This window comes from Chlamydotis macqueenii, chromosome 3, assembly GCF_036417535.1.
Source record: "Chlamydotis macqueenii isolate bChlMac1 chromosome 3, bChlMac1.mat, whole genome shotgun sequence".
In the NCBI taxonomy this organism is placed as follows: Eukaryota; Metazoa; Chordata; class Aves; order Otidiformes; family Otididae; genus Chlamydotis; species Chlamydotis macqueenii.
Window position 1 is genome coordinate 98676056 of NC_141558.1, and position 124050 is coordinate 98800105.

Genomic DNA, 124050 nt, shown 5'->3' on the forward strand with positions numbered 1-124050 from the left:
ATGTTTTTTTCCCCCCTTCTTGGGACTTTTCCCCCCTTCCTCAATTCCTTTTAGTGGTTTCTGGAGGAAATGCAGCCAAGATCTGCATGAAATTTAATACATCTGGTGTCCCTCAGTGAAAGCAAGTACCCGACACCCAGCTATATGTTATTTAAATGTCTTGCAACTTTACATTTTCTTGCTAAGATGACACTGCATGACTTCAGTGACAGCAAGACCATTCTGTTGGTGAGATGAGAGCCAGAGAGGACAAAACTGAGGACAAGCAAGAAGCAGTACACACCTCTGTTGGCAGGGCTATGGGCCAAGAAACTCTCATGTATCGGTACTTTTGCTGTGACTTTGGCCAGACTCAGTTTCTAGAGCCAGCTCAGTGTGTCTCAGACTGCAGGTGATGGGATGTGCTGAAGGGCTTAGTGGTGCAGCCCTGGGCAGCAGCTACCAGCAGCTCAATCGCTCCAGGAGCCATCAGTTTCTGCCTGCACTGCCAACAGTCTGGTGGGATCTCCTAGGTACTCTAGCAGCTCGGTTTCTCCAGGATGGAGGAGTGAAAAGAAGCTGTAATTAATGGCCACAAGCATTTGCAGTATTCTGTGCTCCGGGGGGACTGACCTGCAGCCAAACAGGGGTGGAAGCCAAAGGGTTTGCTACAACGCATGGGCCAGAGCAGGGTTTCTTAAACATAAGCTTATAGGCGCACATCAGACTTTTCCTTCTTGGCAGATGCAAGCTCTGAAAAATGTCGTAAGGAGAGCAGGATGTTCAGTCAACCCTTTAATAACAAACAGCTGTAATAAAGTCCGGGCTTCCTACAACTCAAAATAAATCTTGCCACCAAGCTAACTGGAGCCAGTGCTTCAGCTCACGTAGCTGGGAAATGTCAGGGTGGAGAGGACCCATGCAGTAGATTTTCTCCTCCCATTTGAACTTTGTTCCTTCTTCCATCACCTTTCTTTCTTCTCCCACCTCCATTGTGATGCTGCATGCCACTGCATCTCTCAGCTGGCATTTTACAGCAACAAAAACAATCCTTGTAACATACTTTGTGCCTAGCTGCAATTGGGAAATTTTCAAAGGCTGCCCTCGGTCTGGTTATTGGACTTCAGAGAACAAGCCCAGGAGACAAATGGCCAGCTGAACTTCGGGGTTGCTGGCACTCTTGCCACTTTTGGTAAGAAGGGAAGCTAAAGCTGAGGTCAGGCCTTTGTACAAACCTCTCGTTGGTCACTGAGATCATTGAACCATCCAAAAAACACAGAAGACTCTTTCCCTCCCCCACACATTTTTTTAAATTTAATTCCATCATTCATTTTGGAGACAAGCATTATAGGAAAACTGCAGTAAGCTATTTTCAGGGCAGCTACGTGTTTTTTGACTTGTTGACATCCCAGTGAAATCCTGACCTGCCAAGGGCATTTAGCCCTGTATCTTGGTCCTGTATGAGGTCCAAGTTTCGCAGCCATTAGGCAGCAGAGATGATAAATGCTGTGATTTAGAGGTTGCCCAATGGAATCTTTTGCCCCAGAAGACATTCAGAGTAAAACCCACAGTGATGCTCACAGAAAAATGGTAAGCTTTAAAAGTAACGTGTTGGGCTGAAGGTGAGTAGAGACACAGCTGCCAGGCTTCAGCCAAGCCTGGCTCAGGGGTAAATGGGTGGTTGTCCACCCCAGCAGCTGCCCTAAGGGAAGGTACCTTTACTGAGCTGAACACATGCACTTGTCCTGGCAAGAGAATCAGGCTGCTGGTGAGGAGCAGAATGAGCTGTGGCCTATCCCTTGCCATCTTCCTCTTGGGAGGAGAACAGGAAGGAGCAATGCCCCTGGGAAGAGGATCTTAGGTGACAGAGGGTCTGTTGAAGGAGTGGGATCAGCTCCATTGTTCTTTGCTCCATTAGGGTGGAATAAATTTTGTCCCATCCTTTGGGTGCAGTCAGTGCCACCGGGGAACCGCTGGATTAGGAATGCAAACAAATCTTGTGATTGTCTCCCACCTCACATCCATTGACTCTAGAGGGTGCTGTCAGGGCTCCCCTGAAGGTGGGAGGTCAGATGAAGATGTAGATCCTCATTGTGAACTACTTGGTTGTAGTACATGTTGAGGTGTAAAGTCCACTTGAGAAAAGGGGAAAACAACAGAGATTTCCAATGGAAATTTTGAAAGTGTCCAGTTGAGAAGAATCAGGCATGCCTGGATTATCTGCTCTGCAAAGGCTTTCACTGGCATTAACTCACAAATGTAGGACAGCCAAATTATGGGTTTGCCCTCACAGTAACAAGAACATAGGAATTCAAGTGGGTCATGTGCAAACTTGGATAGCAAAGCCCAGGGGCCTGTCTGTGAATAACGCCTACGAGGTCAGGTTTGTATCTCAGGGAGGTGACTTGTGAGCTCTTTGGGGGCTGCTGTCGCTGAGCAATGAACAGGACTCTGCCTGTCGGGTGCTGCTCCAGCACCCACAGCTGTGACCTCAAAGACAGCTCTGTGCTGCCTGAACCTCAGCAACTACGACTGAAGTCACCAATAAATACATTAATAAATGTATTTATCCTTCATCAGGCAGCTGCAGCGTGTTTTCTACTCTGCCTTTACAGGTCTTCACTCAGTCGTGAAACATGCTGATGCCACATGCCAAGACAGTGCCCAGATGCTGTGGATTTGCCTTTATTAGAGAGGACTTTTAAAAGTTTAGATGGAGCTTAAACAAGACTGAAAGAAACTATGTGTAGGCCAGATCCTAAATATAGTTGGAATACCAACCCTTAACTGGCTGTTGAGTCTCTCGAAACCACATTCTTCTTCAAATGCCTTTTTAGTTGTTGGTAGAAAATCAGCTCAGTATAAAACAAATCGAGTTGTTTTTCAAAATACATTTCTGGAAGAAGTGGATGTGGGCATGCAGAAGAAAAATGTCCTTGTAGCTGCACATTTGATTATCTGACACTTTGAGACCTTGCTGCGTAAGACAAAAGGCAGAAAGTGAGACTACTCAGTGGCCTCTGCTAGCATTTTCCTTTTTGTGACTTGCTTTTGAAACCTGTATGTAACCATCAACTGACAGGAAAACTGCCTCAGAGTTTGTCATTGCCAGTTCTGGTCATTTGCACCAAGTACAGTGAGTCTGGTGATGGGAAGTAGTAAAGGAATTCCTTGTTTTGCTTTGCTTGCATTCATGGCTTTTGCTTTACCTATTAAACTGTCTTTATCCCAACCCCTGAGTTTTTGCACTTTCACCCTTCTGAGTCTCTCCCTCATCCTGCTTAGGGCAAGTGAGTGAGCAGTTGCATGGTGTTTAATTGCCAGCTGGGGTTAAACCACAATACACAGGTTTCAAATTGCTCCTGAAATACTGATCCCAATACTACTTTGGATTACCTGGAGATCCTGGTGGTGAGGAGAGGTATGTGTATGTGCGTGTCAGGTTTAAGTCTATTACAGTGAAGCATAAATAGATTTTAGTCTTTATAAAAAGTCCGAAACCTTATCCTGTCTCCAGCTGTCAGATAAAATGGCTGTAACCAAACAGCCTCACTTAAAAGCTTAAAAAACAGCTGCAGTGTATTGATTTTTTTTTTTTTTTCTGATCTGAAAAATTCAGTTTCTAAATTCTAGACCAGATCATTCTTGGCTGCCTCTCAGGCAGATTCAAGATGCCCTAAACAACTCCAATGGCAGGGAGGAAAGCAGAGTACAAAGGACAACACACAAAGCATCATAAAAGCCTTGAATGTTCTATTTAAAGTGACTTTATTAAAACATTGTTAATATAAAATGTGACCAAGTACAATTTCTTTGTAAGAATGCTTAATAAAAACATATTAAAGAAAGAAGGAGCATCAACTCTTGTCAAAGCACAGGAAAAACCTATCAGGATAAGTAAAAAGTTCTGCAGCATGTTCTACCAGCTGGTCCCAATGTGTATTAGGGTCAAGTTAGCCGATGGAAGAGACAGGCAGCCCAGGTTCTTCCCTAAGAAGCTTTAAGGTATTTAGCAGATGTTTAAAATAACACTCCTCAACAGTAGGATACTTTCCTTTCAGATCTCCCCATATCAACATAAGATTAGAATGCACATCTTCATGTTGGATTTGTAACTTATCAGCAGCTGAATGCACAGATTAGATTAACTGGTATTTATAAACCCCAGGGTTAACATTTGTTGGCTTTGAAAAGAAGGTGCAAGTCAACACTAATTATACACCTAAAGAATTTGTGCTGAAGTTGTTCTAAGCTATATTAATGCTTGAGGCTTGTAACAAATGTTTAAAAAGGTCAGCTAAGAAAAAAAAACAGCAGTAAAGTCCAGGGTGGTAGAAAGAAGTATTTTCTGAACTCCTGGATACAGAGACAATATCCACAAATTACAGGACTTTGTACATCTCAGGAAGCATGTAAAGAAGCTTTCAGAAGTCTGTAAATAAAGCTACGCAATGACTTATACTCTGTGGCAATCTTCCTCTTTAGCTAAGAAACCTTTTAAGAAAACACTAGAAAAACTGGAGGTTTAGGGCTTGGTGGTTCATTTTCCTTGATCAACAGGTAAGTTTTAATGTTCTATCAGCATCTTCTGCTTGTTCAGAGCAAGCAGCACACTAATTACAGGCAACGATTCTTCAAGGACATCTCAAACTCTTCCTGTAACAGGCAGAAGAAAATCCTGCAGCATCCAACTGCACATTCAACTGCCCCTGGCACTGAACCAAATGCCAAGTGCTAATCCATGAGAAGCCTAGCACAAGTGCGGTCCAGGAGATGGTGACCTTCTTATAGCCTTGGCTGGGACCCATTAGACCCCTTTGCCTTCTACCCCAAACAAATGCTATGGGACTATTGCTGAGGTAAAGGGAAAGGTCAAACCTTTGGCATTGCAGCAGACCAGTCACTGGCTGTGCGTAGGGGGAATTAAGGCTTCAAGGTGAGGTAAACACAGTGAGAGTCAGTGTGTAAATCATGCTGCATTTCAGAGACGACAGATTCAAACAACAGCTAGTCTTGTTCTCTACATTTTAAACACCAAACAAAGATCATTTGAAAGCAGAACTGGAGGCAAGTCTGCTGAGGGCCACCTTGAGATGCCTCTCTGGACCTCAGGAACAAATATAACCCAGATGTTGAACACTGAAGAGAATGTACCCACAAGGAGGAAAAAAGCACCAAAGTTGATGAGTCCTTGAGACGATAAGCTGCTTAAAAAACAAAGGAGCCCTATACTACTATGACCTCCCATAAACATAGTGGTTTCCTGACACAAAGGTAAGCTACACTCCAGCAATTCCCAGTGCTGTACTTCCAGCACTACTTTTATGAAGAGTTATGCTCTAGTAAGGAGGCCATGAAATCATTAGGCTTGTGTTCCCTGAAGACAGTTTCTCCCATTCATCAGGTGTCCCATTCCACTCCACCCACCCCCAAGTCTTTAATCCAAAGACCAGAAACACCTGTAATTTCCCCAGATCATTTTTCTAACACTCTTACATTATTTTAGCAGATTTGTAGGGTACAAACACAGTGCTTCTTTGGATCCATCATTTTGGCAATTCCTTTGCCCTCTTCAAAAAGAAAAGTGTTTTCAAATAAGTGGTACAAAAGTTACTTTCAAACTAAATGAAATACAGAAACGAATGCAATTCTTCCATACACTTATTCTTCATACTGTTTTTGCTAGTTATCCAAAGCATGGAATTATTTACTCATTTGGAACCATTGCATGTGCAACACTACTTCTTACAAGCCATGCTAGCAAGGTTTTGACTGAAAACAGAAATCTGGTCCTGCAGGTTCCGTTTCTAGGATATGGAGACTCTCACTTGTTTTCCTTTAACATGTGTATGGTAACTTCTCCCATCCTCTCAAGACAGTAGCTATTAAAAATTTTAACAGATATTAAAAAAATATCCAAACAAAACCACACTTCTATCACTGTTTATAAAACAAAAACGCATATGGTATTACAAAAGTTTATACAAAGGCAACATTTAAGAGTCTGAAAGTTACTTCTAGAAAAAGACACAAATACTAGTAAATTAACATAGAAGGAGAAAGCCATTCCACTCCTTCCCCAAAATTGGTTTGATCTATTTTGAAGTATCTTTTACCAGTTGTCTAGAAAATCAAAGCCAGTCTTCAAGATAACATTGCTTGTACTAGTCTGCAAGGAAAAAAAAAGAAATAAGACGTGGTTGTTAGTTATGGTATTACAAACTCAGTACTTGACTAGTTATCTACAAAAGAAAGTTTAAAATGTCTGCCAATATTTCAAGATCTTTACCTTGCTCTAGGATACCTAAGAACCTACACCAGAAAATGCTAGACATGGAAAAATACTCACCATGACCAAAAAGGCAATTCCAGATAAAAACACAATTCTTGTAGTGGTCTGTAGGCAAAATGTTATTTTTTTTTTTACTCATGAACTTTTAGTTCAAGTTTTGGACTAGACTGGGAATTGCAGAGAATGAAACAAACACAGAAGGTAAGCATCACTAATTCAATGGATTGCCTGTTGCAATCTCAGCCACTTGTTTCCAGAAAACTATAGAGTTTAAACTTTGTTGACGAGGCTATCAAGAACATGCTCACTCCTGCAGTGCTGCACTTTTAGCCAAGACATTTAAGGTGATTTTAGCGTTCAGGAAGACTGTTCAAGGACACAGCTGAGTCTCCAGATTCTCTTCCTAGAGCATGGCCGTCTTCCCTAGAACAGGGAAGATAATCCAGAAAAGAGGAAATGAAGAAAATTCTATCATCCTATCTTCTCTGCTACTCTGTTCACGTTTTGATGTGGGATTTTCCTCCACAGAGAGAAAAATCAGGCTTTTCAAACTACTTCAGTTAGCTAGAAAACATTCACAAAGGAATTAAAACTGTAACAAACGATTAATCTGTAGCAAAACATGATAAAGCCTTTAATCAAAATTAAAGGACTACCGTGGTCACAATTTGTAACTAAAATTATGTCTTAGCTTCAGAAAAAAAACCCCTAAACATATCGCTCAAATACTGAAGTGACTTAAGTATTGTTCTCTCCTAAGTGCTGCCACTTTCTTCTCTTGCAAGGATTTACCTCACCTTGCATCTTTCTGACCTTGCATCATCTTGTTTGGAATTTAAGCAATCACTTGGGAAAATATGGTAGAGAAAAAGCTACGTGACAGGCTTAAGGTGGACAGGCTTATGTCAGAGTGATGCTACAGATTCCAAACAGAACTGCACAGCCCTGTTTGAAAAACCACTCCTCTTCTCTACTTGACAGTGTTCAGGCTTCAGATCTCTTCTTTTCCTCACCATGTCATACCCTGTTGTTCCCCTTCTTTCCTCACAGATAGGCATCTGTTTTTTAAATAGCTTCAACTGGCTATTGAGCTGCTTAAGGTTATTTTTTGTTGTTGGGTTGTTTGGATTTTTTTATTAAAAAAAAAAAAAACATTGAGAAGGCTAATTCTGGAAGCTCATTCCATTTCCATTTTGGACTATAAGAGAAAACACATTTGAAAGCAGCTCAGCTGCCTGGGACAAAGCACTGGGAAGTGGCTGTTGGGCTACCGCTTAAAAGAGCTGAGAAAGTACTTTGCCATTCACCACCATGCTGTGTGTACCAATAAAGTATCCTAGACTCTAGTTTATCTACTTTAAAGTTTAAAAACTTTTTTTTTTCCATTAAGCGTTTTGCTGTTTAAGAAAAAGAAACCAAACCAACCACATCTTTTATGTGATATCGTAAGCTCTTTACTCTAAACTGTTAGGTAGCTTGCTGTCAGTTAGCCACTGAAAGCCATGTCAGTGTTTCTAGGATTATGTTTAAATGATGCCTTTATCCTACGCACTTTACTATATTAAAACATCCTTGACTGAAACAATCTGTTTAACAACTTTGTTGGAGACATGGACGGTGGGATTGACTGCACACTCAGCAAGTTCGCCGATGACACCAAGCTGTGTGGTGCCGTCGACACGCTGGAAGGGAGGGATGCCATCCAGAGGGACCTTGACAGGCTGGAGAGGTGGGCCCGTGCCAACCTCATGAAGTTCAACCACGCCAAGTGCAAGGTCCTGCACCTGGGTCGTGGCAATCCCAGGTATAAATACATGCTGGGTGGAGAATGGATTGAGAGCAGCCCTGAGGAGAAGGACTTGGGAGTGATTGTGGACAAGAAGCTCAACATGAGCCGGCAATGCGCCCTTGCAGCCCAGAAGGCCAACCGCATCCTGGGCTGCATCAAGAAGAGTGTGGCCAGCAGGTCCAGGGAGGTGATTCTGCCCCTCTGCTCTGCTCTGGTGAGACCCCACCTGGAGTACTGTGTCCAGTCTGGAGCCCCCAACATAAGAAGGACATGGACCAGTTGGAGAGGGTCCAGAGGAGGGCCATGAAGATGATCAGAGGGCTGGAGCACTTCTCCTATAAAGACAGGTTGAGAGAGTTGGGGCTGTTCAGCTTGGAGAAGAGAAGGCTCCAGGGAGAGCTTATTGCAGCCTTCCAGTATCTAAGGGTGCCTACAAGAAAGCTAGAAGGGGCACTTTTGACAAGGACAGGTAGTGATAGGACAAAGGGTAATGGCTTTAAACTGGAAGAGGGTAGATTTAGATTAGATGTGAGGAAGAAATTATTTACTGTCAGGATGGTGAGGCACTGGAACAGGTTGCCCAGAGAAGTTGTGAATGCCCCATCCCTCGAAGTGTGCAAGGCCAGGCTGGAGGAGGCTTTGAGTGACCTGGTCTAGTGGAAGGTGTCCTTGCCCAGCGCAGGAGGGTTAGAACTAGATGATCTTTAAGGTCCCTTCCAATCCAAACCATTCTATGATTCTATGACCCCATTAAACAAACACTAGCAGTTAACGTGTTAGTTAAATAGACATCTTTAAATCTGCAGGATAAAAAGCCAGCAAGCTTAGCTATGACTTACTGCTTTATGGTGCCCCTAATCTTCCAGAGTAGCCTTGTCAGATTTTTATGTGCTATAGAGTTTTAAAATCTAAGGACAGTGGATATAGCAGTCCTTACCTGTCCAGGCATTTGTGGATCTGTAAGTATAGTACCATCACTGTCTTCCTTGTTTGTCCTAGAAGATGCCAGGTCCTGTGGTGGGTCAGGAAGAAAGAAGTCATCTAGAGAACTAGCAGGGAGTTGAGTGGGTCGAGGTTTCTCCCATTCGAGAGATACAGAAGGTAGGCTGGGGGCAACAGACTTCTCTGGTTTAGCTAAGCTGGGCTTCTCAACTTTTGCCATCTCCTTTGAAGTAGACTCTTGTCTGTAAAAAGAGGGAAGGGGTTTCTCTCCTTTCTCCATGGACTTGATCTGGCTGGGAGTCAGGGACTGGAACTCAGACTTGTCTCCTTCAAACTTTGAGCGCTCTGCATTTATCTTCCAGAAAGAGGACTCCTCTTCCTTTCTGGATGCTATCAACCCATCAGAGCCAGGGGTCTTATTGGCCTGAGAAGATTTAGGGACTTGGACACCAGGTGCTGCTTTAACGGGCTGCCTCTGTTCATTTTGCAACTGGGCACCACCTTGTTCTTGTATGGACAGAGATGCAATGCTGAACTCCATCTGACTCTGTTCGGGGTTAAAGAAAAACAGTATTTCAAAGCCCCTCACAAAGACAGTTTTGAACTTTTTATTTTAATGCCTACAGATAACACCTCCGCTCACAGCTAGGCAACTCCCAGACAGTAGATACCACAGCAAAGCTAACTTATTTTCTCCATAAATGTCTATCTCTGTAGCTATATAAAACCAATAATTTTTAAAAGTCTGAACTGCAAGCAAATGTAAGAGTCCTAGACTTGCTGCAGAGGAGTCAGAGAAAGCAATCATATTTGAGTTACTCAGTGCCATCCAAAATAGCAGTGCATAGCATGGACCGTGCTAAAACATTAGAGTAGTGGCACTAAAACATTAGAACAGTTGTAGATGCATTTTGAAAGCCATAAATATTTTACTTGAAAATATAAAGCAAAAAAAGCTTTATAGCATAGTTTAAAAGGCAATCTCCCATTATAGTCTTTGAAACATTTGGCAACATGTTACAACTCCACCTACTTCCAAGCTAAAGGATTAGATGCAATGGGTATGTGTAGATGAGCCGTTTTTACAATGCTAATACCCCTCTGAAGGAAGAGAAACGACTCCAGTAGGACCAGTTCTTCACTTACTCCAGAGCCTTGTTTTGTTTTTACTTGCAGTGCAGATCGCTGTATTCATTTCTGAGAGGTAACACTAGGTTAAGGAAGCAAGTGACCACAATTAAAGCATGATACAGCTCTTGCAAAAGCCACCCAAAAGCGAACAGTACTTCAAAATGTTCATTTTACTTACCACCGCTTCAGTAATCTTGACTGTCAACTAGTTGGACACTCCTTAAGCTAATAAAAGTTAGAACTTATTTCACTGTGAGGAACATGTAAGCGTTACTGTATTTAGGAGCACAGCACCATACTAAGTGCCACAGAAGAACAACCTGATGCCTAGACTTTTGTTTGTAAAATGAAACAAACAGTGAAAAAAAACCCGCCGTTACTGTTAGAGCTACACTGTTGTCATTATGGGCCTGATTAGTTCTGAAAAAATTCAGAGGACATTTCAAATACTAGCTTTTACCACAAGTGGTTAACAGATACCTTTGAAGTTCACTACACATTTGTGATGTTTTCCCCATTCTACTTCATTACCTAGCCTTTCCTGAATAAAACTGCATCTACGGGCCTGAGTCTCAAGCAAGTCCTAGCTGCATATCATTTTCCCTAGAAGTGTTTGATCTCGAGCCCCACACTATGGTTCATGTTAAGTTCAAAGGGACACTAGATCTAGAAAGTCTCACACATCTAGTATTTAATATTCAGAAACTTCTCATCAAAGTGCAAATGTTAACTCAGCGACTGATTATTTATAAAAGATTTTTTAAAAAACAATCAGCAACTGACTACATATAATATGATTCATGGACTAACAGGTGATCTTTCTAAAGAATTAGAAACACTAGATACTTTTCCAAGGTTATAGCTGAGGAAGCAGTAAGTTCCGTGTTTTCATTAAGAATATACTGTGCTATCAAAAGATGCAGAATATAAACAACCTGTAAGTAATTATAGCTTAATCAAGTGAGTGCAAGGATACACATAACTCCTACCAATCAGCTCAACACCCCACCCTGCCTGCAAAAAAAAACTAAGAGGAAAAACCTTAGTGCTCCAATTTTGCCTTTTTATGAACAAAAGTCACGACATATAGTTAAGAGCAGGAGATTTTTCCTTAGATAAATTCTGCATAAACAAACTATGGATGCAATGGTGTTGAGGATTATTCACAGTGACTGCCATTCCCTATATTAAAATATAGAGATTTATTTCCCTAAGCTCATTTGGCAATACTACCGAATAGAGATTTACCACTCTGAAGTTAAGATGCTTTAGGAATTCAGAACTGATAAAATCCCAGCTTCCCTGCAACATAATATAAAATAGACCTGTACTTCCCCAATATCCAAGGGAAAAAAAAATTAAAATTCCATCTTGGGAGACTTAAGTTCCATGTCATGTAGGAACTAAAACTGTGCTACTTTCTATCCTTCAACAGTTTTCCTTCTTCTGAGTAGCCTGTCCCAGGGCTCCCAGTAGAGATGACAGTAGCTGAAGGCCACCACGACAGCAGTCAGTTTCAGTAAAATGATTCCTTCACCCCCCAGCCCAAGAGAGAGGGAAGGTCAGTGCCCAAAGGGCAGAGGGGCCATCACAGCCCCAGATACACCAGAATAGCGTTGGAAACAAAATCCAGGAAAAACACTGATGGAAGGGAAGCAGGCGTCTGTTAGAACAAAAATTAGAAAAAGGAAAACCAACAGGACCCCTTTGCCTTTCAACGGCAGCAAGATAGACAAGCGAAGTCAGGCCTCCTGGGAAGTTCTTATGCTGTGGAGCAAACAGCCGTTGCCTGCGGTCATGTTTTATGTTCTTTTGGATGGTCCAAACATCAAATCAGAGGTCTGGTTTGGAAGCAGCAGACCACTTCTAAATGTAGAGAACAGTGTGGCACTGCAGTACAACTTTAGGCAGTTGTACCCTTTCCAACCCGCCCATTCTGGAGAGGATGTCCAATTTGTCCTTTTAGAATGGAGACAACGCAGTGTACCTTTCCGTTTCAGAAGACAGGACCACCCGACATTTAAGATTGCATATTTGTGTCACGGTATGCTTTGGAGAACAAACAGTTCATAACCTGATGTGGAATAATCTGAACGAAAATACTTCTTCAGGAGTTTGCTTTCTCCCTCAAGGAAGGCAAACAAGACAAGACTGCCCTGACAGGCTCTGAAAACACTGTGCATCAGCATGATGTAAATACAGCCCCGAGAGGTCAGATGTATAATTCTGCTTCTAGCAGTTAGCTCGAGAAGCCAAGAACTTCCATGGACCACCACAAGTTATTCTATTTTCCTTGAACTATATAATGCTTCTATTTGACTTTCAAGGTTATTTCAGAGATCTGAACCCCTAAGAAAAGTACCTGAGGAAATAAAATTATGAATATGCAATATCTTTCAAGTAACAAAATTGGCAACAAAATACTATAAGCACCCTTTCCTTCCCCAAACAACTCAACAGAGCAGCAGTATAAGTAAGAAGATAATTTCACATAGAGATGGAGAAGAGTCACGTGTGAAACACCCCGTGCTGAAATCTCAGTCATGAGTAGTACTGTACATTCTAATGAGTCACTACACACTTGAAATGTCAGTTTAATTAGTGTTCTGCTCTCAGTTTCTTACATCAGACTGCAAATTGGCAATTGATTGGGTGAGCAGAAGAGGGAAGGAAACTAAAAGACAGTTACCTTCCAAAAAACGTTTCCTTTTCCTTTAGCTTTGCTACCTATGAGAATATCTTGATGCACATCTCTCCTGGCCCAAATCAAACTCAGGGCAGCAGCTAGTCTGTAACGGGCCGTGGTACGTGTTCACTTTCTCAGGCTGAGGCAGAGCTGCTGTGAGCTGTGGTCGCGCACTTCAGCATTCAGCAGCAGAACTGCAGTTGGGGCATTCCACCAGCTGCTGCTTGGGGAAGCAAACACTGAACACTGCAATAAGATTTGATGGTCAAAAGCCAATTGTCATTTAGGTATAGTTTGGGATTCTAGGGATAGGATTTCAGTCCCCGCTCGCTTTCATACATTTTGTATGACTATAAATGAGCTGCAGTTTCTGTACTTTAATTCCCCATCTAAGGAATAAACCAAAAATACTTTATTTTTCCAACCATTTGTCCAAATTGTATTTCTGGGAACTGTTCATCCCAGAAAGTATCTCAAGAGTATGCAGACAGGCTAGTACATTCCCAAATGCAATTTCTAGAAGTTACTAAAATTCAAAGAAAAGCTATTAACAGCAGAAGTATTTTCAAGATATTGCAAGAGCAAGTCATTCTCAACAAATTTGAGAGAGAGAGGGGGATAGAGTGCATGTGCAAGCATGCACAAATATTTGAGGCACAACAAACCTAGAAGTCTGTGTTTTTTTCAGTCTTATCCCTCTGGTCCCAAACCACTGCAAGGGTTAAAATAAAGGATGCCTAGCTCTTGGATCATCTTTCTGTCTAATAAATAGAAGTCATATTAAAACCTGTAGTTTTTAGGAAGTTGCGTGTCCGTCTTTCCTTAAAAAGACCATATTAAGGTTATTTATGAATTTGATTTATTGCATTAAAAAATTTACACCTAACTTCAGTCTCAAGACAGGGATAATCCACCAAATCATAATACTAGCTGTATATACTCATGGGAAACAATGTATTCTAAAAGAGACACAACACACATAAAGAATGCAATGATTTAGTAATACCGTATAAAATTAGGTCTCAGTTCATAAGTCTACATTAAAAATAAGATTACCACAAAGAACTCAGAAGCTTTTTTTTTTTAAGCATCTTATTCACTCATCAGGAATGTGTAGTATTTTACTAAATAGTCAAGCAAACACAGCCAAAACAAATTGTTTTGCTTGGCAGCCTGAAAAATTCAAATTGTTGAAACAAAGACTGCAGAAACACTATCAAAAGCAACTTGTTTTAAGAACAGCCTGATATATGCAGAGGTAAGAAAGTTTAAAGTGATTTAGAAGAGGACTTTGCTTTGCTGAATGGACAAAAGCAAAATAAATGAGATCCAAAGTAGCTGCAGTTTTTGCTTTGTTTCCTGTGCCCACAGTGGGTGCTTTCATGTCTTTTTCAGAGTCAGAAAGGACTCCTTAGGTCAGCAGAGACCAATCACAAGGGCAAAAATAGCACTCAAAACCAATCCAAGTAATTTTAGTCCATACAGAAAGACAGCACCAAAGATACACAGCATGCAGCTTCAGAGGAAATGTCATGATTTACTCTGTGGTGATATGAACAGCGTTCCACCCCCAGACACAAGTTTGCCACTGTAACTGGTTAGATGAGCAAACTCACACTGCCAGTACCTGGTATGTGCACGGTTTTACACTCAAAAACAGCTGCCCAAAGATTGATGCAGGTAATTGAATGCTTAGCCAAGAACACCTGGTCATGCAGATTAAAATAAACCTTGAACACAGCTACTATTACCATAAGTTATTATTTTTTGCTCAAGAACTACTAGTCAACAGTCTTACAGCACTGTGTTTTAAACATCTGTAGTCTAAATCAAAAAAGGGAAGGGGAAGCCCAAAACCTCAAGCACCACTCTTCTTTCCTTCCAAGCAAGCATTGCCATTTATGCCACTTTGATAATAAATAATCGTTTCTAATTATAGTTTGCAATGAACAATTCTAGTATTAGGCTGCGAAGGAAGGAGAGTTAAAAAAAAAAAATCTTTTCTGCCACTTTCTTCCCATTAAAAAAAAACAAACCAAAATAAAACAACCAGGACTTGTACAAAAGAAGGATATCGAAGGCTGTCTTTTAGCTTAAGCCCTCAGATATAGGAAACAGGGTTTGCCAGCCATGTTTTTTGTAAGTACAACATAATTTTTTCTTTCTAAATCATTGCTGGGATTACATCACTTCTGTAGCAAAAGAAATAGGAGAATTCAAGACAGGAAGGCAGAAACCAGATTATTGAGGGGACTGAGGCTCGGCACTTCCTCTTTTTGCTTTTTGTTTTATTTTGTTCTTGTTTAAACACACCTTGAAGGTTTCTCTTTTCAACAAACATCTGAGGGCCTGTTGAAAGCAGAAGAGAGCTGAAGGAGGAAAAGGCCAGGAGTTAAAAAGAAAAAAAAAGTACCAAAAGGACTCTGCAAAGCTATCTTTGCAACTATTCTACCTGTATCCAGACTAACAAATTTTTAGAAGTGCATGTGTCAATTTTAAACATTTGGAATAAAACCTATTTTAGTTAATAACATGAAATAGAAATAGATTTAAACTTATTCCCATGCTACTCTGTGCATTCAATATGTTAGCTGAGGTGGCAGACTGAAATTTATATTTTTTGCGTGCTACTAAACTCATTTAAAAAAAAAAAAAAAACAACATACCAAAACCAGAAAGTTCTGAGTTCAGGAAGAGTTGCAGAGAAATTTTATTTCCAAACCCAGGCATGACTCTTGTTTTCCATTTATATCTTGGGGTACGTGCTGAGTTTCACTTAATTTTTACTTCAAACAAACCAAGAAACCTCAAAGGCTAAACTCAACCAAAGTGTCAGCTTTCATCTCACTTAAACCTGAAGCCATAAATAGAATGCCCTAAATTCATAAACCTGGCTTAAGCTCCAGTTAAAAATGTAACCCACATTTCAAGATGTGTTATGTTTATGAGGGCTCCACCCATGAACCAAATCACTCCTTCCAATTCCATCTCTAGTTTTAAAATGTCAGCTTATTTGCAGTGCCATGAGAACTCATTGCTTCCAGAATAGTTTTCCTTCTGAGAAGTGCTACAGTTTTCTACTAAAAGTATTAGTATTTTAAATGCTGTCTAACAGTGAAGCCAGCAATTTACATTGTATTTCTGCTTTGTTTGCCTTGTTTGAGGGTTTAAAAATAAAGAGGAAAACCAAGAACTTTAAATACACATCAAACAGTTAAAAATGGTGGAGACATTCATGTGAGTGTTTGCTGCGATACGAATGACTTAAGCCGTATCTCACGTTTGCGTTTAAAATGAGAGCACAGAAAGTTTACTTTTGACAGAAGTGAGGTTATCAAGCCCTTCAACGATGTTCTGTCCAAAATTATAGCAATTTAGTATGCTGTTCTCTGGGTAAGTTTGACAGCCATTAAATTAGGGAATCCACTGCACTAGCTATGGTGAGAAAAACTTGTCCATACCTCATCAACTGGAATCACCATTGGCATCACTGTAACAGCTGAGAGAGGCTCCAGCTTGCAGAAAACATACCCTCCCCTCTTCTCTACTCTTCTCCCTAACCTCTCAGTTTTCCTGAAGTAAGTTACAGACAAATATTGATATCGCTGCTTTATTTTCTTACAGTCTCAATATAAAAAAATTAAAAAAAAAAAATCAAGCCTATTGGCTTTACTGATTTGCATCTCTGCTTTCTCCTTCTCTGCAAACACAGAAAATGAACGCCACATTCCCTTCCTTGGGTAAGTCAGAGCATATTCATGCAAAGCTGCAAAAGAATGAAGGAATGTCATCATCATGGCAATAACATGCAAAAAACCAAACCACAACAAAAACTCCGCATGAAAGGGAGATCAGGGAGAAGAACACTCTAGAAAGAACAACCTGTCGCAGGGTAGAGCTCATGGAATGGAAAGAGCCTGACAGCCTGAAATAATAGCGGGAAAAGATCTGGCTTACAAGACACTGAAAGTGCATTACAACACGTCGACCTTATTAAACAGCTCATCCAGGTTTCTTCACTGTTTCCCCACGCTGGACCAATTGGGCAAGGATATCTCATGGAGAAATTGCCTTCCAATATCATCTTACTGAAGTACTGGTTAGGGAGGAGATCAAAGAGTAAGCACAAAGCAAGATCTCCACCTTTGGAAATGGAAGACTCAGCAGCTGAAGGATTTGGCTGAAAGACTGGCACAATGTGAGGCACTGGGGAAAAATCAAAAGGAGGAACCCACACAAACCAACAAACCCACACCCTCGACATAATGGATTCTCTAGAGTTTTGCTCTGGTCAGCAAGGAGGAAACAGGGAAGCACAGCTTGATTAGCTAAGAAATACTTCTTTTTAAAGCAACCTCCTCCCATCTCACTTTTCTTCAGCAGTCACGAGTGTTTCCATGTCATTCTGCAATCCTTCATTCATTACAGAAAGCATGAAACTACAACATCTATCCATCGTGGTCCCTCATTCTGAGACACCAAAAGGATAGTAAAAATAATCTTAATCAGCAAGAGATAAGCCATAAGTTGGGTTGAAAAACACTTCACTAGACATACAAGCATTTAGAAGAAAAGACAACTACCAGTTCAAGAGAAAATCCATTTGAGTGCAGAAGCATCTCATCAGATCACTAGTCAGTGTATTACAGGAAGCACCATCTCCAGGAAGTTTTGAGTATTCATAACTTACAAAATCCTATTAAGATAAAGCTTAGAAATACAATTACAGCTGACATGTTCCCAAAACACAGTTTTGGGGTTTGCACCAAAAAGTACGGGAGAGACAACGCTACTGCTTCCAACATAGGAATTATTTCGCCTTACTGCCAATGAGATCCATACTCTTCTCGCTACTATTCTTTTCTTGACAGCTTCACCCAAGCACACCCACACTAGAAGCCTCTTTAGTATTATACTAAAAGCCAGTAGCTTCTTCTTCTAAGAGTCCTGAAAGACAGGAGGGCTTGCCTGAGCTACCTGGCTTCCACTGCACGAAATCCTCCACTGGCTCCTGAACCACCACTGCTCATAAGGGACTTGTAAGGCAAGTGAAGACTGGCAGTGGTTTCTCTTAAACTGCAGGACTGTAGGCTGCAAGGACCCAGGAGCCACATCAAGTTACAGGTTAATCAGCATCTGCAAAGCACATATGGGCTGCCAGCTAGAGGCAATGCCCTTGAGCAGGGAAGGCTGACAACAAGTCTAGAGTCGGCTCAACTGGATTAATTTAGTATTCACTGGCATTTCCAAATAATTACTCTGCATTAGGTTAAGATTATATTCATAAGCTTATACAAGATTATCTACATAGTTCAAGGGCAAAAAACGGAAGAAGCTGAGGGGGGAGCAGCTTTCTCTGGCAGATAAAGCCAGAAAACACAAAGTCTGAAACGTGTGATTAAATTAACATGCACACCATGCCCAGCTGAGAAAGGCAATGAGCTGGGTTTTTAATTCCATATTTTCTTCAACAAGAACAATTAAACTTCATTTCCCACCAGAAACATGGTACAGCTTTGTTTCCTCACATTGCAGGTTCAGAAAGATGGGGAACTCTGGCTCTGTCTTAGTGTCATGAGAATCCCACTGTGAATAATAATTTAACAAAACACTAGTGGTAGAGTAAAATAAAACAAAAACCAACCAACCAAACAAAAACCCCCTAAAAACAACCCACCACAGAAAAACATATTGCTTTCAAAGGAGCTGCCTTCTGGAGAGGAGATAACGCAATGCTTCCAAAACAGCCCTGGGTTAACAAGTTCCATTACATTCTACTACATAACAAATAGGTGAAGCATAAAATAGGCTTTAAGAAAAAAATCCAACAAGTTTCTAGATCTCTCTACCTTTCTCAACCCATTCCCTAACTACTTTACTCCTGACTTCAAAACTAAAATGCAGTTATGCTCACACAGTACCTGAAAGTCTTGCTAAACATGGAAAGTTGTTCAGAAAGTTTACTAGGAAAAATCAGTTAATTTGGAATGAATCAGTTTTGGACCTGCACTTGAAGCCAGAATATTAGTTCATGAAGTACATTTTGTGTTTCTGTTGATGTAAATCGAAGCACACCAGCCCCTGTTCATTTGCAGAATGGTCACTTTACACAGCTCTCACAGAATAAAGGTGACATTAGTCTATCAAGTCTCAAAATTAAGATAATATAAATACACAAGGAAGACTATAAAATGACAAACCAACTTTAAAAATAAAACTGCTGCATATTTACCTTGGTTTCCCAGGAGAACGGAGCCGAGTGTTCATCTTGCCAAGTTATGTCCTGAAATAAAATTCAAGAGTGACTAAAAATCAGAAGAGCAGCTTCACCTACTCAAGAGCATCATACACAGATGACATTATGTTGTACTGCTGGAAGCATAACAACCACTACCACAGAACTAGCTAAAAAGTGAGAGCAGTACTTAGAGATGGCACTGATTACAGTTTAAGACAGACTGAAAGCAAGATCTCTGAGGAGAGGATTACCAATTAGTATACCAATTTAACCTACAAAATATATGAAGGCTTAACCTGGTTTAAATATCTTTAAACAGTTTATCTACGAACAGCTTTTAAACATGCCTGGTTTCCTACCAGGCATTTTCTTTGGTAGCCATGAGCAACCTATAGGGATAGAAATAACAAGAGGAGCAAGGGCCTTAGGGAAGCAAAGTCGCATTTCCTCCCTTCCACAGACCAAAGAGTGCGTGTACAACCAGGGAGTCACGTGATGGCGAAACAGCTGTGCATCCATCAGGCCAAGCCACAGCTGGATCCCGACCCAACAAGACACATCATTATGCCACTTCAATGACAACTGGTCTGAAATAAGCATTCAGTACTGTCGAAAGAATCACATGATGTCTAGAGTAAAATCCCAAGCTGAAACAGCTTATTTTAAGAAGCTATTTTTCTGAAAATAATCTCCACTTGAAAAAATTAAATAATCTCTTCATACACAGAATGCCCTCCAGAAAGACATGCGACCCATATTAACAAAAAAGGCGAGGGGTGATAAACAAACAAACAAACAAACAAATAAATACATACATAAATATTTGTAGTTCATGGTTGTTCAAGACTTGCAACAAAATGATCACATTTCTATTCCTGGTCATGGATGAGACTTATTTGTACACTGGATGCTCACACTGGTAGAGGTAATGAGTTGCACCATCCATACTGAGTATACCACTGCTTTGCCACCCCGGTACATCAGGGGAGGAATAAGAGTTGGAATGATGGATGGAAGGAGAAAGGCCTGGAGTAACCATGCACACGGAAGGAGAGGACAGGACAAGACCTGGAGTGCTTCCTTTGCACTCCTGTTGTTCAAAGAGTAACAGAACGAGACCATGTTTTAAGCTATTACACAGAAATCCCCACATCATACCGCGACTGTCCTTTTCTTCTTGTTTCTGACCTCTGCCTTTATAGAAATACATTTCTCAGCCATCTGACAGCATTCTGATCTGCCATCTCTTATTTCACCCTAGGCAGATTTTGCTGGCCAAGGGCTACAAAATCACAATTAGAAGTGCCTGAAACCATCTCCTAAACATGGAAATGTGTCATTCTCCAACTATTACTCATCTGTGAAACTCAGGGTTTCTAGCAGCAAAGCATTTGTGGTATATGTGAGGGTGATCCCATGCTCTTAAGAAGAACTGGGCTGATTACAAACCATCTAAAAGGAAAGGCTCTGGGCTCTGCTGGACCACACACTCTGGCCAAAAAGGAAACTTAGTACAGGAAATCTTTGCCAAGAACACAAGTGTAATACCAGGTTCTCTCATTCTATGAAATGGATACTCCTATTTATTAACATTTAAGGGAAACAAAGTGAGTAAAAGTCTGCTTTTTAGCATCTGTTCTAATTTCTATCAGTATTTGCACTGTGGAGTGCTGCTGACCACATGGGAACGCCACACCACTTAGGTGGGATGTCTCACAGCAGGTTAGTGTCAAATTATTTAAAAATAATTTTAGGACTGTATCCTTGGCCTCTGAAACTGGTGGAGCTGGCACTTCATTTCTGAAGTATGCATGACAGGAATCACGGTCCTGGAGGGAAATCTCACACACTGGAGGTAGGACAGCCTGATCAGTACTCGACTTCGACCACAGCAATAAAGGACAGAAATGAAGTCCAGCCAACAGCGTAATGCTCCTACGTGCTGTCACAGCACCTTAAAGTTCCAGATACGGAGGCATAGCTGTCAGTGGGTTTTACCTACGGAGTTTAAAGGAAACTCTGACTTCTTGCCATTTACAGGACATGCAAACCAGCTGTAGACGAGTTTTAGATTTGTGAGCGAGTCAAGACCATCCTTGTCTGGGATGTGAGGCAGCCAATTCTTTATTTTCCTGTATTTGAGGCAAGGGTAGACAGCACTGGGAAGGACACTTCCCAGGCTCAACGCTCCCTGCACATCCTCAACCCAGCAACACCACTACTGCTGCGAGCAAGCCCCGCTGACAAAAGGCTGCCTGCAGAGGTATAAAAAAGCTGCATGGGGAAGGCAGAGTGAAGGTATGAGGTTGCTGTGCACCAGGATATGTCATTCCTGACAGGACGGAGCAAGTCAGCTTCCCACTTCATAGAATCTAATGTCTTCTCGATTACCATTGCACTTGTTGGCACCTCGACTTGTAATCTCAACTTCCATCTTAGGCAGACAAAAAGCTCCTGAAATGAATTAATGGTATTTTGGTACTGGTTTTTAAAAAGTTCCTGTCAGAGGCAAAACGTAAGACTTTCACAGATTATTTCAAAAGATGGAAGTAGTCGACACTTGTTAGGCATGAGCACTTCCCTGAAAGAAAAGGGCCATAGATTTTTTTTCTCAAAAGGATGGCTCATTGTATCTCAGCCTGCACAGCCCAGCACACCTCAGAGCCAGGAAGTCTGAGGAGCTTTGTCCACATTCAAGACACCTTCCATGGGATCTAGCAAAGGATAAAATAGGGTAAGACATGGTTTGAGGATAGAAAGTTTCAAGGAGTTGATGTTTGTGGTTATTTGAGGTGTACTCAAAGCTAGGATGAAGGAGACAGTTATCAGGTTCTGTCCATTGTCAGGGAAGGGAAGGAAGTTTGTAGCCTCCACCTCTTGTGCCCTCACACACAGAGTACATGCAGAAGACAAAGTGAGAAGTAGGAGAACAATGCAGTTCAATGATTTTCGGTCCGATAAGTCTGATTCATGCCTATCACCAACAATATCTAAGAAATAACTTTGCGTTCTGTAGAATAAACAAGTTCTCAAACACTTGAAGAAAATGGGAGCAAAAGCATCAACTATTTCAATATTCACAAAAGTAAATTACAAGTGAAAATTCTGGAGAAAAAGGCTTCAAGGCTATTTATCATCAACACAGATTAGAAGAGATTCATATCTGATCAGCTTTTGTTTTCAGCATACAACAAAGCCTTCTTCCAGAAAGAAGGCAAATAAATAAACTTTTGTTCATCAGCATTAAAGAACCTACTTGTAAGAAACAGGGCCTCATGCAACATTTTTCATAGCTAAAAAAAAAGAAAAAATAAGAGAGAGAAAGACAAAGAGCAGCAAAAATCTGGTCATACACTTGACTTCAACAACCAGCTGCAGAATATATAAAAAAAGAATCACAAATTACGTTTGCTAAATGTAGGGAGCTTGTTGCAAAACAGCATCTGAATTTCAAAGTGGAAGACACTGGCGAAACGTGCCAGTGTATCTCACACGAGCATCGCTCAGAGCAGCTGGCAGTAACCAAGCAGTCACAAACCCACCAACAAACGCATCTTAGAAGTGTTATCAGGACAGGACTTGCTGGTTATTGGGGTTTAACTGCACTCAAAAGCCGCCCTGCAATTTTTCTTTTTTAAAAGCACAAATCTATAACAGGCCAAACATAAAAGTTATTGCTATACTGAATATTGTTGCTTTAAAGCATTTTTAAGTAGGAGACAGAAGGGTCGATCCTTTGGCTTGGTGCCAAAGCTCTTAAGACTAAGCAAAACAAATAGAGTATCTGCCTTCAGGTAGGTAAGTCAAGCTTCCCTATTAAAACATGATAAGCAAAGCTAACCAAACTCTCTTACCTGTCTTTCTTCCACATAAAATGTTTACCACTTCCTAAAGCACATAGCATTTTCTTCACTGAAAAGTTTATAGTTATTTCAAGTGCTATTCTTTGAGCTGCTGAGTACTGCTCAAATACTCAATATCCCTTTCAAAAAAAAAAAGAACTCAAAAAAAAAAACAAACCCGAAAAATCAGACATTAAGTCCACACTTGTGGATAAAGAGGGACAGTATTAAGAGAAAAGTGAGAACTTGTTGTAAAGTGAATATTTAAATTATCATTCACTGAACTGAACAGGGAGGATCCAGTGGCATCAACTAACCTTAAATCAGATGCTCAACACAAGCTGACCACTACAGCGGTCAAAGGGTAGTAGCCTCTCATACGCTGCTCGTTTACCACCTATTCCCCTCATGATGGCTCATAATTTGTGGTGAATTTCAAAAACAGCCCCTTTATATTACACTTATATTCCATCTTGGAGTCTATTTCCAGATTTTCCTCTGCCCAGTTAACCTTACTTTCTACCACTACAAAAGAGGAAGCTCTGCTTCAAGGTTGCAGCCTCCAAAAGCCCTCAGCCAGAAGGCTTAGGCTGCCTAGACACAGGCAATGATAGTCAAGCAACAAACAGTCTCCTGCTGCTGGGCCCACGTGTGATAGCAAGTAATCTTCAGCAAAGAGGACAAAACTTCTTTCATGGGGGTGTTAAATGACACTATTAGCCTGCAAGAGATGAAAAGATAAGCACGACCTAGACCACACAACTCTAGAAAGCAGAACAAGATAGAGAGGCAAGAGATGTTGGGTTTCATCAGGAGGAGGTGCTGGAAAATACCGAAGCCTGCAGCCTCATCGAGGTTACTGAGCTGGTGTTTTCTGGGGTTTGTTTCAACTAGGAAGTCCTAACTTGACACCGGGAGGCTGACGGTGGACACATAATGGCTGGTGTTGGCAGCTGCATGCATCCTTACCATGACAGCGTGGTGCACACAGGTAGATGCCAAGTGAACTGGGTGCCACCCAACCCAACTCTGTGCTTGAGGGAAAAACACTGTTTGGGGAATCAGGGAGCCTGACTGCTGTACTTCCACTTCTTTCATCAAGCTCTTTCAGACCTTTTAAAATATCTTCAGTTCTGTGACAGCAAGGTAGGAGATTTAAAAAAGCAGCTCTGGTGTCCTGGCACTGATCCTCTTTAGGAATGGCATTCACAGTGCACGTAGAGCTTCAGTTATTAACTCCATGACTGGCAACGCCCAATGACAATAAGATAATGGAAGAGAAGGAGCAGTGGCACTCAGCTGACTCTAGGCGTTTGCTAAGGAGTCACACACAGTGCTGCAGTGCTCCAGCACTATAAAATGACTGCATCATGGCTACAGGATGCCATGGTCCTCTTACTGCACATCTATTTTCTGTCACAGCTTTTCCACACAGCCAACATACTGAAAGGTTTTTTGAAAATGCTTATAGTTTGAGAACTTACAGTCCTGGGCTACAAGTTCAGGAGATTAGTTTAGTGTTAGAAAAGATACGTGAGAAACACTGAGGGTGAAAAAGAGGGAACCAATTGTCCAGAGATACAAGGCCACTACACAGATGCACTGAACCACCTTATCAAAGCAGTCACACGCATGACAGTGGGACTGAAACAGTGAGAGTCCTGGATGGGGAAATCAGAATCTTCAGCATTCATCCTTGTTTTGCTTTCTCCCAAGTCCTCCAAAGAACATGAGGTGAAAGAGATCAACTTTCCATGCTTAAGCAAGCACAGGTAGATCACTACAGATTTCAACATCAGTTAACAGGGAAGATGAGCTGTGGCTGGAAACATGAAGCGTTTGGAGCAGGTGTCGGCCAGAACCTCATCAGACCAAAACACTCAGACTGAAAGGGCTGCAACATCAACAAGGGATTCTGAGGTATGCAGACTACTCTCCGTTTCGTTGCCTCAGGATACCGTACACCATGAGACAGGGACAGCAGCCAGGACCAATCTAGTAGCCCTAAGCGAGGGCTGGGTGACCATGGCATGTGCAGCAGTTCAGAGATGGCAGTAGTACAGCTCGGCAAAGCTGTCAGACCAGAAGACAGCAAAATAATAAAGCTCTGTAGGCAAAGCACTTGCAAGCCTGGGAAGTTGAACTGAAATGGCAAGAGACCGTCTGCAGTGGCTCTGTAGCAGGAGGACAAGGAGGAGCAATTACTCAGCCAGGGCAAATGTCCAAGAATCAGGTCGACTGCCAGCAAGGGAGCGGAGGGGGAGAGGAAGCTATCGGATGAGGAGCCAGGAAAGGCTCCAAGGCTCAATAGTGCGGTTGGAAGAACTAAAATGGAAATAGAGGATGCCAAAATTAGTGGAATCTCTTTTCTTCAGAAATACGATTTATATTAACTTCAGCTTGGAAGTCAAGGAGGAAGTCAGTTGAGGTAGATGCTTCCAAAATTAAACACTTTGCATCAACCACTTTGGTGAAACACGCTTTCTTTGGTTAATGGCTACACAAAGACTAACAACAACATTATTTGTATCATACCTGTATTTTGGGGCAAGAGGGCTTTCCAAATTTCACATGGATTCTCTACCTATAGTTTTGTCAAGCAGGAAATTATTATTTCCATACAGTGCAGCACAACAACCTACAGCATGCTTGCTTTCCTTCCAGATCCACATAATTCAACGTAGAAAGCACAGCAGAGCTGTTTGAGACTGGGAAAGACGACCATATTAGCTTTCCACAGTCATTAACCTAAATCCTTTTGCAACTAACTTCAGATTTAGATTTCCTTTCAAAGACTACTTGCACAACCAAATTTGATGTCTTGTGTCATTCTGTACCTCTTTTCACCAGGAGTTACGGTCTACTACTAGCAAATATTTACTCAGAATTTATTGTATAATAGACTAAACAAAAGTGAGCTTGACCATATGTTCTCTAACTCTAGCTACAACGTGCGCACGGCACATCGTCACACCTTCCTGACAGGTGAAACACACACAGCAGTCTTCTAGCACACAGTTGGTCGGAAACCACGATGCCAAGTATCTATGTGCCTCAAATGCTTCTTACAAAGCTCATTGCAAGGGATACTGGTAAGGAGGCTAAAAGGAGCAGTGCTTTCTTTAAATTGGATTGATGATTGCAAATGCAGAAGCGGATGATTTTTTTCTTGTAGAAGCCTCCACGTAGCAAAAGATAGCAGGTTTGTACTTATACCAAGATGTAAAAGAAAACAAACCAAATGAAATCTCATGCACAGAAAAAGAGGGATACAGTATCTGAAGAGCACTGTCAGGTCTTTGCAAGCATTGCTAGACCTCCCTCTTCGAGGAATCGCACTCGGTAACGTGACCCACTGCTCTGGACCAGGCACCCCTACACCTATGGATTTCTAGAAGGGCTGCCACACTTTGCCATTAGATAGACGGCTCTCAGAAGCTTCAGATTCCATGCTTTTTTGCCATCTATCTTTCCACACCCTTGTTTTTCCTGGCATGTGACACGAAACAGGCCGCATTTTTTTTAAGGTGTCAAAAATACCAAGAACTGGAATGTTTTCAGTGTTGTATTTTTAACCGCGTCTAAAATTAGAAACAAAAAAAGGAAGAGATTTAATTCAGCATAAACATTCCCTACAGCCCGTTTTCAGCAGGGGGTTATTTCCAGAGCTTGCCACGGCCATGCCCCCGTTTTGCAAAGTCCACTCCAGAGTCCCTTCACGGACAGACTCCGATTTGGTGCCTTTCCTGCTTTTAGGGTCTGACGGAGTCCCCTCGCTTACAGCCTAACATCCCGCCCCCCCGCACGGTCACGGAGAGTCGGGGGAGGGGGGGCAGAATCAGATCTCATCACCAGGGCCGCCAACGCCCAGAAACGCCCGCTCCTCTCTCCCCCACGGCCGAGGCCCGCACGCCCCTCGCCCCCAGGGCCCCGTCATGGCGGATCCCCCTCAGCGCCAACGGCCCCCGCCAGGGCGCTGAGGCGGGAGGGGGCGGGCCCGGCCGGGGCCCCCCCTGCCCTGCCCTGCCCTGCCCTGCCCTGCCCTTCCCGCCCGTACCTCGTCGCCGAAGCGCACCACCTTCTGCCCGGTGTTGAGGCGGAGGCTGGGGTAGGAGGCGGGGGCCGCGGCGGGCCGGGCGGAGCCGCGGTGCGCGGCGTAGCGGGCCTGGACGTGGGGCTCCACCAGGCACTTGTCGATGATCTCGTCCTGCTGGCGGGGCGGCAGCCGCTCCCACTCGGGCCCGTAGCGCTCGCGGATCCGCTCCTTCTCCGCCATGATCTTGCGGGCCATGGGGCTCAGCGAGGAGAAGTAGCTGAACCGCTTGCGCTCCCGCTCGTCCAGCGGCCGGTTGCCGTTCATCACCGCCGTGCGGGAGGCGGCGATCGCCGCCGCCATGGAGGCCATGGCCACCCCGCCGCCGCCAGCCCCGCACGCACTCGCACGGCGGGAAGGGGAACGGGAATGGGAACGGGAACCGCCTCCTCCGCCTCCCTTCCCGGCTCCGCTCCTGCAAACGTCGCCTCCCCTCGCTCCCTATAAAGGCCGGCCACCGCCCCGCACACCCCGCCTCCCGCACGCCCAGCGCCCGCGGCAGCCCCCGCGGGGGGGGAGGCGGCCGTTCCACCCTCCTCTGCCTCGCAGCTGGCGAGGGAGGGAAGGAGGCCGCCTCCCGGAGCTTGCTTCGGGATCGGTCCCGTCGACAGCTCGGGGCTGACCGGTTCGGAGCCCAGTCCCGGGCTGCGGCTGTGCCCGCCCAGGCCCCGCAGCCCTTACTCCTTCTTCCCAGAGGGGGCAAACAGAAGTATTGCCACGCTGCCGGGGCCAGAAGCACCAGGGAACGACTGTCCTCAGCTGGCAGAGCAGCGCCAGAGCCAAGAACCTGCCTTTCCCAACTCCTTCATGAAGTTTTCCTCGTTTCTTGACATGACAGAAGGTCCAGCAGCTCCTGGCAGCTGAGCCATCACACCTGGAATGGGTGATTTCATCCAACTCAACAGGTTCAGCAGCAAGTCAGCCCAAAGCCTCTCTATTATTTCAGTAAAATAAAGAAGTTGCAGCCCAAGAAGTAGGCATTAGTTATGTCAGAGAAACTAGGATTTTTAGTCTTGGGTGTGCTGCAAGAGGACTTTCTTCCAAGTGTTCAATGAATTAGAAGAGGGGGGTAGAAAGTAGCTGGTGAAGAATAAAGAGGAAGTAGCACTCTGATAATTTCACTGCAATACAGCACTCCGATACTTTTGCTTCTGTTGTTGAGATTAAGGAAAACATAGGGACTTGTGGACAAGGATGCAGCTGAGTTTCTGCTTATCACAGGCCCGTTCCATAAAACTGGAAGGGATTTCAGACAAGCACAGCAGATTATTCTGCTCATAGAGTTTATACGCTACACTCAGCAAGATTGCAGCACAACAGCAGCATCTTAAAAGAATGTTTCATTGCCAAATGGTTTCAACTTTATGAAACTGAGTTGCCAGCGTTATGACCAGCTTGTTTCTCCCTTTCAGACAGCTCCTCATTCACTGGACAAGTGCTCTCTTTTCTTTTATAAAGTCCTAACTTTGTATGTGGTACCTCAGCAAATGTTTTGCCAAACTCCCAAGAGACCCTCAAAGTCTTGCCCTCTGGAGTATAGTTCCTTTCCACAAAAACAAAGCAAGCTTACCATCAGAAGATTTATCTGAGACTAAATCTATTTTGCCTCTTGTCCTAGGTAGTTGCATGGGAATTTTTATTATCTTCAAACTGTATTACAAAGTCACACAAATACTGAGGTTCAGAATAATAGGTTTTCTTTGCTTAGCCTTTTTTTTTTACTCATTCTTTAGTATTATTCTTAATAGATAAGTGGTTGGGGCTGCAATGAATTAATGGCCCCATTTAAGAGTTCAAATGATATCACTAGACCAGCTGTCTAAGATGACACAGAAGAGGATGGCAAATAATAGATTTCTCCACATACCTGGTTCTTCAGAGGTAAGTACAATTCTCCTAGTCATCACATACCAGCCCAGTTATATAAACCCGTTTTGTTTGTTAAACTTGTTTGAGAGCATTTGACTTGAGCTTGCTTTCTTTCTTAGTCATCTGTATCACGCCCAGAGAAACAAGCCTTTCAAACATGTATACACACAGTCTGACAGAGGTGTAACACATGTTACACTGACCCTCCCTTGATCTCCCATTAACACCATCTCTTTGTCTGTCAGCAGGGGAATGGGTATGAAGCCAGTTACAGGAGTAAGAGAAATGAGGAGAAGGAAACCTGGACAGCTGTGCACGTTTTGTTTGTCCAGGGAATTTTCTTCTTCCTCATCACCCCTTCACCCCTCCCTCTGGTCTAATCCCTAAAGCCAAAACCCTCTTATTTTATATTTTCAAGAACTGTCTGGGCAGTGCCAATGTAGATTTCCCTTTTCTCAAGGTCTAAGAAAACTTACAGGCTTAAAGGAAAGATCATACCATTAGAATACAATCAAGGCATAAAGTTGGGCATCTCTTCCTAGATGCAGCACTTGTTTTTTCCATTAGGTAGGTAGAAAATAACAATTCCTTTCCTCCATTATGAAATCTAATAGACCTTTAAATAGAAGGACACCATAAAAGCAAATACTGCTTATTTCTAGTGCGGGAGGGGAAGGTACTTAAGGAAAAGAATCGTGGGAAAATACCTTTGTCACAATTGGACAGTAACCCAATTATTTCAATGAAAACTCACAAGCCTCCTTTATCCTTATTTGGAAAGAAATACCTACTTTCGTCCTACATAAATTCTGATCAAGAAAATTTAAAATGCATGGTCATTAATACCAGCCAGACTGGTGGTCAAATTTGCCTGTATTATGCTTTGGTTAATGAACCTTAGGTTTGCATATGAAATTCTGCTTTTTTTTTTTTTTTTTTTACTGATAACTTTCACTTACTTACTCAAAATGATACCCATCACTCCAAATGCTTACGAAGCACTCACTAGTGGCTAACAACTTGGATTCCAAACAGGTGTTTCCCCAGTTTTCTAGATTTCCTTGCATTTTGGGCACTCATCTGTTATGCTTCCCTGAATTAGATATATGTACCTCAACTTACTTAGTATTTTCCCCTGCAAACAAGCAGCGGAAGGGAAAAATAGATTTCAGGAAAAGTAGGCTCATATATGGGCACACCATTTGTTTTCTGGCATTTGCAAAACAAATGTTGATTCTACAGTTCAAGATAGGCATATCTGATCATTCTTCACTTGGCTGGGAGTCGAGTCGCTATATTTTAATCAAATCTACCCATGTTATCACTGTAGCTCCAGCACAGTCCATGCAAATTTTGAAATAGATTCCGGACCTACTCTTAGACCTACCAGAATCAGGATCAAAACCATCAGATGCTTCCTATTCCTTCCCCTGCCTTCATGCGACATTACTTCTGCTGTGCTTACCAGTCTGGTAACAATACCCTAAATTAGCACTGCAAGAAGTTAATACTGTAACAAACCTTGTTCTTAGGGAGGAAAAGTTACTACACAGACAGCAACATTTGTTTCAGCAATAGATGGTAAAAGGTGTTAAGGGGAAGGAAAGCACATTCTTTCCCTACCCCAGTATTTTCAACACACAATTTCAGAATGTAAGAGTTCATGGAAAAAAAAAAGAAGTTCCCACGGGTATACATGCACCACTGGTTTAACTGGAATTGGGAGCACACTTTTGAAGTGGGTCTCCTCGTTTTCACCATTGACCACGTTTTGGTTCACAGTGCAGAGGTTTCAGAATACATGTTGGTTCATCCAAAAGCGGTCCAAACTGGAAGATTTATTGCTAATATGCACTCTGAATGCAATGAGCAGCCTGTTCACAAACTAGACAAGCAGACAAATTAAAACCTCTGAAATCCATATAATGTGGGAAGTGAGCTGCTCACAGGGGGTGGGATGCACTGCTGGCTAAAGTAGAAATAGTATGCATCCACTTTCCAGGATTCATTTTCTATGTCTATAAAATCCTTCATACATGTAAACACTCCAGACTCTAGCTACCCACAGCTGTCCTATTCTGCCAGTGATCAAGGTAACAAATAGTAAAATTTAACTTTAAATCAACAGCTTTTCTTATAATGAATGTCAGTATTCACAGCTGCTTCTAACTTGTGGCACTTCCCCCGCCCCTCGACCCCAAAATTACAAACACACAGAGTCCACTTTGAATCCGATAAACACTTGCACAGAATAATCAAAGACCCTCCATTCAATAAATCCACCCTGTTTTTTGTTCCATTATTAAAGTAGGTCACCTATATAAACATTTTTGATGCTTTGCTGTATTTCTTTCTTCATTAAAGAGGGGATTGAGATTGCCCTGCGCTGTAGCCAGAGAAAAGCAACCACACCACTACTTCTGGTACACTTGGAGCATGCAGGATGTCTTCACCTCTCCCTTGGTAAGTAAGTTACTCTTTAGCATATCTCCTATTACATGGTTAGATATTTGCAATTGCCCAAAGCTCTAACCTCTGGAAAACTGGAAGCAAGCAAAGCAAAGAATAGAGTATTTCTGTAAAAGATGACAGCAACAGAATCACAGTTTAGACCATCAATATTAAACAAGTCGAAAGTTCTATCTAAAACAGAACACTTTTGTACATTTTCTGACATGCTGAATATTCAGGCAGGGGAAAAAAAAAAAAAAAAAGAAAAAAAAAATTGATCAAAGCCACTGAGGAAACCAGGCCATTTGCCCCACCATTGCTTGCTTTTTCTGAAAGCACTTAACCTGATAATGAGCTCTAAAGTCAAAGAGCTCAAGCTAAAATGAGTATAATTCAGTCAGGACTCACCAGAAAGATCACCAGTATCACAATCAGAAACTGGTTCATGGCACAGTCCATGTTGTTTGAACTGAATCAGCCCTGTCTTTCAGGAGGCCTGCCTTTCCAGAATGTTGCCAGGCCCTTCCAACAAGAACAATTCAGGGATCGTAGCTAGCTCTCCCAATACACTGTCAATCCATCGATATCTTTTGCCAACCACCACCACCAATGGATACTTGGAAAGGGAGACTGATGTCCAGTTGCTGTGTTTCTGACATTTACTCATCAAAAGCCTAACTCCAAATGCGTAATTTGTTTGGTTTTTGTTTCCAAATCATGTTTTCCTGAAACCCATTCTTTTAAGCTGACATCTGTTCCTTCACTGGACTGCATTACATGAAATGCCTGTCTATTTACCAATTACTTACACGTGTACAGTTCATGAAGTTTTCCATGCAGAAGACAGAGGCTTTGAAAAAACAACAAATGGGAATAGAATAGTGGTATTTCCAATGCAGATTACTTTTTGCTTTTTTTTAAAAAAAAAAATTCACCTGGAGTACGTTCAGATCATAACTGATGGAAGTTTCTTATGCTCTTTGGTTTGGCCCCTGAACAACTGTATTTCCTGTTAAAGTGTGTCTCAGTGCAAGAAATCAGCTTGTTCTACTTCTTTGTTACTTTTTAACATTATTGGTCACTGAAAGATTCCTTTTATTCCAGTGATAACTAGTGAAGTAAGTTTACTCTATTAAAACAAAACCAAACAATTTTTGACCATAATGTTCCCTTCAAAATAATTTATGAAGCAGTAGCTTTTGGCTTTTTATTTGTATAAATTATACAACAACTATAGCTTTCTTTAGACAATGAGATGAGTCTGTATTTAGTACTTCAATCATCGTTCTCAGGGTTGGAAAAGTCTCTGATACTGACGGTAGGCTCTTGTAAGAAGGTGAAATACTGAAAGAGCAGAAAAAAAAAGAAAATTATTTCTCTTTTGTTGAGTTTTACGATTTACCTGGAAGTTAACACATTAACATCTTCATCCCCTCCTCCAACAAATTTGGGACCTGAAGTCAAGAATCTGTTGCCCACAACCAGCTCTTGCTTCTCATGACTCCTCACTCACTATACAGAATCAAAATAATGCCTACACAAAAGAGCCTTCAGAAGTGGCAGAAGTTAAAGCAAAATTTTATTGCTTTAAGTCTTTAAGCCTTATTTATTTTACCCACTATTACTCTTCTACCACAGACAAATTAGCCACTCAGGTTAATTACCTTCATATTATTACTTCAAGTCCTTTAGGCTGTGGTTCTACCGATATTTTTCTCAGCATCAAGTAAAGCCAACTTTAGCATTTTCTCCACTCTGGTTCATTCCTTGCCCATTGAATGTCTCTCATTTGAGCCAGCAATACTATTGGTGGGACTATGCTACAAAACGGTCTTGGTTAAAAAGAAATTCTAGGTTTGGCAAGGTTATTTTTAACACAAATCAGTTCCCTGATCTGGTTTGCCATGAATTCCCACAATTTCAACAGTACAACTGAGAGGGTCAGAAACACATAGGTAGGGTTGAAATAGCTTAAGGTGACTTTGCTTCCAAGAGAGAAGTTCCCCTTTGGTAAAGATATGTCTTTAAAAAAACAAAAAGAAAAAAAAAAGGGCATGAACAGAGGATTAAGAACATAAATATATAAATTGGGAGACTTACAGTAAAAAAATGTGGGAACCATAAATATTTTGTATTTCCAAGACAACCAAGTCACAATATTTGTGCAGACTACTTTTAATAACAACTGCAACTTGCTACACCATAGTTTAAAAATGTCATTCCTTAATAAACACTGAATTTGACTGCATTTACACGTAGATTTTTAGCCTAACAGAGATGTCCTTGAGTCTTCTTAACAGCCTTCTTCATTTACGAAGAGATTTTGTAGTCTAGTGAAATTCACCAGGCTGAGAACCACTGATAATGAAGTTAAACAACAGTAGTCAGTATGAGATAGTTGGCACTAAGAGCAGCTGCAGAGTTTCTCAGGCTTTCAGAACACCCCAAGCTGGACCAGACCTTGGATGTCTGTGATCTAACATCCTGCTCAAAGCAAGGCCAACTGTGAAGTCAGACCAGGGTGTCAGGGCTTTATCCTGTCAGGTCTTGGAAATCTCTAGGGATGGAGACTGCACAGCCTCTCTGGACAGCCTGCTCCACTGCTTGACTACCCTCAGGGTGAAAAGAATATGCTCAAGTCTGAACCTCATTTCAACTCATTCTTGTTGCCTTTTGTCCTCCCACCAAGCACTACCCAGCTCCATTTTCTCAATACTCGCAGGTACTGCAAAGCTGCTGTTAGGTCAAAGCCTCCCCTTCTCCAGGCTGAACAAGCCCAATTCACTCCTGTTAAGGCATGTGCTCCAGCCCCCTGACCATCCTGGCGGCTCTCTACTGAATTTGCTCCAGTTTATCATAGTCTTTACTGCGGTTGCCCCCAAACTGGATGCAGTATTCTAGGTGCGGTCTAGAGTGCTCAGTACCCCCTGAATCTGATTATCCAAACGGCTTTTTACACATCTACCTGTCCATTCATCCAGACCATAATGTGCTACGTTGGTATGAGAGTATTGTGGGACTCTTTGTTGAAGTAAAATAAATAACATCAGTTGCTCTCTTCTCATCCCCAAATCTAGTAATTTTATCACAGAAAGCAATCATATGGGGTCACAGAACATTTGGTAAACTCATGTTGACTGTCCTCAGTCACCTTTTCCCTTATATACCTTGAAATGCTTTCCTAGAGGACTCACTTCATCACTTTCCCAGGGACCAAAGGGAGACTGACCAGCCTATAGTTTCCCTGGGTCATCCTTCTGGCCTCCTTGAAGATGGATGCAAGATTTCCTTTCCTGCAGTTAGAATGTCGCCTGATGTGCCCGTTTCCAAGATCACAAATGGCTTTGTAAGGACATCAGCCAGTTCTCTTGTTAAGTCTCTTGACCCTGACTTGAAGGACTCTAAGACTGGTTTTGACTCTGGCCCGATTTTTAGATTTTGTATGGGGAATAACCACTAAGGGACAAATCAAATGCACCAGATTCATAATATTGTAGAAGAATTAATGTATTCAGTATTAATATATATATATATATAAATGAAAAAATTTCAAAAAACTTATACAAAAGTCATGCAGTTATACTAAGTAACAATTCTGTATATTCAAAATGTCCATCTACTTTGTAACACTTATTCTCCAAATTAAAATAGCACTAAAAGAATAAAATAAATGAGTTTTGCTATATAGTTTGAAGAGATCTGTAAGAACGGGTAAAAAAAAAAAAAGTTAAAGTTTTCCCCTGCTTTGTTCACTCAATTACCAGTTTACTAATGATTAAAAAAATAATAAAAAGGCAAATTTGACCACTGGACAAAATTAAGAAAATATTAACCCAAATAATTTCTCAGAGGATAACACTCACATAACTGAATGCCTAGACTACTAACTACTCTGTTAGACTACAAATAAACTACTGTGTGTGTAAATTCAAATCCTGTCTTATCAATTCCTAAACAGTTTTTAAAAACACACAGAATCATTTACTAAATTCATAATTTCTAAAGTAACATATTTTAGTATAGGTTTAAATTTTACATGTAGTCTTTCTTATTTTATTTCCCCACCCCTCATCTGAACAAAAAAAAAAGATTTACCTTTTTAGATTCATCCAGCTCCTTGCTATTTTACTAAAAGCTTCAGACCCTGGTGCAGTCATTGCTTCAAAATCAACCAGCTGAAAATGCAACAAAATAAAAGAGATCTTAAGAAATTAGGTAAGTTTTAAGTTCTCTAATTTCAGGAAGTTAATCCTCAAATATTCTTAACATATAAATTTAACTTCAAAAACATATCCTTCCTTTTGTGACAAAGTCTAGTTACTTATTTTATCTCTTAACAAGATGTTTATTACAATGAGTCAGTGCCAGAAAATATTGACTGTCTTCAGCCCTTTATTACAATGTCCAAATAAAATGGGGATATTTCTCATTTCTACATACTGCACTCTGCAAAATATTGTATCACGATTGGTAGATTTATATTGGACTTTCCAGGCATTCTGTATTACTTATTTCCACAGTGAGTTTTCAGGCAAGTTTGACTATGTATAGCCAAGAACTGTGTGCAACTTTGTGATCATCAGCTAAAAAAAAGGTTTTCAGCAAAACAACATGCAGTCAAAAACATTGGTTCATTAGTACTGAAACATTTAAGCTGAAAGGTCTGTGGTTCAGTGAACATTGTCTGAATTCAAGGAAGGGTTCTGAGAACATGCTGCTTATATTCTTGGTAAGACAGGAGTAAGCTTAGTAACTACTCTGTGCCCAGATTACTTTGTCCCTCATCGCCAGTTCGGATACCAGGCACTGGAGCTCTTTGGGCTTGCACACGACACCACAACCAATACTGGAAGCTATGCTGGCCACGGCTACTGACTGACCTGCCTGGCAATAACATGACTCTTGACTACTGGGCATCTGTCTTCAGAGCAGTCTGACAGTGTATGCTTTCATCAGCTTGGGACCAGAAATACCCTTCAAAGGAATGTGGCACAAAAAAAAACCCAAAAAACAAACCAAACCAAACAAAAAAACCAAACCAAAAACCAAAACACAGTTTCATTCAACTGGGTAAAACAATTTCTTCCAGCTGGTAAAAACTTTTCTGAATAATTGTTTTGTTCCAATTCAGGAATTCAGGCTCCATTACAGGAAAAATCCTCAAATGTAAAAGTGTCCCCAAACTTCCTGTAAGTCAAAAATCCCGCTTTTTAGTAATCTTGAAACTCTGCTTGCCTGCATAAAATCACTCCACAAAACGCACTACCCTATTAAGTCCTAAGATGATGCATAAGAAAATCCACGTAAGTCTTTTACCTTAGCTTGGCCTCTCATAGAACAGTGAAGATACCAGCTTAATAGCATACTGAAAAGGAAGCTTTCTTGCTACTAAGCAAGTGCAATTTACTCTTAAAAGCTACTGGTTCACTGTACCGAAAGGAAAAACTTCATTGTTTTCAGGGCTTTCTAGAACAAAAGGGAAAGTCGCTTTTTCTTCAGTTATCCATGCAGGATATTTTCTTCAACAACTTCGCTTCTCACCGGAATTTCACTGATTCTTTTAACACTACATTAAAGAGACAGAAGTGCTCTCACTCCTCTCATGCTGTAAAGGTAACACACCTAACAGACCGACAGTTGAATAAAGAAAGGCAAACCCTTTATTGAGCAAGGTGGTATAATATTCAAATGTAGTCATTTAAAACCTAGGACTATTTAAAATTAAGCAGAATACAGAGGGGAAGGAGAAGGCAAAAGAAGTTACAAACACATTTCTGCTTACCAAGCCCTAGGTGCTCTGGAATACATTGAGAACAAAGAAAATTTCTGCTCTGTGCCAGAAAAGTCACTAATTCTGCCGAAGTATTCTCAGAACTCTTCTCAAAGAAAGCTGGAAAGAGCAGCTCAGCACACCAGAAATGCTCTAGTTACAAACATGTAATTAGTGTGGGACACAAACTGCTATAATCTGACTCACCAGAATTACTGCACATACTGTCTCTAAATCTCACCTGCTGTCAGAACAGCATTGAAATTTTCAAAACTCTCTCAGGCTGCAAGACATCATAGTATGCAGCTAACTCATCTCCAGTAAATAAGTGAACAGCTTCTGTTCATTCTTACAGCTCCTCCCTTGCATTCACAAGTATTACTTCCTCCATCAAGGCTGAACCAGTGTATTTTGATACTTGCCTTTCCTTTTGGGATTTTTCCCGATACTTCTTTTCCACTTGCCATTAGTGCTCCCATGATCACTGAATAAGCTATCACACTAAGGGAAAAAAAAAAAAAAAAAAAAGAAAAATATTAAGTCTTTCCATAATGCTATTTTAGCCCACAAAACAAATAGAATGTAGTACTGTTTCATAAAAGGCTAGTAAAAAATACTGTGCTAGTTACTTTATTTTAGAAGCAAAAACAAGCATGAAACACTAACAGTGAAATCACTGTTACTTTCCAGCACCACTGGAATGAAGCTATGATCCTATGCAGTTTACGTACTGAAGAGCACTGTTTCTGCAGTAGCCAGAATAATAATTTCAGACTTCAGAGTTCTTAAGACTCCACAGAGGTGAAAACAAAGCAATCTCCTGTTCCCAAGAAGCTTAGCTGTAGCCCAGAAGAGTTTATGAACTCTCCCTGCAACAGAGCTAGAGACATTGTAAAGCTGTTCAGTTACTTAACTTCTTTTAAAATTTAACTTTCTTTACTTGTGAAACTCAGACAGAATTTCTGTTAATTTTTACATTCTGTAAGATAAAGGCAAAGTCTGATTATAAAAATGAAGTCTCGGAATTTTTTAAATTTTATTTTCTACTGAACTGTGTTTAATAATAAAGACTTTAAGTGCTTTGTGGAATAGAGATTCATAGTAGTCTTAGATGTAGCCAGGTTGTAATTAAACTAGAATTTCAGTTGAAGAGATCTGTGACATAAGGGACTTTTTATTCTAGGGTTTCATTACAATTGCAATAAACTACTAAAATAATATTTTAGCGTATTTTATTAAAATAAGTTATCTCAAAGTACATCACATATTAAATACGTTTCAGTAAAGCTTCTTGAGTGAAATTACAGTGGTGTAACATAATATAGATTAGGAACCCAAGCATTACCATTTAAAATTGACACTTTTCAATCTGTGAGCCGAAGTCTATAAAATGATGAGTAGTCTGTATTTAAGTATACGTGCAGCTATGAAGAGTTACCATCAGCAATTGCAAAATAAAACAGTACTAAGTCAGTACCCATCGTCACAGCAGCACAAAACAAGAGACTGCAGGATACAGCTCAACTCGGAGCTTTTTTATGTTTTTTTTTTTAAACTAAAAAAAAATGTATTAAGATACTGCAACACATGGACATTTTACAGCGTGGATCCAAGGTAACAGACATGATAAAGACAATCACTAACCTAGATCCTCTTGAAAGTGGCATTAAATTATAGAAGTAATAGACTAATGACAGGATCAAGTTGCAAACAGCATCTACTTCCTAAGCAAGAGAAAAAAAAAGAAATTAATTTAATAGTCAGGTAATACCATACAAAGGAAGACATATGGGAAAGTCTTACAGTACTGTGATTATTTTTATAATTAAAGAACAATTTCAAATGCAAAAAATGTTAAGCTGAAAAGTCTGATTAACAGATGTTTAAGCAAATTATTTTGTTATATCTGTAACATTTAGGTGAACACAGTTCATCTACACTGTGTTAAAGGATGAAAAATGGAAAGCACAAGCTCAAATGTAGTCAGATTCTCATTGCAATACGAATCAATACAAACAATTCTAGTGCTTCTCATGAATCTTGTATGTAGCGCAATCTCTGTCAAAAATTATTAGAACAGTGACTGTTAAACAGAAGGTATAAAAACACAATAGAATTTTATCATCAGGGAATTAATGATTTCCATTAAAACAGCCTTACCCCCAGCTCTGCAGAGAGAATTAGAATTTTTCCTTTAGCTGTTAGATCCTTATATAGCGCATCTATTTCTGCATGATACAGCTGTGTTCTCTCTTCTGTTGTCTGAGTTTCTACTGAAAATAATATATTCCCCACTCTATCAAGTAGATGAAACAAAAAAGGAGGTAAATTTTTTTTAACAGAACTCGATACATAATCTAATATCCAAAGTTACAAATGATTACAGTTAAGTAACTCATCATCACCTTTTTCCCATCATTTTTCCTTAAGCAGGTGATTATGTGCATTGCCCTCCTTTTAGTTAAAAAAAAAAAAAAAAAAAAAGGAAAATCAAATCACAAAATTAAATGTTTTGTCACATTGTAAGTTTGTCTGAAAGAACACATAAAGATTGCTGTCTAATCACAGATTAAGTATTTCCATTGAAGAACACCTAACAAGCATTAGTGATTCACTTAAAGTATAGGTAAATAATAAATATGAAATTTTAAAGTATCTTCATGGGCTTGAGATTTTTGTATAGAATGTAAAGTGTAGTTTTGTTAACTTTTAAACTACCAAAATGGAATTGTTTCAGTATAAAAGCACAGTTACAAACTATGGATCAAAACAGACTGACTGATACAGAACAAAGTTTGTGCAAAGGAAAGTTAGATCATTTTACTGACACCAAAATATTTTCCCCAAAACAGTGAGGCCACAAATTTAATGCCATTTTGCTGCATATAGGCATATGATTTAGAATGCAAAACTAAAAACCACGAGATACGCTAACATTCTAGAAGAGAAGTTTGGCTTCCATGCCACTCACTGGAAGCACACAAGTTTTGGGAAAAATTCCAGTGCACAGAATTTTAAATCCTATAAGCCAAAGTTTTTAGTCAGTGGCATGATAAAGCTTCTGAGCTTCAGATTAACGCTCATTCTTCAGGAAGACAAGGAGTCAGCATCAATAAAGTGAGAAATTTACTACCTCACCTAAAGAGTGGCTTAAAGCCTCCTGATTGGATACTCATATATTCAGGTACTATATACATTGGTATTTGCAGATAGAAGGTCTGCAAATATCTCAAAAATAAACATTTAAAAAGACCAACAATCCAAACAGAAGAGAGTCACTTCCATTCTTAGATCACAGAAGTTTCCATTCCATTCAGGACTTTTTGGCAACCATAACAGACAAGGTCTCACAACAAGAATCATAGAATGGTTTGGGTTGGAAGGGACCTTTAAAGTCTAGTCCAACCCCCCTGCAAGAGGCAGGGACATCTCCAACCAGATCAGGTTGCTCAGAGCCCCATCCAACCTGGCCTTGAATCTTTCCAGGGATGGGGCATCCACCACCTCTCTGGGCAACCTGTTCCAGTGTTCCACCACCCTCACTGTAAAAAATTTTTTCCTAATGTCTACTCTGAATCCACCTCCCTCTATTTTGAAATCATTACCCCCCATCCTATCACAACAGGCCCTGCTGAAGAGTTTTTCCCTTGTCTTTCCTATAGGCCCACTTTAGGTACTGGAAGGCTGCAGTAAGGTCTCCCTGGAGCCTTCTCTTCTCCAGGATGAACAGCTCCAGCTCTCTCAGCCGTGTAGAAGTGTATTTTGATATGGATAAGACAGATTTTTGAGATGTTTTTGCCCTTTAGGTATTTTATAGTTTAAGATAAATAATAAAGTCTCTCGTCACTTTTGTGCTATATGTTAGAGAGTCATCTCAACTGGGCCTACTCCACCACTGTTATAGATATTCCTTCTTTATTAGGGAACACAACAGGAGTCAGAAGTCCTCAAATGAACAAGTTTTTTAGTTATTTACAAAAATGTCACTAGTGAAAAACAAGAACCACTTTATGCAAGTAGAAATGGCATTTTAGAAGATTAATTGCTAATACTTCATCATTACTTAATGTACTCGAACCCCTGAAAAAAAGCAAACATACTTATCTCCTGTTATTGTAATCGTGAATCCATCATATTCTTTCCCTTGATCCTTGAGGCTGGGGACTTTTGTGTTCACAGTAAACCCATCTCTTGTTTTACTGTTAAACTGCTTTCAAAAGAAAAAAAAATGTAGTATTAGAGTGAACAGAGACAGACTGTCTAGCTAATGTTTTGAAACACCTAAAATATATGGACAGAAACGAAAATGGACAAACTGAGGGAACAGGACACAGAGTTACTGTCAGCTACCTTATTTCTTTTATCCTTTTTTTCCTACTGAACAGAAATCAGATATTGAATGAGGCATGTTGACATTCAACTTTATAACTATACAGCGAATACAAAGCAGCACTGTTTATAAGAAGCTACTGTACAAAGCAGTTTGAGTTGTACAGATTTCTCCCCAAGTTATGTTGATAGTAACCTTTTGATGTAACAATGTAAATGCAAAAGCAGGAATCTGAGCGCCTGTTTTATGTTTACACTAAGAAGTAGCTGCATTAGTTTAAGTGTGGATTCCAGAACAGAACTCACAGCAATTTCTTAACTGTGATCCAGTTTCAGTTAATGTTTATCCTCGTCAGCAGTAAAAATATCACAGTTTAAGAATTTTACAGAGCTACATTATTTAAGTGTAATACTGTAGCCAAAGAGTTGTATAAACCAGCTTTTGACATATAACATTCCCCAACTACATCAATATTAGCAGTCATTTTATACAGGCACTATTAATTACTATTATGCAATAGCATTGAATTAATTACTTAATTCAATACAATTATTTACTTCATGATAGAACTTGTGAAGCAGGATGTTTTGTTTAGGAGAATCTGTGTTTATTTTAAAGAAACAAATCTAAAAGCCTCTAAAGAGAAACAGCATTCCACTTCGATGCAATTCAAAATGGAATAGAGGAGATTCAAACCAGAGCAAAGTGTACAGGTTATGAAAACCAGGAAGAGTATTTCTGGCCAGTGAGACATTTATTTTGAAATAAGTCATGTATAGTCCACTATGTTTTAATATTTTCATCATTCTCTTGGAGTAGCCTATATTTTTAGCTCCACTAACAGCATCTTTTCTGGTCTACAATTGAGCAGTAGCCATATTAAGTGCTCTACAGGGCCCTATTTGCACACATTTGTGTGTCAGCAGGGAACGCTTAATTGTCTCTCCAGCCCGGCATCTACTACCCTCTTCATCACAAGTTTTTGTTTAGGTTCAGTTCATATCCACTTGGCTTCATCTTTCAAGGCCAAGAACAAGACAGAAATGTAAAAAGGCCCTCCAAAATTATGGTATGTTCTTTGAAGATATTTATATTAGTAATATATATTAAAAAAATCCCATAGAAAAATTCAGTTCTTGCACCATGTAGCTTCTGTAAAGATACATGTAGTGCACAAGTGAGTGAGCACTACTACCATGAACAAATCCAAACCCAGTTAGTCTATCAGTAGTAGCACCAATGTATCTTCAGAGAACTCTTTTCTATGGCAATCCATCAGCTTTGCTTAGAGATGAAATTGCAATGTGGACACACTTGATAAGAAAGCAATGAGTTTGTCTCTATTTAGAATGACTGTTTCTTCCCAAATGTTATTCTATTCTAAATAAAATCCTATCCAATCCTTTAAAAATAAATACTTTACAACAGTGTTTCCCCAAACCCAAATACTTACACACTGCTCATTCTAGATTAATTTTGGGAAACAGGTGTAGAGCAGGAAGACCTGTTACTTAAACCCAGCTCAAGCCTTATTACTTAAGTTGAGATAAGAGCATAAATCATTTTGCATGTCATATAACCAGAGCCCTTCTACAAAGACCACCACCAGCAAGAAGAAAACCTGCAGATTTCCCCACAGTCTTCCAAAGCACAAGAACATAAACCATGATTTCATTTCAGATTAGTCAGTAAGGGTGACTATTCCCCCGTTTGCCCCTGCCAGCCCCACCACGTACTGACCGTCTCCAATGAACCTAAGGTAAAAAGAGCTTCCACGTTCCTCATCTTTCAGACACACATCTTCAATTCTTTCCCTCATACTGTACAGGCATGCTGTGAGCCCATTACAGCGTACCTGACCACAAATCCTCTCAGCTGATAAGGCTGGCTTCAAAGACTTACATTTAACATTTTGTTTTCCCATCATTTCTTTAGCAATTCACAATTAGGCCAAGCCTTTCAAATATACATCACACATCTGCATATAGCAAGGGAAAGGTCATACCTTACATATACAGATTTGAAGTGATCTGAGTTAGTGCTTCCAGCTATTCATTTTAAGGTTATACCCAATTCCTCAGAATATAACCATTGTGTATCTCCCAGAACATATGTTATTATTTTTATCATATTTTGAAGTTTTTCTTTAATTTACCTTCATTATGGGAAGAAGATCTTCTACTTTATGTACCTTTTCCAAAGCTTCTCGAACCTCTAATAGTCCTTTTGGATTATTAGCACTGGAAAAAAATTAAATATGGAATTGCAATGGTTGAATAAACGTAGCATTTCTGTAAATCCATCTAGCTTTAACCTGATTAGCTATAGTGGAATAAATTATTGAAAGTTATTTAATTATTTCTTTTCTAAAAATTAGTTCCTTCATATTTGGCCACATGCTTTCTTATTCTTCAAAAAGTAATTTCCTGCTATATCAGCTCAGCTTATTTTTTTCAGCTTCAAACTTCAGGTTTATCTTATTCATTTGCTGTTTGCCACTGTAAAGCATTAAACAGTCTTTGCACAAGTGCGTGTGGGCAGGGGGTTGTTCATGAGGAAAGATGGAAGAAGAACAGAGTTAATGTTAAAAATATTCTTCTCAAAATACATGCATCTGTGTAGTCTCAGAGGTATGCAAATACTACAGATGCAAGCACAGCTGGACCGTGAAGGAACCTATTGAACTTGTGCTCTAATATTTATTAATTACAGTACACTCAGATTTTAAGAACAGAATTATTTTTAAAGTCACACACAAATTGCTCTGGTTTAAGGTCAAATTCTGCTGGCTCACTCTGAACAAGCTGTCTCCCAGTAGAGGACAGATTTTCCAGTTACTACAGAACTTACATATCTTCAGCAACTATCATAAGTTTTCTAAAACTTATATGCTTTCAGCTATTGTAGAGGTCTTCTGCACTGTATTTTTTTTTTTTTTTATATTTAAGTGGCATCATGAGATTGAAAAACAGAACTCAATATTTAAAAAAAGTTACTAGGCCAAAGAAAAATTAGAAGGTTTGAAGCTAAAGAGAGTTTCTTAGTTTTTGGAACACTGTTGCCACAAATAAGCCACAGAAGGGGAAGACATTTTACTCATTAAAAACTGATCAAAGTTTGAAATAGATGCCAGCATCGATTTTCAGATTACCTTTTGTCACATTCTTTCTTTCAAGATTCTACAACTGTTTTCTGTTTCAGAACAAAGTCTACCAACCCATCTATGTAACAGGTAGTAAAGATTCTCTACTCATTTAAAACTACTTGTCAAACACGAGTTTCATTTAAAATTATCTTTCATATCTTCTCTTTTTTCCTCATACCTACTATTTAATAAATCAAATCTCACTATTCAGAGAAATTGTACACTATTCCACCAGGAGAAAACCAAACATCTTTAATAAATTCTTTAGAAAGAATTGTGACCCACTCATGCCAAAACTGTGGGTACAAATTCAGTACCATTATTAGTTTCTAGGTATACCATAATTCATAATGTTTCTTTCTATCAGTTGAAGTTTTCTTTTCAATCCTGGATAGGATTTTGCATTTCCAATAGTAAATAAGACAATTATAGATGCTAAGAACACTAGAACTTACTAAAATTAAGAAAAATATCCCTCAGACATTCTGAAATGAACATTATGTAAATTTCAAATCAGTACAACCAAGGGAGTGAAGCAGGGAAAAAACAAAACAAAAACAAAACATCAGTAATTTACCCATGATAAACAAGGATCCTATCTTTGATGAAATGAAGAATTTTCTCAAAATATTCCAGGTACCGCATGTTAATGACCTGTCCCCTACAAAAAAAAAAAAAAAAAAAAATTTTTTTAAAGTCTTGTTTTTTAACCTAACATTCCAAGGCTAAGGCACAAACATTACTCATTAATATCTGACAGAATATTATCCACAGATACTTTGCAAATTAAAGGAATGAACTAGAGGTTTGTCTGAAGTGGTAAATTGCTCATCCCCCAGATTCCATAGTGAACTTGCAAAAGCTCATGTATCATTAGTGTTCTCTGTCAAACTACATTTCATGCATACTTCCCCATTTTCAGTGTGCCCATGTCCAGTAAGTCTTATCTACAGAATAACTATCAATTTGTACAAGGATATAATCTCAGTTACTTACACTCGTAGATATTGCGGAACTAGGAGAGAATTCTCAATCTGCACATTGATTTACTTTGAGAATCAACACTCTCCAGTTTACACATTTGCCAATATAAATGCTGATCTACTCTGACAGTCCACATACATTTTTCTTTATTCACCAACATCCCTCTATATTGAAGTAATTTTGCTTTGACTCCTAAGAGTTACAAGTAGTAACTGTTAAACAAACACATCAAGAAGGTGTTGTTTTCTCACTTGGACTAGTAACGCAAAAAAAAATACATTAAGAACTTGGTAGAAATCTGCTAGGATAACCACTCTGAGAGGAAAAATTACATACCATTATTGCATTTGTAGGAGTCCTTCCTCTTCTCCCAGTCTACAAAACAAGATTTTGTAAAGCAAATGTTATTGCTCTCTGAGGAAGCAAAACCACTGTCAATCACAGGAAGGTGTGTGCACCTAACTTTTTTCCCCACTCTAAGTGATTTTGGCAGCTTAAGTCCCTGTCTAATGTCTCACTCAACAGTTTCACACTTTAATAGGCCTAGTCTCAGAATAATGGCAGAATCGGTCTGTAAAAACTGAATAGAACACATGTACATATCTGCACATAGGAAAGGGAGGTAGGGAAAGCGGGAGGATGAAGACAAATGTATATCCATAATTTGCTCTTGTTGTACGTCCCATCATTTTCCATCTGTATTAAAAAAAATAAATCTGTACAACAGGCACAGGCGTGTCAGTATAAGGAACTGGATTTTCCTTTAGTGACATCTTGGAAAATACATCCAAATCAAACCTATCATTCTGTAAGGACATCTAGAAGCAGTAGTACCAAGAAAAGACTTTGTGTGGGTAGTCTTAAGTGATTTGAGTTTATTCCCACTCTCTTTGTGTAATAAACATTATTACCAAGAATTCAAAAGTAGCAGTGTTCCAGAGACTGTCTTCAATTTTTTGTAAGAATATTGAGTATATCATTGATGTTTAGTTGATCCCAAATCCTTGTTTTGCCTATGAAAATAACTTAAGCTTTCAAAAACAGTTTCTCTACTTTAAGTGAAACTTGGTAGCTTTGATCATTTAAGCCAGAAAGGAGATAAGCCGAAGTTGCACTTATCTATAGACCCATGAAGAAGTAGTGACAGTCAATATACTTGCATCTTGTGAATGTTAAGACCTGGAAGTCTATCAAACATTGTGAAGTGCAAGATGTTTCTTAAGCACCTTTAACAAAAGGTCCCCAAATTGACTCAAAAAAAACCAAAAGAGGTTTTTGTTTTCTGACACTCTCCAAACATTTTGCCACTCTGGAAAAGAATCTTTAATTCAGCAATCACTGAACACTAGTGCCTCCATGCCAAGACTCATTTGGCAGGAACCACCGAATGATAATGGACTTTAAATGCAAAGAATTCCGAGTAAAGAAAAGGATTATGTTGACAGATGCCTGATCCAAATATTTTTGCACATAGAAATTACTAGTGTACAATTTAGGCCAAACAAAACCTAGAGACAACTTGAGCTCAGCATGACTAGATCTGTTACGAATCTTAAAATAACATTCAACTGCTATTGTTAAACTTCTTATTGACTGAACAGCTTATACCTTTGTACCATGAAGGCTGCCATTTGTCAGTCCAAATAATATATTGTTAGACCTGGTTTTCAGGTAGCCAGGCTATAGAAAGGACTCAGCCTTAGTCATACAGTTATTAGAATAACTTTCAAATCATAAGCCAGGTATACAGCAATGTATGTCTTCCTGAAAAACAGTCAAAAGACCATAAAGTTATCTCAATTATCAACAAAAAGGTATTAGCTCTGTAGCCTACTAGTATCTTCAATCAGCAGCCATTTTACAGTTGAGTAATGCAAGAAGGAGATTATACAGATCTGTATAATCCATTAAGAGTAAACTGTAATTTAGAAATAATAAGGGAGCAAAACATGCTTCAAAAGTAACCAAAACCCAACCTATTACCACTTAATATAGTTTTCTCTATCCATCACGTTAAATCATTGGGAGGGAATCCAAAAGCAGAAACAAATCATTGCAGAAAGCTGACCAATGAAAGCAGCTATTACTTGGGATGCAGAATGATCAAACAAGTACAGAATTCCAGAATCAAAAAGGATGAAATCACCATCCAGTACCAAAGTATGATCAACTCCTAACGCAGCAGTATTTAGGCTGCTTCAAATCTATTGCTCCTTCCAAAAAAGTCCCAAATCAATAATTTTCAGAGAACTACTACCTAGCTATAAAAAAAAACAAGACCAAAACACTGATGAGATCCCCAAAAGTTAAGGCTAATCCAAACCCAAAAGGTTAGAATCAGATTCACTGTGGGCCTACCACTCTGAATGCTCACGAAGCTTATTTCAGATTTCTGTAAAATCACCAAAACAGCTGGAACAGTAAATAATGAGTTTTCCTAGCATTCTCTGATGAGAGGAAAACAAGTAGAGTACTTTGGCCAGTGAAAAACAGAGTTGCTGACACAGAGACCCTATACAGAGACGCATTTGCTCAGATAAAATGTTCAATGCCATTTTCAGCACAGTAATCAAGTGTTGTTACAGGAATACTCTTCTGCCAGCACAGATCACCTAGAATTTAAGCTTTTATGCTCCCATTTAAAATAAAAACAAGAAGAAACAAGCGTATCCTTGTCTCAAAGTACAGATGGTTGTGGTTTCTGCTGCATCGTACATGTGAGAAGAGAGAAATGCAGCAACAGCAAAGACGGACAGAGCTTGGAGCCCAAATGTAACACCTGGCTTGAGGAAAACAGAAGTCTGAGCATAAGATGGCTCAAGAAGGAGAAAGGCAATTACTGATCTGCATTGGAGTTTAATGCTAAATTGTAAACACTCCCTAATTAAAGTGGAGGCTGGCAGGGTCCATTCTGTAGAGTGGAAGGAAGAGCATGAACAAACTCTTACTAGCCTCTGTATGTGAACATTAGAAAACAACTGGTTTTGTCTGCCTGATATAATTCCTGAGAAGCCTTTGCTTCCCTTATCCTCCTTTTTCCACACAGCTTCTCAAAGAAAGAAAGAAACAGATGTAAAAGCAGAATGACAGATAAAAGATTCAATACTTCCCATGGGGAGGGGGAAATAAGATCAAATCTGGCTACATATTTACTTACACAAACACACTCTGCTCCTGTGATTGACAGTGATGCTGCCACATAGAGCCTCTCATGCTTTTACCACTTCATGGGAGGTAGCACTGTCATGACTGCAATACTGAGTCTTGCAGCATGGGAGAAGATGGAACGTACAACAGTGGTTGAATCTTAAGTTTTACCTTTGTTTGAAAGTGCAACTGTTACCTTTCCTAGATTACTCATTTAATCATTTTTTGCTTTACTTTGGCCTGCTCTGAAAACAACTCAAAGAGCTACATTTTTTTTCGCTATTGTAAATTGGTGTTAACAGAACAGCATTGTTTTGTTACTGTTGCTACTAGCTTTGAGAAGCAGCATTTGCAAAAAATGTAACTGTGATTAACTTAATTTAATTTTTACATTTACAGTAACTTGGGAATTAAAAACAGCATATAAAAATGTGCATCTTCTGGATTCTATAGTTAGATCTTGCTATATAAAACTCAGTCATATAATTGAAATTCAGGAAAAAGAGGAAGTGTCATGAGGGAAAATTTGAGGTGCACAAACCCCAAACGTTCCATTATAAAATATAAAGTAAATCTTAAAGTAAAACAATATACACATATATATTCAATACTGTAACATGCTGTTTCACGAACAGCCAGTAAGTTTTGGTACAATCTCTTGTTATGTGGGAATAGGCTGTTTAGCAAAACTCTCATACCTGATTAAATTAATGTGATTATTGAAACCTCTGCTAAGGCTTCGGGCAGGCATTTGGTCCAACCAAAGCACAGGCTGGTCAGGGTCAGCTATCCTACAAAGACAAAGGACATTAATACTGACACACATTTCGCTTCATGTAATATTTTTAATTGAGCTTTGTTCACACACAGAATAATTTAGGCAAAAGCTAGAATTCGGAGATCACTAAGAACTTTTTCTCGAAATGCACACATGAGTTTCATAAGAAAAAACAACTCATAAGCATTTTATGTCGCTGGAGTTTGTTAGCTTTTGTTAGCTTAAGCTACAATGTATCCTACAGTCTTTCATAGCTTTGCTTCAACCAGAAAATGCTATTCCCAGCTCCTTCTGTCTTCTAAAAAAGAAAAAAAATGGAGTATTTTCAGAAACACACTCCCTGTACCTAAACCTTTCCTTCTCTTTTATCAGAACACTTTCCAGTTACAGAGTGGTAGCAAGTTTTCATTTTCTCCTCTGTGACTTCAGCCCTTTGCTTAACTGAAGCACACGTCTTTATTACAACCAATGTAAGACTTGCTCTCTCTCTTCTTTTACCATTACCTTCGCCACTTCACAGCAATATCAAACATATCTCTCCACTGCATCAGTCTGGTTTTCCCATTCATCCGAACTTTTGAGTTTGCCCAAGTCCGCTGCACAGCTTGCATTACTTCTAGAGTGGCCAATCCCATTGCTGAGAGTGGGGGAGGAAAGGAGAGCGACAAACAACAGAAACAGAAAAACAATTAGAGCCAAACACTCGTTTTTGTACTGACAGGAAAACTGAAGCAGGAAATTGATGTATTTAGAGGAAACAAATAGCCAACATCAATAAAATCTGGGAGATCATGATTTCCAGTCTCCAATTAGGTCAATAAACAACTGACATAATGATTATTTTCATTTTAAACTTTTTATCTGACTTGAAAGGAACAGAGTATAAAACTAATTTGCAGATTGCAGAAGTATAGTATTAAATTAACACCATATCAATGTGGTTTTTTCCCCACTCAAATTTATAAGAGTGGAAAAAAATACATTTTTTTTGCATTTGCATTTACATTTTCAGTATACCTCTATGTATTCTTTTATTTGGAAGAAATCCTGCTGTCTCATACTGCATCATGGAACCCAGATGATCAGCTACACATACGAGTTCTTGCACATCAGGCTTATAGCTTTCAAAATTCTGAAATAACACATCTCTTACAGAGGAGAAAAACATGCATCAGACATAATTTGGCAACAAAATACCTGAAAGTTGTAAAACAGATTTATTTGTCTGATAATCAACACTGTCTGTTTGAGAAATACTTAAAAGCAGTATAAAGAACACTTTCCTCCTCCTACCCCATCGAAAACACACAGTACATGGCAGTTACACTCAGTATCCCAAATGAACTCCTAGCCTTATTGAATTCAATGGCAGATCTTGTTATGGCCACAACCAGTATTTCACCTTCACCTTGCTCATAATAATTGATACTAAATAAAGTTCACAGATAACACATTATTCTTCAATGTTACACTTGCCCTGAGGAACTTTCAACACTAGGTAAGAATATGTCCAGGAATCAGAAGTCTTAATCTGTAACTTCTCCAACAATTCTGTAAAAGCTTCTTGTGATAAAAAGATTAATTCTATTCTATATACACAAAAGCCATAAACGTTTAACTCAGAAATTTTTTTACATAGATAAGGTGAATACATGAAAATATCTCTAGAAACTAGTTTACAGCAGGAAAAATTGCTGTATTTCCTTTAGCTACATATTTTGGAAGCCTATTCTAATAAATCCCCTGCTTTGTTGACTGAAATCACCCTCCTCCTAAAATACTGGTTATCTAAATTACTCCAGAGAGCATTTTTTTCCCAGTGAAACCCAGTTGTCATTAAAAGCCTATTAAATATCTAGGAAGTTACACATATAACAAAATAAAAACTTAACACACAACAAGAAACTGTAATAAGGGTGCTACATAACACTACACTGAGCATCTCAAACTTATCAATTACTTAACATTAATTGCAAGAAAAAAAAGAAACAGAATAGTTAATCAGTAAGGCTATAGACTATGAAACAACATTATGTGAATATTATTGATTATGTGAAGATAAAAGCAAAAAAAATAATCTTAAGTTTCATTCTTCCTCTTTTATAAGCTAAATCAATTCCAATCCCTATCATTTTGAAAAGGATTTACATACTCAGTGGAATTCCACTTTCATATAGTATTAAACATTTATGCTGTTAACAATGCCTTGGAATAGCACTTTAAAAAGTAAAATTGAAAAAAAAAAAGTTTAGAGGAAGCTTAAAAAAAAAAAAAAATACTCACTTTATATGTGGCTGTAACCCTGGCTGTTCTTCATAATTTTCAACAAGAAAAGGAAGATTTTTGGCCCAGTGGTCCTTGAAATTTCCAGGAAGATCTACATCAATACTATACTCTGCAAGAGGGGTATCCAAATGTGCATGCAAGTATCTAGAATACTCTGGAGGAAAGAAAAAAAAATTAAATACCATTTGCATAAACAGCCTACTTATGTAATTACATAAAAGCAAAAAAAAAAAAAAGATTATATGTTTGCCCGTTATCCAACATGACTTTAATAAGTCATTAGCCTTAGATCATTTAATTTTGTTATTAGCTAATTTCCAAGATAGAAATAAGTCTATTTCAACTAAGTATCCCAACACTCTCTACCGTTATACAGAAATGTGTATTTCATTTATGGTCCTAGTTTTTAGCTGTATGAACAAATAAGAATCTGTGTATATTTTTTTTTTTAAACAGAGACACTCAACAGTGCTCATGAGAATGTATGATGGTTTCTTTAAAATGGCCATAACTATAAGCATGCTTGCACTTTTAGAAGGATTTAAGTCACTTTAAAAAAAGAAAAACAATGCCAACTTACCTCGGAGGTATTTGACTTTCAGATATTCTGGGCTGGCCTTCTGACCAGGTAGTGGATCATTTAACATAACTTTAGTCTGAGCTTTTATGCCTTCATAAAACTGCCCCATTGCAACATGGCTGAGACCTTTCATGTACTGGCACACTTCATTGTATGGTTCTAGCTGTAGACATCTCTAGGAGATTAAAGGAACAAAGCACCCACAAATCAAGAGAGAGAATGGGTACCTTCAAATAAACTAACCTGTTCGGTCAGAAGACTGCATTAAAAGACTTATTGACTACTAAGATCCACTTCCATCACAATTTTCTTTCAAATTATGCTGAGCACTTAAATTGCTAGCAAATGTAAGAAAAAATATTTTCAGCTTTATTAAAGCAGGAGGAAAAAAAAAAAGCAACTGCTAGTGCAAATATGCCTTTGATCACACTTTAATTATTATGAAAATAGCTTGTTTGCTCTAATGATACAGAAGGTTCAATGTTAGTTGAGTGAAATTAGACAAAACATACTCCTGACAATATTAGTAGCAAGTCGTTTTTGGCTATTTGAACATACATATTGTGCCATTTTGTCCATCCATATCTTCACTAGGTTCATGGATCAGTACACTTCATTATGTCAGTCAACTATTTACTACAGGTTAAGCACATAGAAAATTCATATTTATAATTCAAAAATTAATGCTCTGATTCCTCTAGCAATTACATGTCTTTAGAAGAATATGTCCATCTTAAAAAAGTCAAAATATCTTTTCAACTATACCAGTATCTACAAATTGTGTTATACAAGGTAAATACATAATAAATGCACAAAGTGTTCTCCTTGAAATAAGCACACACTCATTCAGAACTGGGATGTAATTATTTCCACATCTTATTTCATTCCTTGTTTTCAGGATATGGACATATGATTAACATATGCCTTTATTGTTCTGTCTATAAAATGAGGCAGTTATTTAATGCCAATGGAGGGAGGCAAGATAACTATGGAAACACACACATTTTTACAAACTCGAGGAATCACAACATATTTTGAGTTTTCCAAAAGAAAGAAAATACTTCAGAAAAATTAGATAAATATTGGAACTTTGTTTGTTTATTTTAAGCTTAAAATTACAAAGACTACTACATTTCTTCTTCCGCCAGGTAAGAAAAACCTTTAGGATATAACCCAAATGAAAATATTAGCAAGAACATAATTATCAGTCAAAAAAAAAAAAAAAAAAAAAAGAAAAAAAAGAGACAGATAAAGCATTTCAACCAGAGTTTGGTTTTAGAAGTTCATAAAATAATTAAAGGAAGTATCTTAGTTTTACAAACTTACAGTTTTTAATTCAAAATTGAATTTTTATACATCTTTTCAGACAGACTTCACAAAAAATAACTTTAGTTCAAATGGACATATACATTCAAAATTGAAAAAACCTTGACACTTGTCCATTTTATTGCACTTGTTGAATACTAGCCCTAGTTAAAACATTTTAATTCTGTATTTACTTAGGACCTGCTTACCTTAAAATTCTTTAGTGCTTCATCTAAGCTACCATGATGATACAGCATCATTCCTCTGAGCTGTAATGTCTGAACGTGATTTTGATTTAGCAGCAAAGCCTTCTGGAAGTTCTCTGTAGCAGCATCAAAGTTGCCAAGTTCTCTAGGTGATTCCATGAAGCGGAAAGCAAAGAATACAGAAGGCAGTGACAACAAAATTACTTGTTAAAAATTGTTTTAATGAGACCAAAGGGAATAATATCAAATAGGAACATAGTATTAATAGAAAATTTCTTTAACAAAAGCAGTAATTCTACAACCATTCCTCAGTGGTAATAACAGAACAGCTGCACAGTTTTTCACTCCCAGAAATGCATACTCCAAAATACAACCCCACAAGACCACAAATCTTCACAATCCTCAGTAGACGTAACCCATAAAAACCACATACCTATGATATTTCTTCAGGAACTAAAAGAAACAAAACTTCCCCAGAAAGCATTCTTGGAAAACACTATGACATGTAGTCTTAACTTCTAAATATAAACACATTTTTAAAAATATACTAACTACTTTAAAGCTGAATAAGATGAAAGCACATGGTGTTTGAAAGCTGAAACTAACTAAAAACATATTGACTGGAATTACTCAATGTGCAGGACACCTTTTAGTAAAAATAGCCACAGAGAAACTATAATGAAAAAAATTAAAATAGAAATAGTACATAAATTAATTTTTCTTCATTTTTTTAAATCCAGGATACTGATTTTTAAAGTTTCAGATCATTAAATTCTTTCCACATCAAATTATATTGGACGAAATTAATCCAAACAAGAGCAATGCCAGAAAAAAACAACAAGATTTACTAGTTTTAAGTACATTTGCCAAAAAGAGTTTTTAGACAGAACACTGATTAACCACAGCTCTTTAGTTTCAAATAAATGCACAAACACCAAAGTCACTAGATTTGAAGTAGGAACTAATATGCTAAATGCTGCAACTCATGTTGTAGAGAAGGACAAATCAGAATTGTCTACTTCCACTATAAAAATAATTCTTTAAAATATATTTTTAAGCATTGTATTTGAAACTTATTTGATTCAGAAGAAAGGGTGAATTTAAAAATATAAGATTCTAGAAAGAAAGAATTTGACAGTGGAAGTTAACAGTGCCCTGAAGAAATGTGATTATTATTTCTGCCTGTTTAAGACGCAAGTGTTCATGGGTGAGTCGTTCAGACTTTTTATAGTTGGTCCCTAGTTACAGTGTCCTCAGTTATTTAACAATATTCTACTCAGCTTTTGGGCTTCTCTAGCTGATGAGCATTTAGAAGAAGTCAACAGTAATTTTGTTTTAGACATTAAGTTCTTAAAAAAAAGAAAAAAAAGAAAAGAAGAGGTAGATTTCTTAACATCCCTTCCTCGAGGATCAGAGAACGTTTTTGGAGGTAGGGGATAGTGAGAAGGAATAAAAGCAACAAATTTAAACTGGTTAGGAATAACTTGTTTAAGTAATTTTTTGCTTTGTAAAACAATAATGCAGTGCAAAATGAGACATAATAAGGCTTGCTTTTTTCTCTCCTTCAAAATAAAACTTCTTCAGATTAAGGTTTCTTGGGCAGAGGCTAGAACAGCTGATCAACCAGAGGGGCAGTCCCACATCCAAGTTAAAAAAGTTAAAGCATTTATTGAAAATAGAAGGCGGCAGCTAACCATCTTCCAGGCTAAATTACTGACTATTATTTAGCACCTGGAAAGTACTTACACATCACGAGTACCACAGAAAAAACTCATGAGGAAATTAGTGATTCTGCACTGAGTTCAGAATTTAGACACTGTGGTAAATAAGGCACAAGCAAAAAACAACAACAAAAAAATTAATTGGCATAGTCTTCAGTAAATATTGCACGTTCTGCATGCTGAAAGAAGCATAAAGCCCGAGGAAAAAGAACACATGATCATGTAATGCTTGCACACCAATCCTATCTAACTTAACCCTTGCTACACAAAAGCCATTTATGTTGCAGCAGCATCTACGCTGTAGATCAGTGCTTTCCAAAAATACAAACATAAAACAGGAAATAAAAAGCTGACAAGACACAGTGGGTTGGGAAAAGAACTACAGTGGGCCGAGATATTCAGCCGGTGACTATGTTATGCTCTTGTCTTGTTATATACAACCTCTATGTACTTTTCTCCTTCCTAATTATCTGCAGATCACCTTTAAAGTAATACATTTTATTCAATTATAAATTATGTTATTTTATCTTTAATGCAAATTAAAAAAAAGAAAAAAGTGAACAGTTACCCTACTGAATAGAGAATGCTTTTTAAAAAACTATTTGATGAATAGGTAAGAAACTACATGTCTAGATTAAAAATACTCTAAACAGGAAATCAGTTAAATTCTCTGAACTGTAAATCTCTTTGGTGACAGACTAATTGATGTAGGATCCAGTAGTACTATAAAACAATATGCACTGAGTTCGCCATAAATTTAAGTAGCACAATCATCTCAGGGGGCAACTAATGAGCACATTAATCAACAGCTCATATTAAACATTTACATAATTTAAAAATCATTTAGTATACCTAAAACACACCTCACTGAAAACCACCACTTACCTAACCTTTTGAGTCTTGGGGACTCAAATAGCTACTGGAGACTGAACTAAAAATATAAAGCTGATCTACAAGTTATTTATATTGATCACATCCTGACATAGCCATACTGGCTGTAGGAGCTACCAAATAGACATATGATTCTGCACAGTTTTGTAACAAACGTGTAAAACTTCAAGGGTGCATTTTTAAGAACATAATCAGATAGAAAATAGATTTTAAAACTATTTCTGAATTAGATTACCTGTAGGCTTGTCCCAGACTTTTATATGCATCTATGAAGTCTGCTTTCTGCTTCAGAGCTTCTTTGAATGATTCAATGGCTTCCTACAGAAAGACACCAAGAGAAAAATTTGTCGCTTACTCCATTTGTTCAGTTTTACCATCCTCAATAGTTATTAGCGATGAATTTACAGTTATTCATCAAAACCTTTCGAAGGAACAAACAAGGCATGAATTTATTACAAAACCCATAAAGTGATAATCATCATATAACAAATGAAATATTGCAGCATTCTTTATGGTAATGACAGATTTAGCCAGAATTCCTTTGTATAACATGCTATGGGAATGAATGATTCTTTTAGCATTTTAACAGAATTCAGAGATTAAACCCCTTCACAGTTTGCTCTCAAAGCTCGGTCTGGTCCCTAAAGCAAAGTAGTCTCTTCTTACAGTCTTCCTTATTCATTCATAACACACCTCTTCATTTATGCAGTCCAAAAGATTCCTTCAAATCTCTACTCTGCCTTTCATTGTTTTACTGCATTCTGTGTTAGTTGCACAGTTAGCAAATGCTCTATTGAGGGAGTACAGAGTAAGTGATCATCTTCACACAATAGCATGTACTGCTGCTGTGAGGAATACAATGTAATAAAAATAAAATATCTAAAACTAATTATACGCATACATTCAAACAAATCATCTTCAAAGGATTTGATTAAAAACTCAGGTTTTTAAACTGGACTGGATACATAAATTGGCAAACGCAGTACTGAGACTTAGAATTAAGGACAGAATTATCAATTGCTTTATATTATGAAGGAATACCTGAAAAGTATCTTGAAGTCTATAGACCAAGAAATTAAATGCTGTAAGGAAAGAATCATTAGTATCTTCAGTCAACTTAGAGATTCTTATTCAGAAAAAAAAAAAAACCCAACAAATAAATACATTCTGAGCACTACAATGTGCACAAAAATATCTATTGCACAAAAATATAATATAGTCACCTACCATTACTAATAGGCTCCTGTCCTTTAGATGAGTTTTAAATCCAAGATTATTTCCAAAGACAATAATCTCTTCTCACTCAAAAATGAACACGCTCCCACTCTCATCCCAAATCTCAAGTTTCAGCAAGCCTAGTAAAACCTAACAGATGATGTGAATAGCCTTCCTTTAAGACACAGTCTAAATGTGACAGGAAGCTAAGGTATACCTGGGGATGAAAAGCCACTCAGTCACAATCTCTCAGAACCTGAATGTTAGAGAGATGTTTCCTTTAAGAAAATAAATTTGGGGGAAGGAGGTGGTGATTAAGAAATGTGTTGATCTGCATATCAAAGAGAAGAAAACATTGCTTCTATTTTGCAAATTGAGCCATTATTTATCCTTGTCAGTTATATTTCCACCATCATTTTCTGGGGACTCTGCTGCCTACACCAAAAATCAGAAATTAAATCAGACTATTATTTGCAAGCAACTTATTTGACTGCAGTAAGATACAGACAGGAAGTTCAATAACAGCCTGAATTTCTAACAGCACACATTGCGTGCGGAAAAAAAAACAAAACAGCTTGGGTACTAAGAAAACAGAGAAGTAGCCTGCTTGCTAAAAAAAAAGAATTTTAAAAGTGCAGTGATTGCCTAGGAAAGATACTGGGCTGAAACTCAGGAATCCTGGGTTGTCTCCAGGTTCTGTCAAGATTTCTTCACACAATCCTTAATGAATCCCAAGCTGTCAGAGGTTAAAAAAGAAGCTTCCACTCTGTTGGAATTTAGGAATCATATATTTGCATCCTCACTTTTCAAACTGAGGATTTCAGACAACTTGTCAAATTACTCTCCCCTCAGAACTGCAGGAGTATCTTAAATACTTTACAAGCAAGAAATAAGGGGATTATTACTACACCTAAAACAGAGAAGTTTTGAGTCAGAAAATGGTGAAACATTAAAAAAAAAAGCATCAGAAGAACTTACTTCCCTGCTGATTTCAGAATCTGAGGGAGCAATTATGGTCCCTCAATTTAGACACAAGAATCTTAGAATCAATGTATAACTGAAACACACATGAAGGGCACTATCAGCAGTTTATTTGACTACCTTCTATCTCATTTGAGAAAGAATTTTAAATCATTTTCCTCTGCACCCTTTTCCCCTTCACAAAACCTAGCGAGTCTCCATTTCATGGAAAAAAATGTTGAATATAACCATAGAGATATTAGCAGAGGTGCCAAGTACAAACATCTTTCAAAACACTCCATAAACACATCAGTTAACACTGGTTTACCAGGATCCAGCAAGACCAGCTGTATTTACACGTCATACCACAAAGTATTACAGTCAATGACATCTTTTTATTTTGCCTGCACTCTTTTGCCTTAAAAAGTCTTCCTTATGTGAAAGAAAATATGTATATCAACATCTATGATATTTCTACTATTTTACAGAAGCAGCTTCAAATAGAGGATACTGTTGCACACAAACTATTATTTAATATAACTTTACCTTCAAAAGTCCTCTGTGAAAAAAGGTTAAGCCTTTATAAAGCATAGCTATAGGCTGATTTTTGTTCAGTTCCAATGAGTGCTGAAAGTCTTCATGGGCTGTTGCGTAATCCTGCGATAAAGTAGATTTTAGACGACAGAGGAAACACCATGCAAATAAAGACGAATACATACTTTTATTTTCATAAAAATAAACCACAGAATTTTGTCTAATATATGAAGTCAGTCTCAGGGCTAAGCAGCAACAATCATCAACTGTCAGTCAAAATATCAAAGAATAAGGAACACACAATACACTTCTAACTGTTACAGCAAGTGATATATAAAACATAGCAAAGTAAGTGGAAAAATAGCTGGAAGCAAATAGAGTGAAATCAGAAGAATAAACTGGGAAATCAGCTATTTAGTATTCACACAATCTTTGAAGATAAAGTTACTTGATTCATATTAAAGCATAAGAACAAAGCACACATTACATAGCAAAATAGGATGTTAGCATTTTTGTAAGCGCTTTTTGTTTGTTGTGTGGTGTGGGTTTTTTTTAAGTATATAGGGCATTTATTGCCTTGGTCATAACTGTGTTCCTTTTTAGACTGGCATTTAACAATACTACTTAAATGCAGCTGTATGCTAAAAATAAAGTCAATTTTTTTATCCATATCCTACTCCTCAAACTCACAAAACAATCCTAGATGTGCATGCAAGGTACTTGTCCTCTGATTCTCTGCGTTAAATACATATGCAGATTAAATACTTGAAGAACACCTCTGAACTGTCAGAAAGTCAATATAGGAAAATCGGAGCTTCTGTTGCTAATTTGTTTTTTAATTTAAATAGGAAAAAAAGCTCTTGAACAAAAGTAACAACTGGCAAAAAGAAGAAAAAAAAAAAAATCAACACTCACACAATCAAAACCAAACAGAATCCCCCAAATCCACTAACCTCAGATATGAAGTAAAGGGTACCTCTGTGCCTGTAGAGACGTGCTGATGGTTGCAGCTGAATAGCTTTGGTGAGGTCAGATAATGCTTCACTGATTCGTCCTAGAGGGGACAATATCTAAGAGTAAAAAGCAAAAACACAGTTTAGAGCAAATAGGCTGAATAGATTTGTTTTAGAAGTATGAAGATTATTCTTTTTCAGATTGAGCTGTAACAGAGTGACTGTATTTGCTAGAACAGGCTGGAGAGTTCTACTATAAATTTCAGTACTTACTGCTTTTAAAACCCTATCAAAGGGAAAATCTGAAAGCATTTTTCTACAAAAAATATCATTGTACATGAAAATCACCAATAACATTTGTAGAAACCTAGTATTCCAAATAAAAACAAGTCAGACAAAGCAAAATACTCTATTTCAAGTTATTTCAACATATTCAACTGAAAATGTAATTAAAGTATTCTCATAAACACTTTCATTTTGACAAAATAGACCATTTTCTGTTGAGGGGAATATTTCCCAACTAGTTGAATGCCTTTCACATTTTCAGATCACGATTATTAACAAACCATTAAAAAATTAGAACTGTGAATTACAATTTATTATGGCAGTTATACAGTATGACTTTAATAAATATTTAGGCTTTTGATTTATCTGCAAAGCTACTTCTTGAAATAAATTTTCTGTAATTGTCAGGAGAAAAATAGGAATTTCAAAATGAAAAATATCTGTGTATCCGAATGACATTTAACTTACATGCACAAATATAAAACCAAAACACTTGATTAAAAACTCATTCTTTACAAGTTTAGCATTTTACCAACCAGTCCTAACAATAAATTTACTAAGGTGACACTAAGTGCAAACAGTAAGTTTCAAGTGATATTTTGATTCATTATATAATTAAAAAACCCAACACAGACATGATCATGCTATATAGTATGTCAAAAACTAAACACTTAAGACATAATACATATTATTCTGCTGGGTATAGTAACCCCATATGGTGTATATTTCATTAAAAAAAATACCACTAATTACACTGTTTGAGAGCAAATATGTATATTTTAAAAGGAGGAATGTTCACAGAAAAACACAGATAAAAGCTTTAGTCATTAAATCAGTTAAATACTTGAAAACACTGTATAATTGTAACTTCTTCAAAAATCTGGAGAGAGAGAAAAAAATGCTCACTTCTGCTCGCTGTTCAAATACTTCAGGATGATCTGGTTCTAGACTAATCACCCTACTGAGCTCAAACAGAGCAAGTTCAGCATTTTTCATATCCTGAAAAGGAGAAAAATAAACAATGTAAAGAACTGTGTATACTTAGAGTAATATAGTCTGAAGACTGAAGGACAACTACATTGACTAAGTTTCTGAAAGTGTATGAGTTTACACTAAAAGCCCTTCACACCTTTGCTAATAACACTAAGATACAGCATTCTACAAATAGCTGAAAAAAACCCACTTATCTGCTATAAAAAAAAAGAAAAAAAAACTTTGCTTGTACACATTATCTTTGTGCTATAACTCTAATAATTTGTTAATATAACTCTGTGAATAAGCTTCAGGTTTACGGCTCCACAGGTAGCAAAGCAGCCTCAAGCTCTCACGTGAAGTACAGCACACATGCATATTCTGGCTCACTAGTGTTTTCATCAGTCATATCTGTAACTTTATCCAAGTAGTATTGGTAAATGGGTTGATGCCATCAGCATCCTGCCTATCTAAATTTTTATACTGTCCTCAATAAATTGTAGAATGGAAGCAGTTACTTAATTGGGAAAAAAAAAATACAAGCTGGTTACATCGCAAGTTCTGTATTAGAGTTCATTGATCATCATCATCTTTTTCAAGGCAAAGAAATTTTGCATGTACTTATCATCTTTGTGTCTTGAAAGTGTCTCACGCAAACGTTTACAAAATGAACATCTAGTTAAACAGAGAAAAACTCATGCTGGTGTTAAAAACAGGCAAATACTAGGGACTTCAAGATCCCATCAGCACCACTAAAGAATTAAATATTCTGCACAAAGGAAATTTAAAAGGAGTTACTCAACTATTCTTTCTTCTAGAATTCCAGCAAACATTCACAGTTCAACAGGCCACAGACTCAAACTACAAGGATCATAGTCTAGTTTTAAGCTTATTTTTGCCCAGGAAATTGTTTGAGCAGTCAGCTGTAACTGTAAGTAATTTAACTTTTAATTTATTTTAACAAATTCAAGGTGGTATATGTATCAAGAGGCACTGCCAATCAAGAAGCAATATAAAGCAATACAAAGCCTACTGGATTGCAAGAGCTGACACCACTTCCAAGTTGCAGTAAGAGACTCCTTCATTTCCAAATACAGACTAGAGGTGGAGATAAATTCAGTGCAACTTCATAAATTTGTCTCTCAGAGGCAAGATATTGCCTGTTATCTTATTAGCTAACTCTTTCAAGTGGCTGTGACTCCCAGCCTTACTATCCACTATTCGCACCTGTGCCTGTATTCCCCTTTGGCACCCTTGCTTCATGCTGCTTTACTTCCACAGGCCCACAAAGCAAACGTACCCATGGCTTGAGCAGTAAGATCCACTAGATCACTCTGTTATGGAGTGCCTACCAAGGCATGGGTACATTTTTACAGTAGGACAGCACAAAGACTTTGGGATGTACCTATCAAGTTCTAAGCAGTCTAGCTCCTCCTGTTACAAGCCTTCTTACAGTTTGGATTCAAATAATTCAGTCAGACATTAATTTAAATAATCATCTACTCACATGTAGTCCTTTTTTTCCATATGCTATCCCTCGTCCATAAATTGCACTAACCAGCTCTGGTTCTTCCTGTTAAGATTAAAAATGAATACAATCATCAGTTGTGGTTTTCTTTGTTTTGTTTTGTTGGGGTTTTTTTGTTTGTTTGTTTGTTTTTTTAAGAAGGTATCTTTCTTCAATATGTATTTAATTCTTGCTGATCTTAAGTGGTAAGCAATGAACAACCACAGTCATCAGACAAAGAAACTGATTGTATTACAGTCCATGCTTTGATATGCTCACAATTTCCTATTCAATTTACTGGAATTGTTCTCAAGTATTTGTCTGGAAAATGAGCTACATAGAGTGCAGTTATAGTGTCAGTGACCACCTATCAGAAGCGGTGTACATATCAGTACAGTCTGTTGTCCAACCTTCATTACCTGTAACCTTACTGGTAATCATATGGCTTCTTTTCTCTAATGCCACTGAAGTGACAATAAACAAACACAATTCAGTCTATTTAAGATTTAAAATTAGGAAGCAGGAAACTGTGACCTCCTGATGAAATTTGTATTTAGGCAGCAACTAAAACTAGACGTATACTGTCAAAATAGTTCTGCAAAATTAAAAAAAAATCTTCCTTGGATTAGATTTAGGTCCCTGGCTATCCCACTTGTGCACTTAAGGGGATGTATCTTACATAGTGAATCTACTACTTACTCATAGTTATTTACTCCAGCCATTGTTTCCCATACAAATTTGGAGAACTACAACAGCAAAACTGTTTTTCTTGGCACAACAATGCCTATGCAGTTAGTTTCCCTGAAAACTAGTCAGGAATCATGCCTCTTTGCATCTGCAATCAACACAGCCATCTTACAAGTTTGTAGCATAGACATGGTCTCACTTATCTGGCAAAAATGCCAAGAAACAAATTAATTGCAAAACAACAGATACGTGGCACACCAGTACTGGCAACTTGTCAGACTTGAGCTGATTCCAAGTGTACACTTGCCAACGTCAACTTCAGGTAACTTCCCCACTTCTAATACAGCACCTAAGCAAGGCTGTTTTGTTCTGGTTAAGTTTTAATACTCATTTCATAAACATTTAAAATTGCCTTATGGAAGACAAAGTGAACAATCAAAACAACTTTACAGCCCTTCTGGCATACAATAAGCATGATACTCATTTTAACCAAGATGTGTGCATTGCAAAGGTACTCTATTATATACACAGTTCTCACAATATTCTTTCTAGAGTCACTATATCTTACTTATCTTCACTTATATTAAGTTTACTTCTTCCTAATGAGAAGGCAGGAAACATTATGTAAGTCCAGCGGTTTTTAAAGCAGGATCCTCACTATGGTTAAAAAAAAAAAAAAAAAAAAAAAAAAGACAAGCCACCAAACAAACAAATAAAAACACCAGAAAAAAACTAAATCTCATTCCTCACATTAAAAACAAATCAAAGAGAGATCACTAAACAGCCCCAAAAACTGACTAAACAAACAAAAAACCCAACAAAAGCCATTCTGGTCCTCTGATAAATTACCTGGAATAACTCCATTCAATTGACATACTTTCACTCATTTTAAGTAGGAGCTACAAGACATTTGAGTTTAAAAAAATACATGTTAGTATTTGCAGTATTACTTTCAGCATTTCAGCTTGCATTTGTGTACTACAACCAGTTTAGATCAAAAAGCTGTAGATCTCAGGTTCCTAGCCACAAAAACACAGGATTTTGAAATTGGCTTTAGTTGAAGCTTTTAACTGTTGAGGTTGGTTTTGTTTTAAAAGTGGCTACCTGCTACTTCATAGAAGAAGATTCTGAGTTCTCTATCTTGATAAGAAAAAAAAATCAAAACCAACCCACAAACCTTGAAGTATTGGTTACATTTTACTCATATATTAAACTCGTCAAATGCTTACCACTGAGGAAGGATAAACCCAGCATACAAAATCATTTAGCATTGCGAAAGCAATGCGGGACTTGTCACTAATAGTAAGTGATCTTTGTCAAGCTTTTTTTTCCTGATGTTACTGGCAACGTGCAAACAGCTGCCCCAAAAAAGCCCCACATGAAAATATCTCAGTCTACAATTAAGAGGACAATTAAAAGAACCTCAATTTTGCATAGGTCAGGTTTCTGAAGATGCCTTTTTTTTTGTCCAAGTGCCATAAAAAGTTTACTCCTACAGAGGAGAAAAATACTAATCAAATAACCAGGATACTGAATCAACTCATTTTAAGAGTTGGCTTATGTTTGGATGGAAAAAAAAAAAAAATGAACAAACAATAGAATAATTACCCTCATTTTAAATTTAAATGCAACCTTAATTGCATTTAATCTTTGTTTGCATGAATCTTTGTTTTAGCAGAAACCATATGCTGTAATGGATAATTACATAGAGCGATTTCTTAGGTGTAGAAACAGAAAACTTACCTGCAGCATTGTTGAAAAATGTCGTATGGCTTCATCATACAAGCCGTTGCCAATCAACACATAAGCAATCGCTAACAAAAAAATTACAAATGTAAATTAGAGAGAAAAAAATCAGATTTTTAAAAACTACATTTTACAATTTGGTTATATTTAATATAAGTTCCTACATTGTACTGAAGATTTAATTAATCAAATGATTTCTGAACTGCCACTGAAATGACTTCCCCCAAGCATTACCTGGCATTTGTTAGTTATGCAATTCATACTGTGCTTATCAAGACTGTTCTGGTATTTTGGGGTTTCTTTGGGTTTTTTTTCTCTCCTTTTTGCAAGTTGTTCAGGAAAGGGTCCATGTTTGCTTCTAAAGTACTTAGGACCAGGAAAGGTACCACGATCTCATGTAGAAGCCCTAGATGCCTTCTCAGCTAACACTGAGTTTTCCCTTAATTTGCATCATCTGGAAAAACTACAACTAAAGTGATTCCATTGTTTAGAAAAATCAGATTGAAAACCTACAGAATCTTTACCCATGTTAAAATTCGGAAAAGCTTTTAAGTTTTTGCACATTGCTCCCTCCCCCCACTTTGGAGTAGAAGCCAAGCATTTGAAAAAGAAACAGACCACTGTTTTAGAAACATGTTCCTGTAATCTCCACAAGATACAAAAATACAGTCAAGTCACAAGACTGGAAAGTTGTGGTTGTGCTCGCATGACTGAAGTTCAGTTCTGACAGCTGAATATCTCAAGATTGTTTTCATTTTGCGTGTTTTAATCTCCCACGGTTCTTAACTCTGGACTAAGCTCTGTCTACGCTGCCCACAAAAACCAAGTATCTTGCAGACCAGAGCTACGTAAGGTAAAGTACAACTTTTCCACAGGCAGCTTGCACGAACAGCTGACAGCGGAACTAAGAGTGAGGATTTACCTTTCCCTACACTTCTATTGAGTTTTAGCAGCCATTCAAACAGAATGGAAGAGGCACCTATCAGCTTAATTATTTACTCAAATATGAGAAGAGACAAATAAGCCAGTTAGAACAAAGGTATTTTTATTAGGACAATGACACTTTCATGCTGGTAGAGCCACATTTTTTTGGCAGCGTCACTAAGGACAAAAGTTAAGTGAAAGAGAAATAAGAAATGTATTTAGTCCAGAGCTTGCCTCATTCTCGGAGCACTTCTATTACGCAGAAGGAAGTATTTGTGTGCAATATAAGCTTTTTTCTGAATACATAAAAAGCTTCACTCGGTACAGATACACAGCCTTGTCAAAAAAGGAAAGAAGATTGGCAGAGTGAAAGACAGGTTGAAGAGCTCTTGAATTTTCCTCCTTTCATTCTCCTCCAAGACTACACAGCTCTTAGTATCATCTTTATGGTTCCAATCCCAGAAAACAGAGTAGTTGGCATGTAAAATATAATCAAACCAATCATGCCAGTATTAAGGAAAAAAGTGGAGGAAGCAAGATAATGAAGACTCATTGTCTTGCTGATAATGAGTTTATTTTGTTTATCCAAGACCCTCGGCAAAACACAGGAAGTTGTAGACTACGTCTGTAAAACTACGGCAACTGATTGGCAGCTCATACACTACCAGGTTCTTTTTAAATTTTATCTTTGATTAATCTTCATCTTTAATTAAATACAAGTAAGCACTTTATTATGAAAATTCTAAGGGTTAACAATATTCCATTAGCCCAAGTATTTGGGTATTAACATTGCTCTAGAACACACCATACGTTCCACGCTGCTTTTTCCTCAGAACACTTACAAGTTATATGCACAAACAAGAAGGATCCAGGCTCCTCACACCATAACATACTTGAAATAAAGTGGGTAGGGAGGTGTCAGCCTACAGGCCAAAGAGGAGGATAGGGACCTTCTGGCATCATTTTCCAAGTCAGAGCAGATACTAAAAGCATCAAACATTTCGTGCTGGATGGAAGTTCAGGATTCCCTGTAGGATTCTATGAACATAGTTGGGTATGCTAGAAATATGAAAAAAGATTAAACCCCTAAATTTTCATGGATAAATCCATGAAGGTAGAAATTATGTCAACAAAAACCTAATTATTTGTTTTTATTTCATTAGACAACTTGTGAGTATGCTCTTATATAAAACACAGTCTGCTGCCTTCCTTGACACACATCCTCAACAATCTCTTTGCTGCCTCATAATACCTCGGCTTCCTACAAAGGACATCAGTTTGGAGAAGCAAAGTAGCTAACTCCTTCCTCAAGTCCTCTGAGAAAAGTATTTCCTGTTGTTTTATTTGAAATGTCTCAAATTTTCTGTGCCGAGTGTGCTTTGAAAAAAACATCAAGTAGCAGCCTGTATAAGGACATAATTCAGAAAGCCTTCCTGCTGCCTGTAAGCGTTTATGGGAAGAGTGTGTGGAGAGGGGGAGGCAGGTCCAAGATCTATGCTTGATAGAAAGTATATTACAGTGGTAAAATTTTCTGCATTTTTTAAATGTTCTACTCATCAATAATGACAGAAAAAGGGAAGCAGGAAGTAGCTGAGACTGTTTAATACGATTTAATCAAGGTGTTTTCTGAACACCTGCTTAAGCAGACATGGTGAAGAATTCTAGTGAGCAAAGCAGAAAGGATTTTTAGGAAGAGAGGTATTTTCTTTGTATGACTAGAGAAAACTCACTATTTTCAGGCTTATTAGGATCACTTTAAATTAATGTATCACTAAGGAATCACCACTTTCGTTTCAAAACATTCAGTGCTAACAATCAACACAATTCACCTGCACAAACCTTATATATGGCATCTTACCCAATTCTTCATTTGTGTTGTCATTGTCAGTAGCAAAGGGAAATCGTTTTTGCTCTGCAAGCAACTTCGCTTGATTCTGTAAAACATCATGTTTTTTAAGCCTTCAGCAAACAACAGTAAATAATTTAATAGAAAACCTATGTCTTAAATCCTTAAAAGAATGCCTTAAATCAACAAGTTAATACTAACATGATTAGGAATTGTTTTCAGTTACCTTAAAGTAGTCTTCCATATAGAGAAAAATTGCTCTTCAGTCAAGTGCTGCTGCTGTCCTAACATAAGGCTAACCAAACCTTTCAGATGAAAGGGCATTCCCAGCGCTTTATCAGTGGCTGATGTTACTATATTACATCTACTTAACATGAAGTTTTGGAAGTCTCTAAGATTTCATAGGAAAGTTTATACTCTTTACTCCTTTAATTATTCCTTTGTCTTCTACAAAGAGAAGGGTACTACAGAAGAGTAAAACACTAAACATTGAAACACTGAAGAGAATATCTCTCCAGCAATAAAGACAAGTTTAACTTTAACAGTGCCATACTAAAGAAAAAAGGTTGTCCCTTTAACAGTAACTTTCTGTCAGTTATAGATTCTGTTCAGCCAATTGTAGCCTCATCTAAGACTTCCAATCCCCAAACAATGCGCCTACAGATACCAATACTGCCAAAGACAACCCCTCAGAAACATAGAAATATTCTGTTCATTTTCACAAGTATTTTCGATGGACAGCTGTAAACCTACCACAGTAGTTAATGTTTAAAAAAATACAAAATGCTCATTTAATTAATAGGTCTTCCAAACTGTTTTAGGAAGCAGAATGGGAAAAAAAAAAAAAAAATCCAAACTTCTCTCGCTACTCAGTTATCTTCTTTTGCTTCAGTTAAACAGCACATCTGTACATTTTTAACTTCAGAGAACACAGTTAAACACCTTAAATTTCAGAGAACATACTTAACTCACCATTTCCTCTACTGAGAGGACTGCACTTTGTCCTCCTCCCTTCCACTTTTTTTTTGTTTGTTCAATCAAAAGTAGCCTCATTAATTGTGTCCATGACACAGACACTTCAATGATCTACAAAGTGCAAAAGTAACTAGCCAAATTCCATTGTACAGTTTCTGCCCTGTTCATCTAATAAACTTAGGAATGACAAGAAAGTTTGGTTTGCTCTAAAAATGTGAGTATTTTGGAGGGTATGAATGATTAACAAATCAGATTTTACAAACCTTTTTTTAACTGAAATTAGAGATCATGTACGAATTCCACATTACACTATAACATTCTGAGAATTATTACTCCAGCTACTGCTACACTTACAGTAACAAATGGAAAAGCTCTTTTCTCACAGAAAAAAAAAGTCATTAAAAACCAGCACAAGAACAAGCAGGGTTCAACAGGTATACCAATTAGAAAACTAAACCTACATTGCAGAGCATATATATTTACAAATCACACACCTCCAAACACAACCTTTTTAGATATTCATAGCCTTCAGGTTATTTCCAGAAAATCTACTTCAAAAAATGATCTTCAATATTTAACTCTGCAAAATGATATTCTTCTATAATTGTCCTACAGTTAACCTTAGGGAAAAAAAAAAAAAAAAAAATATATATATATATATAAATAAATATTTTTACTGAAGCACAACTTCTTCCTTGATGGATTTACAAAAAAGGCCTACACCTCTTTGTCTGCAGACAAAAGATAAGATACAGTGAGATTCCACATTGGGTATTGGAAAATAAGCTACAACCAAAAGATTCTGACATTACATTAACACCATATGATTACAGAGCTACACATGACACTCAGTAAGAGAATTACCACACGATTTCCCCCGCTCTCATCTACATCTTCTGTTTTATTATCATAGAATAACAGAATAGTCTTTGGTTCTTGCGGTGGCGGAGGAAGGGGATTCATACTTCAATAAATTATGAACCCACTTGTAGGTTAGATACAATTTTTGCATATAGAGCTGCAGGGTGAGTCATTCTGCCTTCAAAAGAATTTTCTCCACAGCACCAGCTCCCAACAGGTTCAACTGTTGCTCTCTTCAAAACATTTTTTTTAAACAGGGAAATTTCTAGCAAGCTAACATACATTTCAGTGCCTCAGAAAGAACTGCTGGTACTGCTAGACTAAACTAGACTGAAGATGTGACCAATATTTGATGAAGTACTGTCTGAGGAGAATATTCAAGTTAAATAATTGGCTGGGTGGATTTGCAGTAGAGTAGTTTTATTTCCAAATGTCACCTTTGGATAAGTTGCTTCAAATTAGAACATTGTCTCCATGCTCCCTCATAGCCAATAATTTCTACGGATTTCCCAAGGCTTCTTTGTATATTCACATGGGAAATATTTGAAGATTTTTAGTATCTGTTACTTCTTCAGTCCAGTAGAGCCACATCAAACCTGTGTTCTGATGTAGACTGAAGATTATATTTATCCAACATCAGTAGGTTAACAACAGTGTTGCGAGAAAAGCCAAATTCCAAAATAATCCTCTTGAAGTCTCTCTACCAAGAGATACTCTGCTTTTGTTAGAATGTTCTCCACATACCATATCTGTGCTGTATTTAGTAAAACATGGTCTTAAGCCTCTAACTCTATCATCTGTGCACAATGTTATTTCCGTAGCGACTGCAAGTTATCATTCTTACTCTTACACACATTTTGCGTAAACCTCCTCAGGAAGTTAATCTGGGTAAAAATGATTGCACCTTTCCCTTTTTCAGCCATAGCCCCTGCAGCCCTATAAATAAAAAAAAATAATAATTGGCAGACTAATCCAAGTGAAGGTTAACCTTCAGTGGAAATACCAGCTTCAATTAGTTGAAACTGCTGACAGCCCTAGAGACTCACGCTGAAGTACTACAAAACCATTCTTTCATCAGCAACTTGAGCTCACTCAGACTTAAGCCTTTTGGAGACCTGTGCCTAGTGATTAATAGATTTTATGCCTGAACTTTATTCTAACTGGTTATACAAAATAATCTGTGACTTCAACAATGTACTGAAAATTGTTTTGTACACTAAGTTCTTGATAGCATACCAGAATTTTTTCTGTGTTGAGAGAAAGCACAGATTCACAAGATGAAGATCCTCCTATGTCACAATCCGACTCATGGAAGTGCAAAAATGATGAATCTGGGGAAAAGAGAGAAAATGCCATTCAAGACTGAAATAGTTACATGTATGTTCTATTACATCTCACATTTCCTCATACTCATCTGAGTAGCTTCCACATTGGGCGCTCCACAGCGTAGAACTTTCATGAAGTGCTTTCTGCACATGTACACAGCACTACATCCACACAGCCAAAGAAGCAATAGTTGATGTGATTGCTTTTATATAATTAGTATTATCACTACTTCCGTTTATGCTATTAGCTAAAAACACCTTTAAAAAAAAGGTGCTAAAAAAAAAAAAAAACAACGGAGGGAAATAAAAAGGCAGGAAGTTGGAAGCAAATAAGAAAAATTTGGGGTAGACACGTTCCCATTTGGCATTATGATCCTGTTCTCTGGCCCAAGAAATTAAAGACCCAATTACCATGGACAGTGGCATTGAGTGCACCCTCAGCAAGTTTGCTGATAACACCAAGCTGTGTGGTGCGGTCCACACACTATAGGAAGGAAGGGATGCCATCCAGAGGGACCCTGACAGGCTGGAGAGGTGGGCCTATGAGAACCTCATGAAGTTCAATCAGGCCAAGTGCAAGGTCCTGCACCTGGGTCAGGGCAATCCCAAGCACAAATACAGGCTGGGCAGAGAATGGATTGAGAATGGCTCTGAGGAGAAGGACTTGGGAGTGCTGGTGGATGAGAAACTGGACGTGAGCTGCCAACATGTACTTGCAGCCCAGAAGGGCTGCATCAAAAGAAGCGTGGCCAGCAGGTCGAGGGAGGCGATTCTGCCCCTCTACTCCGCTCTCGTGAGAACCCCACCTGCAGTACTGCATCCAGCTCTGGAGCCCCCAGCATAAGAAGGACAGGGACCTGTTGAAGCGAGTCCAGAGGAGGGCCACAAATATGATCAGAGGGCTGGAGCACCTCTCCTATGAGGACAGGCTGAGAGAGTTGGGTCTGTTCAGCCTGGAGAAGAGAAGGCTCCAGGGAGACCTTATTGCAGCCTTCCAGTACCTAAAGGGAGCTTATAAGAAAGAGGGGAGAAACATTTTGGCAGGGCCTGCTGTGATAGGACAAGGACTAGTGGTTTTAAGCTAGAAGTTAGATTTAGACTAGATACAAGGAAGACATTTTTTACAGTGAGGGTGGTGGAACACTGGAACAGGTTGCCCAGAGAGGTGGTAGATGCCCCATCCCTGGAAACATTCAAGGCCAGGTTGGATGAGGCTCTGACCAACCTGATCTGGTTGGAGATGTCCCTGCTCCTTGCAGAGGGATTGGACCAGATGACCTTTAAAGGTCCCTTCCAACCCTAACTATTTTATTATTCCAATTCCAGACAGAAAAATAAATGGAATGGACCCTGCATAGGTAGAGAAAGAGCTGCTGCTGGAAGTCCAGGAAACAGAAGTATAAAGACTGTAAAAAGCAGAAAGGATAGTAAATTATAATTGACTGAACATATACAGAGGTCCTCACAGATACATTACTGGGAAGGCCATTACAAAAAGTATAATTGATTCAAATCTATGAAAAGTCAAGCATAGCTTGTCGGCATAGCAAAATTTAACAAAGGAAACAAATAAAGAAGTAACAACAGTAACCAACAATCCCCCACTCCGAGTGATAGACTACAGAAGTCACTATTTCACCAAATGGTGCTTTAACTGCTATTCCAATAGAATTGTTAGCTTTTAAATCCTCAGATCTTAAAGCTTCTATCAACTTGAAATATTTCAAGAGCAAACAAGAACAAGCAAATAAACAGTATTATCTCTTTGATTCCATGCCATAAATACCAAATTTTATAATCTCCCATAACGTTTGTAAATTGAAAGGCTGGGGTGCAGCGTGTGCTTCTAATTCACTTTTATAGGCAGTGCTACTCTTATATTTTGATTACATAAGGGTTGCAGTTAACTCCCCATTTCTTACAAGTACAGCGCTAAAAGAGAAAAAGAAAGTCTTATAAAGAGAGATCAAAATAGCATATAAAATCATTCCTGTAAATAGAAACTTGGAACTAAGCTGAGCCATGAATGATAACTGGTGGGAGAAGTTCTACAACAGAAGTAAGAGTGGTGAAAAGCAAAAGGTCAAAGTTTAAAGCCAGAAAGTCCTGTAAAAACAGTGGCTCACCACTCATAGTTTTCAGAAAAAGCATTGCCAGTAAGAGGTTTCAACATTGCCCTTTTTTTCTTTGCATTAGCCAAACGCTCCTGTGCGATGGCAGCACTATTAACACAGTACCTGTTCGGTGTTGGTGCTCGTAAGTCAGCGACAGTTTAAGAGCCATCGTAATGGACTCACTGAGTAATTTTTGCTTCACAAACCAAGAGGTGCAGGCACAGCCTATCTCCAGAATAATTTTCTGCTTAACAGCAATAATTTAGTGAATGAATTTTTTTAATAAAGTGTCAGGGGATGAGAACAGCCTATCTGTTACAATCTATAGGGGGAAAAGGACCCTTCAAATCTTGTATTTCCTCAGGCAAACTGCTTTACTCATAGGGAAGAATGGATCTGCCCTTGTCTGCAAGTTAGATACAGTCAAACCTGTACCACATTGCCTCATTAACAACTTTATGGAAAAGTACAAAGACCAACCAAAGAAATTACCCTGGACCTTGTAGCAGGCTACAAGAGAAACTATTTGAGACAAAAAGACTCTCAGCTTCTGGGAAAGTTGTACTAAAACAAAGACTGAGAGCTTAAGGGAATTTTTCAACTGGCAGTTTAGCCATAGGATTTAAAAAGCAAGGAGAATTTCAGGGCAAGTATGCACTTTTGTAAGTAAGGGCTATCTTGTTATGAGGGTATGCAAAGTACCTGAGGTACCTAATGATTTACACACAACTTCTTATATCAATCCCAATTTCACTGGTCCCTTTAAAACAAGATCCACCATTAAATCAAAATCTAATCTTCAAAACACATCTCTGAAGGACTATTCTGAGTCAATCATTCATGTCTGTGTAACAGAAGAGATGTAATCAAATGCTTTGCTATTTATTAACTTGTATGGTATACAGATTTTATCTCAACACTAGGTGAAAGTCTTTTTTGCTTTATACTTAAGCTTGAATGATTTGGAGCAATGGTCACCTGAGACAACTTTCATGATCTGATTTAGTGTTTACATGCTATGGTGCTCAGACACTGTAGCCACCTCCCTCCCTCAAAAAAGGCGGACAACTTAACACAGATGATAAAACTAGCCAAAACACAGATAAAACTAGCCAAAGAATTTTAAGTTGTGATGACAAAAGCACACATACAGAGGAAGAAAAAGGAGATGTAGGAAACTTATAACACAGTATTTCAAGAAAGTCTGTAGATTTGAGTAAATTACATGAGCTGTATTGTACTTAGGGACCACAGCAATTGCTGGTATGAGCACAGACTTTATGAAATAAGGGGGGAAAAAAAAAAACCCTGCAGACAGCTAAGCAGTCACGGCACATCATATTCTCATATAAATAATTGTCTACATTGCACTGAATTGACAAAATCTTTTTCTTCATCTGTACTACATGTACACCGTGATTCAGACAGGCTGGAGAGGTGGGCCCGTGCCAACCTCATGAAGTTCAACCAGGCCAAGTGCAAGGTCCTGCACCTGGGTCGTGGCAATCCCAGGCACAAATACAGGCTGGGCGGAGAATGGATTGAGACCAGCCCTGAGGAGAAGGACTTGGGAGTGCTGGTGGATGAGAAGCTCAACATGAGCCAGCAATGTGCTCTTGTGGCCCAGAAGGCCAACCGTATCCTGGGCTGCATCAAAAGAAGTATGGCCAGCAGGTCAAGGGAGGCAATTCTGCCCCTCTACTCTGCCCTGGTGAGACCCCACCTGGAGTACTGTGTCCAGTTCTGGAGCCCCCAACACAAGAAGGACATGAACCAGTTGGAGAAAGTCCAGAGGAGGGCCAGAAAGATGATCAGAGGGCTGGAGCACCTTTCCTATGAGGACAGGCTGAGAGAGTTGGGGCTGTTCAGCCTGGAGAAGAGGAGGCTCCAGGGAGACCTGATAGCGGTCTTCCAGTACCTCAAGGGGGCCTACAGGAAAGATGGGGAGAGGCTGTTCAGTAGGGCCTGTTGTGATAGGACGAGGTATAATGGTTTTAAAATAGAGGGAGGTAGATTTAGATTGGATATCAGGAAAAAATTTTTTACAATGTGAGTTATAGAACACTGGAACAGGTTGCCCAGAGAGGTGGTGGAAGCCCCATCCCTGGAAATGTTCAAGGCCAGGCTGGATGAGGCTCTGAGCAACCCGATCTAGTCGGGAGGGGGACTGGTCTAGATGACCTTTGAAGGTCCCTTCCAACCCAAACCATTCTATGATTCTATAATTTCTGTACAGCACATTCACGCTATGCTCATGACCAAAGACCAACAGATTCCTTGTCACATGATCCTGATGCAACAGGTATTTAAGTACATAAAAATAGTTTTAACTGTGCCTGTATCACAATTCATCAACTAACTTGCAAAAGACCAGAAGATCTGCTACCTGAACTTGGCATTTCCAAAGAAAAGCATTCAGTTCACCAGCAAAATAGATACAGCTCTGAAAGTTAATCAATATGCAACTCAATAATACGAACACAAGGGGTTGTAATTTGTGTGGGGATTAAAAAGCACGCGGAGCCCAGCAGCCAGACTGGGCAGGTCGGTGAGCGGGACAGCAGGAACCCTCCCGGGTGACACCACAGGCCCTACGGCTTCCCCGTTGCCGTAGGGCTGAGAGCCTTTCCCCCGCCCAGCCGCGGTCTCTGCCCCGCACTACACAACGGCACGACGCTCCCCGGGGGTGCAGCTTCCGCAGAAGATGCCTCGGCGTGAGTCAGCCGAACAGCAGCAACGCCGACGGCCGGGCCGCCCGCTCTCCCCCGCTCCCGCCCCGCTCCGCCCCGGCGGCCCCCCCAGCCCCTCAGGGGGAGGCGAGGCCCGGCCGCGCGTTTCTCAGCCGCTGCCGCCGCAGGGGCTCGGCTGCCCACCCCGGCGCTCGCCACCACCGCCCCCCTGCCCTCAGGGGATCCACAGGGCCGCCTGGCTGCAGGCCCCCTCACCCCCGCCCCGGGGCAACCACCACGGCAAACGGCTCCAGACTCACCGCACTCGGCCGAGTACTGCTCTCCCCACTCCCCCGCCGAGGCGCAGCCCCCCGCCGGGCCCTGGTGCTGCCGGTGCAGCTCCTGCTGCAGCAGGGACAAGGCCGGGTACTGCTCGGTCAAGGCCAGCGCGGCCCGGGCCAGAGCCAGTACGGCCAGCGGCACCCATAGCCCCCGCACGGCCCCGCGGCCACCGGCAGGTGCCATCTTCCCAGGGCGCATGCGCACCGCTGCCGCCTCGGCCGGGGACAGCGGGCGCCCCCACCGTCCCGCCCACGGGACCGGCAGGGAGGGGGGCGCCGCTGCGCTGCTCTCTGGGACGTGGAGTTCGGCTGCGGCCCGGCCTTGGTAGATAGGGGCAGCAGAAAACCACAACTCCCGGAATGCACGGCGGCGCGGGCTCGGCCCGGCCGCGCCCCCGAACGCGGAAGCGAGGCGGTTTGAAGCGCTGACAGGCCGGGGCGTGCTCTCGCGTGCCATGGCGGAGCTCGGCGCCTACCGCTGCATCGAGTGCAACAGGGAGGCGGCGGAGCTGTACAGGGACTACCAGCGCGGGGTGCTCCGCATCTCCATCTGCGTGAGTCGGGGCGAGGACGCCGGGCAGTGGGCGAGGGAGGCTGGAGGCGGGGGGAGTGGTTGCGGGGGGAGGGCTGGAAGCGGGAGGCTTCGACGTCAGCAGGCGGCGGCCGCGCGCGCGGCACGTGGTGGCGTTCCCGCCTTGCCGCGCGCCCCGCGGGCGGGAAGCGCCCCCTGCTGCCGGGCTTGTTTCGTCGCGGCCCCGAGGCCGGCGGGTTGGCCGCTTGCCCCGGGTCTGGGTGCGGGTTCTTCCGTTGGCCGTGCTTCCCGCCACCGGTTCCTCCGGTTCCTCGGGGGCAGCTGCGTGGTGGCGGCGCCGCCTCACTTGGCCTGTGCGCTGCGGCGGGCCCGGCGGTGGGCTCCGTGCCTGTCGCTTGCCGAAAGGCCGATCTGAGCGCGGCTCCGTGGTCGGACAACTTCAGTGAAGGTGGGAAACTGCTGGAGCTAAGTGTCAGCTTTTCACCGATGGTTACTCAACGGGTGTGCGAGGACTTCAGTATTACTGACCGAACTACAGTGCTTGTACTTTCCAAAATGGTACCAGCATGTTCTAGGCTGTTTACTGCTCTCCCTTCGCACTCTGCCTCTCACAGAGTTCATTTTTTTCCCATAGTATATTCATAACGTTAAAATAACTTTCATCTTTTAGTGTCTCCTACATTTTCTTGGAGATTTCGCAGCCGCAGCAAAAACAGCATTTACCTTTACCTTTTAAGCAGTGTTTTCAGCAATTTCTAAATTACTGTTTTCAAGTTTTGATAGGGTTTATGGAAACTTGTCTTCAGTGGTTAGTTGTTTTTTTTTTTTTTTGTAGAGCATAGAAACTTTGATCACTTAGAACCTGATATGTCGGGGGGGGCGGGGAGGGATTGGAATGACGAGCTTTGCAAATACATCTTGACTAAGCCTTTGATTTTGTCTATGATTGTGTTTCACAACATCCTGTCTGCTCCTTACAAAATTGAGAAACTTTGTGCTTGAAGCAATTGTTGAATATTTTGTATTTTGTGAAGAATTAGTTGTGTATCATTCAGACTTCCATTGTAGTTGTTTCCCCCAGCTTTGTAGCCCTTGGCATTTTGAGAATGCCAATAGAAGATGGGTTAATTTACTAACCATGAAGCTATAAATGTAACATGACCAGAAAGCTTTGTATGAAACCTGTGATTAATTTCTTTACAGCTTTATAATGTTGAGTCTATCAAGCATTCCTTAGGTCAAAAATAGAGATAATAGGCAACCAGATCATAGAGGTCTGTGGCTAATTTATATTTGGGGAAATAGTGGTTAGCTCAGGTTGAAAGAAGTACATGTTGGATCTCAGCTTCTGTTATCAACAAGAGGCTGTGAAAACAAGATATGTACAAATCACTGATGATAGTAGAAAGAGCTGATTCACGTCCTTCTTTTCCCAGCCCAGCAGTCAGTTAAAGTGGTTTGTGCTGTAGAGCATAAACCAACTGAAAATGTACACAAAAATCTCTGCAGACATTTTTTTGGTAAAAGACAAGCAAAGTAATAGCGATTTATTTTCTTTAGGCATGCACTCTGCAAGGGAATAATGGGGTTTAGTTGCTTTTTTTGTGTTAGTATAATGTATCATGTTTAGTAGTGGATATGAACTACAGCAAATCACTGGTAGTCAAATCATGTAGTCAAAATTCGTCATTTGTACATAATAGGAATGTAAATTATTTTCTTTGGAGCTCTTTCATGCAGAGCTTCAAACTCATCTTTGAAACCAAGGACAAGATGGATCAAAAGGACAAGTATAAAGCTTATGCCTGCAGCCATATCACAGAAAATTTAGCACATCTTGTAAACTCAGGTCATCACTAATGTTTATTAATTTGGCTATGATAATCTCCAAGGGAAGCTGTGAGCCAGTAGATGGAACCCTTTCCTCTTAGCATGTAACCATTTAAGGACTGAAGATCCTAGTCTTCTGGAGCTGTGTCATCTTGTGTAGAATCGAAGATTTCTCAGTTGCTGTGTTCATCACAAATGCCAAACTTTTACAAAAAGAGTAAAGAACAGAGTAAAAGAAAGAGCAAAGAATCACATTTTCCTAGCAAATTGGAATTCTGTCCTTTCTTCATGCAGATCCAGATTGGTACCAGTTTTCACTTACTCCTGTCAGTTTGTTTCTTCTGTGTATGTTGTGGCTTATCATGGTTCAGTTTCAGCCTCAGTCCTAGTTGCTCTTATCTGGTGCCATGTCATATCATCTCCAACCCTTTCTCTCCATTTCTGGCCGCCCAGGAACAGGCAATATGAAACATGTTAGTAAGAAACACATTAGCTTATGGTTTATAAAGTGGAGATGAGAATGTTTTGATAGTTTTGCCACTGCGCTAACCCTCTGCAGGCATTCTACTCCATGCACTCAATGCTGTGCTCCATCCAGAGACCTGCAAAGCTGATCAGCATCACACTACTGACAACAAAAAACAGTCAAGTACAGAATGGCATTTGGTACCCTTCACAAATGTTCACGAGCAGTGTTATAATCAGTTTGTCAGCATTACAAATCATCTTAACCTGAAAATAATGACAAGTTAGTAATTGGCTTCACTTTTGAAAATATGAAGATCCCACTTACCAGTGTGAAACATCGTTTATATCCTGTATTTATAAAACGTAGAGTGTAGGCCTCTAAAAATTATGAAAAGCTGAAGGTATTTAAGAAAAACTGGAGGTCTGAGGTGAGATTAGAAGGTCACTCAGGCGGTCACTCAGCCTGAGAACAGTTTACATCTGTCTTTGTGGCATTAGAGCAGAGTACTACTACTCAATTGTAGCTTAAGGGGCAAAAAATAAAAAGTACATATAAAGATTGTATAGGGATATTCAAAGTGAGGCCAATGGATATCATCTAGATTTTTTGTTGTTAAAAAGCTTTGTAATACTTGTTTTTCATTCCCATTTTCAACATGGGAATGTACATGAAAATACTGACACATTAAGGGGCAAAAAAAAAGCAACCCAATGTTTGTTCCATATGATATGACATGAACAGTTTTTTTTCCTTATTTTGGCCCCAGAAAATGTGGAGCGAGCAGAACATTGCCAGGATCATCACTGTTTTATACTGAGCTACAGACTTGCCCCAATTCTAGTTTAAAGTTATCCTTGATAAATTCATAAATCTGCACCTAAAAGGTCTTGGCCATTCTCAGGATGTTCCTGTCATTCAGCACCTTTCAGAACATCATTGTGAGATTGCAGAAGCTAAGTTCTCCCAACAGCATCTTCTGTCTAGTCCTACATTTATTTTTAGGCCCTGATCTGGGCCTTATTTTCAGATTTAAATTTGAATGCCTAAGCAAAATACTATGATTTTTGTGTTCTGGTACGAATCTGTTGTAGAGAAGAATGGATTTTTCCCAGAGGCAAATACTAAAAGCTTCTGTTAGGGAACATTTGTTTTCAGCTCACAGTATTAGGGTACAGTTTTGGAAATTCAGCCTAATATTCATGGTGCCACTTCAGTTTAGGTCCTTCATCATTTGTGATTGCTCTTAAAGTAAGTAAAAGGTTTTCTGAGGTCCATATTTTAATTTTAATGCAGAGAAGCATTAAAGACTTCACAAATGTTGATATCCACTCTGGAAATAGATTTGCAACAAATACTGAAGAAGCCAAAGAAACTTTCTCCTATCAAACACAGAAGTCCGCTCAGTACCGTGAAACTTGGGATGGAAAGGTCATGTCTTTTGTAAAGAACTCTGCAAAGTGGCTGACTGCCACAAATTCTTCAAGTTCTGTAACTTTTTTTTAATATGTTTTGTTTAATCAAGGCCAGTTTCAGCAGAAGCCTACCCCAGACTTCTCACTCAAGATTCACATTTAGTGAATGAACCTTTTTCTCACCCTACATATATGTTGCTGTGGAAATGCCGTTACAAGAGACAGATGGACTATTGCTCCTTAAAAAGAACTTAAAGATAGTTAAAAACGGATAATAAAATTCTGAAGAAATTCACCTCCTCAGGCAGACCTGTTCAATAGGACGAGAGGTAATGGTTTTAAAATAGAGGGGGGTAGATTTAGATTAGAAATTAGGAAAAAATTTTTTACGATGCGAGTTATAGAACACTGGAACAGGTTGCCCAGAGAGGTGGTTGATGCCCCATCTCTGGAAGCGTTCCAGGCCAGGCTGGATGAGGCTCTGAGCAACCTGATCTAGTCAGGGATGTCCCTGCCCCTTGCAGGGGGGTTGGACTAGATGACCTTTGAAGGTCCCTTCCAACCCTAACCATTCTGTGATTCTATGATCTGTTTTTTCTTCAGTGTGATAACTGGGGGGACAGCGTGGTGTGGGGGGAATGTGCAGGATTGCCTGCAACGAAGGTGACTTCTGGTGTTTGCTTTGCAACTCATGGGTCTGATTCCAGTCCTGCGCTGTGAACGTGCTGATGTTTTCCCTATTCCAAACCAGAAGTGATGGTGAAAGTAAGGCTAAGTCGGTCTTTATAGAGATTTTTGTTAATTATTTTGAGATCCTTAAAACTTAAATGATCTGTGAGTAATACAATGAACCTTCGCTGAATATATTATGAACCAACATTAACAACAGTAGCAAAAAATACAGTTCAAATAACATTGCCACTACAGTATTAATGCTATAGGGGAATAAAAACCACATTTGGCTAACTTGGAATAAATTCTGCAGTCAAAGTGCAATGAATATGAAAGGAAACTAGCAAACTTGACTTATTCAAAAACAGAAGGAAAAACATGGAATTTTTTTTTTAAATTTGGTTTTAAATTACATATATAGTGTTGTGTTTAAAAATAAAGTTTAAAAAATGATAATGGTTCCAGACCCTAACAAAGGGAAAGAAATTATTCATTGCAATATGTAGAGCTCAGTCAGGATCCCCCTTGTGTTTTGTAATAAGAAAGGCAAATTGCCTGAGCAGTGCACACTTCATTTAGCTTTTCTGCAATTAAAAAATAATTGAAAAGCTCTTTTATTGCAGCGAGGCAGGCAGGCTGTAAATGCTTTGAATACAAAGCATTTATGTGGTAAGGTAAAGAATCCGTTAAGAGTACAAAGATCATCCTGGAAGATAAAGTATGTCATTTTTCTTATTTACGTAACTTAATCTACAGACCAACTCGCTACTGGAAGATGTATCATATAGGAAAAATTATATAACAATATTTTACATTTCAGGTGTCTGAAATGGAATGCCTCTGAAACTGAGCGGTTTTGTTTTTCAGCTTATTACGACACTTAGCTGCATCCGTAAAAAAGAGCCCATTCCTGAAAGCAGCACAGCTAATTAAATTTTATTGTTTACGGGTCAACTGGGATTAAGGGCACTCTCACAAGATGATGGGTCTGTGTTAGTTTGCCCTGTGAACCTAGGTAAATGGACCTACGTTCACGACGAATCTATGTAAATGTTGTTAAAATATGCTGTATATGGAGCCCAGCAAGAATTGTAGTTTAATTTTGCCAAACTCCAAACCCCAGGGAAAAGAATATTAAAATGAGGCTGTTTCACTGGTATTTCTAATATCCAGGGATTTGCAAACATATTCCTGGGGTGGTTTTCATGTTATTTTTAGTTCAGAATGAAGCCTGGTTATTGAATATATATTTTTATTTTCTGTAGCGTCTTGTGGCTTCCTCTTCAAGAACATTTTTCCCTTCCACCGTCCACATCCCAAAATACTTTTATTTAAAAATTCAGTAGTGTTTTATTGTTGGAGAGAGCACTCTAAAAAACTTATGTTCGCATGCTTTAGAAACTTTGCCCTTCAGTGACAGTAGGTATTTCCTGAAATATTTGTACACTGTATTGTATTTGACATTCATTTGTGAACTGTGTTCACAGTTGAGTTATCTTTGATGAACAAAGAAGAGATAGGTCTTTTAAGTAGTGTTTTATAAAAGGCTGACAAACATGCAGTCAGAGTTAACATTTCAGTACTTCTTTTCTTTTATTTAATGCAACTGAGATGTTAAAACATATGTTGCTTTCCTTAACTGTTTTGGATTGCTTTGATCAGGAAGAATCTGATATGCTACACTATGAGGGACATGGTTGTACTAGCTTTTGAACATTTCTTTTTTTGAAAAAGCTTCGTTTTGTTAAAGATGTACCTTTTGCAATGGGGCGTTGACTACAGCTGTGTAGGACTGCAATGGGGAATGAGACGTGAGCACCAGTATTTTAGTTCACTCTCAACTGCCTAACTAAAATCTTAAAAGTAAGCGTGCAAGCAGTTCTGCACACTCATAGTGATAATCTCTGAAAGTATTGGTGATTATTGATGTCTGTAAAGTCACATCACTTTAATTAGATAAAGCTATCTAGTTAAACCTATGTTGCTTTGATTTTTGTGGAAGTCAGGCTCCAGTCACACATTTGCTTCATAGGTGTTTGAGGTTAGAGGCAGATGTTTTAGTAGTACAGCTGGAAAAAAAATAACACAAAAGCCAAGTATGGAGAAAATTTCATCCTAGAGGGTCTACTAATGGACGTTCTCATGGTACAACGAATGTCATCTTCATTTTGTCCGCTTAGTCTATGACAGTGCTGACGTGCGGAAAACAGACTCCACAATCTGTAAGACTGTAAAGTAGGTATGTTTATTCGGCGCCGGGCAGCACGGGGGGGTAGCCCTGCCAAAACCCTGCGCACCTGATGCGGCAACTCACTTTGAATTTATACAACCAAGTGTTACATATACATGAAGTTTCAAAAAAGCACGCCTATATATATGCATGAGCTATCCCTGCTTCATATTAAAATTAGTTCCAAGGAGTCATTTGGTCGGTTTTAGCTGGTTCTTGAAGGAGGCCCCTCAGTTCTTATCAGGAACTGTCCGTGTGAGGAGGTGCAGGACTTCTCACTTCAGATAAAGAGTTCAAAGCACAAAGCAAGGCCCCTCGGTTCTTATCAGGAACTGTCCTTGTGAGGAATGCAAGACTTCCCCCGCCTCGGATAGTTTTTACAATAGCTAGTTAATAAAGCATAAAGCATAAAGCATCATATGTATTAGCATGCACAGCAATAATCAATAAATGCCATCTCTATTAAAGTTTCTTTAACCCCGTCTCTCAGTGCACTAGCGAATCTTTTGTAGGTCCCACAAGTCCTTGAATGAACTCGTGCTGCCTGGGTCGCTGGCTGGATAAACACAAAGGACTTTGCTTTCATATAGTTAAGACTCAAACAGAAATTTGTCTGCGACGTCTGGGGACTTTCGCCCATAAACAATGGTATCTGGGGCCTCTCATTCTCTGAGGGGGAATGGCGTGGGAGAGATGAGGTCTAATAATCCCGGAACGCATTTAGTACAGTTGGGGTATTGTCCTACAAATGTTGCATTGCTACATTGTATATTGAGGTGCCCCCAGCTACAACTACAGTTTGTTACCCATTTACCAAAATTGTCGGGCCTCAGTCCATTTGGATCACACCCCGTGCCTTCATTCCGCAAATTGTCACACCTTCGGTTACACTTTGTACTTTGGGTTTTGTTCCCCAGATTTAGGTCTATTTGCCAATCAAGATCCCCCAGTCTTACATTTGTTAGGTCACTAAAAGGGTGCTGTCATCGGGTTTGGAGTCTGGGAAGATTATAGCTGTCACAGGGTGTCCACTTCCCCCGTTCCTCGGTAAGTGAGAGCACAACCAGCAATCAGACAGATTCATGACCTTAGACACCTTTTCATGAAGTTGCAAAAATGTGTTATCCTCCCATGCCCCGACTCCCTTCATCAGAATAGTGATAGTGGTTAATGCCGCGATAATATGAGTTTTTGAGCCTGTACTTGTGTGACCCTCCATGTAGACTTAGGTGCTCTTTTTACCCTAGTGTGGTGTATCCAGGCGCTCTGCTCTCTGATCTTGATTGCTGTGAAGGAGGTGGGAGTACCTGGTATGGTCCTCCCATTGTGGTTCCAGGGTTTCTTCTGCAAGAGACTTTACATATATATAATCTCCAGGTGGTATATCATGCACAGGTTCATCTAGACCTCTTCCCCGGGTCCCAGTTACATGCTTTCTAATTTTATTGAGCTGTTTGCTCAATGCCACCATGTAGGAAGTCATAATCTCATCTGCAACTTGCATAGATATCCCCTTTTGTATTCCATAGGGTCGCCCATACAAAATTTCAAAGGGGCTCAGTCCTTCTCTCGCCCTTGGTCTCATTCGTATACGCAAAAGGGCTAAAGGGAGAGACTGAGGCCATGTGAGGTTTGCTTCTTGTCCCAATTTTACAATTTGCTGTTTGATTAAGTGGTTCATTTTCTCCACTTGGCCACGCGATTGAGGGCGATACAGGGTATGAAGTTGCCAATCTATTCCCAAATGGTGGCTAATTTGTTGTACTATTTTTGAGACAAAGTGTGGTCCTCTGTCAGAGGATATGGTTGCTGGAACCCCAAAACGTGGTATTATCTCTTGTACCAATACTTTAGTTACCTCCCGAGCCTTAGCTGTTCTGGTCGGAAATGCTTCTGGCCAACCTGAAAAGGTATCAGTTAATACCAGTAGATATCGATACTCCCCTTGTCTTGGAAGTTCTGTAAAATCAACCTGCCATTGTTGTCCAGGCCCATTGCCTTTCCCAATTTGGCCCATTTCTGGTTTGGGAGTATTTTTAGGATTAATCTGGAGGCAAAGGTCACACTGTTGAGTCACCTGTCTCACCGTGGTATATAAATTTCTAGCCACAATTTCTCTTATCAAATATTTATACAGAGCCTCTGTTCCCCAATGCCTTTTTCTATGTTCCTCTCGTATCAAGTGCCACAGTAAACGAGAGGGAATAATTAGTCTTCCCTGTGGGGTATAAGCCCACCCCTCTTCATTATATGACCCTTCTAAGTCTGTAATAAGTTTTTTATCTTCCTTGGTATATTCTGGCTTACCTTCTAGGGAGATTTGCCTATCAGGAATTAGAGCCCCTTCTATTTTTACCTCTGTTTTGGCCGCTTGTTTTGCCTCTCTGTCCGCCAGCTCATTCTCTTTTTCCAAGTCTGAGCTCACTCTCTGGTGTGCCTTAATATGCATAATTGCCGCTTTCTCAGGGAGTTGGACAGCTTCTAGTAGCTTCAGAATTTCTTCTGCATGTTTGATAATTTTCCCCTGGGAGTTCGATAGTCCTCTTTCTTTCCAAATTGCTCCATGTGCGTGCACAACTCCGAAGGCATATTTTGAGTCCGTGTAAATGTTCACAGTTTTGCCCTGGGCCAACTCCAGGGCTCAGGTTAGGGCAATTATTTCTGCCTTCTGTGCGGAGGTGTTCATGGGCAAAGGCCCCGATTCTATTACCTCTTGACTGGTGGTGATGGCGTATCCTGCATGTCAATTGCCATTTGAGACATAGCTGCTGCCATCTGTGAACCAGTTTTCCCCGTTTTCTATGGGGCTATCCTTCAGGTCTGGGCAGCTTGCGTATATTGCTTCGATGGTTTCCAAACAGTCATGATGCACCGGTTCTCCTGTGTTCCCACTGAAAAAAGAAGCTGGGTTGACAATGTTAGTGACCACAATTTCCACATCATCCTGTTCTACTAACACAGCTTGATATCGCAGGAATCTTTGTGGAGAGAGCCAGTGCCCACCCTTTGCTTCCAGAACTGCTGATACCGCATGGGACACCAAAACAGTCATTTTCTGGCCCAGGGTAAACTTTTGGGCTTCCTGTATGTTCAGTATCACAGCTGCAACCGCCCGTAGGCATCCAGGCCAGCCCTTTGCAGTGGCGTCTAACTGCTTAGAGAGATAGGCAACTGCCCGTCGATATGGACCCAGATCTTGTGCCAATATTCCTAGGGCAATGCCCTGCTTCTCATGAGAGAAAAGAAGAAACGGCTTACTCACATCTGGGAGTCCTAAGGCCGGGGCCGACATCAAAGCCTTTTTCTGTAGCTCAAAGGCTCGTTCAGTCTCCTTGTTCCACTCAAGATACTTCTGCTCGGTGGCTATTAGTGCATACAGTGGTTTAACAAGCAGTCCATAATTATAGATCCACAATCGGCACCACCCCATCATTCCCAGAAAAGTCCGCAACTCCTTTACTGTCTGAGGTTTCTGAGTTTGGCATATCGCCTCTTTGCGGGCCTGTCCCAAAGTTCTTTGTCCCGCACTAATTTCATAGCCCAAATAATTCACTTTGCGCTGCATTAACTGGGCCTTTTTCTTGGACACCCGGTATCCTTGGAGTCCTAAGAAATTCAACAGACTCACCGTTCATGTCATACAGTCTTCCTCTGTGTTGGTAGCGATCAGGATATCATCCACATACTGCAACAATTTTCCTTTCTCAGACGGGGCTTCCCAGGATTCCAGGTCTTTCGCAAGCTGATTGCCGAAAATGGTAGGACTGTTCTTAAATCCTTGCGGCAACACCGTCCAAGTGAGCTGGGTCTTCCGACCACTTTTAGGATTTTCCCATTCGAACGCAAACAATTTTTGACTGGCTTCATGGAGAGGGAGGCAAAAGAAAGCATCCTTCAAATCTAAAACAGTAAACCAAATTAGTTCAGGTGTCAACACAGTCAGCAGGGTATATGGGTTCGCCACTACTAGGTAGAGGTCTTCAGTTATTTTATTCACTGCCCGCAAGTCTTGGACCACCCTATATGACCCATCGGGTTTCCGAACAGGTAATATAGGGGTATTGAATTCAGACTCACACTCCTTTAATAGTCCTAACTGCAGAAATTTTTCTATCACCGGCTGGATCCCTTCCCTATCTTCCTTCTTTAGTGGATATTGTTTAATTCTTACCGGTCATTGGCCTTCCTTAATCTTAACTTTGACAGGTGGAGCACTTTTCGCTCTTCCAGGTACGTCGGTAGCCCATACTCCTGGATACACTTGGTTTAGGATTTCCTCATTAATTTTTCCTTCTGAGGGGAGACTAGTTAGGGTTAGACTTAATATCTGAACATATTGTTGATCTTTACCTCCAGAGTAATTTCTCCTTTTTCAAATGTGATTTTTGCTCCCAATTGTTCCAACAAATCTCTTCCCAAAAGTGCTTTTGGGGAGTTAGGCATATATAAGAATTTGTGGATGCCCCATTGTTTTCCCAGTTTGTATTCTAGAGGCTTACAAAAATATGCCTTTTCACTTTGGCCAGTCGCCCCTTTTACCATAACATAATCATTCCCCAGGGGCATCAAACCTTGATTCAAAACAGAGTTTGTTGCCCCTGTATCTACTAAGAATTCTACTTCTTCTTGTTTTTCCCCTAGCTTAATTACAACCAGTGGATCCGCTAGGGTAGATTCCCCAGGTTCCCGTCAGTCTTCCCCTGCGCGGGCTATTGTTCTTCCTCTTTGAGCCCTTTGGCCATCTTTCTTATTCTTTGGGCATTCCTTCTTCCAGTGACCAAACTTCTTACAGAAAGCACACTGATTTTTACCCACCCGGGGCAGGTGCTGTTTAGTCCCTCTTTCCCCTTCTTCCCGGATAATAGTTATCAGCTTCTTTTGCCCTCGCCTATATCCTTCCTCTCTGTTACTGAACACTCTCCATGCTTCATCCAGCAGCACTTCTAAATTCCTGCTTTTTGTGGGGCGTAATTTCTGAAGTCTGCGCCTTATATCTCCTGTGGATTGACCCAAGAATAGGGAGACTAGTTGTTGTATTCCTACCTCTGACCCAGGATCCAGCGGTGTGCTGCGGCGCATCACGTCCCTCAGTCGATCCAGGAATTCGGATGGGGACTCGGAAGGCATCTGTCTGATTGCATACAAAGCTGACCAATTTATAGTTTTGGGGATTGCCCTCTCCATTCCCTTTGAAATCCATTCCTGATACTTCTTCAATTTTTCCATATGTGCAGATCTATTAACATCCCACTTTGGATCTTGGAGAGGGAAATGTTCCTTAACGTCCCCTCCTGTAACTTTATAATGGTCTTCGGCCAGATTCCCTGCTGTTTTTAAAACTAGCTGTTTCTCTGTCTCAGTCAGATATTCCAATAATAATTGTATATCATTCCAATCAAGATTGTGTTGTCTTACAATAAATTGGAAATGCTTAGTTACACTTACCGGGTCACTTCTATAATCTTTTGCAACCTTTTTCCATTCCCCTAGGTCAGCAATAGAAAAGGGTACTTTGATTAACATCCTCCCACCATCCGGCCCCGCCGCCTCCCGGAGAGGTGATACGGGACTGTCCGGGGGGGTTCTGTCTGAGTCCGCATCCCGTTCCTGTGGTCGAGGGGGAGGCTTAAACAAATCAGTTAAATCCTGTTCTGATGCCTGGTGAATTTTATCTGTCTTAGTACATCGTTGTCCGATACTGCATGCGGAACAACACCGCCTCAGTTTACCTCTGAGCTCCTTGTTGTTTTCTCGCTCAAGTGCGAGTACGATAGGGTCGTGTGGGGGTACCATTCCACAGTCCCTTTGCCACTCCGGGTGGTTTCGGAGGGTGAAAAACATATCTGCGTACGAAACCTCGTCCCATTTCCCTTCTCTTCTTAAAAACAACATCAGTTGTAGAAGGGTGTTATAATCTGTTGACCCATTGAGCGGCCACTTAGCCTCGCCTTCTAGCTTATACAACGGCCACCACTGATTGCAATATTTGATAAGGGTCTTCTTACTTTCCGTACCTCCAGTCCCAACAACATCTTTCCAGTGAGCGAGTACGCAACCCAGAGGACTCTTCTTTAATATTCCTCCGCTCTGACCCCCTCCCATATTTATTGATTTATTATCTGATCCTCTCTTTGCTCCGTGTCCAGCAACTCAGTTGCTGTACCACCCCTTCCCCAGAGTCTGACAGGTGCTGCCACTCCCCCAGAGTCTGACTGGGCAACTACTTCCTCTTTCTCCTCAGTCTGAGAGGACTCTGGAGCTGGAACTTCCTCTTTTCCACCGTACACAAACACAGCCCTCTCTTTCCTATTACAATCTCTGTCTAAATTTTGCACCTAGGACACTCAAAATTCCAGCCAAACTCTACCCACAACTTTCCACTACAACTTACACTCTGGAACAAATATAGGTTTACAAGAGTTACCGTGGTGTAAGGGACACCATTCAGGACCGTTGGGGTCCCACCACAAGGGAACAAAGGAATCTATAATGACAAAACACAATAAACTACTACCGCGGTTACAAACACACACAGTTTGGATCCAATTCAGTCTTTGCACACAGACAATACAATTCACACAGAAAATTGTCTCTTACTTCTATATAATCTCTCTTCGTGCCGACATACAAAGGTACTCACAGTGTCCACACCCTCATGGACATCCACACACTTATAGTGGTCACACAATCATACAAGAAACTTTGGAAAGAGGAAAGTCCCCTTGCTTTCTAGCCTACCTCAGAAGAATCTGGGCGGCTAGGGGCGGCTGGACTGACCTCACGCCACAGAAAGTCACAGCTTTGCTCAGATTCCCGGGACTCACTCACGCTCTCACAACACAGGCTTTTACACTATAGAAGGTCCTGCACACAACATAGAATTTTTGCCATGCAGCATAGAAGATCACACACACAAAAATCCTTCATACAGACACTATGGTTCAACAAGTCCAAATCAGTAGCCAACACCAAATGCCTTATTACAATAACCAAAAATCAATACCGGCAAAACACGGACTCACTCGATCTACTCCCAAAATCGCTAGCGGCCGCTCTATCGGTCAGTGAGTCCCCAGTTGGAGCCCCAAACCAACCTGGGTACCCAACCAATGGGGACTATGCTGCACGCCAGACGTCTCTGCGCGATTTACCAGCTGCCCCGGCCACGCGTATGACTTACAGGCCCCTATCGTTAAACATACCGTTTGGTCCGCGGCTTCAGGAGGTTGTTGTCTGCTCCCGCGGTGAGCGGCTGGCAGCGGAGGCTCCTCCGAGGAAAGTGCTCGGGGCGCGCCTAGGAGAGTCCGCTCCGCAGTCGATCCCGCAGCCAAGCAGAGAGCCTCCTGCCTGGCTCGCCAAACTGACGTGCGGAAAACAGACTCCACAATCTGTAAGATTGTAAAGTAGGTATGTTTATTCGGCGCCAGGCAGCACGGGGGGGCGTAGCCCCGCCAAAACCCTGTGCACCTGACGCGGCAACTCACTTTGAATTTATACAACCAAGTGTTACATATACATGAAGTTTCAAAAAAACACGCCTATACATATGCATGAGCTGTCCCCGCTTCGTATTAAAATTAGTTCCAAGGAGTCATTTGGCCGGTTTTAGCTGGTTCTTGAAGGAGGCCCCCAGTTCTTATCAGGAACTGTCCGTGTGAGGAGGTGCAGGACTTCTCACTTCAGATAAAGAGTTCAAAGCACAAAGCAAGGCCCCTCGGTTCTTATCAGGAACTGTCCTTGTGAGGAATGCAAGACTTCCCCCCCTTGGATAGTTTTTACAATAGCTAGTTAGTAAAGCATAAAGCATAAAGCATCATATGTATTAGCATGCACAGCAATAATCAATAAATGCCATCTCTGTTAAATTTCTTTAACCCCTTCTCTCAGTGCACTAGCAAATCTTTTGCAGTAAGGTGGTCTGTAGGTCCCACAAGTCCTTGAATGAACTCGTGCTGCCTGGGTCGCTGGCTGGATAAACACAAAGGACTTTGCTTTCATATAGTTAAGACTCAAACAGAAATAAAGTATATTAAGAACAGGGCTCTCATCCAGCTCTAGAAGACAGGCAGACATGAATGTATGTGTGTGAAAAGTCCTTGAAGGTGGTTGGTTTTTTGTGATACAGCAGATTTTCTTTTCCTGTTGAAGTAACACAGGAGAAATAGGATTCTTAAATGTTTGGTGGTAGTATGCTGAAATACTGAATTAAACATCATTCTCGCAGCTGCAGAAGATTTGTTTGTGGCTGCCAGAAGCTGTGGAGCACAAGACCCATTCTTATGGGTAACACCACTATTTGTGCATTTATTTGTAGCAGTCTCCTTGTGTATCTGTATTAGGATTTCTGTATCGTTGTTTTTGCCTGGAGAGTTGGTGTGATATATTTTAATTGTCTAAAATTCATGTCAACTGGCAGGAAAAATTTTTCAGTACCTCTTAGCTGCAAGGTTTTTCATCGGTGTTGGGTTGGGACCCTCCACTTGAAAGGATCATTACTTATTCTTCTCAGAAAGATTTTTTTACCCTGGTAAAAAAAATATTCTGCTGTAGGAAAATTTGAGAGCATAATAAATCCTGCGGTATGTAGGATATCCTTCATCTGTGTTCAAGAATTATCTTCTTTTTGTTTCTGCTTGTCCAGTGCTTGTGTGAATAAGCCTACACAAAAAAAAATTGGAGTTTTCCTGTGCTACAACAACCCAGAGATTTGACATATGTACATTACTACCTGTAAGAATATCTGTTCATGATTTCCCTGTAGAAATAAATGAAGTAAAACACTGCCTTTAATTATCGTTGCAATTTCTTTTTCTCTCTGTTAAATGCTGTAGCTGTGGTCTTCTGTTAATTATGTCCTTTTTTCCATCTCTGTCACCTTAATTTTAGACCTATCAAACTGTTGGTTAATTGAGTCAATTTTTCAATTCATTAGCTCTTACTTGTGTACTGTCATACACAGTGTTTTCTAATCCATATGAGTTTGTTGTTGGTTTTTTTTTTTTTCCTTGAGCTGGACCAAGAAACACTGATTAGTGATAGGAACATTCCTTAGACACTCTATTCAACTTAGGCATTTGTTTGGATGTTTTTCTTGAGATGGATATTGGACTTTTGAGTCAATTTGCTAGTGAAATTTTGCATTCTCAAATTCTCCATTAGCAGTTCTGGTAAACAGCAAGGCAAAGTTAACTTTGGACACAAGGAATCCCTATAAAATTTAAAAAAACTTTTTGTTCTTTCCTGGGAGTTTGTCTAGGTGTGTGTTGTCTAATGCTGCATTCTTGACTGTTACAGCATTTCAGAAAGCTGCGTGCGTAGATTTATCTTCTGGCAGTGCACAGCCGTGCACTCATTAAAATGGCGATAGAGATCGTTTCTTTGACTGTTGTACTCTGAGCATGGCAGGTAATGTGAAGGCCCCAGGGAGTGGGATTAGCTGAGGAGGAAACAAGTAGCTGAACTGGAGGATCGGCAGCACGAGAAAGCTGACCTGCAGGCGAGCATCCTTCTGCGAGTGCACTTGTTCGAGCTGGAGTGGTTGCTGTGATCAACTGCTGCTGCTCCTCAGCTCTCTGCTAGAAGTTGTTTCCCACTCAGCTCTGCTAGATGAGCCTTTTGTAAGAAAGGTTTAACCGCCCTGTTCACAGTTAATATTATAGCCTTTTGTTAGCCCTTCTCATTTAATTCAAGTCAAGGAGTGACTGCCTATGCACGTAAGTCAGTAAGTCTGAAGGGAGTTGATGACCAGTTCCTAGTGATCTAGGTGAAATAACCTCTCTAGTAGGCACAGCAGGATCCAGAAGTAACAGTCCAGTGTCTTAACACTGCTCAGTGGCAACTTCCTACTCTTTGGCTATATCTGTGTGTGAAAACTACATTATCAGTATTCTAGTTATATTGGTGTTTGTTCAACAGTGCAAAACGAATTGAAACATCTGGACTATTTACCAGTACAGAACACTAATGCAACAGGGAAAAACATTTACTTTTGTTCTTGAAAGGAGGAAAAAGGTAGGATAGGAAGATAAAGCATCTCTTTTAAAAGAAGGAAATCAAAATAAATTAATTTTCTTGCCAAAAAAATCCCCAGATGCCCAATATACAGGCCATGATCAGATAACCTTTAACAAGATACTGATGCGTGTCTTCAGCGTTAGGAAGGCAGTCTAGGTTTTTTTGGATTTGTAGGACATAAAATGATAACTAAGTAGATCTTTGCATAATTTATTATCTGTGTTAATCTGAAGCCTGTAAAAATCGATAACATATCTTTATCTTTTGTAAGGGAAATCCTTATGTCAACTGTAGTGTCAAGGAGGGGAAGCAATTTTTCTGGAAGGATTAAAAACCTATTGAAAATGAAGATTACATTAAGGAAAGACTAATAAGTATTGAATAGCTACTTTGGATTTATGCAATTGTGCTAAGCGTAGAGGAGCATTTAATAAATGTTTTCTTTTTCTTTTTTTTCCTTTTAATTCTTGTTATTTTGTGACTTTCAGAAATCCTGCCAGAAACCTGTGGACAAATACATTGAGTATGATCCTGTTATCATCTTGATTAATGCTGTTTTATGTAAAGCACAAGCATACAGGCATATTCTTTTCAATACAAAGATAAATGTAAGTTGCTATGCCCCTACTCTGTGACTCTTTTTTTTTTTCTTTTGGCTAAAGATGTATTTAGCTTTGGTAAGTTTATTGTAATAGTTGTAAAATTTCAGGAACTGTTGTTCTGCCCTTCCACAAGTTCCATCCAGTGGAATCAGTTTTGTTCTCAAACAGGTTAAGGTTCTAATATCATTAATTTGAACACATGAAATCTCAAACTCGAGATGTTACTAAGAAAGTTAATGTCTCCCCAGTAGCAATACCACAATACCAGCAATTAGAGCAGTCATCCTACACGTTAAAGAGAGTCCTAATTGGGCTCACTGGAAGAGAAAGGTCTAACTTCAAGTTCATTTCCAACTTAAATGTCTTTTGGAAGCAGTTCTTTTTGAAATGAGCTATAGTAGTATAACATGCCATATTAACGATACTATGCCCAATTAAACCTACTGTACTAATTTTTCATGAGTTTCCTCCTGAGTAATTAACCACGTCCTCAAAACTATAACAAAAGATAGTGGCTTTCACAGGAAGCATTGTTGATGCAGAGTTACATAGTCAACTTAGTTGTACTGGCCTGGCTGGAGTGTATGTGTGTAGCTTTTCTGACAGAATTGCTTATTTTCACTTTAAGGATTGATTTCCTGGGAGAGGGAAGCTAATCTAGCGCAATCTATCCAAGCGTAAGCGTATGCCGTGTTCATGCTGATACCTCTTGGCCAGTCCAGTGTTAATCATTGTAGGTAGATATACTCACCTCGTCTTTCAAGCATAAACCTGACTAAAGATTTTTAGTGTCTGGAAACTGGTAATGATATTTTCCATGAGGCTTCTAAAAGAAGTATTCCATCTGTGGAAATTTCATCTATTCAAATATTTAAATATTTAAATATTCAAATATATTAAATATTTAATTTTAAACTGGCTTAGCCTGTGCATGTGTATGCAATTGGCATAACTAGTCTCTAATGGGAAAAGTAGAATCAATGCACAAAAATTGCATTGGTTTGTTTAAATTTGTATAAAACAGAATTCACCCCACATACACACTGGCTTACAGACTATTTAATGTGGAACATGCTAACATGGACCTTCATGACATCATTTTTGCAGTCACTTCAGAGGATACTTTTGTTTAGTTTTGTTTAGTTATATTGCTCCATTTATCTTTAGCTCTTATCTGAACTAAGAAATGTTTTTGGTATAACTATACTACCAGTTTCTTCTAATGGAGATTGTCCCAGGGGAGAACAAAATCAAGGTTATTTAAACCAGTTCACTGAAGGGAGTAGTTGCCCTAAAAATTAAGTTTTTGACAGTATGGTTCTGCTAGCTTTGGCACAGTTTTGTTTTTATATTCCTGACTGAAACACCCTTCCCAATTAAAAAAAACAAGTACAGAGCAGGCTTTACAAACTACAGTTATATGCTTTCTTCTATATGGAACTGTTCATGCAGTTTCCTACCTTCTCTAATTGGCTTATCATGTTAATTTATGTTAAAAGCACAATGTGCTAAACTAGTGGCTGAACAGAAGAAATTTGCGTATATTTCTAGACAAAAATAATAAACCTACAGAACTTGTTTGTGTGGAAATGTAGAAATGTATTTTAAATACCAATTTAATACTAATGCTTTAATTTATGCTGATTTAATACTAATACTTTTATTATTCTTTCATTTACCAGATTCATGGGAAGCTCTGCATATTTTGTTTGCTCTGTGAGGCTTATCTCAGGTGGTTGCAGCTACAGGATTCAAGCCAAAATATAGATCCCGATGACTTAATCAGATATGCCAAGGAATGGGATTTTTATAGAATGTTCGGTATAGCTTCTTTAGGTAAGATCGATGATTAGTTCATGTAACTATTTACTCTTCAAGCATGGAATAACTTCATGAATCTTTCATTAAGCCTGTATTGCAAAAATTAATACAGAATGCATGTCATGTCCGACCCAGTATGGTTAAATGATTATACACATACTCTCTCACTTGTTGCTGCTTAATGCAAGTGCGTATTTCGATCCTGATTACAATTTAGACTGACAGGATTTAGATACCAAAGCACTGAAAAGTGGCAGTATTAGAAATCTTCATCTGAATCCATTCACATAGTTTTGAAGACCAGTGTAGAGCTCAACCTCATTCCATATTTCATATTTCCTCCAACATTTATTATTCATTAAGGCGATGCAACTTTAAAGATGATCCTTACAGAAGTAAACAATAATCAGGAAAAGCTGTATCTATTTGGTGTTTTTTTTACATGAATATACAAAGATACAGAGTAGCGTACTGTGCTGCAAGACTAAATTTGAAGGCAGGGGAGGATTTTTGTTTTGGTTAATACTTTTTTATTGTATTTTTTCTAGTGATAGAGTTTAAATCTAGTCCACAGATGAAAACTAGTATTACCCTTAGACATTCAGAGTTTAACTTCAGACATTTATTGTCTAGTGTTGCTCTAAGTAGGCTTTCATAAAAGGCCAGTAAAAATGTTGGAATTCATTTTTCAGTAGTAATTAATCTATTACAGTTGTTGTGAGAGTTGCTTTGACATCTGCATTAATACCAGTGTAACCTAGGGACATGGTGTCAAAAAAAGTCATAATAGTTCAATGACATTTTAGCCTTAAATGTTCTGTCTCATGCTGGATGCAAAGCATTCATTACTGGTGACCTTTTCAAAAAGACAAATATTGGTTTTGTTTTACAGGCTAACAGACAGTTGTAAAAAAACATTCTCCTTTTGTTAAAAAGGAAAAGTAAAGGAAGTTCATATGCTAAACTTCCTGTGCTGTACGGTGTCAGAAATTACAAGTATGATAATCCTACAGAAAAATTCTGTGATAGAATTATTTTGAATGTCATCAGTGAACACAGGAGATGGAGGATGTGTCCATGTTTGCATGTCTTCTGAACAGCAGTGGCTCGGTTGCATTTGCAACATGTCATTTTGCTGAAATTCATTGAGAAAAGGACTTGATTTTGGCACTTTATTCTCATCTTTCCAACTCCTCTTATTTCCTCTTAGAACAAACTTCATTTTTGCTTGGCATTTTTATTACCTTATGGTGGATGAGGCCTGAGATGCTGAAAACAAAGTCTGACTTCATTTTACTCCTCAAAGCACTGCTGTTGTCCGGCTATGGAAAGCTTTTGCTAATTCCAGCTGTTATTTGGGAGCATGACTACACGCCTTTGTGCCTTGCATTTATAAAAGTGTTTGTCTTGATATCAAACTCTCAGGCAATTAGAGGTATGTTTTTGCTTTTTTATTCCTACATTATTTGTATACAATGTGTGTGAGAGAATGCAGCTGTTATAGAAGTCATTATTATTGCTGTTATGTTTTTTAATCAGTATCAGGTATGTGACTGAAATAACTCTAGTTTAAATCTGTGTTATTTAGATTTAATAGAAAGTGAATGAAACAAAACACTTTATTAAAAAAAGAAAAAGCACCTCTTGTGTCACCATCATCTCTTTGTATATGCTGTATTATATCCATCAGATCCATCAGTTAGAATTTGAGACAACTCATTGTGGATCATTGAAACATAAAGTAGAATTCTTTGTGTGTCTGGAAGATGAAAATTTCATGCTAATTTTATGCATGGCTTTGGAATACAGACTTTAACAGATTTCTGTGATTTCTTACACGTACAAATTAATATGAATTCTCCTGTGATTTCTATGATCTCTTAAAAGGTGATAAATTTGTTCTGTTTTCTTTTGCAGTTACATTGAACTTGAACCGAATGCTCCCTTGGTTAGCCATCATCTTTGGCTTAATTTTGGAAAATGGTATGGTCTGCTTGTTCCAGAAAATGGGATGGGATGTTTGAAACATCAGCCTAGCTCTGAAGAAATACCAACAACATGATGATTGTTTTCTAAGAATGATCTCTGCTAGCGGGCTCCAAAGACATTATTTTCATAGTGATAAAGAAGGTGATAGACAACAAAAACTTGCATTAGTGGTGAGTGTAGACAGCTTTAGGGTGAGTTAACATGAGAAACTTCAGAAGTTTGCCTATTTAATATGTTGAGCCATAAAACCTCTGCCTTACCTTGTTTATTTTCTGAGTAAAAATATGATTGTTTCACTGTCTTTGTAGCATTATAAGACTGGCTGTGTAGCTATGGCTATAAGAAAAAAGGTACACTGGAAAAAATCAGCTGCTACCAATCACTGCATTTTGGCAGAAAGAGGAGGATTAATTGTTCCCTTAGGAGGAAGGAGGAGAGTCAGTGGAAAAATGTAAAAGGCAAAATTGATATCCCCACAAAAACAGATTTTCAAAGAAAGAAGGGAACATGTGCAAACAGATTATTAGAGAAAAGGCAAGTATTGCAGAGTAAATGCTGCTGCTTTGTTCTGAAAGCTGAAAAGAGAGTGAAAGGACTCTGATCCCCAGCATACAAGGTTGTTTGGGATAGTGCTGCTTCTGCATTTAATATTAAGCCACATCCCCCTTACCCAGCCCTCATCTGGCAGCAGGTTTAGTGGAAGCAAAAGGTAAAATATGAGGCTGCTCAGCAATAGAATAGTATTTGTTAAAAAAAAAAAAACCAAACAAAACCAAAACACCAAACATGTTTAGGCCTAAATTAATGAAGAGACATTTGTAAAAGTTCTGCACCTTTTTCCCCAGCCGGCAAGGAGAGGGCTAGATCACTCGGCATATGAGTGGCATCCAGGGGATCAGGCCCAGCCAGCACGGGTTCACGAAAGGCAGGTCGTGCCTGACCAACCTCATTTCCTTTTACGACTGGGTGACCAGACTGGTGGATGAGGGAAAGGCTGTTGATGTGGTCTACCTGGACTTCAGCAAAGCCTTTGACACAGTCTCTCACAGTATTCTCCTAGGAAAACTGGCTGCCTGTGGACTGGGTAGGTATACCCTTCTTTGGATAAAGAACTGGCTAGGGAGCCGTGCCCAGCGGGTAGTAGTTAATGGAGTCAAGTCCAGCTGGCAGCCTGTTACAAGTGGTGTCCCCCAGGGGTCGGTACTTGGGCCCAGCTTGTTCAATATCTTTATTGATGACCTAGACGAGGGGATTGAGTGTACCCTCAGTAAGTTTGCAGATGACACCAAGTTGGGTGGCGGTGTTGATCTGCCTGAGGGTAGGGAGGCCCTTCAGAGGGATCTGGATAGGCTGGATCGCTGGGCTGAGCTGAATGGGATGAGGTTCAACAAGGCCAAGTGTCGGGTCCCACACTTTGGCCACAATAACCCCATGCAGCGCTATAGGCTCGGAGCTGAGTGGCTGGAGGACTGTGAAGAGGAAAGGGACCTGGGGGTGTTGGTTGATGCTCAGCTGAACATGAGCCGACAGTGTGCCCAGGTGGCCAAGAGGGCCAACAGCATCCTGGCCTGCATTAGAAATAGTGTGGCCAGCAGGAGCAGGGAGGTAATCATCCCCCTGTATTCGGTGTTGGTGAGGCCACACCTCGAGTATTGTGTTCAGTTTTGGGCCCCTCACTACAAGAAAGACATTGAAGCCCTGGAACGTGTCCAGAGAAGGGCAACAAAGCTGGTGAGGGGTCTGGAGCACAAGTCTTATGAGGAGCGGCTGAGAGAGTTGGGATTGTTTAGTCTGGAGAAGAGGAGGCTCAGGGGAGATCTCATTGCACTCTATAGCTTCCTGAAGGCAAGTTGTGATGAGCAGGGGTTTGGCCTCTTCTCCCAGGCAACAAGCAGGACCAGAGGAAATGGCCACAAGTTGTACCAGAGGGGGTTTAAATTGGACGTGAGGAAAAACTTTTTCTCCCAAAGAGTGGTCAGGCACTGGAATGGCCTGCCCAGGGAGGTGGTGGAGTCGCCGTCCCTGGCAATGTTCAAGAGGCGGCTTGATGAGGAGCTACAAGATATGGTTTAGTAGCTGTGGCAGCAATGGTAGTGGGAAGACGGTTGGACTAGATGATCTTATAGGTCCCATCCAACCATGTGATTCTATGATACTATGATTCTATGTCCCACAAGGAAACTGGCAGAATCCGTTTCCATACGGTAGTTAGGACATGTACCTACTTCTTTTGTGCAAACCAGTTTCCATTACATTCCATCCAATGTTTAATTCTCCTGCTTCAGTTCTGGAAGGCTGTACTACCTACAGGTACTACTTGCGTTCCTCATTTTCCTCAGGTGCAGACTCCTATCTGTGTTTTGCAAAATGCATCAAATAACGTTTTGCAGCATCTTCAATTCCAAACAGGTTTAGAGTAAGTCTATATTATGACCACAGAAGACATCAGACATGTTTGTCTGATGCAACTGCCCGTGCCATGGTAGGTTACTTGGTCAGAAAAACAAATGGTTCCTGATTCTGTTTTAATAGGTCAGAGGCTAACACCACTCATGCCATTTGTGTTAAATTTGACATCTTTCTGAGCATGTATGGTATGGCTAGATGTTGTGGTTTTGTTTAGTGAGGGGGGGGCCTAAGGTGGCAGCTTCTGTAGGAAACCGCTAGAAGTTGCTCCCCTTTGTTCAGACTTGGCTGGGCCTAGGACAGACCCACTGCTGGCCAAGGCCGAGCCGATTGGTAGCAGAATGTTCCATGATAACGCCTCTGTGATAACGTATTTAAGAAGGGGAAAACAGGAAAAAAAATAAAAAGATGTGAAGAAGCTGAGCAGGGGCAGAGGCACAGAGGGGGAGGCGCAGGCCTCATGGGCCTTGTAGGCCTCACCCTCTGGCTTCTTGCCAGGCTGCTGATTGGGCCCAACTCAGCCTGGCCTGGCTGCAAGAAATTGAGAGGAGATGAGATGGATCATGTGAAGAGATCCTGAGAGGCATCTGCCTGCCTGTTTTGAAGAACTTTTCTAGAGAGAGAAACAGCTGCAGACGCCAAGGTCAGTGAAGAAGGAGGGGGAGGAGTAATGTGGCTCCTGGCCAAGATTCCTCTGCAGCCTGTGGTGATGACCCTGGTGGAGCAGGTTGTCCGCCTGCAGCCCATGGAGGTCCACGGAGGGGCAGAGATCCACTTGGAGCCCGTGAAGGACCCCATGCCGGGGGAGGTGGATGCCTGAAGGTGGCTGTGGCCCATGGAGGGCCCTCTGGGGCAGCCGTTCTGGAGAGACTGCACCCCGTGGAAGAGATGACCCATGCTAGAGCAGTTCCACGAAGGACTGTGGCCCGTGGGAGGGACCCCACAACGAAGCAGGGGAGGAATGTGAGGAGTTCTTCCCCCGACGATGAAGCAGCGGCGTAAAACAACGCGTGATGAACTGACCGCAAGCCCCATTCCCTCTTCCCGCCCTGTGCCTCTCAGGGGGGGAAGGTAGTAGAGATAATGTTAAGTTCAGGAAGAGGGAGGGTTGGGGGGAGGCTCTCTGTCTCATTATCCTGCTGTTTTTAGTAATAAATGAATAGTTTTCCCCAAGTCGAGTCTGTTCTGCCCGTAATGGTAACTTTTTCTCCCTGTCCTTATCTCAAACCTCAAGCTGTTTTTCTTATATTATCTCCCCCTATTCTCTCAGAGGGTGGGGGAGTGAGAGAGAGACTGCATAGTCTGGTCCCGATAGGGGCTGAACTACGACACTAGAGAAGGCAAAAAAAAACCCAGATTGCAACCTCTTTTAAGTACATGAGACAGTTTAACACTGCAACTGCCTCAGCAAGTGCATCGTTGTGAAGGTGTATGAGGGATCCACCTTGCTACTGATGTCAATCAGTGGCCAGACAATTGAGTGTAGGTGTGCAGTTGCTTACTGACTAAGCAGCAGCTTTGGCAACATGGTACCTAGAACATGCTTTGCTTTACATAATTAGACTGGAGAGCTACTCCACCCCCCAAAAGCTTTTTTAAAACCAGTGTGTTGCAAAAGGTGCTTTGAGTAGTGCTCATCTTCCTCCCACACCAGCACACAGCATTGCAACAGAGGCTGCAAGTTGAGAAGGTGCAAAGGGAAAGAACAGCAGATCTTTTTGAAAAGCTTCAGGGATGCTGGTCTGGCCTGCTTTCATTTTCCTCCTTCACCTGCTGCCTTGAGTTTAAGAATGAAGTTGTGCTGCAGCGGAGAGGAAAATGGAAGAATATGTACTAGGAAAATGCTGGTGCTTGCTGAGCCAAATCCTTTTTGTTATTATAGCTGTCATCTGCCTTTACCCAGCTCTCTGTTCATCTTAGAACAACCTTAGCATTGCAGCTGATAAAGCTTGTCAGCACTTTGTATGTCCCTCCTCAGGAAATGTACGTTCTTTCTGCCACCAATTTTGTTTTTCTAATGATGCAACAACAGTGCTTTGGTTTGTTGCTCTTAAGTTAGAAATTTTTTTTATTAATCTTATGTGTCATGGTTATAAGTTACACACAAAAGATTTTTTTCAGAAATGTCTCCCTTGTCTGCTCTGCCACTGGTTTCAGTTTAAAGGCTGAGTGGAGCCATTTAAGTGTGACTAATGCAAGGGGAAGATTTTGCATTTCATATAATGTAAATATTACCTAGTCAGCAGCAGCAAAATTGTAAATACAATGTAAATAAATTTTGTTTTGGAAGAGTTTTCTTAAATTAAAGTTTATTTTGAATTTTTAAAAATTGATTTCAGGACATTTTCTGAGTTTTATTCAGAAGACCTGGAATGGACATGAACACATTCCAAAAGAAGAAATGCCTATCTATTGTGTCACACACGCCAATAACATACCAGTTATGCACTTTGTCGTGCTATCAGGAGCCACCACTGTCCTTATGAAACTTTGAGGATGGAGAAGAAAACTAATAGCTACAGAGCTGTGGAACAAAAGCAGGTGTTGTGCAGGTTTTCAGTCTTCTAAGGCATCCTTGTTGTCTAGTAATGTAAGGCATTCTGCCTTGTGTGGTTTTATGGCTGCTCATTTACTGGAACTAACATGACAAATATGCTAATATTTCATAAATCTAGGGGGAATTTGAGAGTGCCCTCTGTGTGTGTGGGCAGGTGTGTGTGCATTTTTGATGCCTTTGGAAAAGGATTCCATACAGTGCTTCAGCGAGAATATAGCCTATTTTAACGTCCTGCCTGTTTAAAACAGTAATCTCTCTCTGGCTTTTATTCCTTTTTGTCTTTTGAGCTCCTCTTCTTTTATAAACTCTTTGTAATAAAATAGTTATCTGTGCTGAAGGATGTAAGACAAATAGCCTGCCTTTTCTATATATCTTCAGTTGCTTTATTAACTTAATGGGAAAGGATTTACTTTGGTTAAAAATATAACAGCCTGTGAATGAACCCATGTAAACGCTTTGAGTTTTGCTTGGAATCAAAAGGGATCTCGTGGCCTATGGGAAATTTGTGGGCCTATGGCGGAAATTCCAGAATTCTGTCAGACGAAATGTACAGAAGAACTAGTGATGTTATTCAGAGTCGAGTTGAACAGTGGTTTAGTGATTGTGCAGTGGGAGCTGGGAACTTAAACTGGGTCCATACATCAGGTAACAAGTGTTTAGAAATTACTCTGTACAGAATTGGAGAATTAGAGTGTAAGTTAGGAAGGGTTAAAAGAATGTAGGTGTCAGGCAGACCTCTACAAAATTAAGAGTGGGGAAAACTATTAAAACTAAGGAGATAAAATCTCAAGAAAAAAATAATATGTAAGAAAACATGCAGTATAGACAAGAATGAGTGTATGATTAAACAAATACATGAATATTCTACTCCTAAATTTTCATAGGATGAACATGAAGGAAGAATGTTATTTATTGTAGACATTTTTGTAATAGCCTAAGTGATAACATGAAATGAGAAAGGATGTCTTCCAAACAGTAAAGTCTATGGGTTTCCCTAAAAAGTTACTGATAACCTCAGTAATTCCTTCAGTGATTTGCACTCCATTCTTTAAAATACACTTTTATAAGCAGAACTACCAATTGTACAGAGACAGAATTAATCACTGTGAACTGGAAGAGCTGTGCAACAGCAGAGCTTCTCCCTTCATTCTGCAAGGGTGTGTGTTTCATTAGGTTTTGCTGATGGCAGCAAGGGCTACTGCCCTTGTGACCTTGTGCACGTACAGACAAGCGACTCCTTTTTTCCACGACAAGTCATATCTCAGGCATATAAACTGCCATTTGTTAGCCCAGTCTTCACTGAACTGAAAGTAAAATAGGACATCTGCACTGGAAAACTATTAGCAGCTGATTTCTCATAAAACAAGAAAGCCATTGTTTTTGAGGAGCCTGCATGCTTTTGCAATCCATCAGCTGCCCCCCAGTCCGGTAGTGTTAAGCACCACAGTGCCATCTGGAGCTGAGAAGTGAAGCACTATTGTTTCCAAAACTGGGAGGAATGTAAAAGGACTCTTACGTACATATTCTTTGATTCATTTTTGGTTTGTAAAATCACAAATTCAAGCTTTTAAAATCAACATTCATTTTCAGTTTGGAAAAATTCAGAGTGAAGGAAGTGATGAAAACAGATCACAAAATACTTGTTTTGGTATCAAGGTACACTCAATATGTGCACCATGAAAGCTATAAAATGCAAATTATTTTAGCATGGCTTCTATTTGTTTAAGACATAAACAGTCCTGCAAGCTGGGATTATTCTCAGTAGCCTCACAGAGCTAAGAAAAAATGCAAATGGCAAAAGACATAATTAATGCATTCCTCCACTGCTAAAAAATCAATATGAATTTTGTTGCTGAATAAATTTGACACCCAGGTTGCTGCAGTTAGAATTTGCAGGAAGGTATATATAACAAGATTCCTGTTTTCTCTCATGCCTCTTATAATGCTGTTCTGACCATCTTAGTCTTTCCAATAATGCTTACTATATTACTGAGGCGGATAGAAAGAAGATCTGAACATGAATCTTTTTCCTAAACATGAGCTGCTGTCCTAAATTTATAAGGCTCTTTTGAGAGCTGTATAAATACATGGCAGGTCTGCAAAGCAGCTAGGAAATACTGCCAATGATGTTTTTATTGCCATTCATTAGGATAATAGATATTGTTTGGGTTTGTTAGGAGTTTTTTTTTCCCTGGGTAAAAATGTGGTTTAAATTCCTTTACATAGTAGCATAAGAGCATTAGCTCATACAGTTTGTATATGTGCTGGCTGCTGCAGAAATAAATCCAGATGACCCCCATAATTTCTTACAATCTCTAACTGTAATTCTGAATACATTTTTAGGCAAAAGTACTGTTGGCCATAAGCTGCACAGAGCTGCCTGCCATAGCTATGTGAGCCAGAAGAGCAGAGACCTGAATTAAGACCTGAATCTTAATCCTGGCTACAAGACAGACTACTGCTGCGACCTTGAGCAAGTCATATGCATGGCTCCATAAAATGATTGTACCTCCACCATCACAGGATTTGAGGGAGGATTAATTTGTTTGTGTCTGTTTAAAAGGATGAAAAGCATTAAGTCCTCTCAGCTGCAGGTTGTTGGGAGTCAGTCAACACCATGGATGTCAGATATTGAAACAGACATGCCAGGAGCCAGAGAATATGAATATTGAAGGTGATGTGTTTAAAGTCTTTGTCACGTTAAGAGAAGCTTTAATTCTGACTCTTGCTGGCATACAGTTGGTATATGTATGTTGCAGAAGACTTTTAGGGGTATATACAGGAAATTGTGAATCCCTTATTGTGAATTTTAAGTTACTGCAGCTGCTGTGTGCCAAAATAGATCTGAAATTAGTTAAAAAACTTGGAGGGGAGGGAGCTAGCACATTAACTGATCTTACTTTCAGCTATCTGAAAGGAAAATTAAGGTATTTTGTTAGCGGTAGAAAGCACAGATAGGTCCTGCATAATTTTTTTTTTAATATTACAAACCATTGGTATCTTTTCAGTAAATAAATCCAGTAACATTGCACAAATTTAAACAAGGAATCAAAATCTCAACAACACAGAAGTATTTCTAGTCACCTTGCACTCTCTTCTCAGAAGTGCTATTTCACTCTGTAAGCATCTGTGGGTGTTAACTTTATAGTGATTCCCTGCCACACATGCTGTAGCCCATCTGATGCTGTCATACACGCACCACTCCTAAACTTTGATCCCTTCTTTGGTCTCTCACTTCACTTCCAGTATAAAGCTTTGGTTCTAACCTTCAAAGCCACTGATGTATCATGTCTTGGCTACAGCAGAGATAGCATCTCTTTCTCTCAGTAGGACTACAACGTTCTTTTGATCACCATGAATCAAAAGCCAACAAAAGTGTAATAATATCTAGAAGAAAACATTCTCTATCAAGAGCATCCACTGCATAATTAAGTGTGAAATACCAGCACTTAGGAAAAATGTCTTGGACTTTCCAGGATAAGAAGCAAAAGCGAATGTATCACTTTGAGCATACTCCTTACCAATTTTTTCAACAACATATGTCCATATGAGGACATTTTCCCTGCTTAGTAGTCTGGAAATGGCAGGCGGGTTGCACAGCAAGGAAAACACAATCCATTTCTTAGTCATTCTGTCCTGGGAAAGAGCTGAATTAAAATTAAGACAGTGCTGATTAGTGAAGAATTTTTTCAGCAAAGTTGGACAGATTAGTCAAAACCTTGCCTTTGGAAAAGCAAATTAACTTTGCTGTGGATGAACACAATGCTAAGTATACATTTCTTTACATAACCACATGAGAAGACTTAGTTTGTATTAAAACTCGCATTTTTTCAAACTTTATTTTACACTTTCGAATTTTTCCCTAAAAACTTGCCTGCTCGATTGAATTGTGCAGTTTATCTAAATTGTGTGTCTGTGTGTGTAGATGGAGAGAGAAGGTCAATCCTGTTCTTACAGCCTGTGCATTTTCTGCCTTATCTGTGTATGATATTGTCCAGTTTTTGACCATATAAAGGTCCTACACTGAAAGAAAAGGCCACCTGGGAGAAAAGCATCTTACCCTCACAGTAGTTTGACTATTGTGCAACAGGACAGATTGTATCAGGTTGTTTTTTTTTTAAAAAAAAAGTCATGTCCCTGATAAAAGAGCATCAGAAACACATACAGATTGTGTCTCATCTGCTCATTGTTACTCATCTACTTTCATTTAAAAAAAAAAAAATGCCAGCATGGTGATGCTAATCTAATTCAGCTGCAGGAGTGCTTTGATAGAAAGTTCAGAGAGGTTTTTTTAATCCTCTACAATACATCCTGATAGAGGATAGCAAAACAGGAAGCCTTCATGTGCGGATCCTTCCTCCCGGTAATGGCAGGGTGGAAGATGCCGTCTGTAATTTCATGCCATTATACCGAAAAGTGCTGGCTCCTCTAAACTCCTCGCAACAGCTGTTCCTGAAGGCTCAGCTCTTTGTCCTGAGCTGGCAGCTGCCTCTGCCACTGCCGATGGGAACAGTTTTGTTTTCACAGAATCGGATGGGGCTAGAAATGAACTCAGAGGTCATCTGGTCCTTCCTCCAGCCGTGAGGCTGGACGGGTACTCTTGACAGATGTTCTCAATAGCAGCCAAAGATCCTGGCTCTGAAAGACCAAAGCTAAGATGTCTTTCCTAAATTTGGAGACCTCTCAGTTTTTACTCTGTGTAGCGTCAGTTTGATGCCCAGTTGTTTTTCAGCTTTTCAACTATGACCATTTATTCAAGCAATATGATTTTGTGAAAATACAAGATTTTACTTGAAGAATTCATTGTGAACATAGTGGCTTGATCTTTTAGTAAGTCAGTGTCCTCTACTTTTATCCTCCAGGTTGCTCGCTTCCAATTCTCTGCTACCCCTTGCAACAGCCTTGCTAAGCCAGCAGCATGAAAATCCATCAGTCAGATTCCTTGGCTGTATGACTGCAAAGTACTTAGGACTTTTAAACAAGTAAGGCAGGGTGTACCTCTTCAAATGTAGCGCAGGCTTCTTGTAAGGACTTACACATTGGGTTACATGCATTTAAGTTGGAACAAAAATATAATCACTGCCTAAAATATTTAATTCAGAATGGCATGAGAGAATGGGCATCGTGAATTGAGATCTCTGTTCTTGGAGAATAAACGCATCTGTACAAACTCCCTTTTAATCTGCAAAAGAAATTGTAGTGTAAATTTCCATAGTCCACATACTTTTAAGCAGACGCTCTTACAAATTAATGTATGCGGTAATAGTGAGATATGCTTGGCTTCTCTAATACTGATTGACGTATTCTGTCTGTACACACCTGCGTTTGAAGGCATAGAAAAGAGTTTTATTCTCTATGAGAAGAAGTGATATTGAAAGCCTAAAACAGTCCTACATTTGCAACAGAAACAGAAAGGACTTTTTGAATAACTGGCTAGTGATAAATGGCACAGAGGAAAAAAGTCCTATTGTGTAACCATATAAAGCACTGGAGACAAGACAAATCTATTTACATATGAAAACTCAGACCTCAAGCAAATCCCATGGAAAGGACATAAGACAGGACAAAAGAAACACATAAAACAGAATTCCTTCATCCCCACAGAGATTACCACAAATTTCTACCGCTCTCATTTATCACTAAATTTTAATCATTTATGCAAGCGCAATGACTGTGCCCAGAATGCACTACAGCTTTGTTCATAAATTTACTTCTTTTTCTAAAAATGCACACAAAGAGAGGTATAAATTATATAGTGAATAGGTGCTATATATTCCATTTCTCTCTACAGGTTATATTGTATGACACAATATATTTAAGGAAATGCTTCTCCAATTTGAGCAATATGACTAAGTATCAGTCAGAAAGAGCAATGGTAATTCAAAGATGCAAGCCAGATTCTGTATGATTTGTACAATATTGAACAGAAGAAAAAAGGAATATTGAGACGCTTGGAATATAGTCATGCTGTGTTCATACAAGATAAAAACCAAATGGTAACAGGACTTTGATATTCTAGTGCTATGAGAAATTAATTTTCACTCTGATTTGATGTATTGGGTTTTTTTTCAGCTGGTTCTGATACAATGTCTTTCCCCTATACCAAACAACTATCTTAATATTTCAGTAGTTTACCTTTTGTGTAATGTAGCATATAAAATTAATTTAATTCCATGATATGAACAGCCTGTGATGTTACTGAATAGTAATGGAATGAGTTAGAAATGTGGTCCTGTTTAAGCTTGTACTTTACCTGTTCAAAACTTTGCATCACTCCTTGTTAATTTGCCTCTGCCTGCCCTGCTTGAACTTTCCAGTGTCTTAAGCAATGCTGATAAAATTGTAGGCCATGAGGGATTTCAATACAAATAATTAGTGCTACGGGTTTTTGTTAAATTCCAGATTCAGTTACCCAAAGACATTGTAAAGGGTTGAGAGGAAAAATAATGAAATGCACTGTCTGTATGGCCCAGGTGCTTTTATAACTGAAGTAACAACCTTGTTACGTTGCCTTTTTGTAAAGGCATAAAAATTGCCATAATTTGTTCTGCTGTTTGACGAGTCAGAAGAGTTTAAGCAAGAGCTGGTAGGGCTCAGACAGGCAACTTTATTGTTTGTGACAGTTGCTGGTATCCTGAGCCAAAATGAGCTTTAAAACTCTTACTCATGTGTCTAGCCAGATTATCACAGGGATGTTTCTGACCCATGCGAGAAATGCTTTTGATTTCTGAAAGAGAGTAGTTAGGACTGCGAGGAGAATTGAACTGCTTCTGCTAACATGAAATTAGGGCAGTGGTTTGACACAGCATTGAACGCTCTATGCCCTGACAATTCTAAACAGTCTGCTTCAGTCACATTTTTTAAAATTCTAATAATCCATGATTTGCATGGGATTTCTCCTCTGATTTTAAATTGAGGAATTCTTAAATATTACCTTCTCTTAAAGACATTATCTTAACAATGTCTTAGCATGAATGCATTTAAAACCATGGCAAAAGTTCAGTGAAGAGTTCAAATAGTCACAAGCCTGTGTATTTCAATAGCAAATGTGTTTGTCTCTTCAAATTGCATACCAACCTTATCTGAAAAATGTAAATTCTACTCCTAAAAGCACATTCCTCTGAAATCAGATGTGGGCTTCATTACTCAGGGCTGGTTGTTTCCATTTTCATCTAATGAGTTTTCCTGAATAGAAAGGATGAAAGGGAGCAAAAAAAGTAAGGGAAACAGACTTCTGCAGTGAATATTCATCCTCTCCAAAGTCCCTCTGTCATTTAAAAACAAATGGCCAAACTCACTTCTGGTGACTGAAGGGACATCTCCTTGCTAATCCTACTGAGTCCTTAGAAGGCATAATTTTGCCCAGCAAGCTGCAGGCGCCAGTCCAGCACAAAGGAGCCTCACCTACATTTTAATCCATCACATCTGCCCTGGAGCACATCTGGGTTCTGTGGGGGCCGCCTCCGCTCTTCCAGACAACTTGAGCTGGGAAGAGTTTGTCAGCACACACAGACCACTGTGCACAGATACCCCAGGTTCTTTAAGCCAGGGCAGAAACTAGTCCTTGCAGCAGACCCTGGATGATGGCAAAGCTAATTGCACAGTTAGGGTCATCACGATCATAGAACAGCCAGTTAGGAAGCTTTAGCACTTAGGTTAAGGAGCTTTGAAATTCCCAGAAAATGTTAAAATCAGTATTAGATTACTTTGCAAATAAGACAGAGCTTATAACTAGTTTTCTAAGAAAACAAGTGAGTTATTTCCTTAGGTCATACAGCATTGTCTAGAGTTAAATTTAGTAGCTTCAAATAAACCAAAGACAACAATGAATGGAAAAATCTACATCTGAGGAGTTGTTTTCTGAGAAAATGCATGTAGTATAGGAAAAGGAATATGAACCTCAGACTGCTGTGGTAATATAACCTCTACAGGCAGTCATTTTGAAAACGGGAGTAAATTCTTTTGAAGGGGCTGAAGAATGCAAAGCTGCATATTGGAGAATAAAAGACCCGTTGATAGGGTTCCCTTTGGCACGTACCTGACTAATCCTTCCATTTCACATTCCTCCCCAGCGGTCAGCTGAACGACAGAGTGGAGGAATTAGCTCCCCTTGCGCTCAGCGCAACCTAATTCCTCAAGCAAAATGAATGGCTTTAGCGAGGCATCAAGGCAAATAAAACACGATTTTTCAAGTTAGGCAAAACTGTACCTACAACAAATAATGGTGACATTAAAGATACATGACAAGTAGTGTATACTCAGACTCTAAAACAGGTTAAGAAGGACACGAAAAATCCCCCAAGCTGTCAGCAGCAGAACTAATGAAACACGAGATCTTAAAGAACCTCACGACCTCAACCTTCCAAACTGCGCAAAGCTCCAGGCTCCAAAAACTCTGTGACATCCCTCGTCACGATACTCACCCCTTCCAGCATCCCATTTAGTCCTGAAGGCAACACCTGGGATCTTCCCTGGGCCCCTTGCTGTATCCTCAGTTTTCATCCTCGCTTGCTAAAAGACGTGCTGAAGACTCTTGCCTCCTTCCCACACGCCACCCACTGGCTCTCGCCACCGTGGATGATCCGCCACGTGCCCCAGCTGCTGCAGAGCCGCCAGCAGCCAGGTCACCACCCGGCTTTTGACTTCCAGCTTCTGAGTCGCCAAACAGAAATCAAAAGGTGAGTTTTACCCGTGATCCTGTCGTGAAAGCAGCAATAAGTCTCTCTCCTCCTCCAGCTGCTCATTTTTACAAGGTTTGTGAAAACAGAGCAACTTTCCAACTTCCACAGCTATCAGATGTGGTTTATAGCAAACAGACTGACAGAAAATGCATGGGCAGAGTCATTGCGTAAGCTTTGCTTCCTTAAGAACGAGATGGAATATGAGGCAAAACCTTAGGTTTGTAAATAGGTACTAAGTGGATCAACTTTTTAATAAGGAATATAGGGGCTTTGCTACTGTCTTCATTGCATTTAAAATTTTGCAAACTGTATTATTTACAAGAAAATGTAAACAATTTTCAAAAATCAACTTATTTTAGGTCATGCAAAATAATTTGGTTACCTATGATAGGAATTAAATTAATTACAAGTATTATAATAATTTTTGCATAATCTGTCTCCTAGTCTTCCGATTTCACTGAATTTTGTATTGAAAACTCAACTTAGTGAGCATCTGAGTCCAAGCTCCCACAAACAGAGTGTAATTTTGCCCCACCTCTATTGGAAAACTATTTGAAGCAACACCAATCTTTTTTACAAGTTATTCAAATGATCACCTACTGCCTTTCACTGCATTACGAAGTAGTACTTTTGAAAACATTTGTAGTGTGTGTTTGAATACCTCTTGTATGCTAGTACAGAAACAGTCACGGAAAGAGACTGAGCAGCAGTTCTGATTTCAGGAAAAAGATCACTGCTTCAGAGTCCATCCCCACTAAAATCAGTAGGGCTCACAGTGAATTCACCAGGAGCCAAAGCTGAACCTAAATGCTCGTCTGTTATTGCTGCCAGGGCATCAGCTGCCCATTTTTTTATAACACACACTTCCTCCACAGCGGAAAACTTCTTCCAGACTCTTCCCTTTTTGTAGACTAAGAGCATTTCCAAGGGTAATGTAATGTAATTATGTCTGTATGACTCCGTGGTTGTTATAGCAATAAAATGAGGGTGGTGTGTTGTTAAAAAAAAAAAAAAGAAAGAAATCTTGAAATATAGCTAGCACAGACCTAATAATTCCTTATTTCGAACTGCATTACCACATTTGTAGGCCCTTTGGAGAAAGGCCAGTGAAGAGTTACCCATGGTAGATTGCCCCCTGAACCACTGCAGTCTCAGTTTTCCATCTTTGAGGAGCATGAGCCTGACTGTCCTTGTTTCCTTGAAAACCTGTGTTTTCCTGCAGCTGCACAGTACTGGCTAAGCTGGCTGCACTGTGTAGGACTGAAAGAGTTGTGCAGTATTCACTGAGTAACGAAGTTTTCAGGAGTTTCTTCTGTTATACCCTTAAAAGGCATCCTTAACAGGTTATGTGTAACTCACATCAGGGTTACAGGGTAAAGATGGGAAAGGGATTGTTGCTGGTATGGGGTTTGGACCAAGTGTAGCAAACTTTTGTTGTAACACAGCTTGTTCTGTCACGCACACAACCAAAGTCTGACTTGAAGCTGCATGTAACAATTACTCAATTACTCAATTAAGCTATCCTTTCCCACCAAGCATGTCTCTTTCAAAGCAATTTCCCTACTTCATATTGTTAAAATGTGGTGAAGAGGTACAGCTCACAACTGAGACACCAGGCAGAGAAATCTGCCTCTGGAACAACTGCTTGTTGACTTAATAAATTTACTGTTTTTAAAAGCTTTAGCTAGCCAGCCTTCACAGCGTTTGAATTTGCCTTAGGAATATAAACTATAACTCCTCTCACATGCAAAAAGGTGTTATTAAAAGAGACAAGGTGCTGAAAACATAGCAAGTCCTAATAATACATCCTTTTTCCAGTGCAGATGATGTTGTGGACTGATGCCCTGAGACTTTTATGCTTCTCTTGCTTCAGCAAATACCAGCCAAACATTCCATGTTCCCCAACTCACAAGCACACTGCATTAAAATTAGAAACAGAAATAATTTTGCCTTTTAAGTTTTTTTTATATAAAAGAAAGTACTGTGAATTTTGCTCAAGTTCATTCTCACCAGTGGGAGTACTAGTGAATGGCACTGTGTAAGGATTTGTAAACCAGAATCTTTAATTCTAGTAGAGACAGGATTTTTTCTGTTGAATTAAAAAATAAGTAAAATCAAATTAATACAGAGAAGAAGGAAATTCTCACTCCAAATACAGGCAGGTAGAACCTTTTCCACTGTAATTTAAAATTTGCTTGCTTCAATCCAGGGGTGATGACTAGTCCTAGGTTTTTAGGAGGAGGGTTCGGATTCACTGAAATTGTAAATTAAAATACACACAACATTAAGAAGTTATGCTAAACATCATGCTTTTTATTTTTTGGGAAAGAGCAAGAAAATAGTAGTACTTCAACAGACTAGAAAAAGCCTCATCTAAATACCAAAAGCACAGCAAATTATATTCAAAGCTGATACATTCTTAAGTCAAAGCATAAAGTTGTATGAACATATGCATGTATATATACTAATGCATATACACACACATACACAACTTTTAAAATATCGACGTAGCCAGATTATCTGTGTTTGCCTTATTATTCATTTTAGTTTTGGGTGAGCGAAGTAATTAGACCAGAATTAACATTAAAAAAAAAAAAAAAATCCAACCATTGCCACAGACTAGATTAAGAACTTCTAAAGATACACAACTACAGCACAGTCTTTACTCTTGTGGCCTTTAAATTCCACTAAAATAATCTGGTTTTAGAGGGAATGCACAAAAACTCCACCCTGGAAGTCTCTTGGCTTTTATCACTGCAACATCCTAGCACTTGCTAAAAACTAAGAGAGGAGCTACCCCAGAATGTGATCTCCAATTCTTTTTGTAAACTGTATGCATGCCAGACATGAACCATGCAAAAACCTTTTGAGATTTAAGCCCTTAATAATTAGCTTGTGTCAAGATTCAGGCACTGTTGCTTTGCGGCAATCTTTAGAATTCAAGTTAAGAAATGAAAATCGCGATCTTACTTAAAATAGAGAAGGGTGAAGACTCAGATAGTTGGCAACTCTCATTTTCCAAGCTGATTAAGCACTATGTGTATACACTAAGAAACAATAAAAACTTAACTGAGTGCTTTAGTAAGTTCTGAAAACAAAATAAGTTACACTTCAAAGAACAAGATAGTATAAAAAGTTTTAACATATGCAAAGTATGTGCTCAAAATATTTATTTTGCATTTTTAAAAATAAGAGCTGTAGTCTACCTTACAGAAACAAAGTTCACCCAGTATAAAATATTGCAATTTGTCCCATTTTGTCATATGAGAGGTTTCCGTATTCTTCATATGATCGAGAACACTTGCACAAGAGTTCATGTTATTCCAAGCCACATAGTGGCAGACAGACAATGTTTGAATCTGTGCTTTTACTATGCAGCGCAGTAAAAGCTAAGCAAACCATTTCAGAACAGAGTTTAGCAGGTCAAAGAGCTATGTTGATGCGAGAAATCCAGACCATAGTATAAAAGTTAATGCCAAGTGGCAGTACCAAGGAAGTGAAATAGATCAACAGAAAAAAAAAAAATCGTGATAACATTCACTATCACAGGTACAGCTTGTAAGCCAGGAATAAGGAAAAGTCAAAATTAGCTTAAGGAGAAAAAAAAATAAACTGTGTAAACAATCCACCCAGTACAAAACTGGATGCAGCTGATAAGAGCAGAACTAGCTTAGTAAAGCTGAGGATGTGCGTACATCCAGATGCCCATTCAAAATGCTTTTTTTCAATACCGTTGAGCAAAAAAAAAAAAAAATCACCTAGAGCTATCTACACCACAGCGGAGGCTTCCCTCCTGCCTTAACAAAGTTATTACAACTCAGGAAGTCACTGCTGTCTTCTACGATTAGAATTCCAGTTATAAGCTACCAACGTTTGTAAGTTGAAAACACCCACCTTGCAAATTAAATTGAAAACTCTTGTCAAACATGTTTGAGGACTCTTCAAAAGTTAGCATACAGCACTTTCCTCAAGTGGTATATGCATGAGTAACTTGTACAGACAGCTTGTTAAAATAAGTGAATTTAACACAACTCGGGGTAGCCAGGTGTTCCTCCTCAGGAAGGGAGATCCGTACAGATTCCAGTTGTTCTTGCTGAGGTGTGTTACAGGGAGAGAAGGACAGAAGAACCTCGGTCAGCCTGGAGGTGAATCTTCTGCTTCTAGAAGTATTCCTCCTCTTCATCAAAAAAACCATTTTCCAGAGCATAAGTGCAGTCCGCGTTAGAGTCAGCTTGGCAGGCACCTTTATATTCTTGAATGGATTCATACAGGGAGTACAGCTGACACAGCAACGACATATCCAGCTGCCGAAGGCCAACCTGAGGGGGGAAGAATTCAAGCAAACAAGCAGTATTACAGCTGTGATTTTACTGGCAGTACAATGCTATATAACTGCCATTGCTAAACAAGAGTATCAAGCTTCTTTCTGCCTTGAACAGTTATGAGATATGCAAGTATAATTCATTTTCTAAGGTGAGAGTCTCCTCACGGGATAAACTGGACAAAAGAACAAGGAACAACGTGACGCAATACAGCAGAACGTGAGCAAAGTGCTCTTCAAGATTTTGTTGTATTACAACGCCCTGCTGAAATTCCAATAAGCAGTTCACTCCTACCCAAAGCATTACAGATAAATTAATAAACTATATTCCTCATTATGCAAGAGATGTACTTTTTCCAGTAACACCGTGTGCCTTTCACACACCTTTCTGACATAGTATCATAGGCTTTCTGGTTTTGTTTAAAACAGACTGGATTAAAAGTTGCAAATAGAGCTCAGGCTGGTTTTCTACTTCCTGGCTAAGTATCTCCTACTATAGATTTATTTTCTGTATCAACATATGTAGGCATCTGACAAGGGTAGGTATGTCTAGCACAATACAGCACGCTACTTGAAGGCAGCAAAACTAAAGCAGAAGTGAGATAAGGATGTGCATTCTAGTCTGCAAATCTCCAAAATATCTTCACATGCGACTCAAGCATAGGCTTGATTTATAATCAAGTGCCTCATAGTCTGGTCCCTAAAGTTCTAAAATATTAGTTCCAGAGATAATTAAAGATTTACAGCAACATTAAAAAAAAAAAAAAAGGTTACCTTGTAGCCTGCTTCTTTATGTCAGGTACAAAACCAGGACATTGCACCACAAAGCAAAATGAAGTTAGTCATTTAACTCGGAGCAGTTTCCCTCTCTGACAACAAAATGGAGAGTTCATTTGATATTGTCACCTATCCAAGTCAGATCAAATTAAATCTAGCTTTTGTCTTGCAGTAAATTAAAACCATCACCCAACCTAACATTTTCAAGAAGCAGCCTTTTCTGCCTAAATTTTGAAGCAAGTGTTAAGCTGACAGGCTGTTCCTAGTGAGCCTCAGTTTCATCAAAGAAAAGTTTTTGCTACAACTCATGTTTGGAGGGGGAAAAAAGAAAAACAAACATTAGCAGCCTCTACTGCAGCCTGAACATCAGGCTACATTTTACCCAGAATGAGAACTCTTACTCAGAAAAATCTCTCCTCACATGTCTAAATTCTAAGGACAGATACACTCAGCACATGAGAAAACCACAAGAGGCTAGCATGAAGATCTTCCTTTGGCATTGCTGAACTATCCTACCAGATCCTTTTTCTAAAGATCGAAGGAGGAGAAGGTGGGCAGGGGAAGTATCACACACAACCCTGTTCCAACTCAGAAAAAAAAAGATACAGTGTCTTTCAGGACCAGCACAAATTGCTTGGTGAGGTCATGAAGCCAAGACATGATGTCCCATACAGACCAAACATGAGGACTTAAGGACAAGACATGGAACGCTGTACTAGCTGCCAGGAGGCTACAGACAAGCCTTTCCACCAGCTCGGATCTGTGCTGCTTTCCTTACCCATCTCCACTTTCCTCTGTAACGAATACAGCAACTTTCTCTCCCATTGCTGTTTAAGCAGGCACTCAGCAGGAAGCATATGCTACTCTTCCTTGCTCTCTATTCTGTAAAATGAAACCAGCACTTGTGCACATCTCCTTCTGCAAAAATTTGTAAAACAAAAACCAACCAAACAAGACTGCAGGAGGGAAAATAAAAGGGAGGTATTTGTACCATATCCAAACCCCTCCATCTAGCCCTACTGAAGTCAGTTCTTCAGACCTGTTAAGCTAATGACTGTTTACTTGCCCAAGAATAAAGTCTGAACTTCAATCCTTGGAGGTGGCAGTCAATGAAGTTTGGCTTGCCCCACCTAAACAAACAGGGTGAGAAAGAATAGAGCTGGACTTAATGCTACGACATGTGAACATGAGACCCACCAGGCAGACTCGCGTCAGAGCTACGTGTCTGAAGGACAAGAATGCTGTGAAGAACTGTTCAAAGAGCAATTAGGAGTGAGTTGAGCCAGAAAACTCAACCTGGAGACAGACAAACAGTTCTTCGTCTCCTGAGGAAAACAGGAGCATTTTCACCAGCAGCTCTCCTGTTTCAGCCCTGTAAAGCACTTTAGCACTTTCTGTGAAGATCAGTTTTACGCCAAGCGCTATCTCCAAGACTGAAATTGCTCAGCGGAATTAACTTAGCAGGCCTTACCATCAAATAGTTACATTTAGGATCTTATTTTTCTGTAGCTGCCACTAGTGTCAGTCAAACAAGAACAGTAAGTCTATTGAGAAAAATGCAGCCTCCAGCTCTTCATAACTTTCAAGTATCATACCTGAGACACAAAAAAGCCTGAAGAAATGTCCAAGCCTGCTAGCACAAAAATAAAGATTTTAATCCCAGCCAATCTACATTTGACTCTAGTTTTATCATAACACCTACAAGACAACCTATAATGCCGTCCCATGCAATCGACTCTTTTCCTCAAGATCACAGTTCTGAAGCGACCTTTCCTTCAATCCCTCCCCCTCCAAAGCACCTAAATCCATCACTTTCTCATCTTGAAAAACTTACTTACATAGTACTTGTTTGATCATGCAGGAAAACATGCTGCTACGCATTTCTTCCCCACTCACTACTGAAAATTTAAAGCAAGCTCATTACTCAATAGAAATGCTATCTTTGACTGCTGGAAGGCAGAGTGTTCAATATAAATATTAAAGCACTATTACCTACTCAATGAAAGGCAGCCTACTCATACGCAAGAGTCTCTCCAATTTGTGCAGGCCACAAAAAAGTACACCTGGAACCGAGGAGGCTGTTGCTTGAAGGCCTATGATGTGTTCAGAGGTAAAGTATTTTTTTCTTCAGAAGCTTTTTATCAAATTATCATCAAGGATAACAGGAAGTCTAGTTGTCGATTACTTTAATAAGGATCTGACTTGATTTTCCATTAGGAAAAATAATTTAGACTTTTAGAATGAGTTATCTTTGCCTTTCCAGAAAGGATTAAGACAACTAAGAGCATATCCTTGTTTTCCCTTAGCGCACTGTAGAAAAAGCCCCCGCAGTCAACAGCCCCTTGCGCTTCCTGCGCTTCGGTGCGCACCGGCAATTCTAATCCACAGTTTCAGGGGTATCTCAAACTCTGTTGGAGCTACTTGTTGAAACACTGGTGGCAGAGTCAAGATTTCGGCAGGCTACATTTTCCTTCTAAGCCCACATAAAGGTCTTCCAACAGAGCCTCTTGTACTCAAGCACCTTTTTACCATGAGGAAACTGGCCATAAAGAGGCAGATTTTCAGCAATGTGGTATTTTATATGCTTCAGAACACTAAGCGCACGACGCGCAGGTTATGATCGGTCATTACAACTGCAGCTGGCAGCAGCAAAGCACCAACACCCAAATTCGGGTTTAATCAAAAGGTGCGCCAGGTCGCCAGGGGGAATTTCACCCGTGACACCACGGCACCGACCCAAAACAAAGTCCTGAAGAAAACGATGTTTAATTGCACTTCACCTGAACCGAATGAATCAGTGCTGACGGATTTTTTATTTATTTATTTATTTTAATTTTTTTTTTTTTTGGTAAGCAACAGCCTTCCAAAATGGGTGTCAGGTCCAAATGGATGCCACCGAGCGAGGCGCTGGCTCGGCGCCCCTCCACCCGCAGGCAGAGGGTCCCCACGGGCTGCGGGAGCCGGGGGTCCCCACCCTCCCCCAGAGTCCCCTCCCGGCACCCCGCAGCAGCCCGCCCGGGTTACGCGGGGCTGCACTGGCCCAGGCCCGCACCCACCCGCGAACCGCCTGCTCCACCGGCGGCACCGGGGCGCCCTTCCGGCCTCGGGGAGACCGCTGGGCGGCGGCGGCAGCGGCCCCCCCACCCCCCGCCGCCGCTGGCCACGTCCGCCGCCCCCGCTGAGGCCCGGCCCGGCCCGCCCCGCTCACCATCTCCTTGCGAAGCAGCGCCAGCGCCGCGTCCAGGTTGGGAGGCTTGGGCGGCCGCGGCGAGCCCCGGCCGCCGCCGCTCAGCTCGTCCTGGATGCGGGATTTCTGCGCGTAGAGCCGCTCCAGGTCCCGCCAGCGCCCGCCCTGGCCGCCGCCGCCCGAGGAAGAGGAGTTCAGCAGCCCGCTCAGGCTCTTGGGCAGCGGCGGCAACCCGGCGCCGCCACCGGGCCCCAGCAATCCCGGTCCGCTCATGCTGCGGCGGCGACCGACGGAAAGAGCCGCCCCGGCCCCCGCTGCGGGAGGCACCGCCCGGAGCCCGCCCCGCCTACGGGCCCGGGAGGGTGGGGGGTGAGGCCCAGCGGGCGGGGCGGCGGCGGCGGCGGCGGCGGCGGGGAGGCCGGGCCGCAGGTGGCCGGGGGTGCGGGAGGCGCCGGGGGCGGGCCTGGCCTGGCGGCCGCGCCGCACCACGCCGCCTTTTGTTCGAGGCGAAGTGCGGCGAGGCTGCGGCCCGCGTCCCCTCCGGCAAGGTCCGGCTGCCTGCCGGCCTACCCCCCACCTCTGCCCGGGGCCCCGCAGGAACACCCCCCGCGGCAGCCGGTTGCCTCGGGGCCGGGAGAGGCGGGAGGCCGCTGCGGGGCCGGGGCTCGGTGCGGGGGTGCCGGGATGACGTGAGGGGGGATGGGATGCGGTGAAAGCAAGCGTGCAAGCTGATTAAATGCTGCAGGCGGAGGGTGGGCAATTCTTCCGAGGGGAGGGTCACCTGATAACACGAACGGGCTTTCCCCTTCCCACCAAGGTGTTTCCTTTCACAACCAAGCTTTCTGTCAAAAGTGTCTGTATCTCCACTCGTTCCAGCTAAACAAACTTCGGTGTGACCGTTCTGTGAATCAAATCTCTAGATCCTAAAGAGAAACAGCTCCCTGTTTTCATTCCGGGTTTTTCCACAGAGCGGTTTGTCCCTCTGGTTTACAGAAACACCCCCGTGCTTTCATGAGAGGGTGGTGGGAAGGGTGCCACGCTGCAGGCCAGGGTGGCTTTGGGCAGCGGGGCTGTGGCTTCGGAATCCCTGAAACTCCCTGAAAATTCCAGTGTGGCCATAGTTCTGGATTAACAGAAATTCAGCCTCAGTGTGCCAACTCTAGCTGCTGTTTCTGCAGCTTTGATTTTTTTCACCCCTTTTTCCTTTGCATGTTTTTATCTTTGGAGTCTCTTGAATAAATTACGGCAATTTTTGATCATTCAAAATCCGTACCGAAGTAGGCTATAAAGTTGGAGTTCTGGGAATGTGCTGCACTGCGAAGCCGGATTGTTTAGAGGTGCAGTCCTATTGCCACAACTCTGCTTTGTTTTAGGGGTTTTCTGTTCAAGAGGTGATCACGTATGGCCATTTTGGGTGAAGCCTCTATGTTATTTTCCATTTTGTTCCCAGACTCGCATGGCTTTTTTCATGGTTTAAATGTCATCAAACTCTGTGGCAATTGTTCTAAAACTGCTTACAGGGGAGGAAGCTTTTGCCAATCTTTATTCATGTTTACACGCTACCTTAGGGATTGATTTTTCAGACGACCTGATCTGCTTTTCAATGCTTTGTACTTAAGAGTCAAGCAGAATTGTTTTTGCACTGTTTGTGATGATGCCACTCCTGCCCAGACAGACTGTGAAAAATAAAATAGTGCTAATAGCATTTATGAAACTAAAGGCATTTAAAACTATCCCTATTGTAGATTAACAGCATCAACAAACTCCTCATCCTTCCAGGCCAAGGGTGCCTGACACCAAAGTACCAATTCAGTTTGCTAAGGATGTAGGCACTGGTTTTTAGTGAATACATTTATTTGTTCTCTTTCCAATACCTCCCCCTTTTTTTTCCCAGATGACAGCTATATGGAAAAGCTTGTGAATATTCTTATTTTATCTAGACCAGCTTATCTTAATTATTTTTTCAGCTTGCCTGATCTCATTAGATGGTACATGCATTTTCTTCACACTCGGGTCCTTTAGGCACCTTGCTACCACATCGTTACTGTTGCAGAAATCTTTATGCTGGCTTACTGCTCGACTTTGTCAGCTGAAAAATAAAAAAAAATGTACTCCTTGGGTTCTCAGTGATTCTTCTCTCAGTTGGCAACCTTATCTAGCCTTCACTCATATTAAATGCAGAACTATCCTTTAAAATCTAAATCTGCTTTATTTAGTCTGACCTAGTTATAACATGGTGATAATGGAAGCTGGAGTCTTTTGCAGTTATGTTTTTTGGTTAGGGAGTAAGCTTTTATTAGCTGTATAAACTTCTCAGTCTTTGTTGGTTCCTAGAATTTAACTACAGAAAGTTATTACTTGTCTAAACTGTCCTTTGTTAAGGATGTTACCTAAAAAAACCCACATTAAAAATACGCGTAGTTTATGTCATAAAGCATTAGGAAGTGCCAGAAGGGAGGTGTCCCGTACATTGCCTTATGCATATGCATTATGGTATATTTTTAATTTACATATTCATATGTGATTTTTTTTCCTTTCCTCATTCACTAGGAGGATACACAATGCCTGTGTATCATTTGCACGTCATTTACTAATATTCCTCTTTCCAAATGTGGTGATCTATGTGCAGTATAATGTATCTTGAATTGAAAGATTAAGACTCTTTCCTACAGCCTTTTCTATGAGGTTTTCTCCTCTAATAACTGATTTATCTACAAATGTTAATTAATTCTTCTTTATGACGTCCCTGTGATAGAAGGTGGTATTGTTATCCACAATGGGAACCAGGACATGGGGAGCTAAAGGTAGGTCATAGTAAAAATCATGTACTAATTTCCAGTGCCTGGTTTGTAATTCTTAGGGATGATTTTCCACCCAACAGAACTGGCAGAAGGACGCGTGCCTCCGTTTCAAGCTACGCTGTGCAGAGCAGCTCCTTTGCTCAAAGCTGCCTTCCTTAGAGATTTAAAGTAAGACTCCAGATTTTGCAGTCACGTGGCTAATGTCACATTTTGTCCGCTGTGCAGCAGGAATATCTTAAAACTTGCCCAACAAGATGCATCCGAGCTCATCTGTCAGTGTCATCGGCCTTTTAAAGTCCTTTTTGTGTTGGCAAGATGTCTCTCACTGGGTTAACTTGCAGTCAGGATCACTTGTCAAGGACAGGTCAGGATCCAGGTGTCACGAACTGGACATATGCAAGACAAATTAATAATTAATAACACACACTTTACTCTTCCATTTGCTCCTGTAGTCAGAGTGCCTGAAAGTACTCTGTTTCTCATGAGGCCTGTGGTTTTTATCACTGATGTGGAGGAACAGAGGTGACGCTGTTCTCTGTGCTCTGGGAATGACGTGAAATTCGGTCCTTTGGCTAAGGAGAATTTAGAAGATGCTGGGTATGATCGGCGCCTGATATACGACGCCGCATAGTGGCATATCCAAACATGAATTAGATTTTCAGCTAAAGATCATTCAATTCTTAGGCATCTGTTTTCATCAGATAAGTGACTAAATGAAAATGGTTGAGCCCAAATTTTGGAAGAAAAAGTGTCATGTATATTTCCATACCTATGCCTAACAGGTATAGCTATATATATATATATATACCCCCAAGTATATTCTAACACACAGAATATTGCAGTGGCTTTCAGCTATCTCCCTCGCAAAGCAGTATCCGTAGATCTAGGGCAGAGATTCTGCTATTGAAGCTACCTGAGTAAACAGGAGCAATATTGGGCTGATACCTTTTTTATATGTCTGCTACCACATAGATACCCAAGAAGGACACGGCAGCCTTTGTCTGTAGTGTTCAGAACTAACTGCTAGAAACATAGAAATATGGAGGTTTGAGGATCCAGGCTTCAGTTTAAAGTTCTTGATGAAACGTATTCTTGTGGTAATAAACCCTTGTGTGTGCCACTTGCTCTCCCAGCCTGTTCCTCTTGCCCTTGTTGCTAGTTTTCCACCAGTTCCTGTCCTTGTCCTTGCATAGACCCTATTCCAAAGCAGTGTCCCTTGGCGATGGTCTTCGATGCCGTAGTTCCTATCCTTTTGCTTTTGTCCCTCTTGCTTCAACTGCCATGTGTGCACTCTCGCTGCTGCCTTCCTCAGCTTCTCTTCGATACCTGATGCTGCCCTTTAGCCCTCTGCAGTCAAGTCAGGCTGCTAATTCTTCCTTT

The 124050-nt window shown here is 40.0% G+C and overlaps 4 protein-coding genes across 8 annotated transcripts; 1 reads left to right on the top strand and 3 right to left on the bottom strand.

Annotated features, from left to right (window-relative positions):
* Positions 1–3730: 3730 nt before the first annotated feature.
* Positions 3731–27385, bottom strand: C3H1orf198 (chromosome 3 C1orf198 homolog). Its single transcript, XM_086745712.1, has 4 exons — positions 26957–27385; positions 19052–19102; positions 8998–9549; positions 3731–6148 (listed from the first exon to the last, which is right to left on the bottom strand). The coding sequence occupies exons 1-4, from the start codon at positions 27302–27304 to the stop codon at positions 6092–6094; spliced, it is 1008 nt and encodes a 335-aa protein (XP_086601838.1). The 5' UTR covers positions 27305–27385; the 3' UTR covers positions 3731–6091.
* Positions 27386–32505: 5120 nt separating this feature from the next.
* Positions 32506–76568, bottom strand: TTC13 (tetratricopeptide repeat domain 13). Of its 4 annotated transcripts, none has more exons than XM_086744785.1 (23): positions 76349–76568; positions 71157–71251; positions 68097–68172; positions 65312–65382; positions 62882–62947; positions 61309–61401; positions 60118–60234; positions 59177–59287; positions 56691–56773; positions 53847–53988; positions 52333–52507; positions 51750–51906; positions 50484–50614; positions 49971–50103; positions 49387–49479; positions 45135–45218; positions 43568–43652; positions 41183–41292; positions 39243–39378; positions 38727–38806; positions 37505–37583; positions 35408–35487; positions 32506–32656 (listed from the first exon to the last, which is right to left on the bottom strand). In XM_086744785.1, the coding sequence occupies exons 1-23, from the start codon at positions 76566–76568 to the stop codon at positions 32533–32535; spliced, it is 2541 nt and encodes an 846-aa protein (XP_086600911.1). In that variant the 3' UTR covers positions 32506–32532. The 4 variants fall into 4 exon arrangements, with proteins under 4 accessions (XP_086600911.1, XP_086600913.1, XP_086600915.1 ...); XM_086744787.1 differs by lacking the exon at positions 32506–32656 and adding an exon at positions 32689–34698; XM_086744789.1 differs by lacking the exon at positions 32506–32656 and adding an exon at positions 32689–34702.
* A 247-nt stretch (positions 76569–76815) lies between these two features.
* Positions 76816–98800, top strand: ARV1 (ARV1 fatty acid homeostasis modulator). Of its 2 annotated transcripts, none has more exons than XM_086744836.1 (5): positions 76816–76923; positions 94017–94136; positions 95813–95966; positions 97162–97386; positions 97869–98800. In XM_086744836.1, the coding sequence occupies exons 1-5, from the start codon at positions 76825–76827 to the stop codon at positions 97973–97975; spliced, it is 705 nt and encodes a 234-aa protein (XP_086600962.1). In that variant the 5' UTR covers positions 76816–76824; the 3' UTR covers positions 97976–98800. The 2 variants fall into 2 exon arrangements, with proteins under 2 accessions (XP_086600962.1, XP_086600964.1); XM_086744838.1 differs by having other exon boundaries at positions 97258–97386.
* A 15076-nt stretch (positions 98801–113876) lies between these two features.
* Positions 113877–120154, bottom strand: FAM89A (family with sequence similarity 89 member A). The gene is made up of 2 exons (XM_086744703.1): positions 119891–120154; positions 113877–115903 (listed from the first exon to the last, which is right to left on the bottom strand). The coding sequence occupies exons 1-2, from the start codon at positions 120140–120142 to the stop codon at positions 115745–115747; spliced, it is 411 nt and encodes a 136-aa protein (XP_086600829.1). The 5' UTR covers positions 120143–120154; the 3' UTR covers positions 113877–115744.
* Between the last annotated feature and the right edge of the window lie 3896 nt (positions 120155–124050).

Coding starts and splice junctions, on each gene's coding strand:
- FAM89A (XM_086744703.1), bottom strand. CDS start 120,142: ATGAGCGGACCGGGATTGCTGGGGCCCGGTGGCGGCGCCGGGTTGCCG. Junction 115,904..119,890: donor CGCTGCTTCGCAAGGAGATG/GTGAGCGGGGCG, acceptor TTCCCCCCTCAG/GTTGGCCTTCGGCAGCTGGA.
- C3H1orf198 (XM_086745712.1), bottom strand. CDS start 27,304: ATGGCCTCCATGGCGGCGGCGATCGCCGCCTCCCGCACGGCGGTGATG. Junction 19,103..26,956: donor TGGTGCGCTTCGGCGACGAG/GTACGGGCGGGA, acceptor ATTTTATTTCAG/GACATAACTTGGCAAGATGA. Junction 9,550..19,051: donor CGTTCTCCTGGGAAACCAAG/GTAAATATGCAG, acceptor AACCCCGAACAG/AGTCAGATGGAGTTCAGCAT.
- ARV1 (XM_086744836.1), top strand. CDS start 76,825: ATGGCGGAGCTCGGCGCCTACCGCTGCATCGAGTGCAACAGGGAGGCG. Junction 76,924..94,016: donor TGCTCCGCATCTCCATCTGC/GTGAGTCGGGGC, acceptor TGTGACTTTCAG/AAATCCTGCCAGAAACCTGT. Junction 94,137..95,812: donor TTTTCAATACAAAGATAAAT/GTAAGTTGCTAT, acceptor TTCATTTACCAG/ATTCATGGGAAGCTCTGCAT.
- TTC13 (XM_086744785.1), bottom strand. CDS start 76,568: ATGCGCCCTGGGAAGATGGCACCTGCCGGTGGCCGCGGGGCCGTGCGG. Junction 68,173..71,156: donor TCAACACAGAAAAAATTCTG/GTATGCTATCAA, acceptor GATGTTTTACAG/AATCAAGCGAAGTTGCTTGC. Junction 50,104..50,483: donor AAATAAAAGAATACATAGAG/GTATACTGAAAA, acceptor CCCCACTCTCAG/CAATGGGATTGGCCACTCTA.